At 37.8% G+C, this 144179-nt stretch overlaps 2 protein-coding genes across 5 annotated transcripts; both read left to right on the forward strand.

Annotated features, from left to right (window-relative positions):
• Positions 1-5361: 5361 nt before the first annotated feature.
• PCGF5 (polycomb group ring finger 5) lies at positions 5362-60125 on the forward strand. 3 transcript variants are annotated; one of them, XM_018069153.1, is made up of 10 exons: positions 5362-5463; positions 25296-25604; positions 36375-36471; positions 40781-40836; positions 40959-41018; positions 43683-43831; positions 45181-45279; positions 46305-46394; positions 48299-48358; positions 50583-60125. In XM_018069153.1, the coding sequence occupies exons 2-10, from the start codon at positions 25493-25495 to the stop codon at positions 50628-50630; spliced, it is 771 nt and encodes a 256-aa protein (XP_017924642.1). In that variant the 5' UTR covers positions 5362-5463; positions 25296-25492; the 3' UTR covers positions 50631-60125. The 3 variants fall into 3 exon arrangements, with proteins under 3 accessions (XP_017924642.1, XP_017924644.1, XP_029814333.1); XM_018069155.1 differs by lacking the exon at positions 48299-48358; XM_029958473.1 differs by lacking the exon at positions 5362-5463 and having other exon boundaries at positions 25209-25604.
• Positions 60126-102637: 42512 nt separating this feature from the next.
• Positions 102638-139656, forward strand: HECTD2 (HECT domain E3 ubiquitin protein ligase 2). 2 transcript variants are annotated; one of them, XM_029958510.1, is made up of 21 exons: positions 102638-102856; positions 107401-107530; positions 112820-112958; positions 114761-114863; positions 115753-115842; positions 116446-116510; positions 117559-117604; positions 118664-118773; positions 120079-120227; positions 121741-121864; positions 124054-124150; positions 125037-125144; positions 126951-127083; positions 129970-130058; positions 130861-131019; positions 131463-131537; positions 132432-132519; positions 132767-132873; positions 134043-134158; positions 134781-134924; positions 137112-139656. In XM_029958510.1, the coding sequence occupies exons 1-21, from the start codon at positions 102638-102640 to the stop codon at positions 137230-137232; spliced, it is 2412 nt and encodes an 803-aa protein (XP_029814370.1). In that variant the 3' UTR covers positions 137233-139656. The 2 variants fall into 2 exon arrangements, with proteins under 2 accessions (XP_029814370.1, XP_025750559.2); XM_025894774.2 differs by lacking the exon at positions 107401-107530 and having other exon boundaries at positions 102779-102856.
• The last annotated feature ends 4523 nt before the right edge of the window (positions 139657-144179 follow it).

The following is a 144179-nucleotide window of genomic DNA, read 5'->3' on the forward strand; positions in this document are numbered from 1 at the left end:
AAGAGGTTTAAGGTGAGAGTAAGTTATTGGGAGGATCTTCACTTCCTTGAGATACTGTTGTGTTCCTGACTGCTGCGTCGCAGAGAGCTTCAAGTTGTTGCAATCTGTAATGGTTCAGGAACTGCCTTCCCACTCATCTTCAGTGGCAGTTGAGTTTGCACTCATTGTTTTAAAGAGTGCAGCACAGGAACATGGAGCAATGACTGCTAAAGAACCAGGTATCTGCACTGCAGATGGGGTGCCTTTGATGGCCTTTGTGCACAGCTTCAGTATCGGTTCTTCCACAAGGAGGAAGACCACTTTGTAGTCATACCATTTCCACTCCAAGGAAATTCTTATCGAAAAGAACCCTTCCCACACAAAAAATCACCAGTGGAGATGTACCAAGAAATAGTGGTCAGACCTAAAACCTGTGATTTTTTTCCTGATTCTTCGGTATGATTCTCATTCCATGCATATTATTGGTGGCAGCGTTACAGAATTATTTTCTGACAGCTGAATCAGTAAATACAATCTGATACCAGCAGGGAAGGCCCTAGTTTGTAATTCACATAAAATTGCTTGCATGCAGTTTGTTATTCCCATCTTCCAAACTCCACCCTACACGCTTGTTTCGCTCACCTGTTGTTACAGCTTAGTTTTTGTAATATGAGCTCTTGAGGAAACACTTTGCCATTAATTCTGTATTTGTAAAATTGCAGCACTTCAGTATTCTGGCTGATTTGGCTTCCAGTCTCTATGGAAATAAGTAATAAGTAATAGCTTTCATTTTAGATCTTTTTGCCTGCATCTTTACTGTGTTTCTATTCCAGTGCAAGGAAAAAACCAAAACAGTTCTTCTGAAGTTTTAATAGAATATTTATTCAAAGACCAACACTGAAAGTAACATATTACTCCAAACAGACAACGGTACAAATGAAAGAGAATAGCAAATCTAAATTCACATTTTTGTGACTCATGTGAAGGTCCAAAGATAGAGACTATGAAAAATAAGAGATCAGTTTTGTTTTAATATAGTTCAACTGGAAAAATCTCTCAGGAATTCTCAAATGTGATGAACTTCTGTAAGGGACAGATTGGTTGTAATTTTCATAGTATCTCCTGATTTTTCTTTAAAAAAGATTATTTGTGATTTTCTTGTGTAGCCAAGGCACCCTATAGTAGTTTCGAGTAGAAGTTTATTCAGTCATGGACTTGGAATTACACAATTCTTTTTGTACCTGAGCTATCCTGGTTCTCTTCAGAGAGATGTGGAGTTAGAGACTGCTTACAGTGATTATAGACGAAACAGCTACCATTGACTTCTTCCATGAGGAACCAAATGCTGCGATTATAACTTGATGCAGAGAGGCAATTTATCTTCACTTGTAATTACGGAGGTGATTTCACATTGGCACTGTATCACCGTATAGGAAATACATTGATTTTCCATGTGGCGTTACATAATTTCATGTTAATTTCTCTTTGCAGTGGTCTTTGAAACTATTAATGTTCATGGACTACTTTTTCAGGTCTCGTATACTTGTTCTGTAGCAGTTTCAGACAATACTAATGAATTCCATTTTATCAAACAAAACAAGAAAGTACCTAACTTAGTTTGTAACAGCTGTGAACTACTAGTTGTATGATCATATTATGATTTTATGACTTTTTATGAGACAGTAACTTATATTTCGCAGTGGCTACAGCTGACAAAATAATTTGTGGAAGTAGAATAGCCAAGATTTCTCTTTAGAACTGCAAAATAAAACATGTTAATATGCATTAACATTTACATTTTTTAAAATCATAGAATCATATAATAAAGTATTTTAATACGCATTCATACAGATAGTGTGGCTGTATGAGAACACATTTGGATTGATTCTTATGTTGTCATCTCCTGTAGACATCTCATTTTTGTTTTCAGTAATTTTAAAATGGGGATAATCTGTGTAAATAAGAGCTTTTTTAAAAAAAACCCAAATAATAGAAGACAAGAACGTAGGGTTTAACAGGTGTATTCTGCCCCAGTTGTTTTGTAGCTTTTACTGAGTACCCTGACCCATGAAAAAGTTCCTGTTAGGGAACAGTCTCAATTTTCAGTCTTGGCATTCTCCTAATTCCTACATTTTTCATAGTCTGTGAATTTGTGATGCAGATTGAAATTACTGGAATGGTCATAATTGCAATTTTAGCTTTGTCTGTCCAGGGATAGTGCTGCTGGCCTTGATCAATAGCAGGACTTGATTCATAAAAGCAGCTCTCCAAGACTTAACAATGAGCCTCCCTGGTAGTTGCTGACATAATAATCCAAGGTAAAACTGATGACATGACATATAACAAGATAACTGACTTCCCGAATCTGAAATTACGTAGAAGACAGAAAGTTCCTTTTAATAGCAGAAGATTTTGCATTGTGCTTCCTAGTTCTGGTTCTTTATTTTAACAATGCTGGTAGAATATTATTGGTTTGCTAATTGGAAAGTCTGTTTATTAGATTATTCCAACATGTGGTCCAAGTCCCCAAAAGAGAAATTACCACTTTTCTTTTAGATGCAAAATACACCAGGATTATCTGTTTACTTAACTTCCTTAGATATCATTTTTCAGATTACTTTTTGCGTTATATTATGTCTATTAAAATCTTTGTGTACAAACAAAGCACAGTAAAGTGAGGGAATCCAAAATTTAAATATTCTGAAGATAAATTTCAGTGCTAGTTACTACTGATCAGATCTGACAGACGCAGAAATTCTCTCTGCCACAAAAAAAAGCAGTTGATCTTGAGATAAAAGTCTTGAGTGATTCTTAGAGAAGTGTCACCACTGATTAAAGCAACTGTAATTACATTTATTTCCTTCCTCAAGAAGAATGGAATATGTAAGAAACCAGGCTCTTGATTAATTTCATAATGAAAACACAGTTCTTTTTTCAGATGAAAGATCATTTCTTAAATAGCCAATGTGTGGATTGAATGAAGTTAAAGATGTTTCTTTCTTTCATGGTTTTATAAAATTGTTGTTTACTTTTTTGAAGAATCATCAGTACTAGCTGCAGAGACAAAAGATCCTTTATATGATATAAATGATATTTTGAGTAAGTATTCTTGGTGGATTGTGGCTGTAGAATTTCCCTGCATACAAAGTGATTTTGAAGAGCTGCTTAATCAAACCAATATTTTTCAGCTTTCCATCTTAACTCTTTTGATATATCATAGATAAAGTAAATTTTCATCCCAAATACATATTTACCAAAAGTACAAGTGTTTGGTTTTTTTCTGGTGTAGATGGTGATCACAGAATGCAAATGAATTTATTTGAAATAATGTACTAAGTGACAGTTGGTGCCTCACACAGGCCAGTGTTTAAAATCTACTATGGTTGTGTAACTTTTGTGTATTAATTGCTAAAAACTTAGAACATAAATTTACATGGGATTGGCCTATAATTCAAAATTACCATTATTTGCAGAGGAGCTTTTCCAGTTAATTTATTGTAAAGCTGGATGAAACCAGTGACAGACTTGTAGCAGAGGAGCTTTTCTACAACATCTGGCTTCTCAAGGTATAATAGCTCTTATTGCATCTAATACAGTAGTGAAAACCACACAAACTATTGAGCATACGAGCCCTTCCTCGGGTTTTGAACAATAGCAGCAAACTGTGAACTAGGGGTGCAGTTTCAGAAGACATCTGCAGCCACTGCTATGGAATGAGGGAAGTGCTGCTACTATGTCTTATGCTGTGTGAGCCCTGGCAGTCATTAAACCCCCAAATAAATTAGGTTTAACTAAACCAGCAGGAAACTACTAAAAAATAAGTTTTCTGCTGTTCTGGTGTATTACATGGACTTACAGATGAATCTGCAAGCTCCAGAGCTTCCCTTTTTTTTGGTACAACTGGTCCATTAGATCAGCTCTGCTGTTCAGCTAGTGGTAGATTTAGGACAAATTTGGAATAGTTGCTGTGAGTTTAATTTAATTATGGCAATTAAGTAGCTAATCAGAGGAAAAGTGTGATTATCACCTGTAAAACAAAAGGGATATTAGTATGGCCAGAAATTGTGAGATAGTGCTTCATCATGGGCAGATGGAAAATGGATCATTACCACCAGAACACTGAAGGCTTTAGCTGGAGTGTCACCATGCAGTAGAGACAGTATCTCCAGTTAAGTCTGTTCTTTTTGATATCTAGAAGAACTGTGAATACTCATTTCCATGTTTGACTTGGTGATTGGGAGTGTGAAGTGAGAGATTCATTCTGGCACTAGAAGTCTTGCTAATATGTGTATAATTGTCAGAACAGCATAAATAGAACAGTTTACATTAAGAAAAGAGTTCTTAAATACTTATTTAAGGTAATCTCTGATCTTACTTTCTTGGATACTTACTAGACTGCTACACTAACAGTGAGTTTGGGTCACATGGACAGGGATTGCTGGAGCAAGTTTGATGTTCTCTGGTTCTGGACTGTTTGGTATGAGCTCTGTGTCTGACTTCTTCCTTGGCAGTGGAGAACCCTCCCCGCTCCCCCACTCAAGCTGTCCTATAACTAGATTTCTTAAGCACCTCTGATATATAAACATTTGCTAAGATCTGCTGGACGTTGGACTTTTGGATTTACAATTTCCATCTTTTGGTGTGTGTAGGGAGGGTAATATGTGATAACACTGACAAGCAATGTGCTGACTGAAATTTCCTGTATTTCCTACAAGTGACAACAGCTACTTACCCTATAATTTTTACTGTATGTTTTCAAAGGCAGTGTCTTGGGTCCCATGAATCCAAGGTAGTATTCATAAAAATACATATAATTTAGAACTTCAGCTTTTTCTGATGAAAACTACTGTAACTTAAGCTTCAGTTTATCCATTTGACTTCATGCCAGTGTTGAACATGAAATAGAGGAAAGCCTAACCAAAAGTACTTCTTGTACTTACCATAGTTAAGTTACCATAGACTGTTCTAATATAGCTAAAGATATGTGGCTAAAGATGTTTAGGCTGTATTCCTGCTCTAGAGTAAAGACAGTGGAGCAGATCTTTGCAGCATGCCAGTTTGAAGTACCTTAGTTAGGAGATCCGTGCAGGAGTGAACTGCATTGCAATTACCTGCATCAGACATTACTGGGCTTAATGACTAAGAGTGCTCTGCAAAGTTGTTTTCCTATAAGCAAATAGATGCTAAATATTTTCATTGGGGGGGGCTGGAGTTGCTGTCTATGTCAACATATGTTGCAGTCTTTTGGTTTTTGGGTCTTGTGCTTTTCTCTGCAATACTTCTGAGTTAGCAAGGTTTCATATTCAGGGGTTTATTTTTTCACTATCTCTTTTTTTTTTTTTCCATGTTCTTGCTTATCTCACAAACACAAGGAACTGATCGAAACTCCAGGTAGAAGATAAATTTTGGAATAAGAAGAAACTTGTGTACACTGAAAAGGAATCACAGAAGGATTGTTGAGAAGAGTCTAGAGTACAAGTTCTGGTATGAAATTCTAAATATTTTCCTTGGAATTCAGGTCACTGTCTGCTCTGGAAGACAAGCCTCACTTAGCATAGAGTATAGCATGTAAAATAGTCCCACTGTGTCTGTGCTGACCAGGCAATGATTACTTCTTACTGGAAAAACTAAGTTTAAATGTGTTCAAACTAACATAGCTCCTACTCTGTTGTACGTGGTATGCACTAAAATATATTTCATGCTTTAACCAAATAGGTGTCTTATATGTAAGATAACTTTTTATTGTATGAAAACTAGCCATAAAGTAAGGTCAGCTTTCTAATGCTTGATTTTTTGCCACTGTTAAAAATGTTTTGAGTATGGTTTTTTTTTTCTTTCTTAAGATGCAGGAAGGAAAACCATTTGTAAATACTATTGAGATGCATTCTTCAACCTCCACAATATAAAATCAAAAGGCAGTTCATTTTCTTAACACTGAAGAGGTTGAAATATTACACATGTTTCAATAACATTGTATCAGTATTCACCTAGAGAGTACCTTGGTCTGCTTCTGACTTTGTATTTCCACTGAAAGCACTTGCAAACGTTCCTGCTAATTTAAGGGCCCACAGTTTGAATCCTGTGCAGGTATTCTAAACTTAACCCTGTGAATTTGCACAAAACCAGAGAAAAGGTCTTTCATTGAAAATCAGATGGGTAAAGTAGAAAACATTAAATGCTTTTTTTCACTCCTGTAGCACTAAAATTGTGAGGGTTTGTTTTGTTTTGTTTTGTTTTTTTACTATTAAGTATTTCCAGAATTATGTTATGTAGAAACTTGTCAGGCCAAAACCAGGTATAGTTGCATTACAAGTTGACTGACTGGAATCAGTCACCTAATCCTAGGGAAATGGCTTGATTATTTTTAATCTTATGTGGATGGACTAACTGGTACAATTTTAGAAGCTTTCTCTTTGTAAGGACAAGACAGAAGATGGGAAGGTCTCCATGCATGTTTCCTAGGCCCTTGTCCTATGTGCTGTTATATAAAACCACCTGAAATTCAAGCTATGATCTCACTGCTATGTGCCAACTTCAGTTTGTGTAAAGTGCTGCTGCTAGAAGTTAGTTCTATGTTCAGGGTGACCATAAGAAAGGAGAGAGAGCAGGGAGAGGAGAGGAGAAACTCATTATAAAATTAGTTTAGCAAGATGACACAAAACCTTGAATAAGGACCAGTGCATCAGTAGAAATTAAATGGAGATATAATGGGGCAATTTTCTTAAAGTAATATAATCATGATTTTCCTACAATAGACACTTGATTCAAATGTTAGGCTAGAGTCAGCTTAATTGTGAATCAAAAAAGCATCACAAAGGAGATGGAAGCCAAAGAATGCATATGGGGGGGCTAGGCATTCATATCCCACGAACTCTTCTCTCACTTAAAACTGCAGAAATAAGTCTGCAGTGTTTAATTGTTTCTCAGGGAAACAGCAGAAAAAAAACACAGAACAAATGGGAGCAATTCTAAAATTGATATATTCCATACACATGTAATTAAGCTCCCTGATATTAGATGAATTCAAATAGAAATCTCATACACTTCTATGGGCATATTCTAGATCTAAGATCTGAGATAATAAAATAGAAGAATAGGATAAATAGCAAAAGAGAAATCACTATGTAGAAACTATTTGTAGGTTCTATTTACAGAGTGCCTTATTCTTCCATCACAAAGCACAGACTTCTAAAGGAGTTTTGAAGGGTCATGGTATAATCAGTTGCCAGTGTCAAGAGGAGACAAAAGAATGAAGGTAGTCTTAGATGAATGGGCAAGGGGAATATCAAGCAGTTGTTGAATTACATTTATTCAGTGGTTGTTAATGCTGTGATCACCACTCATACTGAACTTGATTCTGGCAATTGCACTTCAAGAAGGATGCAGAAAACTTGAAAAGGGTATATAGAAGCCCTAAAAGAATGATATAGCGCTTGGGACACATGCTTTATCATGAAAGACTGGGGGCACAGCTTAGTAAAAGTAAAGCTAAGGTGGCACTTCCAGACAGTAGTCAAGCCATCTCTTAATATTTTCTCTGGTAAACTACATGGAAACATTTGAAATAAAGTAAGTGATATTCAAAACCGGATTATTCAGTCTTGCTGATTAAAAGAAAACCAAATTACTGTAGCTTAGCAAATGAGGTAATAAAAAACAGACTAATTCAGATTACTATTAAGGATTTATATTTTTTTTTATAGTTGGAACTACTGATAGTTGTAGATTACTCAGCACTAGAAAATTAAGAAGGATGATTTAGTCAAAATATTCTGTTGAACTTCATGATAAAATTAATATATGTATATATAAATTGTAAATTATTTTTTTATCTTCCCTTGTGGTGGGTAGTATTGAAAAAGTATGTGGAAAATAAAGCAATAGTTATCCCTGTAGCTCTGTAGAAGCCCTTGGATATAAGAGAGAGCTATGTACTGTATTTTCATAGCATGCTGGTCTCAAAGTAGGTTAGACATCTGCTTGGCCATTTAGTTTTCTGTAAAAATACTGTTCCCTATTTGTTCTGTATTAAACCCTTCTCCATTTATATTTTTATGTTATTTAAAAATAAATTTAGAAAAGATGTGTTGTTTTAACAATTAATAAAAACAAACTAGCTAAGGTGCAGAATGGTCTAAGATCAGCATTTCAGAAGAGTTCTTTCAGAAAGAAGAAAGTCAGATTTGAGTGAATGTCTCATATTTATTTTTCAAATAATAATGTTAGAGAAAATAAATACTGTGTGGAACTGTATGCTCAGCTTCCCCAAAGTAACACAAGGGTGTTTGTTGTTTAAATAGGACTAACAGATGCTTAGGAATCTTAAGAAGCCAGGATTCCTATCTTTCAGGCTTTTCTTCATTGTGGCAGATTTTTTTCATACCACTGATAGAAAATAAATATTTTGTTATGATTGATAAACATACTTGTTAATAACTACATGCTTTAAACCATTTTTGTACTGTATTTCAGTGGTATGCAAGACAGAGCTTTGCTTTAGCTGTACAGTAATCTTTAAGTCCCTTTAGGAGGTTCTCAGTTTGCTCTAAGAAGTAGATTATACTAGTTCTGCAGTTCTTCAGTATTCATAGTATTTTTTATATGTGACAGTGAGGCAGTGTTTATTTTAAGAGTCCAAAGCCACAGGTTCAAATCCCCTTAAAGTTAATAGGGAAAATTGCTTACAATGACTTCTGACTTATATAGCCTGAACGTTTTGATTTCTATTTTACCCATAAAATTTATATATGAAAATCTACTGCTAGGTGAGTTTTTTATTTTTTGTGTAATACGGCATTTTAGTATTCAGTGAGAGGACATTAAGAATATTGAGTAATACAAATGGTGCCTTACTATGAATGCAGTAAAAACAACAAGTATCAGTGAAATGACACCCAAAATTACTAGCATTTGTATCTAGTATATTCCCAGTCTAAAAAAATATTCAATAACTTGATATAAATAGCTATTTGTTATGAGATCATGCCGTTAATCTCTGAGGCTCCTTACAATGTATTTATTGCCATATAAATGAAACATCTTCCAGCAGAGCAGTAAACAATGTGCCTAATATCTGTAACTTGCTTTTCATATGCATACTCTCCCCAGGGAAAGAAGCATGTGCAGTACATAGCCATGTTTTGGTAGAATTTTTGGGTTTATTTTGGGGCAAGTGCATTGAAAGCATTTGTGTTGACAACATATAATCAATATATAGTTTTACACAAAATTGTTCTGTTTATGCTGATTGACCCACAGGCAAACTAGAGACTGAGTTGGATATTGCCTGGGTAAATACTTCATCTGACACCCAGCCCACTCCTGCATTCTTTCCATCACTCAGAGATGTTGGTCATGTCATACAATGCGCATCTGCATCTGGCCATGGAGAAATGGGACAGCATGCACCTGATTGTAAAACAAGTACAGGCTTAGGCATGTCACAAGTGTGCATAAACCCTCAATACCTACTCGTACATTTCTGGACAGCACTGATTTTGTTGGTTATGATATTTCTGTGAGTTAAGCCCAATGGGCAGTTAAGCACCATGAGCTGCTCACTCACTCACCCCTAATCCCCTATGGAATGAGGGAAGAGTAAAAGTAAGAAAACTTGGGGGTTGAGATTAAAAAAAAGTTCAAAAGTTTATAAAGCAAAGGATAAATGAAAGATGAGAGAAAGAAAAAGAAACAAAACAAGTGAGGCAAAGGCAATCACTTTCCCCCTCCCAAAGGCAGACTGATGCACAGCCAGTTGCCAAGCAAAAGATAGCTAACTTCCCTAAACCCCCCTTTCTCCCTTATTATGGCTGACTATGGTGTTCTATGGCATGGAGTCTCTCTTTGATTAGTTCAGATTAGTTCTCTTTGGTTGTGTCCTCTCCCAGCCTATTGCACACCCCCCAATCTTCATTGTGGTGGGTAGTAAGAATGAGAGAAGGCCTTGATGCTGTGCAAACACTGCTCAGCAATATCTAGAACATCAGTGTGCTATCAGCATTGTTTGGGCCAGATACCTACAAGACAGCACATTGTGAGCTGCTGTGAAGAAAGCTAACTCTGTCCTAGCCAGGCCCAATACAGTTATTTAGCAGGATGAGCTTGGAAGCATTTGAGACTTAAGCTATAAAAAGCTATAGAGAGAATCTGAATAACAAAGTATTTTTCAGGAAGAAAGAATACAGTATTTATTTTGTAGATAACCTTGGTGCTTTTGAACACATTTCATAGGTCTCATGGTGGGGGAGATGATAACTATTTCTAAGACTGGGAAGGAAATCCGCACACAAATGATATTCAAGGTGCATATTTGTGTGTCCCACTGAAGTTACTCAAGACTTGAAAGAATTGAAAAATAAGAATTTATGTTTTTCTTGGACACAAATTTGTACTTAGGTCTATTTCATTCCTTTTACTGCAGAAAACAGACTACTTATACAGTTGTGTGCGTTACATAATGCTCAACTTTCTCAAACTAGAGTATCAGTTTTCTTCTGCAGGAGCTTTTTGGATGTTTTGCCTAAATGTCTTATGTTTCTGCCTACTCCTGTTTAACATAATGCATTCCTTTTTTAGAGAAATGAGATCTGAAAGATCATACTTGGCATTAGTCTCTAGTGAAACTGAAATTTTTACTGGAATCTGCTGAGAGTTTTGCAGGTTTACTTGCAGTGCTGTTTTGGGAATAGAGAGAAAAGAAGTTGCTGTTATTTTCATTGACATAGAGTCTATCGAGATGTAAGCAGTTCAGCATTCCTGAAGTAGTTTTCTTTCCATAACAATGTTTGAATATTGTGTGAAAACTTAAGTCTTTCCTCATGTCTGCTCGCATGTCATTAGTGAAGTGAGCCACTGTCTCCACTGTGAAGTGTTTGCTTGAGGGCTTATGAAGTATGGAAGTACTTTAGAGAGAGTAGAAGGTACTTATAGTATCTAACCGTCCTGGGCTTGGGATATGTGAAATTTGGAAATGTCATATGAGCACTTTCTGCCTGTGCAGAAACACCCTTGGAATTATCATGCAATCTTTGTGGCTTCAGGACTGAGATGTGTAACAGGCCAGTAGACCAGAGGACTGCTTCAGTTCTTAATATTGTCCACAGGCTTCCAGCACATTTTGTATTTTTGTTTCAGTGACTGTTAATATTAACTGCTACTTTGTAAACGAGCATAACTGGGCATTTTTATTTCCTTTTTAATAAGTAATGTATAGCTGTAAAACACTATATCAGTACTAGATGTGTATTAACCAACAATCTCTTCATCACAGCAGAGGTAAAAGGACATTTAATTACATCATAGACATAAAAATTACTTGTTTCAGAAAGTCATGGCTGTATTGTGTTGGATTAGGCTCTGTAAACAGCAGTATTCAAATTCATGAGATGTTTGTTAATATGAAAAAGAAAGATGAGTTGATGGGTCTGATTCTTTGTTGTCTTAAGCAGTCATTTGCTGTTGCTTAAAAGCAAATGCAAAAATGCAATTAAAACACAATGTTCTGTTTCAGTCGCAAGTGTATAAAATTATATATCTATAAATACACAGACACATACTATATAAGGTATGAAATTCGGAAGAATTCAGCTTTTTATCTTCAAATATTTTAGCTTGCAAAATGTTATACTTACCTCCATATGCTGAAAATTTGAGACTTGACTTTTAATTTGTTACCAGTCCTGTTCTAAAACTAACTGCAGATATCTTGATTATTTTCTGTAGCTAGTATCAATAGCACCATGAGGCAAAATGTAGGCTAAGTGTTCACTATGGCTAATTTTTTTTAAATAAAATCTCTCACCTCAGAGATTAGGTGTCTGGCTTAAATGCATGTCAAATGATCTTTCAAATGAAGAGGAATGTTGTGATTAACACATTGTATTGGAATTTAAGAGTCGGAGGTTTAATTCTTAGGCAGTCATGTCTTCCTGCTTGGCTGACATCAGAAGTTTATTAGGAAACAGCTAGAAATATTTTACTCTTTATGTAAAACAGGCTCAGTAATGCATGCATTTCTTCACACAGACTTTTTAGACCAGATGGACTCTCAAAGGGTATGTTTCCACTGCAGCTGAAGGTGTATTAGTTGAATTGATATATTTGCAGTAAATGTAATCTAACCAGCTTTGTTAAATACCAATAAAAACAGTGTCAGGTGTTTCAGTAAACGGGACCCAGCTTGCCCTGGACCCTTGTGTGACGAGGTTATGCTGATATATGTGTTCACTTCCATTATTAATGGGGTTAGCTAGATTAAAGAGTAGATCTCCTTTTCCCTTTCAAAAAAAAATTGTTTTATTTTGATCAGCTTTTGTCTTCTTTACTAAATCTCGCACTCAGCCTTCAGATTTTCTTCCAATTTGTTGTCCTGTAGAGACAAGCATTTTCCATCCTCTGTTGTCCCTTGGCCCTCCCTGCCCCAAAATACGCAGATCTCTCTTTACACACAGAAGGCCAGAAAGCAGCACGCCTCTGTGGCTGCTCAACAAAGCTCTTTTGCTGGGGAATACTAGTTGACAGTTGCCCCAGAATTCCCAAGTTGTATGATTTCCATGGTGCTTTCAGAAAAGCAAAAATTAGACATAATTAAAGCTTGAGTCAGTACAGTTTTGCCCAGATTTCCCTGGGGCTGGATGGTGGTAATACAAAGCCCAGACCCTAAATCTGGCTACCTCTCATCCTGAATGACCTCTAACAGAGAGCCTGTTTCCTGCATGAGTTACCCACTCCTGAAATGACATTCTCCTCTATGACAATTGGACTATAGTGTTCAAAAGCCAAGCGGTAAACAGAATATGAAACTTATTTGATTGAGTAGAGTGTTATACCTTGGAAGAACATTTTCTGCAGTTTGAGATTGTTGAGATTTCCTCTTCATGAAGGATTTATCTGTTACATAAATAACATGGAATAACACCTCTACCCCAAAACTGTACTATTCTGAAAACAAAATTATTTTTCTTGAAGCTAACAGGTAAATTTGTTCATCAGGTTTTGAGTTAAAATCTGATGCCTCTAAGAAATGTAACACACCAAAGAAGCAGGGGAATGCAGAAAGGAAACAAGAAATAGAAAAACTTGAATGAAGGGAAAGAAGAGGGAAGTTGGAACATGCAAAGCAGCTATTAACCTAGTTTAACAGGACTGTCTATTTTGCTGTTATGCACTATTCCAGGAAGTTATAATGGTAAGTCTGTCCTTAAATTATTTAACAATAGCTTCTTCATAATTTAAATTTTTTAGACATGTCATGAAACAAATGGGAATGGACACAAAGCTGCAGTGTAATATGATATCAATCTGTAATGATTTTTAGGAAAACCCAGTAGCTTTTGTTTAGTTTACATTATGGTGCTCACCACAGTGGATCCCATAGGATAATGTAGACAAGGATGTGACAGAGCTAGTGCATGCTTGGGGGTATCCCTAGTAACCATGCTGCACACTCAGGAGGGGCCAGTGTCGTGGCCGTGAGACAAGACCCCAGAATTCACCATTGCATACACCTGATACGGTTCAGACTCAACAGGAATGACTAACACTTGCTGTTCATAGGTAGCCTAGAACAGCAGGTAGTGACCATATTCCAGACCTATTCAGTAGTTCTGGGTAGTATGTCACAGAATCCCAGCATCATCTGCTTCTGAGCCTGTCAGTCTTCAACATGAACTTGGGCAGAGTGTTGCATCATCTGAAAAATTGCTGAGTGTGCACTCAGTGCCATCACCAGTCATTAATGATGATGTTACGCAGTACTGGCCCCATTCTCCACTCAGGAGGTACTCCAGTAGTGACTTACCTCCAGCTGGACTGTGTGTTGCTGATCATAACCTTTCTGGCACTTGAGTCAGTTTTCAGTCCACCCCATTGCCTGTTTGTCTGTTCCAACCCCTCTGTTCAAAGCAGGGGCAACTAGAGCAGTTGTGAAGGATGGAGACTCTGCAGCCTCACTAAGCAAATAATTCTAGCATTTTTTCACCCTCACAGTAGATTTTTTTTTTCCTTATGTTTAAATGGGATTTCCCATGTTTTAGTTTGTGTGCACCGCTTCTTGTCCTGTTACTGGACAGTATTAAGCAGTCTCTTGCTCTGTCTTATTTGCTTCCACTGTCAGGTATTTATACACATTGCTAAGAACCCCACTGAGCAAGGCCCTAAGAAACCTCAATTCTTTCAGCCTCTTCTTATATGATGGATGCTCTGATCCCTTAATCATCTTAATGACTGTTCAAGCCTTTCGTATGATAAAATCGTAAACAGAGGGGAAAATATGTGGTACAGTAGCAGGTACCTTTCACTTTTTAGGGTCAATATTTGCATCTTGTCTGACTAAAGTTACTGTGTTCTGTGGCTTTGAAGAAGAGACACTTACCAAAGAAGTAGGAATCTTCAGCATTTTTGTCCATGCTAAATAAATTACTTACAGTATTCTTGTAAGTAGTTACAAGTTCATTGTTCTTTGGGCACTAAGTGCCATTTAAATTGGCTCCTGTTTACATCAGTGACAGTAGTTTGGACAATAATATCACTGAAAGGTCATGTACATAGTGAAGATGTTTGCTCTAAAATTAGTAATATTGACTTAGTACTTACTAAGTAAAAACTGCATTTCTAAAGATTAAGACAGGTCTTCCTAGACCCTAGACAAACTATGGAGCTACTTTTTCTTTCATCATTCATTACTGGATGTAATCTATCTACAGCAAAACAGCATACTTTCTGTTTCTCTTCTTTATAACAGCCTTTGTTATGTGGTTTTGTTAGCACCATGTTAATTGTACCAAAAATTTTACTTCTCAGGAATATTATTGAGTCTCTCTACTGAAATTAATTAGTTTGTCCTTATTGACTGAAGTATACTAACATAAAATAGATTATTAGGAAGCTGTTTCAGTACCTCAACTTAAGACTTTTCATCTGTTCTTGAATTTTTTCCACTGTTCACCAATATATAAAGACAAAGGAGGGGAGAGGGTATTGCTTCACTGGTACAAATGTGGAGACCAGCAGATGCAGTGAAGAAAATTGTACAATACATGCTAAATATATCAGATAAAACTGTAAGTTGGCAGTATATGTTTGAAGGTGGGTTTTTTTTGATGTATTTTGTTACAATGGTTTCTCTCATGATTTTGTTAAGTTACTGCTTAATGGAAGACAGCCCCCAAATACATATTTTAGCTCCTGACTGATGGAGGGTTTGGATGGCACCAGTGTTTCTGACAAGTTTAAAAGACATGGGATAAAACACTAGACAGCATTCCAGGCTTCTCAGCAGGAAACATTTAAATCTCCTTAATTTTATTCCTACTGATCTGTGGCAACTGAGGTCTTGTATTTAAATGTGAATTGTTAAATAGACAGCATGGTGATGATAGGAGCAGACTGTGTGTTACATGTATCAACAAGTTCTCATAAGCCAAATACTGTGTCAAAATTTCATATTTCCATCTATGCATTTGTGATAAAGAGAAATAATTTTAAGAGTATTATGCCTTTTATTCTTTAAAGTCTACCAGGGGTATTAGATTAGGGAATTGAGTGAGATTTGCCATGTAAATTGATAGGTGAAACCTTCTAGCTTTAATCCCCTAGAACCTATACTTAATACAGTACCGAAGAAAATAGTCACATCTAAAAAAACTCAGTAAAATGCATACAGATTATTGCAATTTAGAAAGGTCAGAAATGGTGTGCCTTTAGCATAGTTTATAATTTACTTTAGGAAAACATTCTTGAAATGTTTTTAACAGGGAGCTCAGTTCATTACAAAACGTGAAAAATTTTGAAAGTAAAAGGGTTTAGTGTTGGTTTGGGTTTTTTTTTTAAATGTGTTGATACAGTGAAAAGGCAGCTGGCTAACTGAAGCTGAGGTGTTATATCTGATAAATCTCATGGAATCTCTTAGTGTTTGACAGTGACTGTAGGATTTGAAACTCTTGCAATGCAGATTAGAAATAGCAGTGAGGTATGAAACAATAGTAAAGAATGATGCTGATTTTATACTTCTCTGTCCTGTGCCTAAAAACAGGGAGTCCAAATTGCCAATGTGATCTCATTAGCACCGTGCTGAACCCAGACTTCCCAGCATTACAAAAGGAAGCTCAAGATGCAGGGATGGTAAACACAGTCTCACGTTTTTTAGTTGATTTTGTGCTCAGTCTGATTAAATGCACATAAACCGAGAATATGCTGTTTACATGCAGGCAGAGTCTGAAGGCCATGGCTTTGTAATTGCAAAAAAAACAAAAAAAACCCCCTCAAACTTATTTTTCATACTTGAGAATTGTTTTATACATCTTTTCTTCAGAAAACGCAGTGATGATAACAGCAGACACAGGCACCATTTATGCAAAGTTTTCTGATTTACTGAAGTCATGGGACTACGGTTGGGAAAACCAACACTGTCAACTTCCTAAGGTAGTGCCACTGCAGTACTGGCATATAAGCAAAGTTATGGTCTGAGCAGTGATTGCTCACTTGAGAATAGCTTCTGGCTAGAATCCTGAGCTTCTCTCTCCCCAAAAATAGCATATTATTCATGTGAAGAATCAACTAAAAGTATCAGGTTTGCTTATTCTTTTTCCATTAGTATGGTGGATAAAAATGATTAGTATTTCAAGGTAATGCTTTCAGTGAAGTTATTTGGAGTGACTCTCATTTGTTAATGTGAACTGTTACAAATATCAAAACTATATAAAAAATTCTATTTTTCCTTATTCTTATGGAATGTTTTTTATCTCAGTAGGCCAAATTCCACTATGACTACGGTCATATGATTGGATGGATTGGATCACATGGAACATGTTGCTGCACAGACCTTTAGATATACACTAAATTGCTGTCAAAAAAGATGTGAGGAGGATGTGAAGCTCGCTATCTTGGTCTGCACCCTATTTTCTCTTAGTTTATCCAGAAGAAACATTCTCTATTTTACAAGTTAAAAACTGAATTCACAAGTATCTCTGTTAAGTTTTGTCCAGTGAAGCTACTGTTTTAATGGGCTGACAAAGTGATGGTTCCCATGAATGAGTCTTCCCGTGCAGCGTAAATGAAATGGAGTCCATCCAACATTGTGTTATTAAGTTAAAGGTTTTATTCTTGAGAGAGCTGGAAACAGAACTTCTGTTGAAAATCTATTGAAGTAGAGTAGTTAACTCCCTAAGATGTTGTGAATGTCATTAATTTGTCATGTAAAAGATGAGGCAATTTGGTTGCTACTTTTCTATTTCCTTTCAAGCCTCTTTGTTTGCTGGTTCTGCCGTCATAACAGGCATGAGTAGATTTGTTGAGGATTGCTTTTGCAGAGCTTATTGAAGTTTTAAATTTGTTTTGACTTAAGATCTAGTAGCAAGTCTTGTTTTTAATTTGCAGTGCAAGTTGATTGCATAATTGTGAAGCTGTTTGACATGTGTGATACAATTTGATTTGCATTCCTGCCAGTTTTCAACTGTAAGAAACAAAATCTGTTAGTAACAATTTTAGCGGGAATCATTGGAGGGTTCTTGCAGTTTGTTTTCATTGTTTTCATTTGTCTTTCAATTTCAAGGAAATTGAAGGATGACATTCATAAAACTATTTGAACACTTCAGGTTATTGTTTAGCTGTGCTGTATGTTGATGTAAGGGGCTTTGATGATTTCAGGGGGAAAAAGAGTGGAAAAATACATAATATAATAGATTTCTTATATATGTATAAAATGCAATATAGAATGGGAGAGGCTATATATTACTGACAGAAACAAGGATTTTAAAACAAGAGTGATAGAACTGTAGCAAGTAGCCAGTAGGATGTCTTGTGGAAAAGCATAGACTTCATTGAGACTCAATTAGAAAACTCTAAACCTATGTTCATACTAGTATAGAGATACTTTTTCCCTGGAAGGATACCTATATAGAATTGACAAAGTGTTTACACTATGACCTGCAGATCCTAGAAATCTATGGAGGAGACATAGTCTTGCCCATGCAGATAACAGCTATATTCAGGCTGGCCTGGGCATGTTACCCCACTGGAGTTTTTCTGATAATGTGGCTCCACTTGTCACTGACTGGATTATTTTTTCTATTGTGTAGTAGCAGGGAGACTTGAAGTAGCATTAATTCCAGAGCAGATTTTCTCTGTAAAAGCCACAGAATAAGAGGTGATACTGTTGCAGAGAGCAGAGTAAAAGGGAACTGAACTGAACTAGCAGAAACATATAATCAGATAGCCATAGGTAAAGAAGTTAAGAAGTATTAGAGATTATACAGTAATAGAAATGGCAACACTGGTGTGATTTCTGTGAATTCAGAGACAGTCTAACAAACTCTGCAGTAGAAGTGAGAGACCAAAACTTTTTTGGCCAGGGACCAAAAAAGTAATTCTGAAAGTGCAGATGTTTTTGATGGATGGAGAACAGCTGATTAAGAACCAAGGCAATTGTTTCAAGTGATGCCTCTTCTTTAAGATGTTACCAAAATACGTGACCATTACTTGCTCTATTTATACAGAATTGCTAGATTGTGTACTTATACAGAATTGCTAGAAATTTATATAAAACATAGGACTGTAAAAGACTACTTTGGTCATTCCCTGTGGTTCCCCACAATCACAGGCAACTCTGAAATAATGCCTCCTCCATTGCAGCCTACAGAACATACTACGAACCACAAAACACTTTTTTCAATACCCTATAAAAAGCTAAAGGAGATGTAGCACAGCAGACCAAAGTGCATGGAAGTTACAGTGTGCCATGAAGCAAAACCAAGACACATTGAGGATACCACCAGTATTTAATTGCCCAGAGTTCCTAACTCCATCACAGATCACTGTTTTTTAACCAAGCACATGGGCAAATGGAGGCATCCTGATTTCACATCTTGTAAGCCTCCTGCTGTTATCACTCCCTGTGAGCAATCTCTGATGGTTCAAAAGCAAACCCCTCTTTACCTGATCACCAAAAATCATTCCCTATGAAGAAAAGAAAAAAATATAAATTGTTGTGGCACAATGCAAGCCTTTATACCATAGTAGAGATTTTTGCCTTTAAAGACAAAGTGATGGCAGTGAGGTCATTCTCATGACCCATGAACAATCAGCTTGGCTACATGGCAGCCTATACTATATCTGTACTATGCTTTAAAAAAAAACCAAACTAGAAAGCAACAGCTTATCACAGTTCACACGACTGGATACTTGAGTAACTGAATAGACAATTGGTCACTTAATATTTTAGAAGTTTGTCTCACTTTCTCTGGGAAGCTTCTGGAAATGTTTGTGTCTGATGCATGGAATCCTGCCTATTAAGACTATTCTTCAAAAGAAAAATACAGAATAGTGACAAAATAATCAAAGAAACACTAGGAAAATACTTTTTAAAAGTATGGTCATCGCGCTTAAATCTACAGCTGCTTTCAGCTGAGTAGTTTGAATTCTGCTGTAATAGGTTGGTGTTTTTAAATTTGCAATACCGCTGAGGATTGTAACTACAGTTCTTAAATTTGTTATTTGCAGGTAGGTATGTCAAGCTGGTCACAAGACCTTCACTCAGTATGTTTAATGGTCACCTAATAATATGTTCTAAACCAGATATTTTTTCACTTCAACCTCTGCATACAAGTGTCTAAAGTTAAATTGTCTTCTTCATGCTTGTGACAATTTCTAGGCAATTTTATTTCAAAGTTATGGTTTTTTTTTCCTTGCAGTGACAGTCTCCCTCTCCCGCTGCTATGACCTTGTTTCTCAGTTGTTTTTTGTGTTTCCCTAGCTGGGAAGAGACAGCATGTGCCATGGTTGACCAGTATTTTAGTGTGCCAAGGAAATATTTGACAATACAGATCTGCTCATCTTTCCCTTGCTAGAGTAACTTATTTGATTGTTTCTTCTTTACTAGCAGCCAATTATTGTGAAATCTGTAGGAACTTTACGATTTCTCTTTTTAAAATTTGCTTGAAATTAGTTCAACAAAGTTGGAACATTTTGTGGCACAATTTTACCTTACTCTTGAAGTGTATCTCGAAAGAATTTGTCTTGTTTATGTATTTGCCAATGGCGTAATAATACAGATGTTGGCATTTTGCAACCTGCTTTTCTACTTTACTTTAGGCTATAAAAGAAGAGTAAGCATAAAGAAATGCTATATATATCCCAGAAGTGCTATTATGTGCTAATATATGGCATCTTACAGAGAGCTCAGTAGGGATGAAGAAAAACCCTCATGGTAGAAATGCAAAACCTCTGCTAATAATTTTCATGCGTAAGTGATAGGGATAAGAATAGCCTAATTCCTATCGTTTCCTATCAAATAAAAGGCAGTCTTCACACTGAGCATAGTAACATTGTTTATATGATACACAATGTAACTACTCTTTGCCTGAAAAGAGCAAGAACTAAACCTAAAGAAATGGACCTAAAGAAATAAACCCACAATGAGGATTGCCAAGGGTTGAGACAGGTTGCCCAGAGAGGCTATAGAATTGCCATCCTTGGATATATACAGACTTTCTTTAGATGAAGCCCTGAGCAATCTGAATTCACCTTAATGTTAGACCTGATTTGAGCAGAGGCATTGGACAAGATGCCAATTAGTGTATGGTTCTATTCTAGATGATGTTCTACTTGATTGGGAATTTCACTGGAAATAGGAGATCCCAAAGTGGTTATATGTCATCTCTTCTTCACACCTGAGTAACTATGCAGTAAATTCAAGTAAGCTGCCTGCAGTTCACGGGTGGTTGATTTTCCTCTCTGTTCAGCACTGATGAGGTGACGCATGGAGTGCTATGGCCAGTTTGGGGCTTCTCAGAACAAGAAAGATGTGAAGTGAGTCCAGCCCAGGGCCATAAAGATGGTTAAGGGACTGGAGTGTTGTTCATTTGAGGAGAGGCTGAGAGTTTGGGGACTGCTCAGCTGGGAAGAAAAAGGCTCGAGGGGATCTTATCAGCATGTATAAGTACTCAGTGGGAGAGAATGTAGATAAGGAAGTCAAACTGCTCTCAGAGGTGTCCACTGACAGGACAAAAGGTAATGGGCACAAACTGAAATACATGAAATTCCATCTGATAACAAGAAAACTTTTTTTTTTTACTGTGAAAGTGATCAAAATGGGAACAGATTGCCCAGAGAATGGGTACAACCCCATCTGTGAAGATAATCAAAACCCCACTGGATACAGTCCTAGACAACCTGCTTTAGCTGACCCTGCTTGAGCAGACGGGTTGAATTAGATGATCTCAGGAGATGACTTCCAACCTAAACAATTCAGTGAAGTTTTCAAGTTTTTCAAAGTTGTAGAATGGCATTTTCATTAAATGTCTAGAGGCTCAGCTCCCTCTAAATATCATTCAGATTGCTACATAATTTCTATTAAGAGAAGCAGGGATTTGTTTTCTATTAATTTCCTAGTTCAGATGTGTCCCCGTAATTCTTCATCTACAAAATACAAGTAACTCTTAGGATAACTGGAGGGTAGTTGGAGACTTGCCTAGAAACAGACTCCAGTGTAGCTCTGTAGGGATGTAGCATTGTACTAATGTAGATCTACTTGCAGAATTAGAATTATTCACTCATTTCAAATGTTACTGAGAATTTGAATATTGACCAGTGTTTATTTTCTCTCTGGAATTTATTTGGGAACTGATGTCGAATATTGGTATTTTTCAAAAATGTTGGAACTGCTTTAATGAAATGCTTGGAGTTCACGTATTCTTGTGTGTCCTGGCTGTTCCTTTAAAAAGATACATTTAATTCTTATTAAATGTAAATAATTACTCTGTTACACATGTAAATAATTACTCACATTCACATGAGGATGATCCAGTAGTTCTTTAGGGATTTCAAGAAACTACTCCTCAATGTTGATAATGCTTAGAAAGCAGTCTTTATTTTCTATTTGTTAGACAAGTTCATATATGTAAAAAAGGACTTGGTTTAAAAAAAAAAAGTAAGCACTGTGTTCGAGGACACTCTGGGAACTGCTGAGTACAAGTCAGTGGATGAGAAAGTCAAAAGTTTGAGAAACAGAAAAATGAGAGCAGCTGTATTTTCATCACTCATTTGAGGACTATAATCACCCTCTCTGTCATACCATGTTTCCTGTCACCAATACATGATATATATTTACTTTTATGAGCTAAGTTCATTTTCTTGATTCTGTTTCTTTCATAATATGACTGCCTTGTTTGATTCCTCTGTTACCTTTTAACTGCTATTAGTAGATCAAAATTCTCATATCACTTATATGGACCTGTATTTTTAAATAAACCTGTTGTATGAAATGCTAGGAGTTAACTACCTTTGAAATTATAATTAATTCATAAGCATTTATTAAAATAATTTTCTTCCTTATGATATAAAGTGGGAGTAAGTATTTAAGGATCTAGTTTCCTCTGATAATGAAATGAGAGCTCCTTTGCTGCTTCTTGTTTGCTCTTTATGTTGTGGTCTTATAAGGTGCTGAAAGCCTCAACTTTCATCACCTTCAGTCAGCATCTCATAAATACACTTAGTACCAGCAGGACTGAGTGGAGAGATGAGGCAAGAATTTGTTGTCTACACTGTCACCTGGCATGGGACTGGTTGCCCTTAGAAGAACTTCAGTATGGCTTGTGGGAACCTGTACTGGTCGTGTATGTTTGCAAGTACTACAATAATCACAACTGCTGTGTGATTATTACTGTGTGGGCTACACAGTATAATAAATGACATAAGTGAGTTTTTGATGTGCTTGAATCGAACAGTGTGCATCCATTACTGGGTAAACGTGAGCCTAGCTGACTAATTTGTTTAGAAAATGTTGGGTTCTTTTTTTTCAAGTGAGACACTTAAAGTATGATTTGAAATCCCACGTAGAAACCAGTTTATTTTTAAAACAAGTCTTACCAGATGCAGTCATTTTGAAACAACCAGGAAAGCATCAGCAGTTGCTTGTTTTAAATGCATGTATGTAAGTTTAATAATGCTGTATCATACTTAGCCTACATTCGAGCAGAGCCACTCTCACACTCATTCTGAAAAATGTCAACTTCTGCTAAACTGACAGAATGTGACTAATTAAAATATTCCCATGAGATGTATATAGTCTATGTTGTCTATTTCTCTGCTTCATGTTTAGTTTACAGTTCTGTGTTCTTTAGCCTTTGGGTCATCAGTGTGTACTTTATGGTATAATAATGCAAACAACAGTTAACAAGAGAAGGCCAAAACCATCAAAACACAACTCCTTGTTAAGCTTTTACTGTATCCTGGGATGCATTAGGCACAGCATCACCAGCTGGTCAAGGGAGGTGATTGTCCTGCTGTGCTCTGCTCTGCACTGGGGCAGCCTCACCTTGAGTGCCGGGGGCAGTTTTGGGCACCACAATATCAGAAAGATATTGAACTATTAGAGAGTGTCCGAGGGAGGGCAACAAAGATGGTGAAGGGCCTTGAGGGGAAGCCGTATGAGGAGCGGCTGAGGGCACTTGGTCTTGGTCCAGTTTCAGCCTGGAGGAGACTGAGGGGAGACCGCATCACAGTGTACAGCTTCCTCGTGAGGGGATGCAGAGGGGTAGGCACTGATCTGTTCTCTGTGGTGACCAGTGACAGGACTTGAGGAAATGGCATGAAGCTGTCAGGGGAGGTTTAGGTTGGATATTAGGAAAAGGTTCTTCACCCAGAGGGTGGTTGGGCACTGGAACAGGCTCCCCAGGGAAGTGGTCACAGCACCAAGCCTGACAGAGTTCGAGAAGTGTTTGGACAACAATCTCGGGCACATGGTGGGATTCTTGGAATGTCCTGTGCAGGGCCAGGAGTTGGACTTGATGATCCTTGTGGGTCCCTTCCAACTCAGCATAATCTGTGATTCTACACTGCTTCAAAAGATTTTTAGCTTTATAAACTTCTTTTCACATTGTGAAGAAATAAGCTTATACAAGATAAATATTTTAGCAGCAAAAATTATGTATGTCCTGTTGAATTACTCTATGTCTAGTTTATCATGTATTCATCATTGCACTGTAACTTTAATGGTAACAGTTTTTAATGCACCTGACTCAAACTGCCAATTGATTTGATGCACATGGAGATCTCTTGGATGGTAAATATTCCAGAGGTAAGAATGGATGGCAGGAACAGGCCAAAATTATTAAAGCCTTCTCCTGTTGCAGCACTTTCCAAAGGATGAAAGGGAGAGTGCATTGGAGGGCCAATGCAAAGTGAGTATTTATCTAAAAATGTAGAATGGAAAAGCAAATACCTAACACAGTCACAGGTAAAGTGGTGGCATTGCAGATGATATAGAAAATGCCTCCTTAGGTTTTTGTCATTATTGTTAAAAGCAGCGAAGAAGAAATTTTCCAGAAATAGTGCAATTGAAAAATGAAGGCCACTTTAGTTTTCTGGATAATTACTTGGTAATAATATGGCGCATTTCTTAGAACAGGGGAGCAAAAAGCAGATGCCCTGAACCGTGGAGGCAGCTTTCACTCGTGCTTAGCCGTTTTCTGGCTAGTTGGTCCCGGTTCGAGGAAAACACATGTATGTTCACAGGATTTGAGTAACTTAGTCCAGTGTTTATCATTTGCATTTGCGGGCTGGAGAAATGAGTTTAACTTTCCCTCTTCCAGGGCAGAAGCTGAAGTTATTTTGAAGAAGCGGTGGCGGGGCCGCAGCGGGGCCCGGGAGGCGAGCTGGGCTCCGCTCCTGCTCGCACCTCGCCCGGCAGCGCCGCCGCTCCCCGAGCTCCTGCCGGGCAGGGCTCCGGGCCGCGCCCGCCCGAGGGGCGCTGCGGGGCTCGGCCGGGAGCAGCGCTGCGCGGCTCCGTCCGCCCGCCCCCGGGACCGGCCGCGGCAGCCGCGGGGAGGGAGGAGCGCCCGGAGCGGGGGGAGGCGCGCCGCCTTTCTCTTCTCTTTCGGCCGGGCGCTCCGCCGAGGCCGCGGGGCTGCGCCAGGGTACGGCGGGGGCCGGCGGAGAGGCGCCGCAGGTGCGGCAGGGAAGGGACGGGAGCCGGCGAAGCGGGGGCACAGCCGGGCGCCCGCCGCCCTCTCCGGCCGCGCTCCCGCGGGGCGGCGGGGGGTGCTCCCCGCGGGGCCGCCGAGGCCTGCGGGCCCGGAGCTGCGCGGGCGGGGTGCGCAGGGAGGGCGGCGGGGCCGGCCCCGGCCCCTGCACCTGTCACCCGGCCCGCGGCTCGTCGCGGAGCCTGGCGGGGCGGGGGCGCGGCTCGGAGCTCGGCTGCCGGGCTGCTGTTATGTAAATAACGGCCCGGTGCCCCCGCCAAGTTCATGGCGACACTGCTCCTCCAGGGCATCGCCGCTGTCCGGCCAGGTTTACACAGCTCTCTCTTTGCACGTGTGTTACAGGTAGGAAATGACTCGCCTGGCACGGGAGCAGGAGTTATGAGCCATGTCCCAGTGAGACCGGCGGAATTAAGAGCAAATGCCTGGAGAAGTCCAGTTGCACAGAGCAGTGCTACAGCTCTTGTGAACTGCGGGTATCGACGCCTCTCAGACTCGCTTCTCTGGCCCCGAGCACTCTGCCAGTAATTCCTGCCCCACGAATGGCTACTCAGAGGAAGCACTTGGTGAAAGATTTCAATCCTCATATCACCTGCTATATCTGTAAAGGCTATCTCATCAAGCCAACTACAGTAACTGAGTGCCTCCATACCTGTAAGTAGTACTTTGCAAAATATTCCCTCCTTCATAAGTGATGGTTGCTTGAAGCGTGAATGTGTTTAATATGACCGCTGTGCTGGTTTTTGTTCACTGAATTTTTACATGAAATCCTCTGAATGAATTCAGTCTCAGCTGGGGTTTCCTAAACACTGGTCTCCAGTCTGGGTCATCTTGAACTGTGTGCAGTACTGTGCTCCACAGTACAGTACATGGAGCTCCTGGAGCAGGTGCAGTGGAGAGCTACTAAGTTGATCAAGGGTCTGGAGAATCTCCCTTATGAGGAAAGGCTGAGGGATTTGAGCCTGTTCAGCCTTGAGAAGAGGTGACTGAGAGGGGACCTCATTAATATGTATAAATATCTAAAGGGTGGGTGTCAAGAGGATGGAACCACACTCTTCTCAGTGATGCCAAGCAAAAGGACAAGAGGCAATGGGCAGAAACTGATGAACAGGAGGTCCTACCTGAACATGAGGAGGAACTTCTGTACTATGCGAGTGACCATGCACTGGAACAGATCACCCAGAGAGGTTGTGGAGTCTCCCTCACTGGAGATATTCAGGAACCCTCTGGATGCAATCCTGTGCCGTATGCTCTAGGATGACACTGCTTGAGCAGGGAGGTTGGACCAGATGACCCACTGTGACCCCTTCCAACCTGACCAGTTCTGTGAAAGTATGTCAGCTCTGCTGAATGCCTTGTAAAGATACCTCTTTTCTTTCTCCTAAGCTAGTGGTGATTGTGCTGGCTCTAACACCAAACTTGTATCACTGTGGCCTGGCTGATCAGAGGTGAGATCATTAGTCAGGTCAGGTGTGCTATTCTGATAATATAACTGTGCTCTTGAAACTTAAGCTAATGTATCTGTTGACAGTGTGCATGATGGATCCACAGGTTTGGTCAGTACCGGCACACAAGTCTCTGTAATGTGTTCCATGGCAAAATGCAGCGAAGTACTTGAAAGTTGGCAAAATATTTATTTAGGGAGTAGATTTCTTTCAATAAAACTGTCTCAGGGAAAATATTCAGCTTGTCTTAGGCTCCTAATATATCTAAAACATTGGCGTGTATGAATTATATTAAGCGTATGAATGGTCCTGTCAAACTCAGTCATCTTACTTCCACACTTGATTTTTTTTACATGTATTCCTGAATAGACAGTAGTTTGATTGGACTTTCTTGAGAATTTGATGTCTTTCCAAAGAAGATTTGAACTCTTCTAAAAGAAGAGTAAAGGGAACTATATGTGTCTGGTAGATTTCCCATTTTCAAACCTTTAATATCAGTTAAAAGCCTTGTCTTGGCATTTCCTGTCATTTCTGCGCAGTGTTGTTCTTGCAATTGTTATTGTTGTCTTGCAGTTGTTACTGTCTTCACTGTTAATTTTTACACTATGGTGTTATGTCCCCACTATATCACGCACATATAAAATTAAAACAACAGAAGCCATTGTGCAGCAGGAAAATTGTGGCATAGTTACCATCACAGAACCATGATGGGATAACTCACACAACTGGAGGGCTGCAATGGATGGCTATAAACTCTTCAGAAGGGATAGGCAAAGAAGGAGAGCTAGTTGGGTAGCACTCTGAGTTAGGGAGTGTTTTGGGTGTCTAAAACCTAGTGCTGGTGATAATAGAGTTGAGTGTTTAAGAATTGGGGCGAAGGCCAACAAGGCAGTATCATTGTGGGAGTCTGTTATAGATCACCCAACCAGGGTGAAGAGGCAGATGAAACATTCTGTAAGCAGCTGAGGGAAGTCTCACAGTTTCTAGCACTTGTTCTGGTGGATGACTTTGACTTAGCAATGTCTGCTGGAAGTACACTACAGCAGAGAGAAGACAGTCTAGGTGTTCCTGAAGAGTGTGGAGGGTAACTTCCTGACAGAGCTCACAGGAGTGAGGCCCTGATGGACCTGCTGTTAGTGGACATAGAAGGACTGGTGGGTGGAGGCTGTCTTTGAGCACAGGAATCACAAAGGGTAGTCTTCAATTCTTGGAGGAGTAAGAATGTTGTTTAGCACAACTGTTCCTCAGACTTCTGGGGGTCCAACTTTGGAGCCTGGTTGACAGTCCTTTGGGAGGCAGTCCTGAAGGGCAGAGGAGTCCAGGAAAGCTGTACATGCTTTAAGGGGGAAATCCTAGAGACACAGGAGCAGGCTATCCCTGTGTGCCAAAAGATGAGTTGTCAGGGAAGATGACCAGCTTGGCTGTACAGAAAGCCTTGTCTGGAACTCAGTAAAAAAAAAGGAGAGTTTATTAATTTGGAAGAAGGGGCAGTCAACTCAGGAGGACTGCAAGGATGTCATGAAGTTATGCAGAGAGAAAATTAGAAGGGCCAAAGCCCAACAGAACTTAATCTGGTTACTGCCATAAAAGAGAATTAAAAATGTGTCTGTAAGTCTATATATTAGCAACAAAAGGAGATCTAAGGAGAATCTCCATCCTTTATTGGATACAGAAGGAAAATAGTGACAAAGAGTCAGGAGAAGACTGAGGTACTTAATAGAGGTAAATTAATAGAAGCAGGTAAATGTATTATTAAATTCTTTCCCTTTAAAGAAACTGGAAAAATTCTGGTATTAGCTAATTTTTTTTAAGATTGAAGTTTAATGAGCAGTAGTAACTTCTAAAAGGTAGGGGTGAGAGGGAAACAGTTACTTCAGAAATCAGCTCAGATTTGAAAAAATGTTTTTGTTTATATAATTTATTTGTTTATTTATTTTCACTCCCATTACAAAACAGTAATGGCAGGAGTGTTTTCAGTGGCATCTCTTTCTTTTGTTTACCTGTAGATTGAGAGCTCTTTACTGAGACAGCTCTGTTACTGCCTAGTCCCCACATTAGAGGACGTGAATTTTACTGAGCTGCCATAGAGTTGCACAGGTCTCCTCCCCAAAAAGCTGCCACGTGTTTGGGTCATTAAGTAGAACTGGAGGAAAGCAGGTGATGTTTCTTTAAAGCAAAGTTTAGTTGCCAAAGTACAAAGCTTACAGTGATGGAAGGGAAAATTAAATTAAACAAGTGGTGACATGAAAGTCTTATGTCTGCAGAGGAAAAGATGACTCTGTGTGGCAGAATTCAGGGTATCACAAAATACAATGATTTTAACTATCCTTTGATATTTTTTTTGTACTATTAGTTGCCATAAGTCAAAACATTGTTGCACAAATGATCAAAATCTGCAGATATTAATGGTTGAAGAAGCAGCATAAATTCATTAGGTACTGGGAGTACAATGTATTACTCTGGAAAGATGAGAAGCATGTATTGACATAGGTATTCTCCAGTGATCATAGGGGATCTGTTGTGATCAGTAGCAACCAAAGCAGTTAGCAGTTCATTTGCACATTCTGTGTGGTTGAAAAATGTTAGTAGAGTTCTGCTCTGAGAAATGAGTGCCTTTTTAATAAGGCATGTTTCTGATGGGTTTTTTGGAAATGTTGGACAGATAACTCCACCATTTACTGGGAAACATAAGTGCAACTTGGGCATCAGAAATACAAACTTCCCTATGCTGTGACCGAAATGGTTATGTTGCTGCAAAATAATTACTTATTCTGCAAATTCAGTGCTTAATTTCTTTTTTACTACTTCCAACAGAATGGTTTTCTCTTATGGGCTGAGACCTTTTTTTCTAGTCTGTTACACCATTGTCAAGGATGTTTAAGAACTACTGATTGAAGCAGGCTGAGTGTGAGCTAAAGGCCATGTCCCATCATCTGTTGTTTAGTACAGTGTGCGCTTACAAAACTTGGAAAATAAACTTTTCTCAGGAACCTTCTTTAGTGTCCTAAAAAAATATCAGACTGTTTGCACAATCATAGAAATGCTGGTTGAAAGGGACATCTGGAGGCTGCCTAGGCCAACATGCATGAGACGAGTTCATTGCCAGCACTGTACCAGGTCAAGTCATGGCTCTGTATAGTTGACATGTGGCTTTTCAAGCATGAAGTCTCTACAGCCTCTCTCAATAGCCTTTTCCAGTGCTTCAGTCTTTACCTAGTTTTACTGAAGGTCCTACCAAATGTCAGTGTGGGACCATTGCTCCTTGTGATACTTGCCACTCCCAAGAAGACAGGGCTCCGTCACTCCTGTAAGTGCTGTTCAAGTGGTACAGGCTGTTATTAGATCACCTGATAGTGTATAATATAATTCACTTTTGGCAAATTTGTACTGCCTATTCTTGATTACATTTTTGTCCCTCATGTTGTTGGAAATTGATTCCAGGGGCCATGATGTAATCTGCCATCTTTTCAGGGAGCTAGGGGAGACTGCTGAACTGTATTTACCTGGGTCATTCTTCCCCTCTTTAACAAAGGTGGGTTTAACACACTGCCCTTTTCCAGTCATTGGGCACCTTTCATAATCACCATGATGATGGTGATAAGGTTTCATCTTAGTAAATCCTATCTGGCCTGTAGATTTGAATATGTCAAGTTTTCTCAGTGGGCCCAAACCTGCTACTCCTTGTCTATTGATCATCCCTCTCCTTCCCAAATCATGCATGGAGATCAGACTCTGTCTGTGAAGACCAAGGCAAAAAGGTACTGAGGACTTCAAACCTTTCTGTATAACCTATTCCTAAGTTGTTTCCTTCATTCATTAACAGGCAAACATTTTGTCTAAATTTCCTTCAGCTACTAGCATACTTACACAATTCCATTATGTCTCTCACTAGTTTTAGCTATGACTGGGCCTTGGCTTTCCTACTTTTGTCCCTAAGTGCCAGAGTAGTGATTTTATATCTTTTTGTTTCCCATCCTTGTCTCCACTTCTAATACGCTCTACTTTTGCATATTAATTAGGAACTTTGTGCACCAAGCATTTAGTGTGCACTAAGCAGTTCTTTAGACAAAATTCCCTGTACAACAGACTGGTTAGTGTAGCGATTGGGACACGGACACCCTTGCTGGTCAGCAAGAGAGTCGTTTATTATTTATTTCAAGCCTCTATTTATAGAGGAACTAGTTTCATTTCTGGTCTGTGAGCTAAGCATCTTCAACCTATCAACAAGCAATACTTGGCCCTATAAAATTACAGTATGCTTATTTCTACCTATTAACAACTAATGTCCATCTTTACACCTGTCAGCTTTCAGCATGCTTTCTTCTTTTCTTCAATCATCCTCTTGTTCTGGATCACTCAACCTTTGGCTCCATGCACATTGTAGGCACTTCCTCCCACCTTCTGCCACATTCTCTTCCATTCTGGCAATGTCCACTGCTTCATTAACCCTTTGTATGCTTGCTCTGGTCATGATCCTCCACAGATTAGCTCTTGAGGTCTAAATAAATTTTCTTTAAAAAAAGCCAACCAGCTCTCCTAAGTTTCTTTCTAATGATAATCTCCTTGGGAAATCTGACAAGCAGTTGCTTAAGCAACTTGAAGTGCCATCTCCTGGAGTTCAGAATCCTAACTCTGCTGTTTAACTGTGTATCGTTCCTCAAGATCCTGAACTGAATCCTCCTGAGTTGCTTGCCTCACCTCAGGGCAGGCTGCTGTCTGTGTCTGTGTTCCTCACCAGTTTTTCCCTGTTATGAAAAGCAGATCAAGTGGTGAATTACTCCTAGTTGGTCACTCTGGTATTTGCCTTAAGAAATTATCAACCAAGGCAGTCTAGGAACTTTCAGAAATAACCTTCCATGCAGGAAAATTACGAGATGTGTAATTTTCAGTATCAAACGAATAGTCCTGAAACTGGAGTGTTTTTCAGATTTTGCTAGAAACCTGTGCTCTCACTAGGAGATCACAAAAAACTTTACTGCAGCAAAAACTCACCTTCAGACAAGCAAGCTGAGCTGCTTTCAGACTCCTTCTCCTGCAAAAGCTTTAGTCAATGACGTGTAGCAGGTTATTTTAAAATAGAAATTTTCAACACAAAAAGTCTTTCTTGGTCATCATGTACTGAAATTATGGTATTCCCTTTCAACAGAAGGGAGTCCAGTTTGTATGTGTCTGGTAATTGTAATTAAGAGTGGAGTAGTCTCACGTGTAGTTTCTGAAAAGGGTGGTTAAGTGTATTGAAGTTTGTGTCCTGTTTTTATGCAGACACTTTCTCTAAATGTAAGTGCTTGTAAAGAAGGTTTAAGGTAGCTAATTGAATACTTCATTATACATACCAAATGACTTCTGTGCCTACACTGAGATGGGTTTGATGTTCCAGTAGCTGTGTGTATCTTGTGCTGCTCCTTTGCTCAATGGATCAGAGAGTAATTAACTTTGAGAGAGAAGATCCATGGAAGAATTCAAAGGATGGGTTCTGACGAAGAATTTGTCCTACAGTTAACTAATTAAACTTTCTCTTGTAGAATGTTTTATTTCAAAAATGCAATATGAAGTTTTATTTAGGTACCTCGTTAACCAACATTTAAACAGTAACCTGGGAGGAGTCTTCCCATTGAACTATATGTGAATTTGCATAAGATATGTACTTTTTTGTTTCCCTAAGATGACATACAGCACAATCCTGACACTTGTATCTGTATTTTTCATCTAATTACAAAGGTCTGAAAGAATGTGTGAACCAGATATCTCTGTATTGGAAAACATAGCATTGTCTGTTATGGTTGCCAGCCAATTAGCATATGTCACACAAGTACTTTTATCAGCTGTAGAAAATCATCGTATGTGAATTTAACTTTTGTTGTGTCTCATCTGAAATGTTATAGTACAACTGTGAAATTCAGGTTCTCATTTCTCTGGCCTGTGTACCATATATCAAAATTCTGCAAACTGTGTACATTTTGGTTAAGCAATTTCTTTTCTCCTGTTTGCTGCCACACCATGACCTACAGTAAAGCAAATGATACTGTATCATTTTGTTAATCTGTACTGGAAGTGTAAAAGGTTTTTGGTTTGGTGTTTGTTTTTTCCCTGAGGAAGTGAATTAAATATATTTGTAATTTAATTGTGGTTAAAGATTCCCTTTTCCCCTATTCTTAAACTTCATCCAATACTTAGACTTCATCCCATTTTCTGAAAGTGCCAAGTGATAGACTTTGAAAAATGTTCAGTGATCTATATTGACAGTAACAGAGGACACTTATACCTATCATATCTGAAAATACTGGTTCATTATCCCTATAGGACTATCATTTATCAGTTCATTACACTTGCGTGCTAGAATTTATATGTATTTTTTACCTTTACATTGCTATTGGTGAATCACATTTAGTTTTGATGGGCAAGTCCTCATAGCACCATAGGTCTCCATGAGAAAAAGTGAAAGTTGTTTTAGATTACTGCAGTATTGATTTACAATTTCAAGATTTTTTTCATGGCATTGAGCTGGCTGTACAAACACTCGATCCAGATCTGTGTGTTTGTTGGCATAGGGAATACATCCATATAGGACTGGAATAAGATTCTTGGTTCCTTATGATGTTTTTTCTGTACATATTTTACTCAGAGATCTTTCTTACACTGGAGTTTAAGCTCTTCATTAATCATTAACTCCTTTCCTGGACAGTGCATGGCTTCCAAGGGTGTCACCTTCTCTCAAGAAAAGGTACAAAGACAGCACATAAATATATTCAAACTGAGTAATTCAGTTCCTTTCTATAGATAGGTTTATATTATAAATATTTCTTTAAGTTACATTATTGTGGATATTAGCATGCTCTGTGTTTAGCAGTGGTTAGTGGTTGGGAGGTTTTATGATTTTAAATGTGTGTTAGTTATCTATCCCATGGCATAAAATTGTTGTGAATAGTAATCATTTCAGATTTCTTCTAGGTGTAAATGAAAGCCATAACTCAGATAGGCCCTCTTTCCCTTTAGTTTGAAAACAAACAAAAAAAACCTACCAAGATAAAGATATTTAAAATATCTTTACAAGACAAATGAATTAGTCCTTTTCAAATCAGTTAGAACAGTGTCATCCGAGACTTCAAGAACTTCTCTGATGTGAATGGAACAGAGATCCTAAGAACAAGTGAAAGAATTAAATTCTTTTAAAAGAATTTCAGACATACTTTCTTAAAATGCAGGGAAATGCTTTCTGAAGGAGACTAATTCTGATTGTTTATGGAAAAAATCACTCTGGTATTGACCCTTTGTAAGTCTTTTGAAGAATTTTTGTGCTAATTCTCTAAGAGTCTCAGTCGCAAAAAAAAAATCTAATACAATTGTAGAATGGTTTGGGTTGGAAGGGACCCTTAGTTAGTTCCAACCCCCCTGCCATGGGCAGGGACACCCTCCACTAATTCAAGTTGCTCAGAGCCTCATCCAGCCTGACCATTTTCCAGATAAGAGAAGCTTATGAGTCCCGAAATTAATATTGACCAGTACTAGTTACATTTGTACCTTTTTTGCCACTTCGTTTATTCTTTATCAATCATTTTAAGTTGGTGTCAGGTTAGAAAGACTCCATAGAGGTGCTGCTGTTTATACCAGACAAGAGGCTTACAAAAAAAGAAAAATAAATTAAAGACTAACTCCTTCCTTTATTATAGCAGTTAGCAGAAGAGGAACTTCATTTCCATTGAAAAAGAGCTAAGAGAATGGGGATTGATATTCTTGGAGAAGTGATTTTTGTATATATTTTGCTGTCTGTGCCTCTTCCCTATTGTATCATTGTGTGTATGTATCTGGGGTTTGATTAGTGAAGGAACAGAGTGATGCCTTCAGTTGCTCCCTGTACTTTGTATTTCAGGTAGGTGACAGAAGGAATGATAGTTCAGCTGGTTGTGGGAGCTGGGATGGCTGAGGAGCTACTGATCAGCTAAAGAATTCCACCTTGTGATGTTTGCCCTTGGGTTGTACAAGTGCAAACACTACATCTTAAGAAAAGCTTTGAGCTGAGAATCTTCATATCTTTTCAATTTCAAGGATAGTTTCTGTTATTTTAAGTCCTAGAGGAGATTCTCAGTCGTATTAATGAGGAGATGTTATAGAAATCTAAACTATATGCATTTCAAAAGTTAAGATTTGTGCTCTGATTTCAGCATGTTCTTAAATGCTCTCTTGGGCTTGCATGGGGGCTTCTATATGGGTGATGAAATTCTCTCTATTATGTAAGTGTAGTGGCAAAATGTTTACTTTTAGGAGTATTAGTTAGAAAAAGTATGTAGAAAAATGAAGAAATGTTGTAGGTACAATCACACTTGCTGCTCTGTACTAGACTTCTTACCCTCTGGAAGTGTTAGGGAATGAATGTGCAAAAATCGATTAAGTCTAATAATTCAACAAATTATAAAAGATCTGTGATATAAGAAGAGTTCTGTGTTTGCAGGTTCTTGCATCTGTATGCCAGCGCTAAATACCTCACAACTTCAGGTTAAGCAAAAAGTAACTCATGTCCTGAGTTCTGAGTGCTGCTCTCATGGCATCAGTGTTCTCAGCTCTTTTGGAGACACCGTGTGCAGAGGACAGTGCTGTGCCCAGCTTAAAGGGCTTGTCTGGCAGGGCTCGTGGGCTTCCTGAGCTCGTTTTACCAGGTCACCAGAAATCTGCCCTGCACCCAGCCAGCCCTGCATCCAGCCAGCCTTGCTAGAACCATTTAGCATAGGAAGAGTGCTGAGAGCCTGCCAGAGAGCTCTGAAGTCTATTGTCCCATGTAAAGTGGAAAGTTCATTGTAATTTCAACCAGAGCTGTGAAGTTAATGTCCTGATGTTAGTGTTCTAAAGCAGTTGGAAAAAAAACCTATGTAAAGGTCTAATGTGTGTGCATTACCAGCATTATCTGATTTGACATAACTCTTTTGAGCATACTAAGGCAAAGACAAAAGCAGGCTTTGCTTGTTAGGTGACATTTGTTAAAGGAGTTTTGAGATTCCTTAAAGTTGTCTTATAATTCAGATTTACCAGCTTGTTTAGAGATGCTTATGCTTCTTTAGGTAATTGCTGAAAGAAATTACAGTGTTTCAGCAGAAAGCATATTGCAATCACAGCAGTCCATTTATTTTTTCAGTCCATTTACTGATGAATTTGCAGTTGTCATTTCAGTGTAGGTGAAGTAATAATAAACAGAGGATAGAGTTTATCTCCATGCAGAATGTTGCAATGCAGTAATAGTAGCAGGCATATTTGTTCTCATCAGCTTGGCTTCCATTTTCTTATTAATAGCATTAAAATCTACAGTTTGCAATTAATCATTTGGAAGCAACAGTAGTGTAGCACCTTGCTTAATTGAATTTCAGTTTATTGGGGTTTAAGTTCACATTGTTCTTGGTTTGGGTTTGTTTATACTTGTCATGATCATGAGTTTTCATTATAAGATTCAAGTATTAAATGTTTACTGTAAGTTCTGTCATTGTTTTTGAAAACGCTGTGTCAAAACGGAAACACTTTGAACCTTTGTACAACTTCTGTGAACTTTTCTTTTGCAAGAAGTATTTACACCAGTATTTTCAGTTGCAAGCAAAACATTGGAACAAAAATGATGTGCATAAGTCATTTTGAGATCAGCTGAAGTGATGGTTGGCTCTGCTGTGCTCAAGCTCCCCTGCACACATTTTGTCAGAACCTGCTCTTTAAGGGCTACATGGTATGGACTTTGCATTTTATGATGTTGGGAGAATTATAAGTAGTAAAAATATCACATACTTCAAAGCAGTGCTTGTCTAACCTGTGCTGCTGAACTTGGTGTCTCAGTGGAACAGAACTGTGGCTTTGAGGAACAAGAAGTGGAGAAAATGTATTGTAATTATTTACTTTGAGATAATACTCTTTTATTTCCGATACATGTAGTAGCTATTATTTAGATCTTGTCTAAGTTTATTTTTTCTTTCTTTCTGTCTTCCTTTTTTTTTTCTCTGTCTCTCAGTTTGTAAGACTTGTATTGTTCAACACTTTGAAGACAGTAATGACTGTCCCAGGTGTGGCAACCAAGTGCATGAGACCAATCCACTAGAAATGTTAAGGTAAGATGCTATTTCACAACATTTGCTAAAATGGAAAAACAAAAAATTGAAAAAAAATCCTAGCATCTTTATCCTAAAAGGGAATTCATTGTTTTGCTTATTTGTATAAAGCATATATTAACTGTTCTGAGCCATATAGGTTGTCATTTTTCTCAGCTCCCACTAAATTGTGAATTGATTTTTTTCAGATATAATAAAAGGAGGAAAGGTAAGGGAAAGGCACTGAAAGACTGGGTATATTTTAAAAGTTAAAATAAACATTTTAATACCTTTATTAAACAAATAAAGGAAGCAGATACCAATTATTCTTTATGTGGAATGAAGTTAAATTCTAGAGTTTCTTTTTTCAAGTTATTTAGGGCATTCCAAACTGCATGGCAAATTTTTTCTTCTTAGAGCTATATAGTAAATGAATCATACGAATAACAATGTTTTTCAGGGCATAGATCTGCCAATCTGAATTGAAATATGCTGTGAGATTAATGAAAAGACACTAATGAAAAAAAGTTTTGACACTAAAAATACCCTTTTTTGAGAGTTTGTATTTTTATATCACAGTAACACACCTTTTTAAAAGCAGTTATTTTTCTTGAAATTTTGGATTCTCTTTTAGTGATGTTATGTTGAAACAAAGGTGATAGACATCCCATAAGTATAAGATGGAGAAATCAAGAAATATCATCATAAGTGGAAGAACTTCATGTTTAACTCCAGTGATGAAGCCACTCCCTGCCCTCTCTCCCAACAATCTCCCCACCCCATCCCACCCCACCCCACAGTATTCTTATTTTGTAATACTATTGTGAATTTAGGAAAAACTATTCTTACCTCAATGTTAAAATATACATTTACATCTGGCATTTCCTAGGGTTGGTATCACTTCCTGATGTCATTGTGTTGCTACAATTTATCGTATATTGCTTTGATTTATGACTCACATGATGCACAACCATTCCTGTGCTTCAGTTATATACCAAGAGGAGAGGTGACTGAGATTAAATTCAGCAACTCTGAAGGGTGTTAGTGGCCTTAGTCTTTATCATCTGAATGTTTTTGGAAGAGTTGGGCTAAGAGGGTTTGTGTAGTAGAAAATACTTTTCTGATCTCCTGTGAGTGTCTGAGGTGCTGTGTGAGCCATAATGGAAGATGTTGTGGGCTACTAAAGAGCTGAAAACAAAAGCATTTTAGAAATATTTTTATTCTGATGGGACCACTTCATAGGAGATGAAAAATGTATTTTCTGAAACATTTTAGTAAACGAATACTGTCCTTTGAGAGGGAAATTATAGATGGGTGAGAAAAGTTAAAGTGCAAGCCAGAAATGTGGAAAGAGCTATTTTCTGTGCAATTATTTCCTGAAATTCCTTTTAGAGTCATTTGGTCTGTTTGCCAACAAACTGCATGTAGTTAGTAGTTTCCTGGTTATATTTTATGAAACAGCTTTAAACATTTGCTAAACAAATAATCAGAAGAGCACGTGAACAGTGTAATAGAATGATCTTTTTTTGGAAGTTGCCGGCATAACTTAATGCATGTCTTATGCTCTGACCATAGAGACCGGCCCCATCATTGCTGAAGAATGCAGTCATTTTCTGAGAAATAGAATTGAACACTAGATAGTAGTTTTAACTTGAGATCTTTCAGATAAACTTTGCAAACTACTTATAAACTCAATTCTGAGTAACTTCATAACTATGTGAGTTTTTTCATGTATCTCTTAGCTGGCAACAATTAGGGTCTTTTGAAACTATGATTAAGCCTGAAATTTAACACTGAGTTGTAAAATGAAAATGTAGGAAGTGTTAAATTCTAGAATTGCCTTTACTGATTTAGCAGAATTCTGCATCATCGGTACTCAGTAGGACTGTGTTGACTATACCATGCAGACAGGCTTCTTTTTCTCTTGGTAGCATGCTTCTGTGCATGCAAGTTTTCCTGAATTATAGTCTTAGAAATATTTTGGTTCATGTTCACCGATAATTATCAAGAGAGTATTGATCTTATAACTCATTCAATATTATAGAAGAGGTGAAAAAAGAAACTCTACAAAGCTGACACAAGTGCTTGGTTCTTCTGTCTGTATGTTGTTGTTTGCAGGTTGGAAGATGTGGGAGTGGAAAGAGTTGTGTCTAAAATATCAGTGTCCTTGTTACAGCATTAGCAGAGAGTATATTAAATAACTGAGACCAACTTTGTCAAGTAGTTTCGTTTCAGAATGGGTTTGATGCAAGTCACAGAAATACAAATCTTTATGTTAGAGTGCTCATAGGTGTGGATAATAGCAACACTGTAAGATGCATCTGAAATTGAGAATCTTTTATGATTTATTTTTTTCCCTATAGTTTTTAGTTTTCATGCACTTAAAGATCAGATAGGAATTTTTTTTCTGCCCTTTTTAAAAATATTGATTAGTACTTACTCTCTGTAAGGAGAAAACAACTTTTTTGTTTCATTTTTTGGAAGAAAATGAAGTCATTTACTGGAGTGGGAAGCTGGTTCTTGCTGCTAGCATTGTAAATCTGCAAAGTATGCTGGGTTTTTTTGCTATTTTAGCATTACCAGTGACTTCTGTTTTGGGCTGTTGAAGACAAATTAGAAAGTGCTAAGTGGGAACTTTCAAAAATAAATGTAGAAAACCCAGCATGTATTATATCATACTGAGGAACAGTCAGATTTTTAATTAAGGTAGCAATGTTCTCTTTTGAAGTTGTCCTTTAGTTTCTCTTAATCAGTACGTTATGAAGATTGGAGCTTTCTTAGTATGTGAAATGAATTCCATTTCTAAGACAGGTTCCCAAGTTCCCAGTGCTCTTCTGTGGGAGCTTCATAGAAAGCAGTGCCATCTAGTTATATTAGATACTGACAGAGGAGGCTACAAAATACACGATTTGGAAAGGTAGATCTGTTTTGTCCTCTGTCAGAAGTTAAGCACTCAAGACATCCCATGATTTTTGTTTCCTTCTTATCCATGAGAAAGTGGTGTGCTCAAAGTAGCTCTCTGTGCTACTTTGTTTTAGTGGAGGTATGTTTCACCTGATGATTTTTCCTTTTTGTTGTCCTTGTAAGAAGAAGCAATTAAAAAATGGATTATGGTTGTAGCTTAAACATGAATATCCTTATGGTATGATTATATCCATTGCCAGATACCACAGGGAACTAGTCTCAGAACGTGACGTTTGGGCAATAGGTCTAATTGTAAACTTCGAATTACAAATTCTGTAAATTACTTTGAAGTACAAATTCTGTAAAGAAGAAAACCTTCAATACTCATATATGTATTATAAGAAGATAATTGTTATCCATTAAAATGGATTGTAGGCATTGCTAAATTTCAAGGTACTTAATTTCTCTGGCCATATTACTTTGTGTTTTGTTTTGTCCTGGGTTTTTATTTAGACTGTGGGCAGTGGGAGTTTCTGTTCACAAGAAATGAGAGAGAGAGCAAAGAAGAGAAAGAAAAAGGAAACAGAACGAAATACAGAGGAAGCTGAAGAATAAGAAAGACAGGGAGAGGAAGCGGAACGAGAAAGCAGATGATCAATTAAAGGGATAGGAGAGTAGGTTAAATTCAGAGAAAAGGAAAGAAAAGTATTTTAGCTTCAGCAGCAAAGGTAACTTCACTGTGTCCAGTGGTTGGGACTGTAATAACTAGTTTTGGCACTGATATCTGGGTATCAAAGGACATGCCTGTGCTGTGTTCTGTCTTCTGATATACAAACTCATGGCAGATTTCAATAGTTCCAATTAATTACGGGTACTGAGAACTGTCAAGTCAGAGCAGCAAGGATGCTCTGTGGTCTTCTTTATCCTGCCGAGATCGGTTTGTCTGTGGTGTAGTGAGCAGGGAATAGCTTGTTCAGATTTTCATAACAGGCTTATTACCAAAGCACTTGAACACTTAATATGATAATGTAGTTTATAATTTTCATGCTTACTTTTCATGAGCTGGACCTTAAAGTTGGATACTACTTTTCCAGTCTGTCCCTTTTAGTAACATGAATGTTTGCACGTAATACAAATTCAAACAATAAAAATTTTAGAGTAAAGTATTTTTTCCTCATTTGTTTCATTGTTGTTCTTATACATTGAAAAATAAATTCCTTAAAATAAATCCCTTTAAGAGGTGATTAAGATAAGCTTTGATGCATGTTGCCTCTCAAGCTAAAGTCAGTTGGCTTTGACAGGATTTATTATTTACCAGAAAAATGCAACTCATTTTATTATTCAAAAGTTTTTGTTACTTAAACACTAAAAATACTTAAAATGCTAGTTTCCATTTAATGTGAAATGTATTTTTTCCCTCTGAAAGGCTGGATAACACCTTAGAGGAAATTATATTTAAGTTGGTGCCTGGACTTCGAGAACGTAAGTTTCTCACTTGGTTTTGGGTACCTGCTTGGGTTGATGGAGGGAATATGGCTATTTCTAATTACATACCTGTATTATTGATTAAAAAATTCACATTACTGTTCTTTGGTATTAACTAGAGGAACTGCAGCGAGAGATCGAATTTTGGAAGAAAAACAAACCTCAAGAAAATGGACAAGGTGATGATTTTTTCTCTTTCTCATCTCTGTGTTAAGTAACATTGTTCATTAAGACCTGTTTGTTCACTTACACAAGTACATTGTTTTTACTGAATTCATGGTACTACAGAAGCTTGTAGCAAATCTGTGTAAGTGTAGTGTGGGCCCTCATGGGCTGCTTATCTATTAACCAGTTGTTTTACAAACACTGACTGTTTTACCATTATTTTTGTTTGCATTTCCCTATGCTCTCACTTCAAACACTCATAATTTCCCAGTTAAATTCTTAATTTTCTTAATACAGCAAGATACAGATTTTTTTTTTACAGAGTTTTTACAGATTACTTTCTGTTACTGAATGTGACCATCTGTTAAGTAGGAGGTTGTCAAGAATTAGTTACGACAAGTAGTAAAACAGCTTTCCACACATGCTAAACAATTGTTTTATATAGATTCCACAATATTGTTGTTGGGGTTTTTTTTTTGTAATTGACCCATGAAGTTTGAAAACTCAGTATTGAGGTACTAAGTGAGGACTACATCCAACTGTTTTAATGCCCCTTTAACTTGACAAGTTTTTGATACCACAGCCTATTTGATATGATTTTGAAGAACTTTTGAAAGGCTCTGCTAAGTTAAAGAAATAGCTCTTTTCAGTAAAGGATAACTGTCAAGTAAACATCTTGTAATACTCTTCTGCACTCACTTGTTTATATCTTCCTTTCGACCTCATAACATATAATTTTCTTTCTCACTAGTTTTGATGATTTGCATTTGGCATCCATTGTAAGGGACAAGGTTATTTTCTCTGTTATATAATTAAATAAAGAACTGAAGAACAGTTTAGCTGAAATTAGATTTGTTTACTACATCATACTATGTAGTGTATATCTGTTCAGTTTTTAAAATACTTAGAAAATATTTATATGAAGTATAGACATTTCTGACTGTTCAGGAAATTATTTTATGCTATTTACATAAAGAGAAAGAATTAGCACATCATTTACAAATTTGTAGAATGTAACTTACTTTTAACCTACTTATTCTTCTGGTTCTTACCTTACTCCCATAATTTAATGGTAAACCTAATGGAGATGAGTTACTCAGTGTAGTGAGAGCTTGGATTGTTTTGTGAAGGAGACTTAGGCTCTAACTCAAAATATACTTTTGAGTAGCTACATATGTATCCAGCTCCATTAGTGACTGTATTCTTGGACTATAGAAATTTGTCTCTACAAACTATTTAAAAGTCATGACAACTCATTAAGACAAATTATGAGCATTTAAGCTGTTTTCTGCCATAAACAAGCATTTAGAATCTTGCCCAAGAATGAATTATTTGCTGAGAATAGTTTCAGTAAGAAGAGACTGTTTCAGTTGTCAGTGCTGTGCCCTGCAATCACGTTGTCAATCTAGTTTAAGAGTCTGTCAGTTATGTCCTGTACCACAGGTCACAGCACAGTTCCCAACCTTAACACCTAAGATGTGTAAAAAAATACCGGGACTTAGTTTTCACACATCAGAAGGGGGGAAAAATCAAATAACAAAGCATATCTCAGGCATTGGTGGTGTCAATAGAAGAGTGGTTACCAGAAAAAATTGAAAGATGATGAAACGTACAGTGGTACAGAGAAAAAAATATTCATTAGTCCTCTCCAGGCTGAACTGGGGAAGGAAGAGGGCAAACAGCTTTACAGTAACTCACTCTCTAGCGATTAGTTTTATGGTCAATATCTGAGAAAAGCACAGAAAGAAGACAATATCTAAGGTTTGAAAGAAAGATGAGAAGAAAAGAGACACCAGTTTACTTCTTAGGGAAAGAGGGGAGGAGGTGAACGAGGTTTTGGTTTGGTTTTCCTTTCCTACTCTTGGCTTGATGCTTTTTGACTTGGAGAACAATGAGTCCATTCTAGTGAGATTAAATTTATTTATTTTTTTAACTTCTATCATATTGAATAACATGCCAGTAATGGACCATCACATTGATTTCTGGAGGTTGCCTGTACAAACATCATTAATTCTAATATCTACAAGGATTTTTCAGAAAATATTCTGGTGCCATTTACATGGGAGAACATTTGAATTTCCTATCAGGATACCTTGGAAGATGTGACCTTTTTGCATGGGCACCTATCTCTGGAATTATTTTATGATGGGAAATTTGCTGTTTTCCCTATTTCTGTAGTTGGTTTGTTTTTCAAGGCTTTTCAAACTGCATAACTAAACTTTCCTCCATTATTCAGCATTGGTAACTGTTGAAAGTTTTGGATGTACTTGCTGAAGGATCTGTGAATCATAGGCAGACTCCTCAGATAAGTGATTGTGATGGGTAGACTGCACCTGCTGGATTAAGAATTTGCTTCCTGGACTTTGACAAACAAAAAGTCTGTAGGTTGATACTGAAAATTCTGTTCATAGGAAGATGATAATAACAAAATGTATATATGATACACAATCAACTGAATGTGTCAATAGCTAATAGGGGACTTAGGGACAAATATAATTAAAAAATACTTAAAAATTGTAAGAAAGAAAAGTAATGAATGTAGCTTAAAACTCACCTTGAATATTTAAACTGAGCAAAGGGAACTAATTACTGTGTCAAGAAACTTAGTCATGGCTTGGTATTTATTAAAGTTTATGTTCTATTTTACACTTAAATAATTTGATCTTCATATTTTACAGATGAAAGTCCAAAAGCTGATAAACCCAAAGTAGATGAGGAGTGTGATGAAAATGAAGAAGATAAAGACTATCACAGGAGTGACCCACAGATTGCTATCTGCCTCGACTGTTTGCGCAACAATGGGCAGTCAGGAGATAATGTAGTCAAAGTGAGTAGTAAACAATCTGTGCTGTTGTTATTGATGGCAGAATAGCATCTTATAGGAACCAAATAATTTTATAGCCATTAACAATAAACCTTGGTGTGGTGACTTCCACACTTATTTAGTCATTCTGTATGAGGCATTTTGATGCATCTTGGAATTTTTTAAAAAACAGAGTTCCATACAGAAATTCATCTGTGACTGTGGAGTTTTTTGTGTGTATGGATTATAGTTTTGTAGTCTACAGCCTTGATGGTATATAACTGCATTACACAACAGATTACAGCATACCACAGAGGTATTTGTAAAGCTAGCTGTAGGTGAGCTGCCTCATACTTTCAGGATTACTGTCTTAACATGCCAGCATGAACTTGCTTTTCAGATATGTTGTGCACTGAATGACTGGGATCCAGATCTTCCGAGCTGTAAACCTGATTCTGACACAGATGTGTTGTCTGTGGCCTTGGGCAGGTCACCTCCATCTGCAAACTGTGTAGAGTAATACCTGCCAACTGCTGTTGTAAGAATTAGGGATATTTAGTTGCTGTTCTTGAAGAGTTTTACTTAATGATATTGAGTCTGGAAAAAAGTCTTTAGAAATCCCCTTAGATTTTAATAATATTTTATTAAAATACAAATACAAGAATTTTTAAAAAATATAAAGAATTTTTCTAATAAAATTACTTATATTTTCTGTGTGATATGTTACATGTATAATTTTGGAAGTTTGTAACACAGTAAGAAAATTTTGATTCATCAGGAAAACATACCTATATGTTATCACTTTGTTTATGCTATATACAGTGAGAAATCTGTGTCTCCATCACCATGTGAGAGTCTCAGGTTTCCAGTCTTCCTGTTGAATCAAAGCTATTAGGCTCTGGATCACAGAATCTATGGTAATAGATCACGTCTGATTTGTAGCTTCTCTGTATTTTACCTAGATTATTTCAGAATGTCTTTACTTCCTTTTTCTCTCAAGGACTGAAAAAATTCAAAGAAATGCAACATTTGTTTAAACCTGAGTGTTACTAATGCAAACACGTAGATTATTTAAGTTCTTCTGGGGCTTTTTGTGGTTTTATGGTAGCTGGGCTTTGGTTTTTATCTTTCCTCCCTTTGGTATCTTTTTGACATTTTTTTAGAACCAGAGATGGGTCAAATGAACTTGTTTGTCATCTTTTAAATTTTGCCAAAAAATTGAACCTATGGTGCCATTATGGATTAGAAGAGGGTGCACTAAAATTGATTACTGGTTGAAAAAATTATCAGTTACAGCTGTTCTTGCACTAATGATTGCTCTTGTTTTCCAGAATTTCTAACATGGTTTTCCTGATTTTTTGCTGTTGCTTTAGGGTTTAATGAAGAAATTTATCCGCTGTTCTACTCGAGTGACTGTGGGAACTATCAAAAAGTTTCTCAGCTTAAAATTAAAACTTCCAAGTTCTTATGAGGTACATTTGAAAGAAAAATGCTTTTATTTTTATTTCCCTGCAACATAATACATTCCTTCAAAATGTAATCATATTTGAACCTGCTTCCCCTCTTTCCAAGGATACAGGAATTTAGACTGAAGGACAGACTGTTTCTTCAACCAGTTCTCTTACTGGAGCCAATGACTCCATGAACTGCAGCCTCCCAGCTTTGGTCAGGGATGAGGCTGAGTTAGGTTAGGTGCACATGTGTATTGCTATGCCCAGGAGTTTGTCACAGTGTCAGGACATGCTGACCAGCCTTTTTGGTGTCATTTGGCTTTGTTATTTTATCTGTCTGGCACCCTAATGGCTTGTGTTACAAAGAATCTGTTTACCTCAAAATGCTTTTCTTCATCTAAAAAACAGAAAAACATTATAGCTCTAGTAATCAAAATATTGTCAAACATTTTCAGTGGTGCGTAGCCGTAAGGTGCTATAATACAGTTTGAACTAAAAATTTTTCATAATAAGATGATTATTTTTCTCTGTCTTTTGCTTTCAGTTAGTGAATGTTTGTATACTTGGAAGTGCTTTTTATTTGTAATTTATAGGTAATTTTTAAACTAATTTTTTTAACTATAATTTATTTTTTATATGACAATTACAGTACTTCTCGTTTGTATCTTTGAATTTGAAAGAGCATTGGCGTAGTAAGGTGGTCTTCAAAATACAGCAAAAGTCTCTTTCTTCAAACAGATACTGTGTAGTATTGCTAAATATAGGGAATGTTTGTCTACTGGTGATTTCCTACCTCGTTGGCAGACTTCCTTCTGTTCACACTTCAAATGAAAACACAAAAGTGAAAAAAATAAAGTCGAATGGTAGTGTACAAAATGGCATATTGTCAGCATGTTGTATTCATCCAGGTTTGATAGACATGTCTGATGGAATTGTTGTATAACAATAGAAGTTGAGGGATTAACTCTGAGATGAACTTAGGAGTTCATTTAGATATTAAAATTTTGCATCCCTTTATCTCACTGTTTGTTCTCTTACATTTTAAGCTGGATGTACTATGCAACGGAGAAATTATGGGGAAGGATCATACTATGGAATTCATCTATATGACAAGATGGAGACTAAGAGGCGAAAACGTAAATACTGTTACATTATAAATAAATGATGTTTTGGTATATTTATTATAGATGGTATACGTGCTTTCAGCACTTGGTCCAAGAATATATTCTATGACCCTTCAAAAAACCCTTACTTAAAAATACCTTTCACATGTTTTCTGGATTTCTTATGTAAAACTCTGTGAGGGAAACCCTGCAGCACATGTATTGTGTAGATTCTGAAACTTCAAAGTAGCAGATATACAATGTTCATATGCAGGTTCTGCTCTGAGTTTTAAGTCAAGTGTCTGAAAACCCAAGTGCTTGCTTTTTTCCTGCAAATGTGCTTTTGGTGACTTTTTGAGTTACAATAGTTGGCGAATCTGCATCCAGCAGATCCAGTAAGAACCTGCTTTATTCAGTCAGTAGACTGAAAGTGACTCTGGAAAATTATTGGTGAGATCTAATTGTTTTATTACTGTTTCTGTTAATACTACACACATTTTTTTTAGATGTGCTGTTTAACACTGACATCCAGATAACAGCCAAATGGGTTTTCCTTGCCGCGTGTGTATATTTTTGAATTGCAATATTTAACCTTTTTACAGACTTTTTTTCAGGTCTGATCCTCAGTTTGATTTAGTAGCCCTTATATTGCCTTGTATATTTAATTTTTTTGGTTAGAAGTCATATCCCCTTTGTTTCCCTTTCTTTTATACATTCATTTGTGTGCGACTGTGGATTGTTCTTCAGTCTTCATTGCTTTGTAGTATATACAGGGTTGTTGTCTGTCATTATTAGTGGAGGCTAAATTGGAGTGCAGCTAAGATTAAGCATTTAACATATCTTAATGTAATGATCTGTAGAAGATTCCAAACTTGCTGTATTCTTTTTCTTTTTTGTTTTAAGCACCCTAGTGCTCAGAATAAAAAGCACTGGGGCACGGACAGAGAAGACAGAGAATTAAACACACTGTGGAGTTAACAATTCACAAGTTTCTCAAAGTTTTACCTTAATCTGAAGCGGTGGGGGGGAGGATAGATTTTGATGGGAATTAGAGAAGTTAGTGTATATAAGCAAGAATTCATGAAATTTGAAAGTAATATTGCACTGAAATTTGATCATTACTGAAACCACAATATTGCACGAATAAGGGAGCTTTAAGTAGTATTTTTTCCAATACTGTCTTGAAACCAGTGGGTGTTTTTTTGGCTTGCCATTCTGTATTTTTGTTAGCATTGGCAGTACTATTAGGAAGTGTTGAGGCAAAAACTAATGATAATGGAATTTTTTCTTGACATTTCGTCCTGCAGCACCTGCCTACAAATGGACTTTTGGCAGATGTATTATATTGGAAGCAACAAGAGCTATCATTTTGACAAAAAAGACATTTGTACTGATGAAATTTTTTCAAAAATCTCAGAACTATAGCTTTTAACATTAAGTGAATGTAAGAGTTGACAACTCTTGATTAAGTTTGTAAGTTGCATTTTCATACACACAGTATGTGTTCATCTTTTATGTAGTTTTAAATCGCTCCCCTGAAGTCAGAGATGACTAAAACCTGTAAAAATTAAACTGTGCTGGTAATAAATCCAGTAATATATAGGCTTCTATGATTTTTTTTTCCTTAATGAAGTTGCAATGGTAGTCAATTAACAACATCTTCTTCTGAATGAAGATCAAATAAGTCTGTTATATACATCTTTGGTACTATTGACCATGAGCTTTTACTGGCATACCTATGGACCTTACATGAGGTAGACAAGTAAAGGGAAAATGTCCATTTATTCATTAGAGAAGTCTTTCCTGTTTTTAAATAAGTAAGTTAATTGTGATCTTTAAATTTGAAAATTAAAAAAAAAATGAATTCACTAAATGGTAAATGTGTATGTCCAGCTGTGAATGCCTCTTATCTGATCAGAAAATCATCTCCTTCGCAGTTTCGGTGTCAGAACTGCTCATCTTCGCAAGTCTGCTCACAGGATGGCACTTTTTATCAGGTAAGAGGCACTCACGACTGTACATATTACAGTCATTAAGGTCCTGTCAGCACTTCAATTGGAATTCAATTTGTGGAGTTTTTATAATTCCTCACTAAGAAGTGCTAAAACTCTGTGAGCGAGGCCTGAGCATTTTCGTTCCCTCAGCGCAAGCTTTATTGAATGAATAAACACAGTCCATTCAAAAGGTTTAGGAGTTTCTTTTACTTTACATTAGGCTGTTTTGGGTTTTTTTAATGGAGAGATACCCTTGTGTAGGGTGATATTCATATCAGTCTCAAAGGATTATCTACCTCTTCCTATCTCATCCTTCTAACTAAACAGCGTTGGGCAGTCACTGACAAGGAATCAGAACTGAAGAATGTGAATCAAAGGAGACAACATTGGTTTCATCTCTTTATGGGAATTCATATGTCCTTTTTAATGGAGTAAAGAAATGTTAGATTTTTGTAAACTATATTTCTTTCACATATTTTAAAATTAGAAATGGAATAATGCCTTAATCTCTAGACTATATAACAAAATAAAACCTACAGAACCTGCAAACTGAAGCTGATTTCTAAGTTTCATTGACCAATCTGGTTCATACCTATTTGAAATGATATTTCAGTTTCCTCATTGAAAATTTTTATTTGAACTTCATTCTAATTACTTTGCAAGTTTGAAATAATATTTTTGCATGAGTAAAAAATTAAAGCAAGTGATAGAGGGTCACTGCCCACTACCAATGGGAGCAACCTACTATACTCATGTTTACTTCAGTAATTAGAATTGTTCCAGCATAGTGCATTTTATTTGTACAGTTTTGGAATTTTGTTTGCAAAGTCACTGAGCCTCACTGGTTTACTTGGCAATTCAATGAGGTGACTGCTCTGTCTCTGCCTGTGTGCATTTCCAATATGATTTGCGTACTTCTACAGACAATTTATATAATCAAGGTGAAAACCATGTAAAATAGCATTTAAATAATATGGTAGTCATATCCTGTGCAAATAAAAAAATGATAAAAGACAAGTAGTTTATGGTACTACAGATAAAAGTTTGTTAATTGCACATGCAGACCTACACATGGTGCTCCCTGTCTTCTCTCCTAAATACTCCTAGTACTGTTAATACCTCTTGGTTTAGGTTGTGATTTCTCTACACTCCAGTTTGTAAATCCTCTGCAAATGTGATCACATTTATTTCTCGTGATCATTTCACTCCCATGGCATGGAAAGTTTATTAACCCATATAGGTCTCTGAAGCTATATCTCTGTTTCTTCATCTCTATTGCATTTGAATGCAGCAAAATATTTCTGGTTTCATTGATAGCTTCTGTAATAATTCTGTGTACTTCCAAATTTACAATTAAAAAACTTTAAATTAGCTTTATTCCTCTGTTCTGTGGCAGAGAAGTATTTAAACCCATACAGCTGCTGAGCCAATGAGATTTTCCAGGGTTATATGCTATAGAAAACATCCAGTACCCTCTTGAAGTTAAGAGGAAAACTTTAGACTTAAATGAAATGCTGACAGGCTGAAAACATAAGACATTTAGTATGACGACACTTTGAGCAACAAGTGCCCAGGTGTTCTACAGCCCTTTTGGGAAACCCACCCAGTGTTGCCTTTCGTTTCGCAACAGTTTTGTCCAATTCAGGGATCCAAGAAGTAGTTTATTTGCCTTTTTTTTTTTTTCAGTAGAAACTAATAAAAATATATCACTAGATGTGAGATTAAGGAGTTTGGATTTGGGGGAAAAGTTAGCCATCTTCTCTCAGAAAATCAGCTGACACCAATTTGATGTCTTTTTTTTTTTTTTATAGTATAGCTATGGAACCTCTGTAAATATAAAAATTCAAACAAAGTACATCACCTGTAAATATACTTCAGTTTAGAAAGTAAAAAATTTCAAGATTGATTTTTATCAAGCACAGCAACACAGAAGTAAGAGTTGTTTGAGCACTCCAAGTATATATGTAATAAAATATAAATATTGAAATATATGAAAGCAGATAGAGAAATTTTGTATCAGTGACAAATAGCTAATAGATTTGAGGTACGGGTATGTATTTAACTGTTGTATGGAATCGTTTCATATAAATAAAACTATCATATATTTGTGTCTTAGGGATAAGCTTTGGCTATTCTTAAGGCAGTTTTTAATTGCATTTTCTTTATGAATTATGTCTTCATGCTTTCTCTGTTTTTGTTGTTGTTTTCCCCTTGCTTTTTTTTTCAGTCTTACCCCATGGTACTTCAGTATCGACCTAGAATTGACTTCGGTTAGACCAAAGGGCCAGATCCCACTGAGATGAATCCTGCACTATTTGTTTACCCATCGACAGATTGCACAATGAATGGATGTGCCTGGATTGGGGGGACACAGCCAGATTTTCAGCATGCAAATAAGGACATTGTCTTTCTTAAAAGTGTCAGCTGCATCTCTGTTGTTTCTATTAGAGCAAGCCAAGTGCCATTCTGCTACTGAAATGTGCATAAGATATTCGTGTATCTTAAGGGTGTGCTGCAAATCATAGCCAAAATCATGAAGTGTACAGTCAAGATTCAAAAACTATGGAATATTTTTGCTTGCGTGTTAGAAAATTTTTCTGGTCCTAATATTGATTACATTAGCAAAATGGCAGAGTGCTCATTCCATGTGGTGTTGCAGTTTCACACACTTACTATTTTACTGAATATTGTTGTTTAAATCATAGAGTACTGTAAAAATAACTAAGGATTATACCTTGACAATATTTTGTATAGAAAATATATTTAGAAATGTGGTGGTTGGGCCACTACCTTTTTCTTGATAAGGTTCTCATGGGTCCAGGTATAGCTCACTCATGAGCGTGCAACAGTCCTTTTGCAGTGAATGAAGATTAATTACACTTAACAAGAGGTGTAGAACATGATAATTCAAAATAGTGATTTTAAATCTTCTAAATAGGTTCTACTAATATTGCTTAAAAGCATTGCAGCCTTTGTGATTGCACTTTTCTATTGTTTCCCTGAAGATTGGAATTTGGGATACTACCTATTTTTGGAAAATGGCTTCTGGTCAGATTACATTTCTTCTAATTAAGCTTCCACAAAAATGAAGCTAAAATAATATAAATGTCTATGGAACAAATAAATTTCACTACAAAATTACAAGCAAGGCAAAATTTTACATAATTATTACCTCTCATAATAAGCATTTCCTTTTAAGATTGGATGGAGGTCTATAGTATGCGAAAACAAAAATAATATATGGCTTTAATTACATATTGTACCTCTTGCAACTATCTGGAGTTTAGAATTCATTACAGAAATTTTCATTAGTTAAAGTCACATCATAAAACTATTTCCATAAAATTAGAGGTAATGCAATACTGAAGATAAGCAGTCTGACCAATATAATTGTTCAGGTCATCTTTTTTCCTAAGACCTGGTAGTGCTGGATAAAAAGTGATTGTTGCCTTAGATATTGTAAGCATAATGGTTCTAGTATGGAAATTTTATTGGGTTTTTTGGTAATGTTGCAGGGAGCATAGCAATGTGTATGTTTTCTGTAGTCTTCCATTGTCTTTACTCTGCTTAATAGTTAGTTGAGTTTTTCTCTTCAGGTTCTCTGGAGATACTTATAGTTCAGTAACTTTATGTAATTTCTACTTAATAGTGTTGTAGATAGCTATTTACTTTCTTTATGCCTTTTGCATACAGCAAAAAGGAACCAAATTAATTTTTCAGAAGCTACTGTAGAGTGAACTGGTCGTTCTTAGACAAAGTGAAAATTCTTTCTTGGGATCAAGTATAAAAGATGGATGCAAGGCTGTAAATCTTTTGTTAGTGTATGTCCCTGTACATTAGTAAGTTCTGTAGGAGAAATAAGCATGTTGTGGATTAAATCCAGCCCCTTTAATGTTGTTAGGGGTTCTAACATTGATGACTTTAGGAACATCATACATAGGTGGGTTGAATTCTACCACTGCACGCCAAAGCCCGTATGACAACGCAGAAGTAAAGATGCTGTCGGTAGCAGTCTGTTTAGGAAACCTGCTATTGCAGGTCAAGTTTGCACATATTGTGCAGGTGCCAGTGGGACTGGGGAAGCGAAATGTTAAGGAAGCTTCTGCCCCTTTCTGCAGGCAGTGTGCTGGCTGATACAGGCACATGTTCATGGGAAGGGGTGCATGTACTGGCTGCAGGGAGCAGTCATCTTTTTGCCCACCTAGTCTGTGATGTGCTACTTGACAGAAAGAAGATTTTCCGTGAAGGCAGGGCCCTTCTCTGCAGAGCCTGTGGGGAAAAATAGATTCTTTCTGTATATAGAGGTCCTCCTCATGGAGCAGCTTGGAAGAGCAAAGCATGCATTCTGATTGAAAATCATTTTTCTCTTTAGTATACATAGTTGTTTTGTACAGTTGAAATAGGATATTATTTGTAAATATTTACATGCACATAGAAATGACACCTTACAGTTTTTATATATTTCCCCTGTTTTTATACCAGAATTTTCACTGTAGATTCACTTGACATAAAACACCTGTTTCAGTTTATCACAAAGCTAATGGTAGGATGCTTAAGCATAATTTCTGCTTGGTTCAGGGCACAGTTTTTTTCTCAGCAATTAAGCTTGCTGTTTTGACAAATTTGAACAGACTTGTTTTAAAAAGACGAGAATGCATTGTTTTTAATCCATCCACCTAACAGGACCCCTGTTATAGCACTGTTTTGTGTTGGCTTTGGAAAGGCACCTAATAGAAGCTTTCTTTGACTGTTTGATAACTTTCTGTATTCATAATTCAGAGAACCATGAATTCTCTCGATCAGAATTGGACATTGGTTTAACTCATGGTATTTTCTTGATGCAAGTTAAAACTAGATTACAGAAGACAAATCTTCATTTTAAGCATGGAAAATACTGACAGATCTGAACCAACGTTCCCAGCTAAGAATGGTGGCATTAAATGCATATGAGCTAACCACCTACACTTTATGCATTTCTGATTTGATGGCACAGTGCCCGAGTGCTGCTGCAGTTTAATAGTTTTTATAACAGTGAAGTGCCAGTGAAATACATATCTTAACTGGGCAGCTTGTATAGCACAGGCATTGCCTTCCTTACAGGAAATTTCTCTCCCATATAGTACATATGTGCCATGTGTCTACGGATATGCATATTTAATTAATTTGTGCCAATTAAGACTATCTGAGCACCATAGGAATATGAGAATGCATGTGCAGATTCCTGTGTGCCAAAGATGGGGTGAAGTGAAATGAGTACCTAAGCATTCCCTTCAGACTGCACCATATGCCATCCTAGAGCAGATGCCTGGATAGAGTCTGAGCATTCCATGACAAAGTGTCACCACTGCATGCTTGTAAAGCATAGGAATATAAAGTAAGTGTTGCTGCCACTGTGTTTCTATGGCTTTCCCATATCAGAAATATCTAGCTGCAGAGGGATAAGACCTAAAAAATTCCACACTGCTACCTAACCTTGCTGTCTCTTATTTAGCACATTTGGTGCTGCTTTGTTTTTCCCTTAAGCTGAAAAACTCATTAATGAAAGTCATAAGCAACTTTTTGTTCAGCATAGCTGATTGCTGCATTTATCTAGTAACAAGCTGTAAGCTAGAATTTACAGACAAGGTCCTCTAACATCTCAAACAGTATGGAATTAGATGATTAATCAAGAAATGTATCTTCCATCGTGCGTTACTACACTGCTGGTAGCTAAAGGCCTAGTCCTATAAACTTTTTTTTTCCTTTTAAATACCAAATAAGATTACTACAATAACTTAAGTGACTCATCACTATAGTAGGTACTGCTCACTTGCAACCTGGGATTTGGGTCCGAGGAGTATGCAATGCTGTAAGTATATTGTGCATACTCAGCTAGCTTGCTGTTATTATGCAAAAAAAATTATAAAAGTATTATTTTTACTGTACTAAAAATGTTATACAAAACAAAGTGCCTGATTATTAATACAGAATACCTTTTCAGCCCATTATTTGCATTTGACAGGGTAATATTTGCTTCTGTATTTTATCTATGGTCTTAATGTTTTCAGCAAGAATATTTCATAAACATGCTGTATTGAGAAGCTTTCGGGGGGAAAAAAGCATAAAAAGAAATGTGTCATTTTAGATAAATTAAACCCTATCTCAGTAGAAATTAATTATATGAAAAATACTTTTATATTGAAAATATTCAATTTTCTGCATAAGGGACACTTGAATCTGGATCTTGGTCTGTTTTCCTCTATAGGTTCCAGCAATATGACTTGACTTTTCTGTTATTGAAAACAGTTCTATTGCAGCTGCAGGAGAAAAGAGATTGATCCCATTCCATTTAGATAGAAGCTAAGCTCTTATTCTCTGCTGCAGACAAAGTAATGGTCCAGAGTTTCATCTCATCTCTCCCATGTATAACTGTTACACATGACCTTGGGAGAGACATAAACTGTTTTTCCTTTTCTGCTGCTTTCTAGAATAACAAAGTAGGCCAGGGTTTAGTCCTTTAATTGAACCAATTACTGAACTTTATTATTTGTGGAGTTTTTTTATGTTTTCATGTAACTGAAGACAAGAAGAGGCATTCACACCCCAGAAAAAAACATTTTTGAGAGGAGTTGCACCGAAAGGAATAGCATCCAGCTCAGCCAGATACTGTGTCTGATAGAAATACTAGAGAACAGATAGCTGTTCAAAGCCAATCCTAAATCTCAAAATAAACAGATTGAGCCTTGTGTGTAGAGGGGCTACATAAAATACTGGTCAATTACATGCACTGATCAAACTTATTTTTATCCTGGAAAAGTGCCAAGGCGTTAAGACTTACATGCCTATCCAGGAGTTTAGTCCAGTTTCTTCACTTAATCTGGCAGGTTGAAGGCATCTCTTTACTTCCTACGAAAATGCATATATCATGCAGCATATTCCCCTCTCATTTTACTTCCTGCTTTGTTATCTTATTATTTCTCTCAGTTAAAATGTCTAAGCAGGCACCTTCTGTCCTCTGATTCTAGGTCATTACGCATCTTTTGCCCTTTCCCATACCCCACCCCATTTCATACCCCACAAGTAAAAACACTGAGGAATTATAAAGGCGAAATGGCACATGAGGTGTCAGCTCACAGGTTTCATTCATCAGGCAGCTCTCACGGATTTCAGCAGTTTTCACAGTTCTGCATTTTGAATCCTGTATAGCCAGTTTGAACAAGGTCATACTTCCACAAGGGGTTGAGCTAAAGACACTTGTTTGAGTAAGGATTGCAGTCTGCTGGAGTGTGCTCCAGGATGAATTCCGAGACATGAGGGGATTGATTCACCCTAAAGGAAATGTGAAAAGCTTGCAACTGCACATTTACTGCTAATTTTGTGCCGTAGGGATTGTCTGACCTTCAGACCTCAGCTGAAACATCCATTGTAGGAATGTCCTCCAACAGATGATCTTGTAATGTTAATATACTTTTCTTCAAAAGCAGACTTACCTGTTGATTGTCTAACTACTGTCTACACTGTTTGTAGAGCAAATTAAAGCATTAGATTCCAGAATAGGAATTTGATTAATTAATGAATTCCTGACAGATTCTTCCATCCAAGGTATGTGCCATAAATCTTTTGAATTCAGATAGCTTGCTACTACAGTTGAACAAGGCCATGGTTTCATTCTCTAGTGAGCAACTTAGGTCTGTATGGTTCTGGAGTGTGGCAGTGAAACGGAGGAGCTCTGTAGATGGGTAGAAATGTCTAGGCCATCTTTTGCACTTGCAGAAGGAGACCACGTTCTATAAGCTCAGAATAGAGGAGAATTGTGGAATGAAAGATGTCTACAAGTGGAAGGTTTTGCCATTACATTAATTTTAACCAAAGAGAGGCATTGGTTTGACTTTGCTTGTTTTTCTGAACCATTATGCATACTTTTCTTTGAAGTTCATACTAGAACTTCTATGTGTATTTTTAGGAAATACTTCTAACATGGTTGACAGTTGACAGGATGAGGTGAACAGAAGTAGCTGTTGTGCATTTTCCTTTTTTCTTGTGATAGTGAGTGGAAAGCAATGTAAGAGTTGAGGGAAGCTTGCTATACAATACACAAAATCACTGCAACAGTATAACATTTTGCTGCTAGTTAACATACTGAGGTTTTTATTGCAAGTGAAGTTGTAGTGAAGATATTTATTATCAAAGTGCAAGGCCTGTATTTTATGATAGTATTCTACTCCTAAAATTCAGTTTTGTATTAATATGGAGTATGGTAGGTATTGTTCCTGTTGTCTCCTGAATATTGATGCAGTAAAATGAAACATGTTTCCTTTTTACTGAAAAATACCACATACTAATCAATTTAAAGTTAGTCTTTGTTGTCAGATATTTAGTTTGTTCAGAAAAAACAAGTTTTTTTTTTTAATAAACTACTTTTATGAATAATCTGGTTGCCTAATAGTTTTAGGGGACCCATTTAATACCAAAGGTAAAGCCACTCAGAAGCTGACTTGGAACATGGCATCAACACTTTCCTGGAGTGCAGTGGTCAAGAGGTACACCTGGAATCAATCAAGCAGAACTGAACCAGTGGTAGTTGTCTGTGTCACCAAGCTGAAGGGTTAGGCACACCTAGCAGTTTCCAGTGCAAAATAGAAAAAGAGAAACACAACAGGAATAGCATAAAGGTTAACATAGAGTAGCTCTTTGAGTCCTAGCTCATGTTCCCAGAGAAAAGCACAAAGGCTTGCATTACTGATGTGTCTGCTATACCTGGCCTGTGAACTAACAAAAACTTCAGTGTGCTGTCAATCCTGTAAACCTTCCAAAGCACAAAATAGTCACCAAGCTACTTTTGGGGTTTCTAGTTGTATTTCAGTGATATTTTGGAGGGTCGAAAGGACAGACTTGGAGGATAATGAGAAGATATTAAGTATGTTTTACAGATTTTTATAGCTATTTTTTTAGCAAATGGTATTGCTGTCCTTGATGTGAGACCATTGATTAGCAAGACGTGCTAATACTTGTGCAGTATAAAGCAGAGAGAATAAAGAAATCCAAATATCTTGATTTCCAGGATAGTGATTAGCTAAACTGGAAAGTAATCGGTCAATTTAATTGTTTAGCTGGCTGAAAGATTTCATTCTAAATACTTACTGATCGTAGTTTTTTTCTCAAATACAAGCTTCTTAGCATAAACATGAAGCAATGCATCATTTTTTCCCTTATGGCAGTCTTAACTATTGACAGAAAAATATTTTGCATTTTTTTAAATTAATGCAAAGCCTGAATTGTTGGATGTTCCAGGCTACTGAATAGATGATATAGAGTTATCCTCAATGGATTTTTTGGGGGTGGGGGCTTAAGTGTCCTTATATAAGCTGTGATCCAAGTTATGATAAGAAAGGAGCCTATGGTGAGCAGTAATAATGTTCTAATGCTTCCTTGCATTTGATCAGTAGTTACCAGTTTTTAATAAGCAGCCCTCACAGTACTTAGGAGCTCATAGAACATATTGTGATCTTATGTTGCTAATTTGTTTTAAAATATAAAATGTTTTAAGCTTTTTGTCAAAAGTGATAACATCATATTACAAATAAACCTTTTTGTGGTTGTAAAATTTAGCTTATAAATCATTCAAATTGAAGTGAAAAAAAACACAGGTCATTGTTAATGACAGTCTATCCTACTATTAAGAATATATGTATTTTTGTAAAGGAAAAGCACTTGTAGATATTTAATCAGTCCAATATCTATCTATGTTAATGTTTTGAAAAAAAAAAAGAAAACAAAATGCTGCTTAGAGAATCACTTACATATTTTTATTTTTTGTGCTCAAATGCATTTTCTGTTGATTTATGGAATCTTGTTTATTCTGTGTGAAGCTGTATAGTTAGTACAGCTGGGCTAAATGCATTTCTCACCTTAATCAACTGTATCTGGCTATGATAATATATTTTGTGTCTGAGCAGAAAGCTAATTGCAAAACTTAGGCTGGTGGTGCTGTTTTTCATCTTCGATATTAGCTTCATCCTGCCTTATAACTTTTCTACTTCATAATAGGTATAAAAAATGCTACTCGTTTTTTGTGATGTATATGTTTTAATGGACATTTCAGGGTATATTTGGTTATTTAGTTGAATATACTGTGCTTACAAACATTTTTATAAAAAGATGACAGAATTTTACTTACAGCACTTAAAAAACACTCTCCTGTATGAAAAAGAGTGCAAGATTAGTCGAGTTTAACACTTTCCTACAGAGGAAACTACTGCTGGGTACATTCATGAAACATAATTGCATCACAAAAGTTTCTGAGAATTTAACGTTTTTAAAATTTAGAATAATTCATTTCTTGTAATATTTTGCAGCTCTTTGAAACCTCACTTTTAACTATATTTTGATTCATCATAATGCATTAACACAGCTTCAGGGGAAAAAAAACAGTAAAGCAAAGAATTTTATTAAAGTACAGTAAGGAGTGGCAACCATATTTGTTTGTAGTTATTAGTGTACAATCCAAAATCTATTTACTTATTTCAGTGGAATTCTACAGGGATATATTCTGTGGGCTAACTCTGTGTTGCTCAGTTCAGCTTGACCTCAGTGGAGCGGTTTTCTTCAATTGTCCTTGTAGCTAAGACTTGAAACGACCCAGACTTCCCACTTTCTCACTTGATTTCCTTTCATGGGTGGCTAGTATTGTTTAAATTTATTCTTATATTAACCACCCAGGTAAAAAAGTTTTGCAACACTGAGTGCATACACTAGCAGTAGAACTCATTGGTAGGAACTCAGCTGACTAAATACTTGTGTCCTTTTCAAACTGGGGGAGAAATTCACTTGGAGTATGAACATTTGAAATGGCATTCTCTTATTTGTATGCATGCTACACAAAGATTTGCAGTTGATCAGCATTTGATGTGTTTGTTTTCTAATATGAACACTGTCTGTTTTTATAATTTTTGTTAAGAGCTAATTTCTGTATTAATTCATTAGGGTTGACATCTCAGGGTCCACGAAGTAGCAGTTGAAACACTTAAATCCATTTGATCTGAGTGCAATAGCAATATTGCAGGCTTGTATCTTTTGAAGAACCAAATATGTTGTGTTTTGAAGTATTTTAAAAAGCACTGTAAATTTCACCCAGTTCTACCAAAGGAATGTGGGGGGGTGTTTAGTCTTAGAAGCTGAGTGTGGCCCTGGAAAAAATTATAAGACACCTGTCATTGTCGGCACTAGTGAGCAGTTTTACAATTAGGTAAGGGAAGTGCTGGTACTTGGGGGTTTTTGGCAAAACCTCGTGGTCGTGCCTCTTGATGTAGAGCAAAGCGTGCCTGTGCAAAGCTGCATCGACATTTGGAAGCAAGATTTATTTTCAAAAAACAGCTCATGCAAACCCTGTAAATGGGCCTTTAGAACTCTGTGTGTCAATTTATCTGGTATGTAATGATATTTCTAATAATGAACTACCTGTATGGCTCAGTACTGGTGATGTTGCATCGAGTGCTTCGTGCTAATGTCAAGAAGGTTTACAGCACCTTTTTAATGGCTGATAGCAAATGACAATTTGGCCTGACCCGTATGCTGCAAGATGCCTCTAGCCCAGTTGGATTAATTTTGTGAAAAATCTAGATGAGCAAGAAGTATAACTAATCTGCTTACTAGCACTGAATTGCTCCTTTCTCAAAGCAATAAATATATTCATGTTGTAACATCTGTTGTGCAGCCTACAATACGAGTTGTTTTGTTGCATTGTTTCTATATAATTTATTTTGTGCAATAAAAAATCTCTGGTTTTATCTGACTTGTCTCTAGTTTGTAGTAATATTTGAATTTAAACATTTATTAGCTTTGTATCTTAATCATGCAAACATACTATCAACTCAGAAATGCAGAGTATAAAGCAGAATGCAGTAATATTATGCATTATAGAAAAGTCAGAGGGGACTCATATGGCCTGATTTTGTTCTAGTTAATGTCATAGAGTGTTACCATTAATTTTCACAGGTGCAGAGACTGCCTCACACTAAAGCTAACTGGATTTTGCACCCCATTTGTAAAATATAACCAGGTGGGTTACAGAATGTGACTCTGTGTTTGAGGCTCTGTTTAAAAAAAATAATCGCATAGAGCTTCTGCCACTTTTTTTAACCTAATTTCACTGCTTTTTATTTTTTTTCCTTTTCGTTCCCTGCCTTTTTGATGTTTTTCTGGGTTGACATGGTTTCAGTAGTGTTTATTGTTCTATGCATTTACCTTCTGATTACCCTTTATTATGTTGTTGGGCTGTTTTTAACTCTAAGGTAGTGTAAAATGAATGTGCATGCAAATTGGAAGCTAGAGGATATCTTACAAATGAGCTGTTATTCAAGGGGGCTTGTACCTTTTGTCTGAGATGCTACTGTGAAACCTGCAGTACCACCAGATGAGCTTGGAGATGTGGTTCAGATTTAGAAATAATAGAAAGGACTGCTGATTAAACTGAAATGATCTGAGGCATCCTCTTGTAAAATCCTACGTGTTAGCAGCAGAAGATAATTGCTTGTGAGCACAAAAGGTGAAGGTGTATATAGTATATGGCACTATGTACATATGATTAAATAAGAATTGTTCGTTAAGTTGCAGTTATCTGTTAACAGGCAAAGAGCTGCTGTGGCACCACTGGCTGCTGTATAACCTGTGCAGATGAAGCAGTGCAGCCTCATTGTCTTTCTTTAAACCTTTTTCATGTGGGATATTTGACCTCAGATTTGTCAAAGGTTATAGACTAATACTTTCCCATCTAAAAGTGTTCTTTAAACTTAAGGTCACTCAGTGAAAAAAACCCCAAACTTTACATAATGCTTCTACATAATACTGTTACATTCTTTTTGAAACAGAAATTGAATCATATCTAAGTGCAAAATTCTGCTCCTAAGTAGGAAGGAATGTTTCCTCAAGCAAGGTTTCTATTAAAAATGCTGGTGGTTAAATTATTTTAAATAATTACTTTGTTTCAAGTAGCTAAAAAGAGAATCATTGTGGGGGGAAAAAAACCATGCATAAAAATAGTAACAAATGCCTGATCAGTCATAAACCTGGATTATGTTTTATTGAAGGAGGAAGGTAGGGGGTGTACAAACAGCTATTTGCATCAGGGCATAGCATATGAATTTCCCTGTTAGAACTGTGATTCAGATTGCTTTCTACCCTGATTATTTTTTTCTGTTTTATTCTAGAGGAGAATATGCTATGTCATTATAGACAAGAGTAATGTTTTTCAAAAGAAAAGTGCTTTTGTAATTTAGGTTTCATTAAAGAAACAGAAATTTGCTGGCAGTATGTAATAGGAGCACCTCATTCCAGTGGCACACTTCCAACATCTTCATTTAGAAAGAAGACTGCTGCATTCATAATTCATAAAAGCGTTGGCGTCTATCCCATTAAACTCACACAGGAAAAGAAAACATTCTTATATGCAAAAACACTCTGTCTTTTCTAGACTATTTATAGGTGAAGTTCTGTCCTCTCCTGCAGTACACAAATAACTACAGTAAGTACATTTGTAGATATAGATGTACCAAAATACACATACACAACATGTATGTGTCAGTGCCCCTGAAGACTTCCAGTCCTGCTGCCAGTAGCCTCTACAGATTTTAATGTCCTAGTACATCTCTGAAACTGGCAGAACTTGTTACTAGCCAGTATTTCTCCTTCAATAATTCTGTCCATGTCTTCTTCAAAGTAGTAGGATTTTATCTTGACTAGTTTCTAAAATGTGTTTCATTCCCATGCTCCTCCCTATAACCTGCTTAAAGTGATGCTGACATAGAGCGCTCTGTGTGCTCATGATGTCCTTATGCTGCACCCAACATCCAGAGTTCTGAAGATTGTAAAAAGTGAGCTCAGGAAATTTGCTGCTGCTCCTGTGCTTTGCTAGTTTATTATGTTGAGTTTGTAAAGCACCTTATTAATAATGAAGAATTCGTGGAGTGTATTTGAAGACATTAAAAAGGAAAGAGAAAGAGATGCACTCCAAATGAGTATCCCCTTGGAAGCAAACAGCATCCAGAATAGCACCTCTGTATCTACTTTCTACAGTGTTGATTGCATTATAATGTTAAACAGGAATTCCACTGCCAACTTCTAGACCCTTTCCCTTTTTCCAAGTTTTCAACTCAGATTGTTATTCTCTGGTAATGAAAATTCCTGGAACAAGAGAAAAAAAAAGACAGGATACTGCTGAATGGTACTGTAATTTGCAGCAGTCAGCCTACCCTTCTTTCCATGTTCTGCTGGTTGCAAAATCTTTCTTCTTAGAGTGAAAATGTGCTTCCAGAGTGCCTTATAAATAAGTAAAGAACGTTACTACTCTGCTTGAGGTAAGCAATATGCAACTTGTTTTTCATCTTTGGAAAAATTGCTGTTGAAAAGCTCTGGCTAATACTTTGAGAGGATGAATGTGCATGTTCAGAGCATTGTCCATGTGATTTGACTTTTTTTAATTTATTCACAAACAAATAAATGTTTGCTAGTGAAAATTTTTGTTAATATATTAATAAATATGTAAATTATGCTATAGCTTATTTAGAGAAGTGATACTATGAAAGATAAAATCTGTGTTTTCAACCAAGGAGTGCTATAATTCAATTTTCTATACTTGCTATAAAAACCACAAGGTATTATGTCACAGTATAATAACAGCATGAAACCAAACACATGGTATGTAGATGCCTGAGCAGATAAAGGCATGTGCTTAAAGAATACTCACATGTGTAACATGCAACATGTGTAGATAGGCTTTTAGTGCTCCTGTTGTGGAAATATGAAATGGCCTACTGATAGCATGCTCTCCATTTGTTTTAAAGATTGTATTTAAAACAAGAAAATCACTTGGAAAATAGATGCTTACCATCTATTCAAAGGAATCAAAGTGCTTTGTATGTTATGCATTTAAAACATACACATGCAGGAGTGACTTTGCCATGGCAACATGGCCGTAGGTGAAAGTAGAGTAAAGCAACTTAGCACAAGAAAATAATTCAACTGCAAGATAAGTTTTCAAGGTAACAGTAATGTGAAATCAGAATTCACAGCTAAATCTGTTCAGGTTTGCCCCCTGACTTTGGAGAAAAGTATCAGTAAAATGCTTTAAGTGATTGCACAGTGAGCTGCCTACCATCTGCATTCAGCCTCAAAACACTGATTTCTGCCTGCAGCTCCTGGCCAAGGCTGTTCTATGGCAAACAAATTCACAGGGTTAAAAAATTTCAGAGTAAAATGTTTTATCCCCATGAGCCTTAATATAGTCTCATTTCCCAACATGGGGAAACTAAAGTAATCACTGCTTAAAAAAGCTGAAGAGAAGCTAAATTCTTCTAAGTTCCTTCTGATATCTTCTGGATTTTGAGAAGGAGGTGGATTGGGTAGGAGAGCTTTGTTGTCTTTCCAAGAGAGGGCTGTATACTAGTTTTCTTTATTCTGATATCATCTATTGCTACTCACAGGAGGAGACTGGCTAAAACCAAAGTTGAATAGCCCATAAGAAAGTCAGTCTTCACCTCTGGTCATTCTCATCTGTCTCAATTGCACAACAGCAGGTGGGGACAAGAATTTCCAGAGATGCAGCATCACAGCACCATGTGGAGGAAATTGCTCAGCACACCAACACAAGGGAGTACCAGGCAGCACCCCACAGAGCAGTAATGAGCCAAGCAGCTGAGTACAAGGTTCCATTGGTGCACTTCTCAAGCTATTCATAGCTCTGTGCTATGAATGTGGAAACTGGCAGCAGATAGGCAGTGGCTGGCTGTTTTGAATCCCTGTACAAGCTCAGATCACTGTTAGCCAGACTACATGTACACCACACTTCATTGTATACAAGATGTTTGCCCATGGGATATATATAAAATACTGGATTTCAATGTTACCTTTCACCAATAAGCATTTTTAGTATCACTCACCTTAACTGCTGCCAAGCGTGACTGGGGTTAAAGTAGGAAGCCAGCAGATACAACTGTATCTTCTAAATGTCCTCACATTTTGCTACTAGGAACCATAGACTTAGTTCCAGCTGCTGTTTGCAGTCTAATGTTAAGAGTTACCAAAGAGCTTGACCTTGGAAAATGGTAAAAGAGCATCCTAGTGCCTTACTACAGAATTGCAGGCAGAAGCTCTGGCAGAAGACGGGAGACTCGGTGTGGCCATCAGCTTGAGACTCTGGCTATGAAACCCAGTGCAAGACTGAGCCTGGTGTTGCTAAACTCTGTGGGAGCATAGGTCATGGGGAAGGAAAAACACCTGTTGTATAGCAGCTCTCTCATCTGCTCTGCTTTTATTTGTCCACAAGGAATAAGAATATTTGAGAGTTGATAGAAAGTACTGTGGTAAAGACTGCACAGTTGTGATTATAGATTAAAGATTTCTGTGAGAAAGTAAGCTCTAGACAGTGCTCCATAGTATTAATAGCTTCCAAGGAAAGATACCATGTCCCAAGACCAAAAGCATCATGAGTTGTGGCCTGCTGTTCAGAGAACTTATTCAAATGTAGTCCTCACAGAGACTGCTGATTATTTCCATGGACTCTGTAAGTCAAATGTGGTTTTTTCCACTTCAGTACAGGATCAATTAAAATCATCTCTAAAAGACTTCATGTACAAGCACCTCTAGTACAACAGACCACAAGGCACATACACATTTTTAATTTGAAGAGCCAAAGCTGGACTGAATTTCTTTCTCTTCATGCATCAGCAATATTTAGAAAAGGAGAAAAAAATCCATGTTTGGTGAGTTATGATCCACGAATGCTGCATTAAGAATGCTTGAAGTGTCACAGATTCCTTCCAAGCAGTGCCTTGGAGGCTCCAGTTGTGCTTCTACAAAATTCACATAGGCAGGTGGCAAGATTTTCTTTGACTTCATAAATATGCGGCAAGAGAGCAACACCCAGATGCTGAAGTGATTTTGAGTAAGAATGGGGAGCAGCAACACAGCACACAGCTGATTGCTGTCAGCAGAGCAGTGTGGATGTATGCAAGACCCAGGTTCCACAGTGGGACCCAAAGCAAACACAGGCATCCATTCTTAGGAATGGGATGAAAAGTTCCTCCATGATTCTCTAGAATCAGATAGACTGAGGCTTGTTTAGCTTTCACCCACACCCAGGTCTTTTGTTAAGGGTGTAATGCATATGGAGAGTTTGTACTTTGTATTCAAAGAAAAATTATTTTTTGACAATTTTCCAAAAGCATGGCTTTTTTTTTTCCCCCCTAAATTTAATGGTAAAACCCAATCCTGGAAGGTCATAAGGCAAAGCTCCTCCCTTAGCAACTTCAATGGCATGGAGTGGCTGCAAATAGACAGCAGCAAGTGAAATTCTGTGAATGGAAAATGTCTTATTAAATAGAAAAAACTACAGAAGATTTAATAACTGAAATGTACATCAAAGTAAAAGCCAAGGAAATAAAAAAAAGAGCAGCAAAAAAAAGGGCTTGTTAATGGTTTTATAGATGTTATCCACGTTCATTAATATCTGACCTCTTTCCTGTACAAAGACAATAGTTGAGCCCTAAGCTATGAGCATAGAATTTACTGCTGTTAATGATCAGTCCAGAGCAACCTCTACCTGGGCCCATATGTATCCAAGTCAGGATTTTGAACTGTAAATGATACCTTTACTGTGGTTAGGCAAAAAGTGAGCTTGAATGCAGGAGACAGCTGCTGTAGATCAGCTGTGATAGCTGGGAGGAGGTGTAGAGAGTTATCTTAAGGTCTGGAAGCTCCATCTGTGTGCAGTCTGTCGTCAACCCTGATCTTTAGGAGCTTGGTGTTAGTTAAAACAGAGTGACTCCATAACCAAGGCAGGATGACACACCAAATTCCACTCTGCAGCTGTAGCTTTCTTATGTGGTAAACATATCTAGCAAAATCCTTAATATTCGGGATCTGTTCTGCAGGTGACACAGCTGGGCTCTTCTGATAGCATTTCTACTAGGTAGTTTAGTAGAAAAACAAAGGTAAATTGACCTGGTACTCTGCTGCCCAGCAATAAGCAGCAGAAAGAGTTATTCATATTCAGGAGCTGTTGGGAGGAATGTGCTGGACCTCCATGTTTTAAGCTCATATATGTGGGTAACAGATATTTGTTTAAATCACAGAAGGATTTTGCCCACCATCTTTCATTATCGATTCAGTTCAAGCAGCCAGTGGGCTTGTGAAGCCATCAGCTCTTGCCATTGATTTTGCCAGCAGCAGTGACTATTCTGCTTGCTCTTCACACCAGAAGTCCCATCCAGGAAGATGCATTGTGTTAACTTGTTTCCATCTTTGCAGGTTGGATCTCCTATCAAATCAGGTACTGACTTACCAGATCTTCTTACGGAAGATTTTCCTCTGTTCATTCATCATCTTTGTCCTTTTAACAGCAACAGCTCTGCTTGAAATTACAGTAGTTCATTTCTTTGCAACCAGCTCTCCCAGTGCCAGGCATGTCAGCAGGATGGAAATTGCTGCTACAACAGCAGCCACAGGTACGTGCAGTTGCTAAGATCTGAATGCAAAGCTGTACTCAATGACTCCTCCTTTATTAGCACAACATCAAAGCATGGGGCATCCTCCCCAGGTAGCTCCTACTCTGGAAAATTCCCATCTCACCTGCATGAGATGGTACAAACTCAAAGGCAGGTTCCTGGGGCATCTGCAGGGTCCCCAGCCTTGCTCTGCCCTGTACTCTGGCTCATGGGGCAACGTGATTTGCCCCCACCCCTTTCAGCTCAGAAGACCCCCCAGGAGATAAACTCTGGGAGATGAGCTGATTTTATCCCTTAACTGATGACACCTGTAACCTGCCGTGCCCATGGTAGTGAGACTCTTGATGCTGTGGAGACAGGAGGATTGCTTTAGGTATGTGAGTAGATCTGATCTATAAGTGCTTTAGTTGGCTGTACTCAGTTAAGAATGCATTATATTAATCTAATATCCTTCTAAGTAGTAGGCAGATAGATCAGTTTCTCCTTTTCTATTCTCTTTTCTGTCATTATTTATGGTGTTTTTCCCTTGACTTTAGTTTTATATCATAGGCTTGCAATGGATAGTTCCAGTTCCTTCACATCTCTCTTACATTATGCTCTACAGACTTCAAGGAGGAATCCTCTACATTAATACTGCATTTCTGAGTAATTTCACAATGCATGTTTCACCCACAAAATCCTCTTCTCCATAACAATGCTCTTTTTTTTCCCCTGAGCCTCCAGCCTCTGTGGACACCTGCTTCAGCTATTAACAAGCTGTCCAGGTATTATGGCTGAGAACACTTGTATTTTTTTTGGTTTTTTTCTTAAACATTAAATTTAAATCTTCATTTTTCTATTTTCTTCCAAACTTTATCTAAGACCAGCTAACTCACTCATTAAATCCTGTGCCCTTTCTACCCAAGTGTGACTCCCGTGAGAATTTAAACTGGGGCCAACTTCTGCACTGCCTTTGCCAACATGTTAGGATCAGAGAGATTGCATGTGGCAAGAATTTGGATAAGGTAAGACTCTTCTGGAGGGGAACCTAATTCTGAGCTTCCTCAGTTTAAGCCTGGACTTTCTGTATGAACCTCAGGTTCATGCAAAGCAGAGATTAGATCCCAAGGTCCCCTTTTTAGCATATGCAATATTGAACCTCATCTTTCTTGTTATAAACAGGAGTGCTGCTGTGTATTTTCTTCCTTTGATCAGTGCTATTGTCAGGTTTGCAAAAACATACCCTGCTCAAGTAGTTTTGAGGGTCTCCCCACTGGCATCCATGCAGGGTTTCCTCATGCTCTCCAGGTGAGTCTCTTCTTTCTTTCCAGTGTGGACCTCCTCCTGGGACAAAACAAGGCAGTGGGACTAGTTCCTCTGTCCCACTGGGCCAGTTTTAGAACAGTGGTAATTTGTGCTGTGCACAGGGGACATGTAGTTAGGGTTAATGTCACCTTTGAATTCGTTTCAACACAAACCCAGTATTTATAGTAGGAGTGGGTTGACTCTAAACGTAGCGAGAATGGATCAGAGTTCATCACTGCTCTTTATGAACCTTTCAATCAGCTAATTAAAGAATCAGAACACAGTTTTGCTCTTTGCATTGCGTCCTCGTATAGATAAAGTATTAATTTCAACCTTAGCTGCAAGAGGACATTGGCAAGAGATGTTTGGATCCAAGTAGGTTTCTGGCTTTGTTTTAGTCTGTTTCTGAACATCTGCTGAGGTGGGTGGCTGCTTCAGGGGGGAGGGAAAATTAACTTTATTGATTGAGTAATTTCCTTTATGAAGGATCAGAAGGGGATGGCTGCCTGCAGAAATAATATTTGTTAAATGCCCATATTTGGAAAATGAGTCATTGAGAAAATAGCATGCAAATCCCTCAGCTTATCTCCAGCAGGGAAAGAACAGAGACATGCTAAGAAAGGAATAAAGATGCTGACTTGGAGATGACAAACTAAAATGACCCTAACAGGAACTTTTTTTAAATTTTGAACTAAAAAATCCATTAGGAAAATGTTGGAGCTGGCCATTTCAAATGCTAAAACCTCTTCCTAATGAGAAAAATTTGCACAGAAATAATTGCCACCTGCAAAACATGTTTAAGTTCACAGGTGCCCATTAGTGCTGGGTATGTAGGTTTTGCAGCTCTATACTTTACCTAACTTCGCCTACCTTTTCTAGAAAAAAAAATACCTAAAGGAGAATGCAATGGTGTATTTAAGGTATGAATAACAAAAGGGAAAAGAAACACCTTTGTGTTGTATGAACTACTAATATGCAAGCGTGGCGAGGCCCCAAAAAGTTAAAATATCTCACAGACAAATCCTTGGGTTTCAGGCAGCCAGGCAGCAGCCCATCTAATTAGCTACAGTTACTGTCTCTTTAGCAGCTTTGTCACTGCTGACCTTTCTCTTTTACTGTGAGTCTTTGTAAGAGGACATTTTCCATAGTCTTTTGTCCTGGCAGCTGACTCTAAACCCAGGAGCAGACTGAAGTAGTTTCTACTTTCTACCGGTTCCTTTGTGGGTGTCTTGGGTCTCATTTTCTCTTGTGCTCCTGAAAAAATGCTGTGGCCTTGCTTGGCTTTATGTCGATGTGGGCTTGGAGTGCCTGCTGGGGAAGTGGTAAACTTGTTATCTGGAAATCTTGGGGAAAGAGCAGCAGCAAATTGATGCAAAGTTAAATTATTGCTTTTGTCCTTAGCCTTGAGACTGGAGTGGGCAGTGGTAGATGAAACATGAAATCTGATATTTACTAAGTAAGCGTTTAAAACTCATTCATTAGCCTGGGAGGCTGCACATGGAACAGAATAGCTCTGCACTGATGCAACTAAAACGTTCCCTGCCAGAGCTAAAACCAAAACAGCTCAGCACTGGAGAGGAGCTACTCTGGGAGTGTTGTGGGAGCCACTGTGCTCAGGACTGCCTCATCCTGGGGAGCTCTGAGGGTATTAGCAGCTGGGACATGCTTTGAGGCCTTGGCCTGAAAGGTATAGAAGGTTTACAACAGTGTTATTTGTTTTCACTAAATCCCTCCCCACCTTGCTGTGTGGTGTAGATGTTTCTAACATGGGTAATACTCCTCTTTTGAAAAAACATGCAACAAGCAAAGCAAGCCCTCTGAGTATCTGGGGCTTTGCAAAGCAGATGCACAGTACTGGGAGTGACCAGAGGGTCTGGCTGTGCCCTGATGGCAGTACATGCCTTCCACTTCCCTCTTGATGGGCACTGCTTCACCTCACCTGTGCTCCTCTCCATGAAACTGTTGTACAATTGGGAGACAGTAGAATACAGCCTTTTAAAAATACTTTGACTTATCATTGTCTGATACCAACATTATTTTCATTCCCTGGTGATGCCAGAGAGAATATATACTGCAAATGATGATGATTTTTCAAAGATGTAAGTCCCTGTACCCAGCACTGGTGCTGTGTTCAGTTTTGGGCCCTTCGCTACAAGAAAGACTTTGAGGTGCTGGAGTGTGTTCAGAGAAGGACAACAAAGCTGGTGAAGGCTCTAGAGCACAAGTCTTATAAAGAGCAGCTGAGAGAGCTGGGATTGTTTAGCCTGAAGAAATGGAGGCTCAGGGGAGAACCTTATTGCTCTCTGCAGTTTTCTGAAAGGAGGTTATGGCAAGGTGGGGATCGGCCTCTTCTCCCAATAAACTAGTAATAGGACTCAAGTTGTACCTGGGGAGGTTTAGATTGGCTATTAGGAAACATTTCTCCATGGAAAGGATTGTCAAGCATTGGAACAGGCTGCCCAGGGAAGTGTTTGAGTCACTATCCCTGGAGGTATTTAAAAGAGGTGTAGATGTGGCACTCGAGACATGGTTTAGTGATGGACTTGGCGGAGTTAGGATAATGGCTGAACTTGATTGTAAAGGTCTTTTCCAACTCAAACAATTCTATAATTCTATGATTCCAAAGGTTATGACAGGGAACCAGTTGATCAGAGTGGTACTGAAATATTGTGCTACAAATATGACCAACAAAGGTTGGATTGCAAGATGTGAAACAAGCACAAAACAAGCTGTGAAACTATAATGAGGTGGGTGTGGGATGGCCTTTCGTAAGGTTATCAAGAAGACAAAACACTTTCAAAAAATACAACTTCCTACAACTCAGAAGGCACTAGCTCTGGCCAGGGAACATTTTGGCAGCTCTTTAAAAGATGATCCTTCTAAGAATAATATTTAAACCCTCTGTTTACAGTAAGGGTTGTTTTCTGGCCCTAGACTGCGGAGCATTGTTATCATTGTTCTGCTTGCTTAAATAAAGATGAAATATCACCCTCATGTCCCAGAGAAATATGAATTAAGTTATTTCCTTCTAACTGAAACTTTCTATATGTCTTAATTGGATGTACTCTAATTTGCCTTGTGAGGCTGGGGAAGAGGAACATTCTGTGCAGAAAATCCTGCCCAGTCCAGGTCATATAGGAGGTCTAATGAGCGGACTGCTGAGGTTGTTCCATCAGCTCCTTTGATCTGCCCCAGAGCCTCCATCAGCTTGCAGAAGAGAAAATAATTAAGCATTGCAATAAAAGTTTTCACAGTAGTTACAGGTGGATGAAGATCTGCAGTACTGAATGTAATGGGATTCAATTGTTTAAATGGCTAATATGTTTATAAATTCCTAGTCTTCCACTGACTTTTTTTCCAGAGGCAGCATATTCAGAATTCAAAGCAGTGTTGGTAGTGCCCTTTCATGCCAGCCACAGTACCCTGAGCTGCACCCTTTCTGTTAGACTCTGTCTGTATGTGAGGTAGTTCCTAAGACACTGGGTGTGTCTTAGGACAGTCAGACAAGTTCTGATCTCCGTATCAGTTTGCTTTGTGTTGGATTTGATGTAAAGGATCAAGTTGGTTGTAAATGTATGAAGAACAACATCAAACAACACTGGATTTGCTGCATTTTTTATAGTAGATTTACTACAGCTCTGTATGGACTTCAATAGGAGCACAAATGACTACTTGTAGAGTTCAACTGGTTCCACGGAGAAGAAAAACCCAAGGCTTTAATGTCTTTCATCCTGCACTGGCATAATTGGGCTTACTCACAGTAGGAAGACCAACAATATGTAGTTTTTCTTGATCAAGTGCAGTGACTGACAGATTAATATATTCAGTGGTGAACCATTGAAATGGGGGGCTGAGGAGAAGGCCGAGCATATGACAGAGAAGAAGAGAACTAAAGGAGGATGGGTTTATTTGTCCTGGAGCAGAAAGGGCTGGGAGGACCCAGTTACATTCTCTGATATTAAAGGGTTGTTTGAGAGTTAAAAGATAATTTCAGTAAGAAGAAACTTCATTAAATTGTAAAATTCTTTGTAGGCAGAAGAACAGGGAGTGCCACTGAGGTTACACAGCACTGAGACTTAGCATATGCCTCTGTACTGGTAATGCTTGTTCACTGCTAGAAGCAAGCCTCACATATTCCCTTTTCAGACTATTTGGGGTTTTAAGTGTTCTTGCAATTTCCGAACATGTACTGTGTCCTTGGAGTTGCTGTCCTGACAGTGGCAGGGGGAAATAAAAAGTTTCAAGTTAGAAGCCCAAGTTTCATGGGAATTATAAATGTCTCAATGAATTTCAGAGGATCTTTAAGCAAGCAAAATGAGAGACTGCTCCAATGTCTCTGTGTAATCAATTGCAACGTTTATGACTCAGACTATGAAACATGCAGTGCTGAATTAGTCACTCTGGTCCAAGAAGAAAAATAAGACACCATCTCTTACTACATGTGAAATATTATTACAGGACAGTGGTGGTATGCTGAACTCCTAAAAATCCTCTTAGTATAAATTAACTGAAAGTAGCAAAACATAACAGGCATATCCAGTTTAATTTCATCAAGCTTTTCTGGTTTTGTTTTTGAAATTGCTCTTTTCTTAAAGCACGGGAAAAGCTGAAGTGAAAATATGTGTATTTGTGTATTGGAATCGCATGGTGTAACATGATAACTGTTATTTCAGTTGCTTTTGATCTTTCCACATGAGACAGTAGGGCTTAAAGGTTGGGCAGGGTCACAGTCTCTTTGGCCCCTGGGCCTTTGCTATGGATGCCTGAAGTAGTCTTCATTTGACACCTTCACAGTAGTCTAAAGCATTTAGCAAGTGATCTAAGTCCAGCTTATGAATATCTGTTAGCATTTTTTCAGGAAGATCATGCCCTGAGACAACCTTTTTGCAGTTTGACTAGCTCTGAGTAACCCTGACCTAACGCTAACTTAGTTTGAAAAGAAGCTGTAGGGGAAAATCACTTTTCGGCCAAAAGGTCTGTTTTACCTGAACACTTTAGATTAGCATTCAGAAAGCCTGAAGAAATGGACATGGAAAGTCTGTATGCTCAGCAGGAAGTTGCCTGGATAATTACCTGTGTAAAATGTCCTACTACAAGTTTCAAGCTTCAGGGAAAAGCCTTCCTGCAGGAGCCCAGTCCTGGCTCTATCCTGAGGACACTTCCAAGGTCCATTCCTTCAAGGAGCATGGTATGGCTTGCTGTATGTCTCAGATATGCACCTCTCCCATTGCAGTGGGTGGTTACTGTACTTTCAGAGAAAGCAGGGGCTTTACATTTGATTCCCTTCTCAACTGAGAGATTTCAAATACATGTGTCCTATTTCCAAGGCAACCACTTATCCTGGAAGAACACCCTTCTCTCCTTTTGAATGTGTTCTGCCAAACCAAAATTAATTAAAAAGAGAGAAAGCATGAATACAAAGACACAAAAAAGCTGCAGAACTATGGGATACTTCTTTGGGCACTCATGAGGAAGAGGGGAATTGTGAGCCATGGTTCCTGCCCCCAGGATGAGTTGTGTTTGGCACTTGGACAGTAATGTATGCAAGCATTTCTGGCAGCAGTCAGAGCAACCAGAACTCCCTGCTTGCGCTGGAGTGCCCTGAGCATGGTGAGTGCTTCCCTGACCAGTGTCATGGCTTCAGCTGGTGGGGTGGGGAGTGTTGTCTCAAGGAGGACGAAGCTGTCACCTAGTGACAAAGGCATCCTCCTCAGAAGCACAGCTTTCTTGCCCACAGGCAGAAGCAGCTAAAGATCAGATTAATTAATTGAGAGGCCCCCACCTCTGTTCTACAAGAAGACAGAAGCTCCTGTGGCATCTGTCTGCTCTCTGAGACTTGGAAACCAACTGTCCATGGCTGAGTGTTTCCTGCCACCAGACTGAGCTAAAGCCCTGTTCTGAATATAGAGCAGGCTAAAGCAGAGCGGGATGCTGAGCTACTCTGCTCTCCCCGAGCTGAGACAGTTCTGGATGTATAAAGTGGTGCAGCTCAGGGCACTTGGGTATTGGGGAGTGGAAAAAGTAGGCATCTGTAAAATTGAGTTTTCTCCAGTGCTAGGAGCCAACCAACCAAAGAGAGTCTGGGATCAGACACTTGAGTCCTGAGTCCTGCATAAGTCCTTTCAGATGTTGCCTTGTATCCTTTTTAGTCTCTCTTTTTTTTCTTTTTTCTCTTTTTTTTTTATTTTTGTTACCCCAGGTCTGTTTGTCTGAACTGCTTCATTGCAAGGACTCTAACAGGTCTCTGAAAGGAAGAGCATTTAAAGGGGTTACGTATTTTCAGTGCAAGTAAACATAAGAAATGCCCTCCAGTATATGGAAAAGCTGGTTTTAAACCTGCTTCCAGTTTCTCCATTTAATCTAAAAGTTGTCTGTTCAAGAAGCTTGTGAGAACACTGCTGTTCATATTAGTGCTTAGTGATACTAAGTGATACTGCTTTAGGGCATGTGCAAGTTTGGCTGTATGGATGTTTTAGCCTAGATGTGCTCAGCCAGGACATGTTACTGGAAGAGGGACCAGCACTGGCTCACTCCTGCTGCATTGGCAGGCATTCCCTGTCACTGATGTTTATTTTCTTTGCTGTTGGAGCCAGAGAGAGGAGGCTGAAATGAAAGTTAAGATAGGCAAGGAAAGAGTGAGGTGTAAAAATGTGAATCTCAGCATTCTAATCACAACCATGATTATAATTAGTGATAGGCAAAGATAAAATACACAGTATGCCTGAGGGACCTATCCACTGCTCCTGCATTGCTGTCTGACAAGTTTAATTAACCACAACAATGTTGAAATACACACTCAGAATGGTTGCTTGGGACTTGACTCACCATTCCTTCATTAGTGACATGGAGAGAACAGAGAGAAACTTAAAGGAGTAAAAAAAGCAGTGAATGAAGGAACTGTTTCTCAATGAGAATGAAGTTCAGACTAGTAAACCTGCATTACAACTGATGCTGAAGATGAGCGAGAACCCTCCCAAACGCAGTCTGGACTTGGATCATGCTTAGAGAACTCGAGCTGCATGGAGGAAGAGGAAAGAATTTTTCCTCTATGGCCAGCCCACTTAAAAATATATTCAAAAAAAAAGAAAAAGCCTTTCCTGGTTCTAAGGAGACTTCTTTTCTTGTACTTCACTTTCTAGTGTCTTTCATTTTCTTTTGCCCAAGACTGGACACTTCTGAGTCACCAGGCTTTCTATGGATACCAGGACAAGAGCGTAAGCAGTGGAGTGATGATGGAGCATTTCTTCAGGGTAAGCAGAATGAGGTTCCAAATTTGGATTACTAAATGAATAGCTTTCTCAGCTGTAGGTGCTTGGGTACATAGTGCTGAGTAACTACACTTAAATGCGTCATTATTGTTTGGTGTGTGCTGACAGATTCTGGTGCAGAGGAAAGAAATCCTTTATATAAAGGAGAAAAATGCAGAGATGGCCATAAATGACAATTTCTGTTTCATGTGAAATGCTGATGTGTCAGCATTTGTTCTTGTCCTATCTCACAGAGAGGCAAGACAATAAAGTTTTTTGGTTTTTTTTTTTTTCACCTGTAGAAGATGTCAGTCATGTGGAAACTATTTTCTGGAAAGTTTCAGATGGGTTTCTATACTGACGACACTTAAAGTGAGTTGGCAGAGCACCCTGACAATGTTTCTCACATTTTTTGGTCTCTTTGTTGAGTTTACTGCAATCCCCCTCTCTGTTGCTCCAACAGAGATGGAGTGCTCCAAGGTCTATGAGTTCCACTTACTGGGTCTGTCCACTTACTCCAATGTGGAAATTTGAGGTGGGAGCCATAACTCATGCAGGGAAGTTGCCCATTGTGGAAACCATATGACTAGCAACTTGAAACTATTAACTAATTTTTAGTGAAATAGGAACCTTGTAAGTGAATTGTAGATCTCTAGTCAGACCGAGCTTCACTCCCGTCACAGGTAGAGTCTGACACGTGTGGTTTGTTGGCATAGAAAAGTCATATCTGTAGGAGATGGCATGTCAAAGCGGTCTATCACAATTTTCCTTGGCACTATGTATATGTATTAGTTAGAAGGGCTTTTAGAAGTACCTTTCAAAATTTCAGCTTCTTTTCTCCTTTATTAGCGTACAGGTGTATTTGTGCTTGGTCTTCAATTGCACTGTTTATTCACCCAAGAGCACCACAGCACATTCTCCTTCCCTCACCACTCTTCCTTGCTCTCTTTCAAGCCACTGATAGCCCATTCAAGTAAAAAATCTGGAAGGAGGGTATGGAGGGGGCTTAGGAGACCAGTAGAGCCATACTTGATAATTGCAGGTGGTAAGAAAAGGTCACCACTTGCTTTAACTTCGCTGCTTTGCAAAAGTATGAAATGCCACCATGCCACCATGTTTTGGGTAAATGTTTAAAATTACTGAAAAAAAAAAGAGTAATATGTAGTAGATTTAGCTTACTGTTCATTTTCATTTTAGTATATTGGGTATTTCTGATTGAATGAGAAAGGTCCACAATGCCAATAGACCAAAAAGAAATCTTGGCTCAAAAGGCACATCTTGCAGCACTTATCAAGCAAATCTCCTAATAATTCAGATGGAAATCTTGCTGCGGCAAGGATCATTTTTTGGCAACAAAATGTAAGAACTACAGCAAAACATGAGTAACTTTTACATGATGTACTTACTTTCTTCTTTGTAAATGACTTCTTTCTTATTTGTGCTTGTAATGCAAAATCTCCTCTTTCCTGCACAGCCACAGAGCCTGCTTTAAAACCCAAAAATTGTTATTGGCCTGTTTTAAGCTGCTTGTCTTGACATCAGTAGGAAGATCTGGCTCTCCCTGAAACCCAGTAAAGTAGTGGATATGACTGTTATAAATATATCAAGAAATAAAGATATTTTTTCAAAACAAGTGAGCAGCAGCTCCTACCTCAGCAGACACCCTGTTGCCTCCACTTGGGCAATAGGCAGGAGCATGGCTGTTTGGTTAGATGCCCTTCTACTGAGCTGTTGCCTTCCATTCCAAAGCATATCTATTATTTCCAAATAGTCAGATCAAGTTAAATCTAAACAAAGGAAGGTTCTGACAGTCAAACAAAGAAGCAACATAATTTTACTACAGAACCAAAAAAAAAAAAAAAAAACAAATTGCTATAATTTTATATTCCCTGTGCAGAAAAAATGCTTGCTATTCAGTCATGATGACTTTTATTTTCACTGGGGTTTCATACTGAAGGAGATGCAGAGGGTAACCTGGGACACCGGTAAGTGGCTTTTCTTGTAACACAAGATTTTCATGCAGCACACATACAAGCAAAGCATTTGTGTGCAACTCAGCACAAACAATCCTTCAGAGATGATCACACTTTGTTATTGATGGAAAGATGACGCAGCTCCTCAGCCGTGCAGACACAGCTCTCCCGATGGTTTGCATTAGTTCATATAGAAGGCATTCAGACTATGTCACCAGCAGACAGCTCTGCCTTATTAGGATGAGGCAGTTTTCTTCAGAGCCTGTGCTTTCCTGGGTTGCTCTGAGCCTGATGAATGGGTGGATACCAATCTGACTCTCACCTTTTTTGTGCCAAACTGACTATCCTGTTTTAACATATACTAGAGCCCTTTCTTTAAGCTGTATGTTGACGTTTCTTTGAGTCTAAATATGCAGCTTTCTATCTTGGGAAGGCACAGACTGTGTTCATCGCCATCTGTGGGTGAAAGCTATATTCTTCATATATTTAGGTCCACATCAAATCTTAAAAGATGTGTATGCCAGAGGGAGAATTTCTACCTGAACCTCTTCCCTTCTAATCTGTCAGCAGTGATTTTTTCATGTGGGAACTTCCTGAGGAGCTACTGTAATATTATCAAGCAATTACTTTTAAGACTACTGGGACCAATCAGCACTGGGGCTTGAGTGGTGCTGCGAAACAAATGCAGATACAAAGCATTGGGCCCTGCAACTTTGGCATTAGGAACATGTCTGGTTTTTTACACCAATAAATTCTATAGTTTAAAAAGTTGCTGCAGCAGAAGAAACAGCTTCAACAAAACTAATTCTGGTCACCCATTTCCCTAAAGAAACATAGCATACTACACATACTTTTTTTCAACATTGAACAGAGCCTGGTGCTTTAGGCAAGTGAAGGTCTTGGTCTCCATTTGCAGACACTGAAGCTACATTTAAAATGTGTATCTGCAGGGCAGCTGGGCACTCACACCCCTCTGCAGGTCTGTGGGTGTAAGCGCTGCAGTCTGAACACGGGGCAGCTCAGCACAAAGTCAGATGGTTGGTTACTTAACAAAAATAGCATTGTTAAACTTTACTCTGACTTCCACCATTTGATGTAGTTTGACCCAAAATGTTCAGGCAAGAAAATATCCTGATATTTGCCTCCAGCTTCAAATAGATGGTTTGCAGAAGCTGACAATTTGCTTTTGTTTGTTCTCTGCTCTAATTTTGCAAACAAAGCAGGACCTTTCAAATACTCAGAAAACAACTGACAGTATTGCTCCAGAATAGACTTAACAAGGTAACTTCTGCTTTTAGAAAAAGAAGTCAGACACATGACTACTTTGAACATTTTTTGAGATCACATTTTTCAGTAATGGCTCTTTCCAGTAATAAATTGTAGATTTTCACAGCACCCTCTCAGGAGCAGCTTTGGGGCCAGTGGTGAGGAGGCCAAGATTTGGAGCCCCACTGCACTGAGTCCCATTCATTTTCTATAAATCACAAAATCCTGACAAATTTCCCAAGTGGTTTAGAAATTATTTCTGTTTTCTAAATTCCTTAAATTTTATTACAGCCATAACTAAAAAAAATATTAGAATAAAAACAGAAAATTCCTCTCATTTCTTCTCTCGAGTGAGAAGTCCCAGTAACTGTTTTGGGGGAATCCATCATTGCTACAGCATTTCATTTATTTTTCTGCAATAAACTGTTAATTCCAGGAGGAAGATATTACCCTTCTAGACTCTCAGTCCGATAGGAGATAAATTTCTCCTAAGGGTTTATATCAGTTCTCTTATCTAGATTTCCCACTTACTTTATAGCTATTGTTTCTGTAAGTTTCCCAAGGGACATCCCACAACACTTCCTGCTCTAGGCTTTCACCAAAGCCAAAGTGGGCAGCAGTTACACCCATAACTTCTTAGACAGATTCCTGAGAGAATGCATCATCTCCCCTTTTTTGGCTTGCTGTAACATGCTTAACTTTTATTGGCATTAGACCTTTTAACACTTTCTAAATTTATGCTACCAGAGAGTTGAGCAGTATAGAAGAGCCAGAAGTTGCATCTATTACATTGCTCTCTGTTAAATATATCTGAGAATGCAGTGCCTCTTGCCTCACAGAGATTCTACTTTGTATCAAAGACGTGTACTTTTAATTAATAAAAGCTGAAAGAAGGCCTCAAGCAGAGATGTTTTGTAAATCATTAAATTCTTAGGTCTCAGTCTTCAGAAAAAAGGAATGTTTAGACTATTGCACTTGTGCAGAGCATGACTACCTCTTCTCTCGAGGTTTATAGCTTTTGGCAAGGAAGGGGTGTGCAGGGGGGTGTGAAAAAAAAAGAAAATCAGAGGTGAAACATAATGCTGACCTGGATAATGCATCATTTCTTTAAATATGTATGTTTTTATTAGCTACAAAAAGCTTATTTCTCCATTGTAAAACATTTGCAGTAGCAGCTTCATTACCATCACAGAATTCTACTTCTAGTTACATTTGTAACACTAACAAAGCTCTTTACAGCTGTTTTTACAATGATTTCTACTTAAGGTAAGCTTGAAGACTGTATAAAGACCATTCCTAAAGATCATTCCTTGGCTGTTCATTATACTTGCTTCCCCATTCCTCTTTTCTAGGAATTTCTGCATAAAAGCAGTGTATTGGTTTTCAGTTCCTCATTGTGACCTTTCCCTTAACCCTGTAAGGGAGAAATGATTTTTTTTAATCCTTTGAAATGTTGATTAGAAAAATGTTTTGATTTGAGATAGTTCATGTTTGCTCTGAAAAGAACAGACTATAGTCAGAGAACCAGAAGACATCTCAAATAGCTGCTGAAGTTTTAATGACTTAGAGTAGATCCACTATAAAGTGTCTTCTATCTGATACTTGCCTTCTTTGGCCTTGCCATGGAGCTGTGCATGAACTGCATCAGAGAAATTGCTTTATAAATTACATATTTTGGGTGTTGTTTTGGTTGGTTGGTTGTATGGCTTTGCTGTAAATAGATTTGCATCTAATCTTGTTTCCACTGGTTTTATTGAAAGTAATGGCTGCTAAAGTTGACTCCATTACAGTAATATAATCCCTGCCATAATGGAAGTCAAGCATTAGAAAATATAAAACTTAGAATCTAGGGGTCCCTGAATAATACAGAGATATCTAGCATAAGGTAGATTTGTTATCCTATCTGTTCATTTTTGTACTAAGCATCCAAGGTAACCTTATTGTCAGCTGGCAAATTAGCATTTTCCCTAAACAAAGGCTTTCAGATTTGGAAAGACCTCCAGAATCACCACTTAAAAAAAATTTGATGGTGTTCATCTCTGACATGATTTCTGCATTATCAGACACCTGGCTTCATACCTTTGCAAATTTAATGTCTGAGAGAAAGGGACAGATGTTCTGATAATAATAACTTTCTTACTGTATGAACACCAGAACTAACACCTTCCAGGTAAAAGGACAGATGTTTCTCTCCTTGCATTTTGGGTGTTGTTTTGGTTGGTTGGTTGTATGGCTTTGCTGTAAATAGATTTGCATCTAATCTTGTTTCCATTGGTTTTATTGAAAGTAATGGCTGGTAAAGTTGACTCCATTACAGTAATATAATTCCTGCCATAATGGAAGTCAAGCATTAGAAAATATAAAACTTAGAATCTAGGGGTCCCTGAATAATACAGAGATATCTAGCATAAGGTAGATTTGTTATCCTATCTGTTCATTTTTGTACTAAGCATCCAAGGTAACCTTATTGTCAGCTGGCAAATTAGCATTTTCCCTAAACAAAGGCTTTCAGATTTGGAAAGACCTCCAGAATCACCACTTAAAAAAAATTTGATGGTGTTCATCTCTGACATGATTTCTGCATTATCAGACACCTGGCTTCATACCTTTGCAAATTTAATGTCTGAGAGAAAGGGACAGATGTTCTGATAATAATAACTTTCTTACTGTATGAACACCAGAACTAACACCTTCCAGGTAAAAAGACAGATGTTTCTCTCCTTGCATTGCTGCAGTTCTTGGCATGGGGGTTGCTGTGATGGAGTGCCGGGGCTCTGCTCACCTTTGGCTGCCTCCAGGATTATGAACTAGGCTGATGACGGAAGAAAATTTACAAGGCAATAGCTTTTAATTGCTGTCACCAATTAACAGTCACAAATACAGAGGTAGAGCAAAAATGCTTCTGTCATTCTTCAAAGAAACAAATGCCTCATCCATTTCTTGGCCTTACAGTAAAAAAAGAACCTGTTACAAGGATTTATCTGAAATTTTCTGCTTGTCTGAGCAGGTAGCTGATATAAAAAGATCAACACTTTCTAACAACACAGGGCGGGGCTGGCTTTCATTTTATAATGACAAGAAAACAATCTTTGGCTTTGTAAAATGAAATGAAACACAGAGAGAGGTGGGAATACTGGCTTTGCTAAGTCCTTCACTCATTTTTTCCTCCATGCTTTCTGATCCCTCCTTAACTGATTATTTTGCTATTTAGCATGGTCATTTTGGTGGGTAGGACTAGAGGACTAATTGGATGGTATTTCACTCCCCCTACTGCATTTTTAAGACCCTCTGGAGAGTTTTCAGAACATACTTCGATCTCATGTAATTTAAACTGAATTTTCTCTAGTAAGATTTATGAAGTTCTCAATTTTAACTCTTCCTTTTTTCATACTGTTTAATAGTGACATTAGAATCGGCACCAAACCCAAAAATAATCTGGTGTTTTCTGTAACATCAGACAGTTACTGGCCTGTGCAAGGCAGCTGAAGACTTGTATGGCATCTGATGTAATTTTATCCCAGGCTCTGCTTGGAAAGTGAGGTCTTGCTATACCTCTGATGAATCTTGAAGTTCAGTACATGAAGTTAACCCCTCACCTGGCCATCTTTGTCTCTGCTGTGCTGGAAGGACAGGACTGATATAGCTCCTTCAGTGGGGCAATCCTTCATACTGTAAAGGTGGTAAATTTTGGCTGAAGTAAATAATGCTTGAACTGTGTCACTTCTGTACTTGGGGAGCTGCTGCCTGAGAATCTTAGCTGAGGCCAGAGTTCCTCTATCTTCTAAACTTGAGATTTTAAGTTCACATCTTTCTAACTCATTTAACTGTGAGCTACCAGTACTGGTGTCAGTTAGATAAGAAGGTTAATTTGTGCTATTGTTCCTATCTATTGTGATACTTCATTGGTTTTCTAGGCTGCATGACAGGAAGGGAGAGGTTAGGTCTGTCTTTTTCATGCCTGTGTGTTAGCTATGCCAGGATAGCACTAACAGCACCAAAAATATTACTCCAATAATGTCTGCAAAACACTTTGTCCTCATTGCTTGGTTATGTTGGACTTGAAGTGGGCTTGAAGCAGAGCTTTGGGGGCTGGGTTTCATCTTCTTTTTGCTATAGCTGCTACACAAAGTTCTTGTATTGTGAGAGTGAAGAATTCCCTCTAATGATCTCTTCAGACATGTTCCTACTTGCTGCATATTTCCTTCTAATGTCATAGCCCAGTACTGAATTAGTGTCACAGTTAACATGGATTTCCTTAACATGGGGAAGTGGGACAGGACATGAATATTATCTTTGAATTGCCCCTGGCTGGTTTTGCCAGCCATCTGTCCAAACTGTGGAACAACAATCATTTGTTTAGGCTGAATATGGTACTCTGGTTTGGATCTGTATTGCTGTTCCTTGCCATGGGATCTAACTTGCCCCTCTCCGCTCTAACCAGTGTATCCCAGCACAGAGCTCTCTCAAGACATATGGAGAGCTTAAATCACCTTTTATGGTGTGTCAGAAAGAGAAGGCTCTAGCTCTGAGAGAGACTTGCTCCAGAATGGCCAGCAGCCTTGTGCTTAAGGCTTATGTACCAGCAAGGCAGCAGACCCAGGGTGAATCAAGGGCTCTGCCTGAGAGGGAACAAGAACTTGGCCTGGACATCCCACGAGTGCCTTGAATGCCAGGCTGCTGTTCTTCAGAAGGTTTCTGTCTTTATTTATACCAAGCAGAGAAGCTTTTTCTTTCAAAGCTACACTGAAAAAACCCAACAAAAATACAGTATAGCTTTCTTTGGCAACTAGTATTTAAGAGCCTGGCAGTTTAAGTTCTCCTAATAACAGCTATGGGAAGTAGGGAAATTCTGTTTTGCCACATCAGGACATGAGAACAACCATACTGCAAGATAAAATAGCCCTGATAAAACAGAGCATTGACACAGCTCTTCTCCTAGTTAAACTAGGCAATGCTTCTCTTGGTTTCATACCCTGGGTGACACAGGCTATAGACAAACATGATAACCACTGAAATGTTTATACCTAGTCCCCTTCTGTGGTATGGCCCAGCTGGCTGTCAGACCTTCCTAACTTCTACCCCAGCTTCTGTAACTGATGGAATCTGGATCTGCCCTCTCATCCCCAAATATGAATTCAGAAGTCAGGCTAGTATATACATTTTTAAAAGATACATCTCAAAATCTTCTAGTACAGCAAGCTAAAAAGGCTACAGTTTCTACAGGAAAAAATACATGATGTATGTTTTTCAAAGGCCTAACTATAGTGAAGTGTAATAATTGCCAACATGTGTATCTTATTTTCAAACTGTAATCCAGCCAGTTTCAGTTAATAAACTGGATCGTGTATTTGTTTACAGTACTCTGTTTAAAAGAGAAATCCCATTTAAAATAATCTCATACACATGGAAGTCATTTTATTCATGCTTTATCAGTTGCTCATGAATTTTAGAATATTCTTTATTCCAGTTTCACTAGAGCAAGAATTATTTTAGTTCTGAATATGATTAAAGAAACATTACTGAAATATATTTGTTTGCTAAAGCACTGCAGATGAAATGAGAATTATTTCTGCCCAGTACCAGATCTATCCTGGGGTTTCTGTTGGTGTACAACACTGATATACTTTTAGCCGGCCCAAATACTCTGCCACATGCCAGGTAAGACTTTGTAGCTGAGTGACCAATATCACCTTTTTTCCTCATTTATTCCAGTCGTTCTCACAGTGAACGCACATTTCAGGCATTCCAGACCTAAGTGCTGCTATCACACAGCACAGCCTTGCAAACAATATCTTTCAAATGGTGGTCTCCACATTGTCCAGGTTGCATCATTCCCATGCAAACTAAGCCAAATTAATGACTTTTTAAAGGCCCTGTTAGAAAAGAGTAGAAAGCACATACATAGGAGTTTCAAGGAGCAAGGACTTGTTTACAAAATCTGTGGTGAACTTAAAAATTGCATTCAATTGTTTTTAACAGCTACAAAGCAGAATGTTCTCATTTCCAGCTCATTTAAGTTTTATGATGGATTTAGCCTAAAATATGATTGTATTAACAGAAAAAGGTAAATGGTGATGGATTTTCTGATGGAATATATACTTTTTTATCATCATGCTTCAGCTTTTATGTGAGGAATCATTTTTGTTAATCTCAGTTTTGAATTGATACATTTATATGCCCTATTTTCCTGTATTTTTGCAATCCCAAAATAAGTATTTAACCATACAAAAAGACTTTTTAATATTTCTGCCTGGTTTTGTTCCCCTTACTTCCCCATTCCTAGCAAGCAGGTCAACTGTGAGATACCCATATTCCCTTTGAGCGGCATCTTGCTTCACAAATAACTTCCCTGACATCAGTGGATGTACTTATTATGTCTGGCAGCAGCTATTGAACTGTGATTTACCAGCCCAGTGAGATTCTGGCAGTTCCAACAGGGTGACTAGCCTGACAGAAGTACATTTGTTCATATAGTTTATATGGTTACAAGCCCAACAGAAGTGGGATAAAATGGGGAAAAATTTGGGAAGGGAATCCAGGGTAAAAGCTAAATAGGTGTGAACACAGTATCACAATCTGGCTTTTGATCATAAACCATTTTATCAAATGCTGTAGGACTGCTGCAAATATTTTGTGATGCAAAATAGAGAAGCAGTCCTTGGTGTTTGAAGATCACCTGTGCATACCAGGATGCTTCATTCAAAGAAACATTAAGTTTGCACCCCAGTGCCATCTGCAGATGTCATTTCAGCTCCATTGGAGAAATCGTGCCAATAGCTTGTATGAACAAATGGAAATTATTATCCCTTGTTTTTTTTCAGCTACAATGTAATAAGGGATTTTTCTTTGTAAGACTTCATCCTACTTACACTATGTGTCCCCAAATCATCATACTTGTTTTGCTGTTTCAAAAGAACAACTTTACAAGCTTATCCTTATGTTTGCTAAATGATACAATAAAAATTCAGTTCAAATGCAGAGCTAATTCTGCAACATTTCATTTAATCTAGTTTATTGTTTCATCATGTTTATTAAATGTTTAAGAGGCCAAAGACTTGTAATACTCGAAGAATGGAAGTTATTTAAGAGCCACATTTAAAACTAATAAACCTGTCAAACCCATGGGGTCTGAAAATAAACAGCAGGTTTGTTTGTGATGATAACTCTATCCTTACAGAAATCTACACCTCATAAAATTGGAATTGAATTGTTAGTTTCATATGTCTGATTACTATGAATAAGGATGCTGTGTACCTGGATGACTGGCTGTGGGAATGGCTAAGGGCATGCAAAGCCTTCTAGTTCTCCATCAGAAAACTTAGTGTGGAAAAGTCCATATGTAGGTATTAAGGGAAAAGCCACCCTGAGTATTTAGAGCAGTGAAGTGCTGCGCTTGTGAATACCAATTTTAGAAAGTCAAAATTGATCTAGGTCATCCAGCTCAGAGGTTGGAGGACAAACAGCAGAAGTCTGAAACTCTAGTTCTTCTGTTCTTTGTGGTATTCCCCTGCATTTGGGCTGCTCAGTGACACAAGGAGTAGGCTGGAGAAATTATTGCCCCACGCTCAGAGCGATCACTGCTCTTTGGATGCAATGGTCTTGGGTTATGCAGCTCAGGCAGCACAGAGCAGCCACCCACCCTTACTGCTCTCACCTGGAGGATTATACAAGCAAGGGACAGGCAGAATACCACCATGAGCCCCTGTGCTAATGTCTTGTAGCCCAATTGCTTTTGTTATTCCAGTTCTCAATGTAAGGGTCCACTTGGATGCTCAGCCAGACTTCCAGAGTTAGGCAGAAGCCAGGACAGAGGAAGGTTCTGTGAATTGCAGCTAATGAGAGATGGGCTGCTGAAGGTTGGCTATGAGTATAGGAAAAAGAGGGAACTTCAAAGGCTGAGATGAAGAGCCTGGACTTTGCCTTACATGTGTTTTCCTCAGTGTACACAGTGCATGAAAGGACTGTGGCAAGAGCCTCTGAAAGTGTATCTGAAATGCTGACACCCCAGGCCACAGGCTGTACACAGGGTTGTCTTGACCTTGGCCAAGGTACATGGAAAAGATTTCCAGCTTCATACTGCAAGTCTTTCCATTTGATCAAATGACATAACTGTTGGGCTTGGAGGGTTATTTTATCACCTTTGGGCCCATCAGATTGTGATAGGAATATAGATGGAGGGTTGATTGGTTTGGGTTTTTTTTTTCACTGCAACAAGAGAAGTGAGGTCTAGTGGAAACTACTTACTCCAAAGTGGAAACTTTCTTAACCCCAAGCATGGAGGTGTCTAAGCAGACCTTGCTTCCTTGCTCAGGAACACATACTATTTCACACTGACCTGGAGGGTTAAAGGGTACTTTGTTTATGAATGCTGGTTTGGGAATTTCCACTATAGAAATCAAAGGTAGTTTGGGCTTGAAGAAAAAGAAAACTAAGGATTAAATATTTGAAGTCTTGCTTCTTTTTTTACTAATGAGGCCATAACTGGTTAACTGAGGGGGTTCCAAACCCCACACCTTTTCAAACTGTGTCACTTCTTTATATGGGAGACACTAAAAAGTAAAAATGAGGAAATACCAGAAACAAGAACTTTAACTGTCAGATGAAATTAGTTTTATAGTGTTAATGCAGACGATATAGAAAAATGACAGGATTTGCCTTTAGTATAGGTCTTGTTGAAATAATTAACACTAAAGAGATGAAGCTTTGAAGATCAGAGTCCTGATATGCCATGAAATATTCATTTCTAGTAAGTCATTTAAATTAGAAGCATTGAAAAGAGAAATTATTCTAAGATTTCTCACAAAGTCTGTTGAACAGTTACATGGGAATAAGGAGGGGGAGTGGGGAAGGAAAAGTTGTTTTGGTTTTTTCTTTTTTGACTCAAAACCTGAAATGTGGCTTACTGCTATTACTGATGAATTCCTTGCTATTTCTCTCATGTAGTCATATGATGCTGACCAAAACTAGGAAGGAAATGTTTGAAGCCCCTTTTCCTGTTTCAGCAATTTGTACTGTGGGATATAAAGTAATATCAATCAGCAAAACTGCCCGAGGTGTTGGTTAACACAGTTGTGGAAGATTTATTACCACCCAAAACATGAGAAATTCTTCTCAGTTGACTGACTTTATAGTAGTAAGATCTCAACAGAAAAAAAAAAAAGCATTTACTTTGGTAATGTTTGGAAAAATTCCCTTTGGACTACTGTACAGGCTGCCAGCCAATGTCATCCGCATCTGCTTGGTAGTATAAAGATTTTCATCATTTCTTCTTACTAAAATGAAACATTATAGATATATATTTCAAAAGCATCCCGGCATTTTAAATTAGATCACATACATTTAGTTCTACTTTGAAAAGGAAAACAGGGTTCACACCACTTATAGTTTGGCTTCACTTCCTGTCATTCAGTTCTCTCTTTTTTCAGTCATCTTTCAGCACTGTGCCAACCAGTCTTAAGCAGAATGCCTTAGATTAAATGGGCCCAAGTTTATACAGCAGAGAATAAAGGGCACAGTGCTACAACTCTGAAGGAAGCACCATGAGTGGAGTTTCACCCACATACTGGGAGTCTGGAGCCTGACTTACCATGTGAGCTGAGCTCACATGAACCCTGAGTTCATCACAGTTAGTGCTTTGCCCACAAAACTAGAAACAAGCCAAGAGAACAGATAGTCATTGGAGACATTTGCAACATGAGCAAATGGAAAACTACTGAGGCAAGGACATCTTGTGTCCTTGACCTGTGTTTTCAGCTGTCCAGCTGTCTGTTACCATTAATAATTTTTACTTATTTGGATTGGGACTGTGTTATTCTTGGTACAAGACAAAGACCTAAGTGATTTTTTATTCTGCTTGAAATGCATTTTGCACGATCCATGGAGACTGGCAGCAGCCGGGGCTCTGCTTTATTCTCTTGATAAATCTATACCAGAGCCAGAGGTGCTGGATTTCTGGCTGCAGAGCACCATTGCAATGGTGAACTCTGGTAGGGCCAGATTCAGCCATAGGACAAACCCCTAAGGTTTAGGGGTCCCTCTTTAATCCAGAGATCACAACCTTGTAGACAACCAAGAGGGTTCCACAGTAATTCATCAAACATGCATAAAACATAAGAAGAAATACTTTAAACTCACTAAATACCCATCAGTGTTAAGATGAATCTCCAGCTGGACTGTAAAAAGACTCTGAGCAAAGTCCTTCTATTTTTGCTAGAAAACAAGATGTTTTCACCCTCTCACACCTTCCCTGCGTATCAATTCTTCAGAAGGCTGAAGAGTAATAGTGTTATTTCCTTATTTCCATCCATTAGCACTCACTTATCATCTGTTGTATCACACACAGCTCTCTTTAGACCTGCCTTTCTATTCCAGTTCTGTACAACATTCTGCACAACAGCTTTAGGGGCTCCAGAAACAGGGATGAATAATGTCTGTACAGAACTCTGCTAGCTTCTAAAGTGTAGCTCTTGGAAATGTGGATAAAAATCCAAATTCATATAATTTTACCTCACTTTTCCCCTTTCTTAGGGGCATTAAAGTGAATTCTCTCCTTCCAGAGCTGTTGCAGCACTGAGCCAGTTGCCCTCTCAGTAATGCTCCTGAAAAGAATGAGCACAAAGGGTGTCTTCTGGGGTGTCACTTCTCATGGTCATAATAAAAAACTGCCAGCCACTTCCTAAATGTAACGTTTCTTAGGAAAGAGATGTTACCCACAGCTCCATGCAAAACTTATTTTTGCAGAGTATGTCTTGTACACATGCATATTAAAGATCATGATTCTCCTGAATAGCCTTAAGTGCTCCATGAATAGTATAAAAGAAAAGAACAAGCAACTCCTTTAAAGCAACTCAGTGCTCTAAGTCACCCCTTTGTCCTCGTATCATAGAGTCAAATAAAAATGTGACAAACCAAAAAATATTAAAAAAAACCTTCATGGATGTAACACACTATTTTACTAAAATTGGTATTTACAGCATAAACAAATGGAGAACAACTCTTCTAAATTAATTATTAAAGTTACCTTTGTACAGGTTTTGGATTGTTAATTTTGGGAATGCACCTTTTAGATGCAATTATGAGGCACATCTGTTTTTATAGTAAATAAATGCCTACTGTGTGCAAATCTAACCCCGCTGGTGTTTGCATGGTATCATGTTCCACAAGACACGCAGTTCTGTGCACTCAGCATCCCTCTTGCACATATCAGATGTTGTCAACATTTTGGCATGGAATTCACTCAGTGCCACCTTCTGGACTCACACTCATGGCCCCGAGGTGCCACATTGCTCCTGTGGGCAGAGTGAGCAGACGGTTGCATCATCCTGCTCTTGCACCTGTTTTGGATGTATTTACTTTTCCTCTGCCTTTTCTGTGGATCCTGTATTGACATATATTGCTCAGACAGAAGAGGGAGATAGAGTGGTTTAGCAGTAACGTGAAGAGTATTTTACAACATGGGAGTATAAAAGCGCAAGTTTTAACGAGTATGACTGGAATTATTAAAATGCATAGCAGCAGAGAAGCAAAAGAACAAGTTATTTGTTTTTATTATAACTGGCAATTTACTAAGAAGCAGATTGCTGTTAATGAAACTACTCATAGGGGTAAAATGGGCAGGAGTTGGCTTTATAGTTCTCTAAGGCTGAATTTAATCACTTTGTTATTTATCCAGAACATTTTGTTTATTACATTGTTGTCCTTCCCAAGTAACTCAGTGTATAAATTTCTCTGCTCCCCCTCTTCTGATTCTATGATTGTTAGAACCAGAATGTATCCATTTAAATAATTCAGCAGATGCTGCTGTCTCTAACCAGAATTTCAGATCTTGGGTACTTTTTCTAAAAAGTTTGTCAGAACAAGTCTTCTCTCATGGATGCTCCCTTAAACCACAGTCATGGTGTGCCACCCAGAGTTGGGATAGCAGAGCCCGGGCACAGACTGGGTTTGGACAGAGGATGAGGTCCTTTCATGTCAAGCATCCCCTCCATGTTTCCCTAGAGATGAGTGACTTTAAATACAGCTTAAAAATAAATGCATCTTCCCATGACAAAACACAGGGAGGAAAACAATGTCTGCAGTAGCTACAGAGATATGATGTGTAGCAGAAAATTGATGCCTAATATGGTGCAAATGATTACCTATGCATGTTTTATTTAGCTATGACTCACTTCTAAACAGATCATTTGTCATCCTGCAAGGGACAGAGGGGAGAGAGAGATAATGTCAAGCCAGCCCCAGTTTATCTTGCTGGCAATGCAAAAAGGCTTACTTTAAAATGTCCAATGCAATGTTTTCCCTTTTCTGTGGTGACTTCAGCTGGGACTGACATTCCATTTCCCCCTCTGTATGCGATAATACTCTGCATTTCCACATGCCCAACAGTATTTTTAGCACATATTGCAATTCCCTATATGGAAAGCAGCACCACGATGTTGTATCTCAGTCCAATGGTATCACTTCAGGCCATGAGCTGGTACTTAAGTCATACATCCTTAATTATATCAGATACATACTGGGACTGCATTCTTTGCCCTGGAAGGCTGCTGTGGCATGTCATGTGTCAAATCACACCACAAGCAAAAAATATTCACTGTACCTTTTTGGGGCAGTTCTTGCAAAATATAGCCTGCATGCACATTCCCTTTCTGTGCACATGAAGGCAGCCAGGCACCAGAAGTGAACTTGGGCTCTGAATCCCAGGGATGCCCAGTTTGCATCTCCCTCAGAGGTTGATTTAGTTGCCCTTTCCTGCACAGAAGCTGCATCAGTGTGGTGAGTTCCAGCCTTGGAGCTGGTGCTTGACTTTCAGGTACTGCCCTGAGCCACTTCTGAGCCTAGGTCCTGCTGCTGCTCCTCACCATCCTTTCAAGAATGACATAGCAACTTTTCTGAGTTTTTCCCTGGATTAGGCACAACCAGCTCTACACATGACCACACAACATGCTCCTGCAAACACAGGGGAGTGATAGGATTACAGCAGGTATCTGGAGGGTGAGAGAGGGTGGACAGCTTCTTTCACACCAGAACTTGTTTATGCTACCTGAAAGCATTCATGAAACTACAGCCACTGCTGACTATCAACAGCATGAGTAACCTACCTGAAAGGTTCACCTTCTATTTGTCTCACTTGAAGACAGGTACAGATGAAATTCTTGAGAGATAGAAATCTCTGGCATAAACCATGTTTCCTGAGACCTGGTGTTCATGGAGGCTGAAGAGACACAAAAAGCACCTGGCCTAGGTGTGCTCCTCTGGCCCGTTCCCTCCGACAGTTTGGCCTCAGGAAAGGTATGGAGCTGCTGCAGCTGCATACCACCTGGAGCACACACGGCAAGCACAGAGGTCACACTTGGAGCTCTGAACCAAATATCCTGGAGAACCACGTAGGCTGAACCAAGTATCCCAGAGAAGCTCTGAAAGTGAGTGCTGGCCCCATGGCCATTCTGTACTCCACCTGCAGCTGTGCCCAGGCATCCTGAAACCTCTTTCAAAGTAGGGTACAGTGTTAAAGAAACACCAGTTTATGCCCACACCAACAGCATGATGTATAAAGTCAAGAGCCTCCCCTTTGTGCAGCTCCAAGAGGTGGTCTGGACAGACACCAGCACAAGAGTGGATTCTTCTGCTTGTATCTTTCTAGGCTGTCTCATTTTTATGCCTAATAGGAAAAAAACAGAATCTCTAAATTCTTATATGTATTTTCAAAAGCAAAGGATTGGTAAAGAAGAATCCCCTGTGGGCTTGGGTTTTTAAATTTTTTTATTTGTAAAATTAGTTTAACATTTTGAAATTACTAAAAAACCCCAGATTTGTACCACACTGAGGCTTAGGGTTTTTTTAACAAACATGATTTGGTTCAACCTCCATGTTTTCAGAATTAAGAAAGTGGACTCTGAGTTTCTTCTAAATAAGCTTTTAGAAAAATAATTCACAGAACACACAACAACCAGAAAACATTTGCTATTTCACAGGGACAGCTGTAGCAGCAGGGAAAGAGACTTCTGAGCTGGTTCCCATCAAATGATAATGTGAGATATGTGACCTTCCTAATAGAATACTGGAGCACCTGTTTGAAGAGTAAGGTCCTGCTGGCATATTTTCAAATCCTGACCATTTATTAGTTCTCATCCACAGCTGTCTAAAGCCCAAATAAATTAGCTCAGGTTTTTCACATTGCTTCATTCTGACAGGAAAGACTAAAATGTTTGTATGTCAGGAGTACTGTAGGTGTGCAAATACTGGCTACTAAATAGAGTGTGATATGGTCTCATCTATTATTTTGAGGAATTTTAGAGGAGAAATTACCACTGAAGACCTCTAAAAAGAGGTTTAGCTAATGAGTGTTGAAATTCTACCATTCCTCAGAGAAAATAAAATGAGTAAGTATTGAATATGTATAATGTATGAGCAAATGCTTCAAACTTACAATCTCATGATTGGTCTTTATTCATATTTGTGTCTAGTTTGATTCAGTGGAATGAAAGGGTCTAAACTTAAAAATATTTTTCTGCAACCGTTGTGATTTTTTAAACAGATGGAGCATGCCTCCCCAGGAGGGGTAGAATAAGGGAGTCATGCACATTAACTTGTATTGGCACAAGTGCTTCTGCAGAGAGTAAATTGCTCACTGGAAAAAAATACAGCTATGAATTTGAAGATAATGTTAAATGAGTAAGTTCAGTTGAAACCTGATCACAATCTTTGCAATCTGTAAGTTTTCTTAAAACTTTTAAAATTAACAAAAACCTACATATGAGACTTTTTAAATATATCAACATGCTTGCAAATAATTATATATTTCCTCCACTTGTTACAAATGTTACTTGTGCTGGAGACAGACCTCTGACTAGGCAGGACCTCCCTAGCTTTATCTTCCCCATCCTGTCTTTCAGGGTGCTTACAAAAGAAAGAGGACAGGGTCTATGTCATGATTACATTGACCTGCCCTCTCCTGCAGCTGTTGGCAAGACATGCTGCAAGAAAACCATGTTTTATAGTCTCCCAGTTTTGTTTTCTAGTCTACCAGAACTTAGGTTATGGCAGAGGGTATTTCTTTGGCTGTGGAAAATGGAACAAATGGGTTCACTTCTGGATAAATATATTTGGATTGATTTATGAGGGGCAGTTTGTTACTACTCAAATGGTGTTGTAGACCACTGAACAAAAGCGAATCTATACTATTACAACCTTTCTGAATTGTGTTGCCTTAGACTTTAATACACATACTCAATAAATATCGTGGTGGATGGAGGCCTGTACTCTGCAATGATTACTGGAGGAGGAGATTTTGGTGATCCCTGGAAGAAGGTCCTTCCTTGTCTCAATGGGAATATTAGGGAACCTCCACAGTGCTGGGGATTTCATCTTCCCTTTCACTGTACTGTCAAGAAATATGTTATCATTTTGGGTAGTGTGTTCATTTCAGGTGTCTTCTTAATTATTTTCCTTATAGTGACTCTGTAAGGATAGTTCTGTTTCACCAAAAATGACTATTACACCTGCTTCCAGGGCACCAGCATCCTTGGATTATCACTCCAGTGTGATTACTGGGCTTCTTATTCCACAGTGTTCAGGACTGTAATGCTGGAGAATGGAGTAATGCTGGAGGAAGGTGACAGAGTAAGCTTTTGTATAATTGAAAAAGCCAAGAAACTAAAGCATCTGCAACCACTGCATAAATAAGCCACTTGACACCTTTCAAAGTTTCAACATACTCTATTTTTGGCTAAAACTAGCATCTGTGCTGACAGCTTACATGCCAAGTTTCAGCTTGATGCTGAAAATTTGAAAAATCCTGAATAAAAACTGCTAAATCTCAGGAGCATATAAACACTACCTGATCCTAACTGACATTCAAAATAGACAGTAGCTAAGCTGCACTATTTATATAGTACACTGCTTCATACTCTGAAAGATAGAAACTAATCTCCTTTAGATGTGCTTTACCAAGTATCTGATTGGGTCACCTGAAAGATTATTATAAATAGAACTACTTGGCTAAATACAAATGATGTTATAATTTGGCACCACTGTCTTGGGAAGGAGCCTGTACTCCTGCAATGCTCTCCAGCAAATCAGGCACCTCTTACTCAATAACAGGAAATTCTGCAATACCAGCTAAAAATGTGGGACACTGTGCTACAAGCAGAGGCTGGTTCCCTTGTTCTCCTGCTGCCTATTACCTAGAACAATGCCTTGCTTTTATAAAGTTTCTGCCCCTAGAATCAAGCACTGTGGTGGATTTTTTTTTTAATACAGGGATACAGGGCAAGGATAGAAAATGTGATTATTAACCACTTGTTGGACATTTTCTCTGAAGATGACAGAAACAAAACAGCATTATTTGTTCATTTATTAAGTAAATTTAGTCACCATTACATTAGTTGTGTTTACATCACTCCTTCTGTCCCACACAAACTGAAAGGAAATTTTTGTGCTTTTGGGTGGATGAGAAGGTTTGACTAGAATAGACACTGTTTAGGAAGAAACAAATTTTGAGTGAGTATGAGTATTTATATAAAAGAAGCTAGACAGTGTCCACAAACACATCCTGATCTTACTTACTCATATTTGTGCATTTTTTTTAAAAGGCCATCAGTGAGTACACTCCTGCGACACACAGAGTGCTGTCTGCAGCCACGGGCCAGCAGTTCAGGGTGATTGAAGGGCATCCACAATGCACAGCACAGGGATGCCCTTGGCACCCATCCCATAAGCACTTCTGGTGCTTCTGGAAAATTGAGTTGTGTCCCTTGCTGCCTCTTGCTGGTACACAGGGAGCTTCTGGTTTCAGAGCCCACACTGACTGAAGATTTGTCCTAAAGCTGCTTCTCACCCCAAATCTGCTGTGAAACCTCATGTGCTTCTCAGAGGTATGGTGAACATTTCAGTCTAAATATGCGTGACAGGCTTATAGGGACACTACAGAACACTTTGGGGTCTTGTTGGGAGTTTGCTTCTCCCTTCTGTGATTCTGGTCTGTGGCTGCCATAGCACCACCCCAGTGTTCTTTATCTCTACTCTCACAGCTACTTTAGGTTGAAAAGCAGCCTGTGGGTCTATAGCAGTGTCTAAGGGGAACTTTGCAACTGATAGCAGTGTGGGAAAGTTAAGAAAATCTTGTGAAAGTGAAGGAGTTGGTTTTGAAACTGATGGTGTTTACAGGAGACAAGGGAGAAAGCCCTGGTACTCATTTTGAAACAACCAACTCTCTCAAATAAGTTGCCCTGAGCAGGGAAGAAGGGAAAGTAAAGGAGACATGGAAGAGGGAAGGCTGAGCCTAGGAAAGCCAGGCACCTGCCCATTTAACATAGCACTCAACAGGTTCTGCTTGTTTCTGGGGCACATCAGTGTCTGTGCTACAGTTCCACAGGCAGATCCAAACCCAACTCCAGCTGCACATGAGGAACCGGATTTTGGGAGAACTGTCCTCAGGGCTTGCTCTGCTGCAGGAACAGCCTCATTAGTACTGTGGTAGAGGCTCCCCCTCCACTTTGGGTTTCCATAGGCTTGTAGCAACAGATGAAAAGCAGAGCTGGTTTATCTTACAGACAGACCAGCCTGAAAAGTGTGGCAGGAAAGGTGCATATTCATTGGCAAGGACCAACCATTCAGTGGGGGGTCAGTAACAGCCATAGCCCTCTGATTCCAGCTGCCATCATATGTCTGCCAGAGGCCTTTCTTCCTTGGGAGAGTCAAGACCTCCACAGTTGTTCAGACATCTCTCCTATTTATAAAAGTTAGCCACAAATAGGAAAGACAATTAGAGTTAGCTAACCAAGATATTGAAAGAAGCAGGCACTGTACCCATCCCATTTAGACATTGCAAAAGGAATACAAGATGCTGCATTAAAAATTCTCAATGCTCTTCAAGCATCCAGCTCTTAATCCTGCCCAAACCAACACATGAGATTAATTCTGTCTGTGCCGTTTGCCCTAACAGTTTCCAGGAGACACATGCAAATCACGGTATACATAATACGACCTATATTTATTATCTTTAAAGCTCAAAAGCAAGGAAATTCTACCACGTGAAACATGTCTGTGAGCTAGTACGGAATTTCCAAAAGCCAGGAACCCCGAGTGCGATGATGTTTTCTGAGCAGAGGCCGGCTCCCTTCCCTGGAAACGCCGCCGTGCCGGCGCTGGAGGGAGCTGCAGCCCCGGCTACTGCCGCCTCCTCCGGCACCCTCCGTTCCTCCCGTTCCCCCTAAGCAAAGAGGATGAGCATACTGAAATTATTTAAATGTTATATCTCTCTATCGCAACCGTTCAAGAATGCTATCTTTTTAAAGAAATCCGAGTCTTTTGTTAACCACTAAGTGCAGGTTTGCAAAGCCATGCTAAACAAATCTTAATTCTAACAGCATTTTACTATTTTATAGGTCATATGATGACAAAGGCACAGCAGCTACTTTCTGAATTAAGCATTATTACTGCCTCCTCATTTGAAACTTCTTTATCATGGCACATTTGTTTCTTATTTCCAGTTTGAATAGAAATTGGAAAAAATTCTGTGCTTAATATCTGCTTTTCTCTCATTTAAAAATAAACTCTGGATCAAGCATGACAAAGGTAGTGGGTTATGTCCCAGCCTTAACTTCTGTCCCTTGCTAAACATTGGGGAAGATCATGTTCCTGTTATGTTCTGTAAAAAATTAAGTTAAATTAACTGCAGTTTAAAGATTGAATAACCAACATCAACTTTCTGGAGAGAAGAAATGGAAACCTTAGTAAAATTATGTGGTCACTAAGTGAGTGCTCTTCACTTGGTAAATTATTCTCTTGCCATATCTTTCTTCCATTGTTTGCATGTTTACACTGTGTTATCACAGATAACCTCACTCTGGACATCATTAAAATAGCCATAGCATTTCTAAAGGAGAGGCTAATGATTTCTTTCAACCCAAAGGTCCTGTTCCATGGCAAGGGGTAATATAATATTCGTCTTATTCAGGCAGACAAAAATGAGTTAATCACTAACCTAGAAAATCATCTGTTGCCTAGGCACCAGTGTCCATAAGCCTTTTTCAGTTAGCTGGTACAGCTGTTGTATTGCACCAGTCAGTGATGACAAGGAACCCAAAGTGAAAATGTAATGATATCAATAAGACAGAACTGCTGATTACCTCTTCCTTCTCTGTTCTAGGAATGCCCAAGTTGGATGCATCACGTCTGATGATGTACCTTCAATCAAAAGTTACAACTTGCCAAAGAGAAAGATATAACTGAGTATCTGCCACGACAAAACAACTTACATGTAAGTGCTTCAGATGAATTATCTGAGGAGTTCTTTGCCCCACTTTTTATAAATGTCTACAAACTTTTTTAAAAAATGAGGCTTTCCAAGTACTGGAGGATGTCCAAAGGGTAAGTGAGAGCTATAGATTAGTTCATCTAATGTTGGTCGTAAGGGAAATAATGTGGACTTAGCTCAGGAGAATTCAAGTGCACCTTGTACATGTGCTCCTGGAATAGAAGGAGCTTTTCTCTCTTGCAAATGAAGGCATATGAGATAGGGGCTAAAAGATAGAGTAAGATAAGCTCAAGGTTGACATATTTCCAAATTTGCACCAAGAATAATAAACATAAATGGACTAGCTTGTTAGCAATGGCAGATGGATTCATAATCATTTGGATTCTTTTTGACAAAATTCTCCAAATTTATACCTTAGTCCAACTTTCAAGGGAAACAGATGGCTGCAGATAGGGAGGCTAGATAAGACTGGGGTCATCCCTTACAGGGTCTAAGGTTGTGCAGTCTCAGAACAGTTATGATTTGTGAGCAGACATGAACTTCCATCTTCCCTAAATGATGATGTGGGCAGGTGGCACAGGAGGGTACTGCAACTCAGGAGTTAGTAAGAGTCCAGAAGTTATGCTGTCTCTGATTTTGGTGATTCACATGGCAAATGTGGTGAGCTCTCCAACTGAGTCGGCAGAGTAGCAGGTGGATTTCAGTGGCATCTTGCCTGAGTTCTGCTAAAAGGTCACTGAAAAAGATGCTTCTTTGTAAAACATTTCCATTTCAATGAATCAAGTCTTTCTGTTGAAAGCGAAATGTTTTGCTGAAAACCTGTTGTGTTGGAAAACTCCCAGCCATTTCTTTCTCGCCTACTCCCATAGAGAGGAAATGGGTTGTCTCCAGCCTTTGCTTCCTCTTCTGCTTCCCCTTGTGCCCACTCAAGGTCTATCTTACAAAGCACACATCTGTTTAATCATCCAAATATTTTTTACTGGGAAGTGTACAAGATCTTCAAAAGGTGTGAAGAGAAAGAAACAGGACTACTCAGTAAAAGAGAGAGACACAGTACAGATGTGTGATGCGAGTATATCGCCAACTGAATGGCAAAATTCAGCCTACCTTTTCTAAAGGACACAGGTCACTTCAGTTCCTAAAATACCAGTTTGCACCAGAGATGTTTGACATCATTTGATTGCAAACACTAATAAACCATTGGAAGATCAGGGAAAGTCCAATTATGGGCCAAACTTACCCCTAATGTTACTGAATTAAACCAGAGGTAATTTTGGCTATGACTGAATTTGACTTCTGACTGCAGAGAAACATGTGAGATACTCTCATTTGTCATGAAGATACTAGCCAGGGAATTTAGCCCTTTTTATTTTTTACCTTTGTGTATCACTCCCAAATGCCACTCTCTGTGAGTGCGTCTATTACTTGTAAGCATTTACTAATCATTTGTGAACAAATGTTAGCATTTAGTTTGGTTCCATCTGTCATTCCTGTGGCGGTCTGTGCCTGGCCACGTCATTGCACAGAGATGTGTCGGTGACTTTTTCCCCTTCCTGAAAACTCAAACTCTTTGGATAGAAGAAACATATTTTTGAACTGTTTTAAAATAAGTTGTCAAGGAGGTCTTATTCTGGTTGAAAGGATCAACACCCTGCTAAGGCAGGACTGTTCTTTCCATATGTAGAAGAAAATCTGTTCAGGGTCACATCCTGCCTGTGTCTCCCACCTAATCATTCAGGGCTGTTACTGCAGTGTACATATGTTTATCCGAGCCAGCAGCATGGCATGCCAGTATGGGGTCTAGTGGGACCGCGAACTCAGCCAGGAACCAGGGGGATATGTAGGCCCAAGCAGCATGTGCTTGGCATGAGCAACAGTTTTCAGCTGAACTTCACCTTTCCTCCTATCACCAAAAAATACTGTGAGGTAGCTGGCACCATGTGATTTAAGATTTCTAAGCAGCTTAGAAGAGATTTAAAAAATTAAGGAAAGGGTCCTTCAAAATACAGGCACTGAGTGTGCATGGCCCTCTGTCAAGACTCCCAGGCCATCTGGCCAACAAATTCATAAAGTTTGTGGAATGGCAGTTGCATACTTCCTTTTAGTTTTGAAAATTGTGTATGCTGTATATCCTACGAATCTTGTGTTTTAGAAGACAGACTGTCTTTATCCTGTTTTCTGACTGCTCCATTGCCCACTACCCCAGTTCATCACTTTGGCAACAAATGACTGCAGGGTCTACATTCATTGCCTCATTACATGCAGCACTGCTGCTCCCAGCTAGCATCCATCCATGCTATCAAACTGAAAGCCAGTTTAGACATGTCCTTCACTTCTGTGGTTACATCTTTGACTGTTTTGTAGATGTATGAGTTATCATAGAATCATAGAATCAGCCAGGTTGGAAAGGACCTCCGAGATCATCACTTTTAGTTTCAAACCCTGAGCACCAGATGTATGCTACATTCGTTAGAGGTAGGAAAATGTGTTTGCTTCTCCTTCAGTATGTGGTCCCTTTACTCTATAACAAAAATAGGAAGAAATTTTTAACAGTACTTTTGTGCCTATTTTCATAATTGTCATGAGTCAAAATATTCACTTTAATTAGTTTAGTTCAATAGAGTGCTTCAGCTTCAAATAGCACAGGAGAGCGTGGACAGTAAAATTTACGTCTTTGATGTTGCATTAGCTTTTTGAGAGATAATTTTGGTAGAAGGCTATTTCAGTGTTTTTGAAGCTGTCAAAAATCAGGCCTTTATAGCTCATTGGAACTGAAAAAAATTATGAGTTTTTTCCTATACTTGCCTTCCTACGTTTCATTTTCTCTTTGTTTCATCTCTCTCTGCAGGTTCGAGGGAGCAGATCTTTCCATGTTTCAAGCCGGCACAGCTCCACAAAACAGCTGTGCCAATTATTTCTAGTTAGGGACTGCCACTGGGTGTAAAGCTGCTTGTACTGAAGTTGCTGCAATTACTATCATTATGTTATTTCTTGGCATGGAAAGGAAAAAGATAAGTGAGTGTTTGGGGAGCTTTGTTTAAGTGCAGCAGGTCGCTTATTCACGCAAACTGCTGAGAGCCACTGGGAAGTAAGCACAGTGAGGACAGTGAACTTCTTGGAAAACCAGATCTCATATTTAATTTGGTAAGGAGACAAAGCCATTTCTTAAGGAAACCCAAAAACCTCCAGGTCTGCCAGTTCATTCAGAAAGGAAAAGCATTTTTCAGTGCGTTAGATTAACACTGCAGTCCCTATTGTGCCTTTGCTTTTATGCCGCTTACAGAGATCTTTCCCACAGCTCCTGCAGGAGCTACTTGTGTAAAGCCAATGCTCAGAAAAACCATCACGTTTACCTCCATCTGAAAAACTATTTTGAAGATTTGTTTCAAGTGGTCTGTAGTGCTATTCACACTCTGTTCCTGAAGCTGAGAAGGAAACTCTTCTTCAGACACAAGATTAGAGTGATCTGAAAGAAACTTGTTCCATCTGGCAGCTAATGGTTTGAAGGACTTAAATTCGATGTAGTTTAGGGTACACGACATGGTCCCCTCACACGCAGCAGAGCTCCTGTACCTGCACATACCAAGCCAAGGGGCAGTTCAGTACCCTACAGCCAAATGCTGTTTACATTTGGTCTATATTGCAACCAGTTCAACATAGCACCTCTTCTCAAGACAATTTTTCTTCATATAATTATAGCAAAGCTTCAGCATGCCCAGGGAGCCGCACAGAGGCTCCAGCAGCGGGTATTGCCTCAGGCTGCCCAGACCTGCCCAAACAAAGGGCCAAGACCTGCCAATTGCACACCCCTGGCACTGCTCTGGCTTTGCCACTGAACAGAGACAGGACAAAGACTTCAGTTCAACACTTCATCTCATACATTCATTACACATCCACCCTTCACAATATGGTTTAGTCCTTCACAATAAGGTTTCAGCCTCATGATATGGTGTAGTGGGCACAGTGGTATTTGGTCGAAGTTGGACTTGATGATCTTGAAGGGCTTTTTCAACCTTAACGATTCTATGATTTCTGTATTTTCCTCATGTGAGCATGACATGAAGCCGCGAGGAAGGTGCCAAGAGGTGACAGGACGGTGTGAGAGGTGCCACTGGCAGCACAGCCCGGGGTGAAGGAGGAGCGGGCGTGCCTTCACGGTACCCGCGCCGAGGGCCTTTCACGCCAGATTTATATTTATATTTATACTTATATTTATGTTTATATTTCTATTTCTATTTATGTTTATATTTATTATTTGTGTGTTTACTCGTGGCCCCACACCCCGGCAGCGCTCTCCAGAGCGACTGCGCAGGGACAGCCCCGGCCCCAGCCCGGCTGCCCGGCCGGCACCGCGCCGGTTCCTGCGCCGCGAGTTTTCCGTCGCCGTGTCCTCCGCTGCCCCCGCGCCGCGCCCCGGTCACCAAGGCGCGTTTCCATGAGCCGCCTATAAACAACATGGCGGCGGCGGCGGCCCCTCTTCCCGCCCGCGGGCTGTAGGTGGCGCGGCCGCCGAGGGGAACGCCCGGCGGGTGGGTCCGGCGCCGCCGCCTCAGCTGCGCCGCGTTCCGCGCTCCCCCTCCTCGGCGGGGCCGCGGCGGGGGGCGGCCGGCCTGCGCTCCGCTCCGCCCCGCCGTGCGGGGGTGTCTGGGCGCTCGGGAGCAGCTCGGCTGCTGCAGTGCCGCGGCGGCGCTGAGGGTGCCCGCGGGGGCTCCTCGGAGGAGCAGAGGAGGGCGCGGAGTTTCGGTGCCGGCGGCAGCTGAGGGGCGGCCGGGATCGGGACCATGTCGCTGCAGAGCCCGCCAGCGGCCACGGCCGCCGCAGAGCTGCCCCCCGGCCCCGGCAAGGGGCTCCCGCCGGGCGCGGAGCTGAGCCAGGGCAGCACCGCGCCCCCGTCAGCCGAGGAGGGCGGCGAGGAGGAGGAAGGAGAGGAAGAAGGGGAGAAGGAAAAGGAGCGAGAGAAATTGCCGCCCATCCCGTCGGCGTCCACCGCGGCTGCCGGGGTAGGTCCCGTCAGCGCCCGGGCAGCCGCCCCCGGGACCGGACCGGGGACCAGGACCGGCTGTGCCGCTCCGTGTTCGTTTGCTGTGTTTGCTGCTTTATTTGGGAAGGGAGAGGGAAGGGAGGGAGCATCATGTTCGTTTTCTTTCATGTTCTTTTCCGTTGAGAGGCTTTCATTCAAGTTTCTTAAAAATAACAAGTGCATCTGTAAGCAGTGACATAATGAAGCTATAAATTCTCCATCCGCTTATAGTTCTTTAACATTTTACAACGGTCTGCTCCGGGGGGTTAGTCATGACTGAGGGTTTGCAGCACTGGTGAGTGTTCATTAAGGGTTCTCGGGGGTGGAGGGTTTGAGCACAATACACTTAATGGCAAGAGAGTTAGATGATAAATAGTTCTGTATTTTTAACTTTTTCTTAAGAAGTCTTCCGGTTTTTACTTTGTGTTGAAGCAACGATGACAGAACCGAACGCTTTGATGAAATCATGAATGAGTTAGCGCGGGTAAAAAACTGGGAGAAGGGTATTTGCCAGAAAAATTTCATTTCAGAAGCCTCCTTTGAGATTTTTAATTGAAATGAAGTTGTCGTTTTCTTTATGTTTTGTAACGTTGTATGGTCAGCAGAAAATTTTCCTGGCATGAGTTGAATATCTTACGTAGCTTGGTGTTAAAACTTGGGACAAGTTACTTCAGTCCAACAGCAGAGCAAAAACATTACTAATCCTGTAGTTAAGTAATACACTTATGAGATTTTAGTTCAACAGTTTTGATAAGTATCTGACTTACTAGAAATTAGCATTTTACATAATTGAATGTTAAAAGATTGAGCATATAATATTTAGGAATGTCAGGAAATAGTTGTAATGTTGAACTAAGTAATCATATGCAAACTACAAACTCCTTGGAGCAATTCTGCCAATTTTTTGTTTTGTCTAAATGTTCCAATCTTCTGAAAGACTTTCAGCTTTGCAAATTTGTCAGAATGTGTTTGTTCTTGTGATTCAAATACCAGTGTGGTGGGACAAGTCTGTAATGGACAAGTGCCCAGGAGTTATTTTTACCTTTGAAAACCTCCAGACTTTGTATGGCAAATACCAGTCCTTTAGAATAAAGATACAAGTGATGGCGTAAAATGTGTCAGGCTCAGCTCAGCTAATGAAAAATGTGTGCACCTGGACAGCCGTGGAGAATCCCAACTGCCTTAAAGAATCAGAAGAACTTCTTGTAGTGAACGTCCTTCATGTACCTCTGAACCGCTGCCCACAGGCACAAGTTCTCTACGTTGACCTGCTGCAGAGGAGCTCAGATCTGGCTGGATGTCACTGCTTGTCAAATGCAGGGCAGGGCTTGAATTTACAAAGAGCTGTATATGGGGTTCAATAGTATGTTACAAAGAGGGAGAGAGTTTTGTGGAGAGCTGTCAGAGACAATTCCATAGCCCTGGGTTTCTCTGTAGCAGAATGCCAGTTTTGATTGAAATACACCAAACAGGGAATGTTGGTATGCTTTTGCAAGATCTTTGAGTTGCTGTAAAGAGGGTATTGGACCCTTGATCTGCTAAGCCCCAGTTGTGACCAGCTGACGCATCTAATTCCAGGGGTTAGTGAAGTATGTTGTGACATTCATCTTACATAGCATGATTTTAATACAAATTCTTGAATTAAAAATTCTAATGGAATAGCTGAAAATGAATTGCTTAATGCTTGTTTGATTTCTTTCTTTTATTTCTAAGGAACATTGTGGAGATTAAATTAGTCCATGAATAAATTAACTTAATCCTGCAAGGAGTTCAGGCTTTTCTTATGGTCCAAATGGTGATTAGAAATAATGCACAAGGGGTGATGGTTTGGATGTCAGTATTCAGATTCTGAAAAGAAACTCGTGGGAAGGTAAATAACTTGCTCCCTAGTAAGCAGGAACAAACAGAGATTTCTTGGAGCAAAACCAGTCCAGAGTTACACCTTTCAAGCTATGAATGGAAGGGGAAATCCTGCTTCTTGTGTAGGCTGTTGCATTGTCAGTTGCCTTTTGGTAATGAGTGTCCTCCGTGTCTTCTTGCACAGGGAAGAAAATCTTTTAGTTTTCACTAGTCTTTGCTTGCCACATACATATGGCTTTTAAATAAGCAATGTTAGGGCTAACATAGGATTTTCAAGAAACTCCTCTAGATGATCTTTTGCCTCTTCCCAGAGGGCGGTCTGTATGTGCTCTTCACAAACAGTTTGACTTGTTTTCACCATTTAATTTCACTTCAATAATGAAAATCATAGATTTGTAAAATATAATGCTAGTACCTCTTCAGTCTTACGAAGGGAAAACTTCCACTAAGAAGCCAACAGAGTTGTGGATTATTAATATGCTCTTAAAACAGGACTAAAGATAACTTTGATCCACTTACTCCCTCTAATCATACTCAATCCTTATGGTGGGGAGGGGGGAGGGGATTGCATGTTCAGTTTTCTGATGGCAGTATGTGTGTAGGCTCAGAAGCTCAGTGACCTCCTACAAAATTTTGTAAGTATGACATGGTGCTGTGCTCTTGTCCTAGATTACACCCCAGGAGTTGTCAGAGTTCCTCATTAATGAGCATGAAGTTTCCCAGTATTCCTCCAGAACCTTCCAATGAAGCTTTTGTCCATTTGTTTGTCCATATGTTTGTCTTTGTTAGAACTGCACTTGAAGCAGGATGATGGAGTTACAGCATGTGCAATTTTTGTTCTTTATAATCACTTCTGAGGGAGGTGGCATTAAGAAGAAAGTTTTAAAATAACTATTCACCTGTAGTATTTTAGTGGCATTGCTGGAGTAAAACCTAGAAAGCTAAGTCGGTCAAAAAGGGTGTCACAATAATTTATTTCATAAATCTCATTTTCTCAATTATCTGTGCTATCTATTCCCTATTCATCATAATTTGGCTAGTCTGAGCTTCAGAGGTTTTCTGCCTGGAACATACATTTTGTGACAGAGCAGATTGACCTCAGATCTGGATTTGTTTAAAAGTTCTTTTTCAGTCAATGATCTTTGTTCAGGGTCTGTTTTTCTCCAGTCACGTGCCAGGTGATTTTTTAAGAAGCGTCTTTTTGATATTTCAAAGATTGTAGAACAAAAGAAAAAGTTAATGCGAAAATTACTGTGGTAGTTACATTTTATTTTTGAATGTTTGTTTCGTACAAGGAATTTGGAACTAGAAATTGAGACTTGGAATTTTTGAAGCTAGATGTCCTGCTGATTGTTCAAGTTGGTTATGTACTGAGTTATAAGCCATGGAAAAATAGCTGTTTGTGCCACAGTTATTTAAAATTCCTGGCAGTGTTCCGGGTTGTGCACACTGTGGTGTGGTAGGTTTATGGGCTGTTATTACCCTCCTGGTGGTATTTCAGGATGTTGTGGTGGAAGTGAAGTTCTTTCCTCAGAACTCTGGCTACATGTTGTAGTTCAAATTTATTTCTCTTAAGCGGAAAGGGAAATGTACTGGCTTAAAAATTTTGATAGGATGCTAATTATTTCTAGGGTTTTTATTCTCATTATGGGAATTAAAGTTTTGATTTTTATGGAAACATTTTTTCCAGCTGAGAGCAGAGATGCCAGATATCAAACAAATGAGTCTTTAGGTTCGGTGAGGCTGAAAATCATGATGTGCAGGAAGAGTGTGTATCTTTTTTTAAGTTGACCTACCTTTTCCTGATATCAACTGATGACTTGGAGCTGATATGAAAATTAAAATCTTCATCATGCGACTTCTATCATCTTAGGCAAACCCCTTAACACATCCATACTTTGCAAATTCAAGAGTAAATAACTATATCTAATAGCACCGAGTGTAAAACAGACTAACTGGCGCAGTCTTTCTGAAGTCTGTTGTGTGATTTCACTTCTGTTCATTGTTAAAACACATTAGTACACAACACTTCTTAGCAGAGACTTGTGGTACTCAAGTAGAGTTCCTTTTAGCGCTCCTTTTAGCATTTGTGGTAACAAATGTTTGTTGGTTAGCCTTTTTTACCTAGCAGCAGATGCTGGCAATTGGAATCATTTGGGAGTTTTACCCAGGTAGTCAGTATTTAAGTTTTATTAGCAAGTTAGAATTTTTGGCTCTGCATTTCAAGTCTTGGGAAATTTTTCAAGAATACTTCAGTATATTAGGGTTATTTGGAAAAAGGAGTATGTGACACTTTCATCTGTTTAAACTGAGTTGGATGTAGGGAGGAATATAAGAGGAGTTAGACATTTGGATACAGACAGTCTGAATATTGTCAGCATTCTAATTGTATTGTGTTTTCCTCACAGTAGTCCAAGGATATCTTCACATCCTGCAAATTAATACTTGAGGGTTTTTAATGTAATGAAAAGGAATTTTATGGTGTATCTCCTGATTTAATTTGAAACAAAATTGCAGAATCATTGCTTATGTCTCATTTAGTTTTTACCTCTCTGATTTCAAGATAAAAGGTATTTAAGAGAATTATGTGTAATACCTCACTAGTAAGATTACTCTTGCAGTAATGTATTAGCCCTTTATAGCATATTGTCATCTTAATTACAGGGGTTGGAGGGAGGAGCCAAAAATCAGTTTTCCACTTTCAGCAATTTCATCACAACTATCAACCAAAAGAAAGAAGGCATCGGAAACAGAAATTCACCTACACAACTTGTTATACCCAACATCAAAACCGGTAAGAGAATAAAAGCCCTGTGTTACTTGGTTACCAAGGTAAGAAGGTGCTCAGTTTTCTGCCAATATTTGTATTGGCAGAAACTAGAAATCTAGTTTTCATTAAATTATGCTGTGTTGTACATTGTACAGGCAGGCAGTGATATATATGATAGTCCATCCTCAGTAGAGGTTGTGTCATAGAGACAAGTTGGAGAAGAGAAAAACAAATAGACCTGGAGGATGAAATAATCATCTGAAGTTAAAGAAAGTTACCAATTCAGTAGTCTATCTGCAGAGACTCTTTGTCTAACTACAATCAGGCAGTGTCTCTAGAAATTGTGTCAGAATTTTGGAGAACGTTTTTCAGTTGCCATCTGAAGGATGTCAGGGATGAGGCAATCATAAGGCTTTTAAGGGAGACAGTTGCTGAGAGATGGTGTTTTTCAGTGAAGATGAAGGCCAGTGCTGACACAAAATAAAATGCACAGGCAAAGACTGATAAGTTCTAAAGAGCTTTAAAGGCAAGAAGGAAGGTTGTTTTGGTATGATGAGGTAAAACAATAACTGATGAAAGGATAAAGTGGAGCTCTATATTCAGTTTGGTAGGCTAGAATCATAAAGCCTAGATGAGATGATGTTGTGGTTAGACCTGGAATTTTTATTAGGTTTTTGGGCTAGGATATGGAATTTCTGTATTTTGGGACTTTTATGAAGAGTCTGTACAAATATTTGTCAGGTTTGTATTGATTTTGTCTCTGAGCAAGTCCTTTTCAGCTTTATTGTGTTGTGGTTGGCTAAGTCATTGTAGCACTCAATGAATTTGAGGCTAGAAAAAAAGAAACTGCTTTAAGAGATGGCTCATAACTTGCAGCACTGGACCCTTACTAAAGGAATCTTTGTTCTAGCTATACTGAAAAATGAGAAGTCAGTGCAAGTTTTTTTTTCTTTTTTTTTAAAATCAATTTTTGTTATGGGATAAAGACGTGCTTTCTACTTCCAAAACAAGGGCAATCACTGAAACACAAAAGGCAGTATTGTTTGAATGATGTATCAGACAGGATTCTGTGCTTTGCTCAAGTCACTTTGTACTACACAGAGGAAACCACAGTGGCTGGAGATGGCCAGTAAAGAATTCTCCCACTGCTGCATAACATACCAGAGTTAAGGTCAAAGTGGTGTTCTTGAGGGCAATATGTGGGCTAAGGCAAAAAGAAGATGCTGCAAAGCAGGTCAGAGCTCTGCTGATTCTTACAAAGTGGTGTAACAAAGCTGGAAGATGACCTTCAGGTGGCCATTGCTCTCACCTCTGTATTTTAAAGAACTCTTCATATGTGAATTGCATAGAAGCAATTGCACTATTGTTGCAATCTAAAAGTCCTCAGAGAAATAAAATATTTTGCCTTTCTTGGATAACATTATTTTCCTCAGAAACTAAAAGTGACCTCCTATCAATATTAACTACTCAGCTGCTAGCCTCTATACCAGAAACATGCATGCAGTTCATTCAGGCTCCAAGCCTTAATTGTTTCCCGTCCAGCTTCTGTCTGAATAGTTACTTAGTACAATCTTAGGTTACAGTATGAAAGCCTGATGCTTAATAAAATTTAGGACAAAGTAAAATTAATATTGGGTCAAGCAATGTGAAAAATGCAGTACCCTCTTGCAGAATTCATTTCACTAAACAGAAGAAATATGCTCCTCTCCTGCCCTCCTGCCTTTTTTTTTTTTTTTTGTACCTGGCAAAAATGGTGAACTGTAAACACCTTTCTGTTGAAGTGCCCTCAGTTTTGCTGCACATAATACTGTCCCAGTTGTAATTATTGCCTCATAAGTACTTAGTTGTTAATTTTCACCCCACTAATACATGGCAGTATTTATTATAGTCAAGGATATATTCTTGAAATAGAGCTCAGTGTGTAAAATTGAGCAGATATTTTGGTAGTTTCAGGATCAGAGTAACTTGCCTGTATAAAACCAGATTATTTTTAGCAACAGTGCAAGGTGACTATTTTGAGTCAGTATTGTATAGAATAAGTAACAATTGAAACAGATGTCTCAGTTAAAAATACTGCTTTTTCTCTGGCAATCAGGAATAATGCTTAGTTGGTGTTTTGGCATGTGTTTGTTTATAAATATATATATCTCTATATTTATATCTATACATGTGCTCTCTCTCTGAGCACGTGTAGATATATATATATATATACAGTTAAAGGATGTTAATTTCACTGAAAACAAAAGTATGGAAGAGGTAACACTGGTAAATACAACATGAAGGCCAGGGAGATGTTTGTTTGCTACATAGCTGCCCCATGTAACAGGTCTTCTAATATAACAATGGTCTGGTATAAAATTTATATATTAAATATATTGATATAGTTCTTTTCTAATGTTACAAATACAAGTAAGTTTTGTTTGCTTTAACTATCTTGAAAATTTTTATCTGCCAGCAGCTGTGTTGATCACCATGAAATTAACTGCTGTTCTAAATTCATTTACTCTGAGCTTCCCTGTGCTACTCAATTCTGCTTTGTATCAATGAGATTTTCTTCCCCAGAGTTTTTGATCATTCCTTAACCAGCCATGCATTGCTGAATCTTTTTACTTGACATAACTGGGCAAGAAGCCAGAATGATTGTTTTTTCTCATAATATTGTGTTATTACTGCTTATCAACTAAATAAGTAAAGTTTCAAGTTTCTCCTGGATGACACTCATGACAGATCTTAATTAGTACTCTTGACTGGCAAATGAGCAAATAAATCTATTTACAAATCAACTCGAATGATGACAAAACATATTGAAGTTAACCCTATTTGTTAAACATATTATTAAAAATCAATTTTAGCATATCAAAATTAAACTGCATGTATTTCAAAGAAAACTGCATGGATGGCAGGGTGCAGCTTAGCACCTGCAGCCTCAGTTTGCTGAAATGAGAAACAGTTTCTGTCAGCAGATGTGAAAAGAATATTTTCCTCATTTCAGTGTATTCAGCTGGTTATAAATCAGTAGGTTATAACTCAATTTTAAAATCCATTTAAAATTGAGAAGATAGAATGAGACAACTGAAAATGGCTTGTTATTCTCAGAATATAAAAATAAGACAAAGTCTTAGTTTCTTTGAAGTCAGTCCATCCTGCCTTCAGGAAATGATGCACAATAGCAGAGCACTTGCGTGGTGGGATTGTTTGGCAGCTTGGCTTGAATTACTTTAGTATGTTTGTCCACGTGGTTTTTTTTTAATTACTACTTTTCTCTTCAAATAGCTTTAAATTCCAGCTGTGAATATCCATATCTGTAGTTGATGCCATAGTCAGGGGATTGAGGGCAGTTCTGATCTGTTATCCCATGAATGGTGACTGAGCTAAGTCACAATGACAGTTTCTCTGTCATTAGCATGAGTGAAAAGAATCTGCTTTTGGGATATGGGGATTTTGTTAGCATCTGTTTCCCTGCTGTGATAAATGAGTAGGGAGCAGAGTAGTGATACTACTTTGATGTGTAGTTAATTTTTAAAAAAAACACCTCTTGGAAAAGGCTTAGGGAGCTCTTAGACATAAAGATCCTTCATAGAGGATTTTTGTTAAATATGTTTGACTTTTGAGGACAGTTTTATTTTATGTAGTGTCTTTTATCCCAAACATATGTCACAATTCATATAAATGCTTTTTAAAATGTACAGTATAAATCAGATTAAAAAAGCACTTTGAGGATATTTGTCATAAAATGAGTGTTGGAAATGCCCTGGAAATTTTTTTTCATGTTTTGGATGGGTTTACCTTAACTGGCTACCAGACGCACTCTGAGCTGCTGCTCCCCCTCCTCAACAGGACATGGGGAGAAAATAAGATAAAAAAGCTCATGGGTTGAGATAAAGACAGGGAATCCACTCTCCAATTACTGTCATAAGCAGAGCAGATTTGAGGATATTAATTTACTGTCAGTTAAACAAAACAAACCCAAAACACCTTCCCCTGCCCTGACCACCCATGCCTCCTTGTTCCCAGTCTCAACTTCCCTCCTTTTTTCCCCACTCTACTGCCTTCTTTCCTCCAAGTGGCACAGAGGAGTGAGGAATGGGAATTGCAGTCAGCTCATAACTTGAACTCTGCTACCCTTTCCTCCTCACTCTGCTCCCCTGCTCCAGCATGGGGACTCTCCCATGGGATACAGTCTTTCACAGACTTCTCCAACATGAGTCCTTTCCATGAGTTGCAGTTCTTGAAGAACTACTCAAATGTGGGCCCTTTCCACAGGGTACAGTCCGTTAGGAATGGCGTGTTCCAGTGTGGGTCCCCAATGGGCCAGAATTCCTGCCAGCAGCTGCTCAGGCATGGGCTCTCCATAGGCTGCAGGGGGATCTCTGCTCCCCAGTGGTGCTGCAGAGGGATAACCTGCTTCGCTGTGGTCTTCACTGGCTGCAGGGGAATCTCTGCTCCAGACCCTGGAGCATCTCCTCCTCCTCCTTTTCCGCTCATCTGTGTGTCTGAAGGGGAGTTGGTTGTTTGTTTTTAATCCCTCCTCTCTCAGCTGCTGTGCAGTGTTTTTTACCCTTTCTTAAATATATTATCATAGGGATGCTACCAGTGTCAATGATGGGCTCAGTCAGCTTTGGCCCATGGTAGGTGTGTTTTGGAACTGATTGTGTCTGACGTACAAGCAGCCCGATTTCTCCTCTAACAGCAGCTGCACTGTTACCTAATCTTGCCTCACTAACTCGATACTATGTTCTCAGATCAAATAGAAAGTAAGGAGTAAAATAGAAAGACCTTGGTAAAGCACTGCTAGTGCTAGAATGGCAGCCAAATTTTTTGAGGAAATTTTTAAAGATGCTATTGTTTCACAAATTCTCTGTAAGACAAAAAAGTTTGCCTTTCCCATTTAATTTATTGGAGGAGTTCTTTAAGGAGGCAGTAGATGATCTGCAGTCAGCTCTAGATAAAATTATATGTCACGGTGTAGAAAAATGGACTGAAGTCTTGTCCTTGTATGACAGCTGGACTTTGGTGTGGTTGTGCTTGAGATTTTTCATAGCTGTAGGAAACACCATTGTTGCAGTTTGTATATTACAGTATTTAAAATCTATATTGTAAATACAATAGGGGGCAACACTGCTATTTCTTTCAATTAGTCAAAGTTTCCATCATGTCTGGGAGGTGCAAATGGTAAGAAAAATCCTTGTTTAAAGATGTAAGATCAAACACTGTGTTTTCTTTTTTTTCCTAGTTCCTATACATCTGCATTTTACTAACTAAATATTTATGGATATGATTGCGTTGTGTTTATTCTTCTTTACCTTTTTTTAGTGAGAGACCTACCACCTATTTGCCTCGACGTACGGCAAAAGCAGCGCATGTCCATAGATACGTTACCCCAAGAACCGAAAGCACCATTTCCTCCTGAACCTTCCCTTCCCATTCGAACCAAAACTGTGAAAGATTTTCAGTAAGTTATACTGGTGTTCTTAAAAGTGTGCTTTCTTTCTTTCTTTGGACTTTTTTTTCATTTTGACCTAGTTCATACATTTGATTTTGTCAGTGTCAAATGAGGAAGCAGTTGAGTAAGACTGACAAGAGTTTGGTTGTGATGGTGGAATCAATAACTCTGTAGCTGTGAAAATTATCAAAATTTTTTTTTTACCTTGAAGTGTTGTTCCATGCAGAAAATGGCAAAACATATTGGTAAGGTTTGGAGACTTGGCAGGGAACCAACTTCAAACCACCACACATATACTTCAGAGTTAGAAGTTCAATGGGTGTTTAGTTTTGGAAAAAAATATGTGTCGCTTATTGTAGGCTGTAAAATCCCTTGCAGTCTTAGGTATTTTGTTTATACTACCAATTATTTCTCTTTTCCACGTTTGAAATTTTGTGCATTCAGTGAAGAAAAGGAATGCTTTTTGATTGTCCGGTGTGTATTTTGGTGGGAAAGGCAAGCGGTGTAAAGGAGAATTTGAAAAGTCGAGGAACTTGTCACTGACAACTGAGCCACTTTTCTCTGGTCTCCACTTGAACATTGAGTCATTGACCACAGGTCTTTGACTGCAACCATCCAGCCAATTCCTTATCCACCAAGTGGTCCACCCATCAAATCCATGTCTGTCCAGTTTAGAGACAAGGATATCATGCAGGACAGTGTTAAATCATAGAATCAAAATCACAGAATAAACTAGGTTGGAAAAGACCTGGGATCATTGAGTCCAACATAATATAGGTTTGTATTGGAGGAGACCTTTAAAGTTCACCTAGTCCAACCTCCTTGCAATAAGCAGGGACATCTTCAACTAAATCAGGTTGCTCAGAGCCCTCTCCCAGCTGATTTTGAATGTTTCCAGGGGTGGGACATCCAACACCTCTCTGGGTAACTTGTGGAAGTGTTTCACCGCCCTCATTGTAAAAAACTACTTCTTATACCTAACCTAAATTGACCCTCCTGCATTTTAAAACTGTTACCCCTTGTCCTGTCCCTTTTAATCCTCTGCTGTGAGCCCCTACTACCCTTCCATTGCCCCTCTCCCATGACTGCCATCCACCAGGAATGGCTAGGTTCTTCTTTGTTGGATCTGACAGCTGCTCCCTACACTGAGCTGGGTTTTGGTTTCCCCATGCTGAGACTTTCTTGGACAGTCTACTGCAAAGCAAGAGGAAGGGGCTTCCAGGGGAAGGCCTTGAACAAGTCCAGGTAGATGATATCAGTCATACTTCCATCATCCACCACCACTGTAACCCCATTGTAGAAGGCCACCACATTTGTCAGGCACAATTTGCCTGTAGTGAAGCCATGTGGGCTGTCCCCAGTGACCACTTTGTCATGTGCCTAAGATAGTTTTATTTGAAATATTTGAAGAGGAATAAAATTTTGCAGAAATGGTAATGAATGTAATTGGTTTAGGAGCCTTTATACTTAAATAAATTAGTCTGAGAAATTTTATCTCGTGTTAGTGTAGCTTCAGCATAATTTTGTTCTGCTAATTATTTGTCTTAACATACTGAACTGTGACATTGTGAATTAACATTTTGAATAAAAGACATTGCTCAGGTGTATCAAACACAAACTATGCTTTTGTTCTCTTATAATACCATGATCTTTAAATGACAAGGAAGATGTTAGAAAGATACTGATATTATACTTGTCTGTCTTCTAAGTGTGCTTGGTGAGAAAAGCTTAGTTTCAGTGCATTCTAGAGTCTTAAGTGGCTGAAAAGATCAGACCCTTATATTACCAGTATTTTAATGTATTCTTTCTAGGGATGATATAGAAAAGTCCAAGGCGTCGGGAGATTGGAAAGCTGTACATTATTTTTATTCTACAACATTTGATTCTTTTCTGGAGATAAATGCTGCATTTAAGGTAGAAAATAAATCATAATACTATTTAGTAACTACAGTGCTTTGCATTTTCAAAATGTTTACAAAAATATCAGTTAAAGGCTTACAAGCCTTTAACTCAAAGGCCACTATGATCATTTTGTCACAATCTCGCTTGCCTTTGATAGACAATCTGTTATTGTATTTCTTCATTGTTTCCAGTTTAAGCAACTATATTTCAAGTTTATGTGGAGCTTTAAAATTCCAGTATGACTGTGTGGATACTTTCTGCACAAATTACAGTTTTAAAACATCCAAACTAATGCAGCTAATGTGGAGACCCAGGCAAATCTGGAAACAGAAATTCTCTGTCCCTAAAAAAGGGTGTGATATGGGCTCTAGTAGAGCTGTTCATGTGTTATGATGGCATGCTTGGTTTTCCTTGAGAAATAGCTATATTTGTGTTTCTTAATTCATGCTAAATTATTATTATTTCCTACCTGTTATAGAGCAAACTATGCTTATGGTATTTCATATGGACAATAGGGCCTGAACCTAGACAAATAACCTGTGACTTTTAATTACTTTAAAATATATTGAATTCTTAAAAGGTCATTACTTTTGTCTGATGATGGATCCACAACAAAGATAAAAGATGAAAGTTCGATGTAATTCATTATTTGAAGCCCTCTTACATTTTTAAAATAGAATGGCAAGGTAATGGAATTACCTGAATATTGCCAATGTGTCAGAGTACTGTTGTTTTGCTTCATTTTTCACGTATTAATTACAGAAACCTGTATTCTTTTGTTTTGATAAGGAAAAAAGTTATATATGTTTTCTTAAACTGTTAGAATTATCTTTTTCAAGGATAGATAAAATATTTGAAGTATTTCAAACCCAAAATGCTTCATGTATTATCTAACTTACAGAAAGATACCAGTTCTCCATTTAATACCATTGAGGACTCTGGAATCGATGCAAAATTTGTGGATGTTGTCTATGATGCCTTATTAAATACTGTAAGTAGAAGAAAATAATTCATGTTTTAAAACGTAACAATTATTTCAGTGAAGAAATATGCTAAGAAGCAATTTATACTAAAAGTTTTCCTCAGATATGCATGATTTCTGAAGAATCTCTCAAAACACACTTAAAACGATCCCATGAGAATTTGCCATAGAATCATGAAAGCTGCTCTAATAAAAGACAAGTAGGAAAAATTTCCTCCTAAAGCACAGTTTATATTGTGGTAGATCTTAAAGGCCACTTTCAAGTTATAACATGACTTGTGGTGGGACACTGCATGGTGGGAAATAAAGAAAATGTGAGGATGGGGATAGCAAAAAGTAAATACTGTGCCTAGTAAACAAAAGGCAGAAGTAATTTAGACATTATATTTACAGTTTTTAAGTTAGTTTAAGTGTTGAAAGCCACAACTGGTACAACCTCAGGCCTCAGCTAGTAATCTGTGAAGAAGATACTTAGGACCTCAGCATCATAACACAAAAGATTTCTTCACTGTCTTGAATCACAAGCAAAACAAACTAATTTTTTGTTACAATATCTTGTCTTGAACATGTATAGTTACTTCAGATTTGATTTTTCCTCTCCTTTTTCCATAGCCTCAAGATGTTCAGAAGTCAGTCTTAAAAGGAATAATTAATGGTCTGCTACAGGAATGGACAGGGTAATTATAACAAATGTTTGCATTAGTGCTGTGTCAACACTTAAAACTGATGTTTTGTCTTCATCGTTTTAGACAAAGAAAGAAAATGTTGTCATGCAACTTATTTGATGCATAAGAACTTAATTCTTTTTGCATGGCAAATCTGCTGACATACATCTTGAATTCTGTCAGCTGACATTTAACCTTTGGGAGGCAGATCTAGACGCAGCCACACGTTCCTTCACCAAATCTCAGCTGCTTGTTCCCAGGGCATTCCTTTGGACATCTGATTTGGGAGATGAGTTAAGGAATTTATTTAGGGTAAAACTTATTGTCCACCCCCCAACAGCAACTAGGGTAACTCCCTGATTTGAAGTTTACTTCACAATACCATTTTTGTGTGGCAGCAGCATAGGAAGAGCAGTGCAGGATGGAGAAGGGGATAGCCCAAAAGTAGTTTTTCTGGGAGATGACAACATGATGATGAGTTCTTAGCATGAAGTAATAGAAGTGAGAATGCAAAGTTAATTCATAAAAAGATATAGCAAGAGACAGTGCCTTGTTGTGACTCACTTGTGATGCAGGTCTTGGCTATTCCTTTCTCCATTTTATGCTACTTTTTCTGTGCTGTTGCTGCATGGGTGCTTTTGGTTATGTGAAAGCCTTGATAAATGGCAAGACATACAGAGGCTGCAGTGGTAGAAGTGTATGGAGAATTCTTGCAGGAGACATCAAAGATGGGGCAAATAAACTCATCTGTGGTGTGACTCAAGGTAGACAATAGCATGGAATTGCCTCTGATCAGAATTGAAGAATAATAGGTTCTCCACTTTTTGGCCTTCTCTCGTGTTATGCTACAAAAAACAGATGATAAAACAGCCTACTGCCTTTAGGGAGTTGTCAGAATCTGTAAATGTCCTTTTCAATTACTGAGAGCAGTGAAGATTCTTAAATATGGTATTCTGTACTTATTGACCGAGCAAAATAAAATTGTGCGTGATTTTATGACTCTTAATGTGTGTAAATGGTGCATACATATGGTTCTGTTTGTTATTTTATTCATTCATAGGCCACGAACAAAAGATGATCTTAGAGCATACTGTATACTTTTACAGGTAAGAAAAATAGTCTTTTTGTTTAAAAATGTGTCTGCTTAATTTATAATCTATAAACCAGTATACTATGCAAACAAGATAATTTGTATAGCTGAGATACTTCACATCTATGGAAGAAGTGTAGGGAATGCATGATGGGAGTGGGACCTTGATGGAAAATAGTTGATGGGGAAAGGTTGCATAGACTAAAACTATGAACTAACAGTTAGACAGGTAATTGTTTCCTGTTATTTTGTGGGTTGCAAGAACAAATGTTTTACCATGTTATTTGTTCTTATTTCATCCTTATTCCCAGATTTGTTTTATTGGTATGCTGTAACTGAAAGTTTCAGTATATACACTTTCTGATATTGCTGTAACTTTCTCCAGTGTTGCATTTTAAGCAGACTTCCTTCAGTTTATCTAACTGGCTGCATTGTCTGATTTTTGTCTGAGTTCACCTATTACCTTTGTTACTGTAGGTGATTTGCGTTTGCAGCAGATTTCCCCTTTAAATTTTGCCAATGTAGGTAACACCTCTCCACACAAGGAGTGGTTTCTACTGTTATTTGACAATATCAGATAGTAATTTAATTTTTTGAGACAATGGTTTTCTGCTTCGGGGTGGTATACTAGCTGTGAATTACAAGGGCTGTCTCCTGCTGAAATGTGGGAATGTGTGAACTCAGACAAGAGGGACTGACATGCAGAGAGACAGAAGCTACAAGAATCATTTTACTGAGATGAAAAACCCATCACTCAGAGAAGTGTAATTTATGTACTACAATGTAAAGGATAATCCAGAAAAATACACTGGTTACTGCCTTTGGGCTACCTATGGGCTTTCTTTTGAAAAAAAAAAATCATACTTTTACAATATAGCAATTATATATTTCTTATTGGGCTAGAAGTTGCAAGTCAATTTTTCCCATAGTTTTACCTCTGTCACAGCTATTTTTGTGAATTCCTTTCCTGTGTAATTGAATTGTATTGGCAACAACAAACATAAGAAAAAATCCTAATGACTTTTCTTCTTTTATGCAGTTTATTAACCTAACACATTTTTTTAATCTTTTTCAGAATCCTCAATTTAATAACACTTCTACTTATGTCATCTATGCTCACTTGCTAAGACAGATAGCAGCCTTAACAGAAGCTGACCATCATTTCCTAGTGCACTGGTCTAAAAAGTAAAAAAAAAAAAAAAAGAATTTTTAAAAAAATTAAAAATTCCATTTTTAGGATTACAATTGTTATTGTATTTCCATTGATGTTGACTGTTTTATAAATTATATGAAAGTTAATTTAATTGACTAAAGAGATTGTTTTTGTTGTTTTCAAAGTACATATGGACATAGTCCACTAAGTGATACTGATTTATAGATGTAATACGTATGTAATGTATAAAAATTAATATCTTTCTGCAAAAAAGCCATAATTGGAAAAAAACTTGCCTAAGTTATTCTTCCATAAGACATGCAAAATAACTTGTGTGTAAATTTTTAGTTACATGTTTATATGGTATTATTAAAACAAACATATTTATGATCTTTGTTTAAATAAAGTTTTATCTTGCATAATTTGCAAAAGATATTGTAATGTTACTGTATTGTGTGAAAACTACAAATGAATTAGAGTCCTTGCTTCATAGTGTAATAGAGGTGGTGAGAGAGTGTGGTTAGGGCATTAGATTTGTAATTAATTGAAATAACTCTAATAGCACCTCACTAATAAAGTCATATGGGAGTTACTGCCCAAAGAGCAGCTTCCAAGTTGGTATGCAGATTGCTCTCCTTGTACTGACTGTGCAAAAAGTTCAGTTTGAGGTAAAAAAAAAAGTTCAGCCATATTTGCAATTCCCTTATCTCCTAGGGAACCTGTTAGTAAAAGGTTTTATTTTCTGCAAGGATGGAAATTTGGTAAAATATGATTTCATTTGAACTGGTGTTTACAAATAAGGTTTGCACTCTTGGTTAAGGATGCAATAGGCATATCAAAACATCTATTAGAAATGGAAACCATTAAAATAGGAGAGATCTTGTTTAGAAAAGCATATTTTAACATACCTACACGTGTATTGTTATTATGGAAGTGGTGCAACATGTAATTTAAAATGTGCACTTGTCACAAGCACTTGAAGTACTTTTCCTCTTTATTCAATAGGACCAAGTATCTCAAAATAAAAAAATCAGAATTCCTCAGTATTCAGAGTATGGAGTGAAATAGATAAGGCATTTTGTTTACTGAAAGTCAAGAAGAGATAATGATTCTATTGCTCTTTTTTGTTTGGTTTTTTTTTACAGAGCAATAGTTAGGGGCACACTGAAGAGAATTACCGTGTGTCAATATTTAAAAGCACGCTTCTTCAAACTTTGTATTTCAAATTGTGTTTTTATGTATAGGACAAAAGCATGTTTTTGAAAAAATAACACTGAAATCTGATAGCATAAAGTCTAGTGTAGGCAGTGATCACATGTGCAGCATGTCTATTTTAGGATTTCACAGAGGAGGTTCAAGCAGGTGGTGGACAGGTTACTGCAATTCATTTCTTTACGTCTGTTTCCTGCAAAACCTGAAGAGTTTCCACCTATGGTGAAATGTAACTGGTGGATTCCATCAGCAACAAAAGTCCTGGCTTTATTTAGTAGGTATTTTTCTTGAACTCTGTATGCATATGTATGTTTATATATGTATGTTTGTGTGTATACATAATGTTTGAATATATATATATATAGATGTCGAAATATATTTAGAGAGAGAGAGAGAGAGAGAGAGGATAGTTTATGCTGCTCCTCATCTGGGGGAGACTGACAATGATGGTGGCACAGTACAAACTACAATAAAGGTAGTAAGCAACAAAGTCTTCTGTTGCTTTCCAGTAGATGATAATTGCTATGCATAATTTTCCTGTGACAAAAACTGAAGATCATTCAAACAGAAATCCACAGAAGTAACCAGTGGTTAAGGTTTCCCTTAGATTTGTAAAAGAAATGTCTTAAATTTGTAATTGCCAGAATTTCATCTGTAACTGGCCTACCCCCACAGAACTATTTAGCATCTAAAGGAATTTAGGCAATGCATGTGCTTCTTAAATCCAAAACAACAGCATAAAAAAAGTAAATTTGTGCTCAGTTCAACATAGAGCACAGCAAATTTGACCACTGCAAATTCAAACCTTCTCCTCAACTCATGCCAAATAGTTTGGTGATTAGAGCATATACTTTCTCCTTTCTAGGAGAAAATAAAGACACCAAATTAAAATTAAGATTGGAATTAAGATGCTTTCACTCTCAACACTTTTACTTAAAAGCATTCTGCACAATCCTACCTGTCCAGAATTAGGCACATAAGCACACCAAGATGTGTGTTTTCTAGTCATCTATGAAAGAATTGCCAGTTCCTTAGTTCTGGAAAAAGAACTACTTAGTAAATCAGAAGACACTACTTTGTCTGACTGACCAAAATTAAACTATGTTGAAGTGCAAATAGAGAAAACTTACTAGCTTTTTGACGTTATATGAATGTTACACAGTGAGATAGCTTAAATGTGAATTAGTTCTCTTCATTTAGTCGAGTACTTAATTTATGTACAGGTGAATCCAGATGGTATAGTAGTTCCCTGAGGAAATATGTATTATATCTCTGCATACTATGTTTTATGCCCCTCCCTTTCCATGCCTTTTGCAAAAGGCATCCAGCACAAACAGGTAATTTTTAACTGGAAAGCCTGTAGATGTTCTAGCCATAGCTACATTTGAAATTAGGTGGATTTCTTAAACATTTTCTTTTAACAAACTGTGTTTTCATCGATTTCAGCAGAACATAATGTCCTTTACCTGTGAAACCTCAATTTAGTGTATGTCGGTAAGGGAGCTTGAGTCAAACTGAGGTTCCCTTGTCATAAGTGGGCTGACCTAAGGATTTACTATTTTCTACAGCAATTAATATGCTGTCATAATGTGTTATGTTATAGTGTAATTCTGTAGCTAAGACTGAGCTAAGTTCTGTTGCTAAATTATTTGTTTGTTAGTGTTAGTTTATTACTATTATTTTAGACTTAGCCTAAAGTTTCTGGCTTCACTGGTGCCCATGATGCCGAGAAATGGGTGTGCTGAATCCAGACACTGTTTTAAAGGACTGTTATGTTTTCTTTGTAGATGCTGCAAATAGTCTGGTCAGTCCTCCTATTATTTCATATACGGATTTCTATAATTCTACTCTTGATCATATTGATCTTATGGAAGAATATCATAACTGGCAATGCTATGGGAATTCTCACAGGTAAGAGGAATAGCTGGTTGTTTCTTTTTAAGTAGTATTTCAAAGCACTGTATCTATGCTATGTATATCTATATTAAATATAGGGGATATATATATATATATAGTGTGTGTGTGTATATGGTATACATACCATTTATGTGTATATATATCCACATTAAATACTGTATTTTATTGGACAAACATAGCATAGCTACTACTTGTTATACTTCCTACTGCATGGATGTTAGATTGACTGGAATAAATCTCATTCTGCCTTTGCAAACTGGAGAAAAGATCTAAAATATAAATGATAAAAAAATAACTTTATTAATTATGGGCATAGACTTCTAATTGTGTCTTACTACAAACGTATTTTAGCCTCCAGTACATTCATAGACAGTGATAATGTGTGCATACTTACCACTTAATGATGAAAATGTATGTAATTATATGCATATATGTAGCTCCAATCATGTTTGTTCCAGTGAAATCAATTGTACTATTTTTGTTGCCTGAAAATAAACACAAGTTAAATCTTTGGACTCAAAGCTTGCGAAGGTATTTCTCCCCTCGTGAGAGGCAGCCCAGAAGTATGATTTAGAATCATCCAGAGAAATAGACATTTCATCTTTTTGCTGAAGTTCAAAATCTTATTAACGTTTTCTTAATAAAAATGGTTTTTTCCCTAGCTGTATTTTTCAACATATCACTGTGTATCACTCAGTCTTTACAGCTTGAATCACAAGATCAATTAAAATTTCCCCATATCTTGAGACTTTTCAGTAAGCTAATTTAAGACATCAGCCCTCTAAATGTAGCTTTTTGTTTATTGTGTGTACACTTTTCCTTGCCTTTAGCAGCAGTTGGGGAAAACTTGGAGACCATAATTTGTTCCACTAAAGCAGCTATTTCAGGTTAGGCTTCTGTCTGATACCTGATACTCTGCTTGGGAAGATAAAAAACCAAACAAATGAAACGAACCACACAAAACCCAAATAAATAAATGAAACAATTGCTCCAAATCCTATGATACATGATAGCAAAACGTGCAGTATGCTTTGCATAGTCTCAGTCAAAGCACTGGTATATGAATACTGCTGAGCTTCAAATGATTTTTTGATATTTTTTTTTTTCCATTGGAACCATCTGGCTGTTTTGGCACCCACAACCAATCTTATAAAAGGGCTGTGAGATTTCCACCTGCTCCAGTTCTTTTCAGTTAGCTGGGTCACTGGGAATTATGTCAAAACAAAGTTTGCTTGACACATAATTGTTGGAGTAGCTGAAGTGAAGACTAGCTGCATTATTCTTAAAGTATAAATAATTCTGTTAATTTGTTACAAGGACTTTTTTTTTTCAATTTTACATCTTTTGACTCCTTGTTGTTCCACTTAAAACCAAACGAAAAAAAAAAAACAACCTGACAACAGAGACCGAGTAGGAGCAAGTCCTCATCTACCTTCCATGTGGAATATTTTGAAATACATACTTTTTTTAACTAAGTCAACACACTTTGGTAAAATATTTTGGATTAAGATTTACAAGAGACCAGGTGGACTCTGGTTATTTCTATGTGAACTTCTGCTAGGTGATGTATGAGCTAAATAAACAAAAAATCTTACCAAAATAACCAGTAATTAAAAAATCTTTTACATGATGAATTCTGAAGTTTTTCAAAATCATTTTTATTATCTGATTGCAGTGGAATGTGGCTGTGATCTGGTATTTCAGAAGTCCTAAACACGTGTAACCCCAGGATAATTCTGAAGGGCCTGTGGAAAACCAGTTCCTTTGAAAATGAGTTCTGAACCTAAGAATGCTGCACTGAGATAGATGTTTTTCTTTTATTTAATAAGAAGATATTGTTGTTCGCTTTAATTCAATGTAGTAATTAAAATTTTGGTATTTAAAGCAGATGATGACTGTTTTTAGTAGGTCTTTTGATGTTAATAATAAACAATTAAAAATGATCTTTATTTAGGATAAGCATTATTGCAGTTTCTAGCAGTAAATGCAAGTTACAGTTTGTTCTGCTGAATTGAGTATCTATATATACAACACAAAAACCCCCAGCAGCTATTTGCAAATTACTGTCAGTGGAGGGAAGGTAGTTACTGAATGGTAATGTAATAATTCACTCCTGTATTCTTAAAAACAATATACTATATGCTAAAAAGGAAATATTTTATATTCTTTTCTCTTGTTGTTAGGTTTTCTTTCTGTCAATACCCATTTATTATTTCTATAGCAGCAAAAAAAGTTATTATTCAAAGGGACTCTGAACAACAGATGATAAGTATTGCACGGGTAAGTCAGTGATAAATGTTTGTGTTTTGTGCCTTGGTATTTTAGTAAGTTTTTTTAGATTGGTATTACACACAACCTGTCATTACAACTTCTAGTATTTCAGACTACCCCAAAAAAGAACTTAAGCTATTTTACTATGACTAGTCTACAAATGTCCATGCTGGATTTTTTAGTTATTTTATTTTTTTATTTTTATGTACTTAGTTTCAGGATGCTTATATATACTAGTGTTGTGGAGAAAGTTATAGTAATTTACTTATTCTTTTCCTCTTTTGAGAAACCAGCATGTGCTAGCATGCTAGATTAACAAGATAAGTAAGGAAGATTAATTCTATGAGAATTTTAGACTGTTTCCTGTTTTATCCTGTGAAGATATGTTGTCATGGAAGACCAAGATTCAGCTGTATACTTTCAAGTCATGGAAGAGGTACTGCTTCTGGGCAGCCTCCTCTGTTTTGAAAGAGGCATTGTCTGCCTCCTTCAGTGTTAATTTTCTACAGGTGCTAGGGGAGAGACTTTTCCTCAGTGTTCTATGTAGTAGAACTATCCATTCTTGTCTGGCTGGATACACTTTGTGAATAGCTGATTAAAGCACAAACCATTTCCAGAATCTATATTTTCAACAGTTTGGAAGGCTGAAAAAGTTACTGCACAATTGCCACTTTCTTGTTAAACCTCCTGATAAGTTAGTTCAAATATAGGGAAAATGCATCTGCAGTAGGAAAGAAATTGCTCTCCATCTCTTAGATGATACTGAAGCAGATATGATGTTAGGGAAATGTCTTTAATGCAAGATACTGAGAACTTCTTACATTTAATAAGTGTGGCACTTGGGTTTTTTAAATGAAGATACTGCATGTATGATGTTTCTTTTTCATTCAAATAGCAAAGCCTTGTGGATAAAGTCTCTCGCCGACAGAAACCTGACATGAATATGTTATTCCTAAATGTGAAAGTGAGGAGGACACACCTTGTTAGTGATTCACTTGATGAGGTAACAAAAAAATGTAAATGATGTGTTGCTGCAGAATAGCTGTTGAACTTAAATTTCAGTTTGATAATTTGTATTTAAATCTTTCTGCACTAAGAGATTGGGACTATAACTGCATAATACTAAATGAAAAGAACTTAATTACTGTCACAATTGCAGTGCTGCAGAATAGATTGTGTTAGACATTCTGAAATTAATTTTCTGTGCTCATACTGCTCTGTGGATAAGCCCATAATGAATATACATGCTTGCATGTGGTATTTTTTTGTGTTTGCAATTTTTGTTTTAAAAATACAGTGCATAATTAGCAGGGTATGTAGGACTTGAGTCCATGAAAGGAGCATGAATAGTAAGTGACTAATCCCTAATGAGTTTGTTCTGTTCTAATTCTCAGAATATTTTTGTTCTTTTCCTTTGCTAACTTCTCTGTCCTATAAGAATTATTTTGGGCTTTTTTTTCTTAAACTCTTTTAACAAATTCTTCACATTCTTGAATGTAATTTTTCCTTTTTAGAAATGAAACAGATGTGTCCATTAAAGTAGGCAATTCTTCAGTATCCTCTGAACCTTGATAATTAACATTATTTAATGAAATCTAGTTCCCTACTTGGCATTGAGAATGGCCTGATCATATTGAAAAATAAGTCCAAGTAGTGAAAGCAAGATCAAATAAATTCTGATTACTCATGTCAGAAAATGTCTATTTTGGCCTTGTCTCGTAAGACATAAGAAATACAAGTGATAATACTGCTTTCTCTCAGGCATCACAGATTTTTTTTTTACCACCCTAATATAACCAAGAACAGCTTCAAAAGTTCTGACAGTCAAAATATTCTGCTATTTATTTTTATTGTTTTCTTCTGCCCATTTCAGAGATGAATAAGAATGTATTATATTATTCATATTCTGAAAAGTATGGGCAGTGGCAGGTGGAGGGGGAAGATGTCTTATTTGTATTTCAGATTTTTAAAAATAATTTGGAAAGGAAGATCACTTCTAATAAATAACTTGTTTCAAATAACATACCTGTAGTTGTAAAATGTGTGCAACAGAAATTTACTTGAGCAGTTAATAACATGGAAATTATTTTGGCACATGCATCTTCCTGACTGATTTAAAAACTTTCTCTGGAGCTGGCCAGTAGTTAATGATTTAAAGAAAAATTGTATAGGGACTTGATCTGAAAGATCACTGTTAATTACGAAAGGCCGTAATCTAATTCTTTGCAGGTTTTTTGCACCCCTGGATGAAATGCTGTCTCCTAGGACAAAGCAATGAAAAGAGCTTTTACCATTGTCTAAAAAAGAGTTGTAAAAAGCAGCTGATACTTGCTGGCAGGTATCTTATGCTGAACTGAGTGGTGTTCAAATATTGAAAGTTTTAGCTTACCTCCTTATTTCTAAATATTTCCAAATTATATCTAATTATTTTCTTAATTTCTCATTTCTTCCTGGTAGAATGTCTTCTGTAAAAGGTAAAAAATTTTATAGGTCTAAAATATTCCAGACAGACTCAATTCATTGTATGTAGTATTTCATTAAGTCTGTTTGTACACCACCCAACTTCTTTTCAAGCCTGGAGAGTGACACTATGTGCAAAGTAGTTGATGATGTCAAGTAGTCATAATTGTCTTGCTTCTGTAATTCAATCATTGTTTTAATATAGTTTTGACCTGTTAGTAGAACATTCTGCAAATTAATAGCTTAAGCAATGCAAGGGCAATAGCGACAGAGATGTGTTCTCTCTGGTTAGAGGTAGTGATAATATGTTAAATCTCATTTTTCTTCTTCCCTACCTGTTTTGCAATAGCTAGCAAGGAAGAGGGCAGATCTGAAAAAGAAGTTAAAAGTCACATTTGTAGGAGAAGCTGGTCTTGATATGGGTGGCCTGACAAAAGAATGGTTTCTTCTGTTGATTCGCCAGATTTTTCACCCAGATTATGGTGAGTCGTAGTAAATGTTCTTAAGTACAGCGTGAAACTTGGTTTGGACTCTATGTAAACACTGCTCCAGCCATAATGAAAAAGTTTTTTTGTTATAAACACTGGTTTCAGCACCAATCCAAAACATAGCCTTGTACTAGCTGCTATGAAGGAAATGATCTCAGCCTAAGACAGTGCAATGCTGTAGCGAATATTCAAGTGGAGATAAGGCCAAATGTATTAGTTTATCATCGACCATCCCTGACTCTTTCCTCTCATGCTGCATTTTCTCTTTTTACGCTGCCCTCAGTTTTCTTTATGTTACTGGTTTGGGGAGTTTTCCTGGGTTTTGTAAGTAGCTGCATTGGATGCTGTTACTGTGCTCAGTTCTAGCAAACTGCTGACCTCAGTCTCCCATGTATTGATGGTTTCTGTTGGTGCTGATGGTAGCACTGAGAATATCTGCACGTTCTAGCACTATTTCTGTGACTAGGATGGGCAGAGGTTATGTCTTACTTGAATCTTTGCCATCATATATTCTGTTTGTGGTATTTGTGTGGCCAGTATTCTTTTGTGATCTGGGATAATCTCAGGAAAGAAAGGTCCAGTCAGTGCAGAGACAGTGTAGGCAGGTGTGAACCTGAATGAAATAGCCTGCCTCTGCTGCTACCAGGACCTGTGAGCCCATAATTAAATTTGCATGCCCAAAAGAAAACAAAAAGAAGATTTTTTTGAGCAAATAGGAGATTGTAAGACACGAATGAGCGGTCATAAACAGGCAGTCCAATCTACTTGGTTTTTATTGTCTACAGAGAGGGGTCTGGGTGGGTTTTATTCCCCACTCTAATATTTGTTAAATGAATCCGCTTTCCTAAGCTGGGCATGGATACATTACTGCTGATTTAATGGGTTAAATTGTTTCCAAACTGGCTTTTAAATTAGAAACATTGATTTCCAGGGAATTGAGTATAACACCTGATAGTCTTTGGTAGAATGCGAGAGCTTGTCTGCCTTTGCCTGGGAGTGTTCATATCCCTTAAATCCATGGTCCTTTGTTATTTATAGAACTCCTTCTAAAGGTACAGAATTTTAAGTCATAAATATGTCCTCAAATCTGCTGAGATCATTATTTGCCTGTAGCCCTTTTTGTGGTAAAAAGGAGTCTGTGTGGAGACATTACATTCATGATAACAGCCTTAATAGGAAACAATTTATCCTGGAGAAAGTGTTCTGTAACTTTGACAATTCTGTTAGTAAAAATGTTGTCAGCAGAGCTTGGTAACTGATGCGTTTGGAAACATTCAGAGTAGTTTATTTTTTCACCATCTCTGGCAGGCTTCCTTGCTTTAAAGTGTAAATTCTTTCATTGTTATGACTGTCAGCCAAATCTGGGAGGAGTTCAGAAATATTGATGTCCCTTCAAAAGGGATGGTATCCTCTGCTGTCTTTAATGTTTAAGTTGCAATTAATGTATGTCAGAAGCTTAGAAGGGAAAACATCACTGTTCTTACCCTTTGCAGGTTAACTAATCCTGCAGATTTAACTCATGGAATTTAGAAACTCATAATTAACTCAGCTGTCTGCCCTCCTATGCATTTTGCAATGCTTTGTTCATCTTGCTGTGGACGATTAATAAGTGGGATTTGAAACCTATTTTGTTCCTGCATCCCTGCTGTCTTTTAGTATGTGAACCTTACTCTGCCTTACATGCAACTGTTCTGTTGCTTCTGGTGAAAGAACTGTCTGAACCTTTTGTGATGAGCACCTTTTTGAGCTAAAATTCAAAAGATAAATTGTTCAGAAGAGTAGGGAGGAAAAACATGAATGCAGATTTTGCCTATAATTTATCATAAGAACTAGATGTCCCTGAAACAAGTTGGATTTTTGTTCTTTTTTTTAATCAAAATGACTTTGATTTTTTTTTATTTAAATATTACTTTTCACCAACTATATCTTCAAACACAGATTGCAGTGAGCTGTTGCATGCAAGATGTCCTTAGAACTACTCAGTGCTTTGGTTTGTACAGGCTGTGGAAACAATCATGAACTGTTGGCCCATTTAATCCCAACAAATTAAAATCAGTTATCATGTTTCATCCAGTTTAATTCAGTATTGCTGAAGTTAATTTCACTGTTAGTGCACACTTATCTAGAGTATGTCTTGCTTCTCTGAGCAATACTTCCTAGGCATCTTGAAGCTGTTATCTGCTTTCATTATGTAGGTTTTTATGTTCTGTCACTCTTTAAAACAGAATGTTCCATATCTGATGCAAATAGCAGTCAAACTTGTCTATACTCATGATTTCAGTAGGATCTAGCTTGTCATTTAGACCCATGAGTAACTTTTTCAACTTCTCTGATAAAATTTTTTGGCAGCAAATGTGAAACTAACCCCTTTGCTGCTAATGTGTGTGTATAACATAAACGTTTTATGGATTTCTATTCTAAGAAGGTAAAGCTTATGGTATTTGTATTATGGGATTCATGCCAGCATTTCTAAAGACTGTATCTGTTATTGACCTAGGAAGAAAGGAAGAAATAAATGATTTTACATTGCAGTAAGAAAATTTTTGGTTAGACTGTTTAATGTTTCTGGCTGTACAGTACAGTGAAGAAACAGATTGTACAGAGACAGTGCAGAATATCTACAACTAGAGGCCCTGAGGAACATGTTGCCCTGGCACCCAACAGGGCTGGTGGGCTTGAGCCTGCTTCAGGCTTGGCACTGCCCTTGGTGGTCCTTCCCAAGCACCTGCCTGCAGGCTCCTGGCACGGGTGGGATGAGGGGGCTGAGAACAAGCACGGAGATTTGGGCACACCAAGGAGCACTTCTAAGGGTGCGCGTGTGACAAAGAGGAGGCTTTGTTGAAGTCCAGGCTTTGTAACGGTCATGGTGCTGTTCTGCAGGCATGTTCCCCTACCACAAGGACTCACACTGCCATTGGTTCAGCAGCTTTAAATGTGATAACTACTCTGAATTCCGACTGGTTGGAGCTGTATCCTTTCATGTCTGCTACACAGTGCCGAGCCACGAGCCATCCCATGAGCTGGCACGGGGGCGAAATAAGGCACTGGCTAAAGCTCTTTCAGAGGTTGTATGTGCAACTGTGCTCCATTTTTAATGAATTTTTTTGAATGTCATTCTAGCAAGTGAACTAAAAATAGGAAGAAAATGATGGTGTGTGGGTACATCATACATTTCACAGTTAGAAAATACTAGAATCAAGATTAAACATGCAACCTTTTTGTATATAGGTTGTAATTTTTAATGTACTTAAACCTCCGAGTTTCGTTCAGTAAACATCAATGCACCTGTATGCATTAATGCTTCATTGAGGATCAGTTGCTCCCTGTTGATCAGTATGTGGCTTTTTGCACTTTGCCAGTGGAGGTTTGGTTTAATATGTTTAGATTTATTTAAAAGAAACGTTGATATATTGAGCTCTCAGTAGAACTTATTGTGGATTGCAAATATATATGTATACAGTTCTTTTTTTTTTTTAATAGCAATACTTTGGAACAATTTATTGTAGAAATACTTGTATAAGATATTATGAAGATTGTCAAGTGTTCTGACAATTTGCATCATATGACCATTTTAACTGTTACTTAATTGTAATGCAAAACTGCATTTAAAACTGTCAGTCCAGAAAAAATGAAATAATTTCCATTCCTTCTGTTTGTGGAGCATGCATTAGAGTATGCTGAATAAAATCTTAAAATATTTTTTCTAAGTTACTAAAATGCTGACTATAATAAGGCTATGTTAATTTTGCCCTTAACATTTGACATATATAGCTTATGGGACTTGCTGTATATAATAGCATAGCCTTGGATATTCGTTTCCCACCTTGCTGTTACAAGAAATTATTGAGTCCTCCCATTGTTCCCTGTGATCATAACACGCTTGTAGGCATCTGTGATGTCACATTAGATGACCTGTTTCAGATTATGCCTGTAAGTATTATGGGTTTTTAAGAAGCTAAATTACTGATTTAAAACCTAATTTGTTTATATTTAATGCTTGAGTTATAAACTGTTTGAGAACAGCTTCTTTTTTCAGTACAAGCTGACATAGTCTCCTTTTCTTCTGCTGAAAACAGAAAATCTCCATGTTTTCTAGCATAGCAGTATTTTTCTATTACTTGAAGTTAGAATACCAAAATATGATATGATTTTTCTGATACACATTTTCTGTAGTAAAAATAAAATTGTGACAGTTTATACTGAAATAAAAATACACATATTAATTAAGCAGTGAGTTTTTCTCTGTGCATGCATTTTAAATATACAGCTTTTTCCAACATACTTTCTGTGTAAAGTAATGCTTCTGGCACGTCCTTGCAGAGTGCATCACTCAGTTTTGTAGATTCACTAAAGAGTTCTTACTCATATTGTAGGAATTGGCCCACGGACTAAATGAACTTCTATCCTATGAAGGCAACGTCGAAGAGGATTTTTACTCAACCTTTCAGGTCATTAAATACACAACTGTAAATGGTTCTCAGACTTGTTCAGTAATTTTTACCAATGTTAAAATGGCAATGGAGTGACCTTCTGTGGTGTAATTGCTGATTGTTTGTAATATAACTGCACAGGTTTCAAGACCAGTACTGTTCTGGGGCCTCTGGGCATACAGAGGCTGACTCTGTGATGAGGCTTGAAGCTGTTGTTCCCTGACAGTGTAGGTGCCTCCAAGTGCTGACTGCCAGGGTCACATAGCCAGCTGCTGGGGCATTTCCAGCTCTTTCTCTGACACCATCACCTTGCAATCAGTGCCCTGGCTTGCAGAATTCATCTGGCTGCAAGACAACCCTTTTCTGTCTAACCCAGAAGCTAGTCAGAGCTTCCTTGCTTCCTTAAGACACTCTGTCCAGGAAATCTCACTTCAGCAATAGCTTGTTCAAGTTTGTGAGAGTTTTGCCTGACCTTTATGTCTTAACTGCTACTTCACTCAACAAAGTCTTTTTCATTTATTCATTGCTTCAGAACACATACCAGTTAATAAAATTTCAAGTTGGTACTTTTTAGTTCCTAGGTAAGCTACAGCAGAACAAATACCTTCTTAATTGTATTTGCTATTCCTAGATTGTTCTTTTGTATGAAAAGCTCTGTGCCTCCAAAGCCTCCAGAGCAGGTCAGTTTGACATGTGTAAGAGGCTCAATTTTTTTACTTCAAATACTGATTTCTTGAGCAATTTGTTGAAAATTGTAATTTTTAACTTCTAAAAACCCAGTAACCCTCAGAATTACAGCATAGGGTGAAGAGAGAGACAGGGGAAATACATGGCATAATAAATATCAGATCTATAATTTATGAGAATAAGAATGTTTTCCAGTACTGACCTTGACTCCTTTTTTTTCTCTAGGTTTTTCAGGAAGAATTTGGTGTTATAAAATCTTACAACTTAAAGCCAAATGGAGATAAAATTCCGGTCACAAATCAGAATAGGAAAGGTACCTCAATATATATTAATTACACATATTTGGCAGATTAAAGTTTTTTCATTCCTATAAGCCTAGGTTTTCGTTAACAGTGTGAAAATGAAATTACTGTAGTCCTTTCTAGTATGCCTACCAATTTAATGGTATCTAAAATGAAATGCATTCATTTTTCATAATTCACTACAGTTCAGGAGAGCAGAACAAATAATTGATTAAAATTATTATAATGTAACAAAATAAAATGTTTTTTCTTTTTTAGAATATGTGCAGCTCTATGTTGATTTTCTTCTCAACAAATCGATCTACAAACAATTTGCAGCTTTTTATTATGGATTTCATAGTGTCTGTGCTTCATATGCATTACTGGTAAGAATAAAGTGAAACAACTCTTCACTTCTGTTTTAAGTATTTGACAATGACTTATCTAAATTAAACAAATTGTGCTGGTTGATTTTAAGATTTGTAAAGAACGTTGACTAATCCATAGGCTTGATTAAGCCAACATAAGTAGAAAAAATTAAGCAGGTAATCAACTGTTCTCTGTAGTGTTCCATTGCAAACAGATAAACCTAACCTGAAGAGCTTTATTTATCAGTATGCATTCACAGACGCTTCACGGGCTGTCTTGTGAATGTTTATGAGGTTTCTCTGTATTCCCTACAGTTATGAACTGCAGAGCAACTATGTCTGTGTGCTCCTGAGTGACTCCTCTGAAAACATCTATTACTTTTTCCAGGAAGAGCACTCAGTGAGGTTGAGATTAAACATTCTCTCTTCAGTCCTGTTTGGCTGTTGGAATGACTTTGTCATTTACATCATCCCTTCTGCACTGAGAAAGAAGAGGCAGTTGCAATTTGCATGAGATTTTTTCAGTGCCTGTGAAATTAGTGAACTATGACACACTTGCAGCAAGGCAAGATGCGACTGACTGCGGGGAAGGTTCTGGAAGGAGAATGAGAATCCACTGAAATGCCATGACATACTGCCATGCAATATTGCAATGTTGTAGTAAATGAATAAGTAGATTCTGCAGGTGCAAGTTTAGTGGTTTATTGTCATAAGTACTTGCTTTGCACAGCAGTGGGTACAATTAAGTGCCAAATTCTATCAGCTACCTACACTGGGACTGGTCAGTGTAAATTAAATTGAAATTGTAACCAAAATTGACATCAAGACCCTTCCTCAGAATTTCATCCATACAAACTTAATTTTCTTCCTGACCCATTTGTAATCCAATCAGATGGCAGGCAAGTCAATGTAATAAATGTAAGAATGAAAAAGAGATGAGGTACAAAAGAAATATGCTAGAATATCGTCTTATCCGGTAATTTGCTTTTTACTACCTACAATAGTAAGAGATTGTTTAAAGTGCTGAGGGATTAATTTTTCTATAATCAGTATATATCCAAGGTAGAGACTTATACTGAATGATATTCTGTTAATTTTTCTAGAGTGACAAAATAAAAATTTAATCTTAATATAGTAGCATAATTTCTCATCTAAAAAAAATATATTTTATCCTTGATTTCTGGCAGCTGCTTCGTCCAGAAGAGGTTGAAATTCTTGTTTGTGGCAGCCCTGAACTGGACATGTCTGCTTTACAGCGAAGTACCCAGTACGAGGGCTACCAAAAAACTGATCTTACTATACGGTAGGCTCGTGGTTTTTATTCTAAATACTGAGTTTGAAAACATCATAAAATTTTAACCTTTCACCAATATTTCACCAAAATCTCTTCAAGGATAATCTGAGAATGATTGAATAAAAACCTATTTCCAAATAAGACAAAGATGCTTATTAAATTATCCTAGGTAGGAAGAGTTGGGTCCTTAATGGTGTGTGTTGCTGAATATCCTTAAAAGGTTCTGACTAGATGGAAGTTGAGATAGTTTAAAAAGAATAGCTTCAAATCCTTCATAAGAAATCTGAGTCTTTATTTTTATTATCCTGTCTTCTAAAAAGCCTTTTTTTTCCAATTCTCTTTGATACAAAGGACATTTATATTAGTGAGTAGAAAGCATTTATCTTTGGAAGGTGGGTTGGGGTGTCATTTGACAAGATATAATTCCAAAATTAATAAAACATTGTACTTATCAATTCCCTAGGAATTTAACCTTGTATACTGGGATACTACTGATGTCCTATATATTACATTAATTAAATTCTCAGTGACATTCATCATGTAGTACTTGTGGTTGTATTATTATCTTTATACTGTTTTGTCATGATATTTCACCTTGCAACATTTTCTTCTCTCTCTGCCCTGAGCATAGATACTTCTGGGATGTAGTCCTTGGATTTTCTCTTGACCTTCAAAAGAAGCTGCTACATTTTGCTACAGGAAGTGATAGAGTACCTGTGGGAGGAATGGCTGATTTGAATTTCAAGATTTCAAAGAGTGAAACATCCACAAATTGGTAAGTACTATTTTTGGATTTTTAAATTTTTTTCATTACAGTGTTTCCCAAGAGACCTTATTGCTCTTGAATGTCTTTTTAAAGAAGAGCAAACAAATATACGAGAAGAAACTTCATGGAATCCTTTAGTTTGTCTTCAAAATACCCATTTATTGATTGCATAAATTTTGCAGGTGACTATCTAGCATAAAATTGTTTCTCAGTCAATGTTTATATTTGAGGCCAGTAATTCTTTATTTATAGAGATCCCAGTCATGTTTTCAATTCAAATAAATTATTCATTTAATCATTCTTATATGACAGCTAAACTAATGAAAATATACTTGAATCACCATGATTTTTACTGAATTCTTTGAATTTTATGGCATTATTTATAGCAGCCCCTGCACCTGCAGAAAATACTTCTCTTGATGGTCTAAATAAGAATTTTAACATGTATGGCTGCAAAGATGTAGCATGCCTTTAGGACCTCTGGGGTGTGGCTGATACAGAAATTGCTCAGAAGATATCAGAACAAAGCAGTCTTGCGATTTCATTGTGAGGATTAAATTGTTCATGCCAAGTTCTTATGTTTCTGGTAGTGTTTTGTTTTGTATTGAATTGACTTGAGACATTCTACACACTTTCTAGCTAGTATTTTCCTTCTCAAGACTGGAAAAGTCAGTTTAAGTAGTTTGGAAAGCTGTATAGAAAAACTTGCTGCTCTGAAAGTCACTGATAAGCAGTAATTACTGACTTTATCTAGATTTCTCAGACATTTAGGGTAATCAAAATACTTAAATAGAATTATAGTTTCAAAGTAAAATTTTTGTGGGTTTTCCATGGAGAGCCGAACTAAATGCATAAACAAAATGAACTTTGGTTTTGTTTTTAAATTCAATTTATCTTGTTACCGAGATATTTCTAATGCTGGTTCCAATGATGTTAAAGGAGCATGAGCATCTGAGGAAAAATGAAAAAAAATCAGTCAACATTGAATCTCTGTTTATGTTCCTTCTGTAAATTGTTCTTTTTCTTAGAAATGAGAAAATGGATTTTGAAATAGTGTGCATTTTAAACTGATGTAGGTCTGTTTTGCAAGAGAATTGTCACTGTCAGGCTACCTGCACAGGGATGAATGGAGATATGTTGCTCATACAATAGGATCAAAGAATATAATAGCAATAAGAATTGGCAAATTAGTGAAAGTTTCTCAACCTTCCAAATTCTGAAGCATGTAACTCCAGTCTGATTGACAGATCTTTGCTAATCTTTTAAAGGGCAGGGAGGGGAAAGTAGCTTGAGTTTCCACATCTAGGGGGTTCAACCCCCTTTCCAGGAGGTTTACCAATGATCATATGCCCTTCAAAACACTGAGGGATTAAATGAAAAGAGAACTAGAGAGCTTTTGAGCCATGTAATAAAATTTAAATTGTAAGTGTCCAAGTTTTAGAAATTTTTCAGTGTGTTTTCCAAGTATCAGGTGGAGCTTCAGCTCATTGTCTTCCTCCTCTCTCCCCTCAAGTAATCAGTTGTAGGACCAGGCCATACCCTCAGTGCTGTCCTGCTTGTCACTTGAAAATTTAAAGAGCAAGAAGATCCCTGGCTTCTTTTTAGCTGTGGCTCATCAAACTAATCTGTTCTAGTGAGAAGCAGAGTTTCCAGTGTTTCAGTCAGGCATTCCTTAGTATCTGCAATACATGTATTCAAACTCTCTGCTCAGAAGAAACTTGCAGCTGAAAGTGTCCAGCATTTCAGCTGGCTGAGGGATGTCTGTAAGGATGTATTGTGCCTGGCTGACCTTGGGTTCTGTATCCTCACCTAACTGTGGTTCATCCGAGTTTATCTGTACCTACTGCAGGACCCACCGTCCTTCACGTTGTGCATCCTGACTATGCCCACATTTCATGTTTAGAGACATTATGTGGTACCTGGAGTTTCCAAAATCTGGAAGGAGATGTTTCCAACTTAACAAAAAAATAAAGACAGGGAGTTGCAGGCAAACAGATTCACATGAGGTGCTTATGACCAATAGTGGTGTTATTTGCATTCAGCAGAACTTGAACCAGCATTAGGATAAATGTTTCTTTTACTGGGTTTCTTACTTAAGTAATGTTTAACTGAAAATGTGTAGGCAGTTGGCAGTGTTCTGCTTCTATTGCATTATTATTAAGTGTGTTTTGTTGGGTATTTTTAAAATTATTTTAGGTTACCTGTGGCACATACCTGCTTCAACCAGCTTTGCCTCCCTCCTTACAAGAACAAGAAGGAACTGAAGCAAAAGCTGATCATTGGAATTTCAAATGCAGAGGGGTTTGGTCTAGAATAACATTTAATAATCAAATAACAGCATTTTTATGTAGCATTCACTTTCTTCTGATTGTGCCTTTAAGCTTTTCATTGTTATGTCTCTTGATACCAGTTTTATCTCACTTAGATTATTTTTTTTTAATTAAATATGAAGTGTATGTTTTCCCCTGAATGGCAATACATTTACTGCTTACTTTGTCACAGAAGGTAGCTTTCTTTGTACAAAAAGCTTGTCTCTTTGATAAACAAAACCTAGCTTAGGCAATTTCTAAGTTTTAGTTTTTTCTTGATAACACTTTATCATTAATCATAATTCCTTTACATCAAGGTTTCCCACTGGGAGATAATATACAGAACATTTCTTTATTAGTTAATCCCAGTGGTAGAATGTTTTCAATTAACATTAATAATAGAGAAATATACAACATCAGCATGTAGCCATTTTTTCACAAAGGCAAATAGGAATTTTAGTCTTTATAAAATGTGTGTAGTTTTATTATTCTGGTTTTCCTTCTTAGTGAAACCAGTTGTCTAAGAAGTATGTAAATAACTACCTGTGAAGAAATAGGGTTTTGATAGTGCCATTTACTGCTAAAAATTATTTTTTATGAATAAGAGGTTTTAAAGGTTCTATATTCAGTTTTTACACTTGATTGTACAAGAGTGTTAAAAGGTATTTTTTCAGCTTGGGGGGATTCAAGTTCAAGCTACAGGTATTAAGGAACTTGTATGTTCATTCTTTACAGCAAAATAACCAGATCTACTGTAGCATTATAGTAAACAAAAATAGATATTTAAAATAAATTCCACATATGGTGAATTGCCTTCAGGAAGAAGATTAAATCCACAGTTCATGGTAAACTGATATAATGTATCATGCTAACATTTTTTTAGCAACTCTGTTGAAAGTCTTAAGTAAGCTGTGACAAAAGTGAATACAATAACATTTCAGAAGAATGTTGAAGCTTCCATTAACTTGAAGACCAGCATTTAAAGAAAATGTTTTGTGTTTTTCACTGCACAAACTACATGAAACGAATAATTGGTATGTCTGCTCTGAGTTGTCAGATTAGGAGCTGGGAAATAAATGGTTCTAAAATACTGATGTAATTGTAAGTCTGGGTTTTATTCATTAAATGGAAAGAATTTATTAGCATGCAGTATAGTATTTTTAAATAAGAATAGCTACTGTGTGTTCTATAGATTTTTCTTTCAGCTGAATGAGGCCCAGATCGTTCAAGACACTTTGGCATCTAATTTGTCAGCTTTCCCCATTGACTTCTGCTGGGGCATGGATGATTAAATATCTTGTAGTGTCTGTGCTCAGATATTATATTAGTCTTCTTTTCTCTCTTTGTATTATTTACATATAATCAACAGATTAACAAATTATGAACAAATTAATCTGTCTAATTCATAGTTTCAAAGCTGTTGGGGATATTCTTCAATAGCGAAGTGTAAATTTGATTTTATTCTATATCTTTATGAGTTACTGGTGATTTTACTGTTTTATTAAAGCAGAGATAAATATTGGATATTTTAGAATATTTGGCAATGTATTCTTTGTGCTGTCCTTGAAACCAGTAGTAAAATTTTTGTTGACTTTAGCAGAGAACTAAACTGGGTTAGCACAGAGAGTATTAAAAGCAACACTGAAAAATTCTGCATTTTACATTGTTTCTCCCAAATGGAGATCTTAAAATAAATTTCAACGTACAGGATTTCAGATGCTAAGAAATAAATGAAACTTTCACCATTGCACTGAATGAACTAGACAGCTTCAAGCAATGTTAAATTTCTAATAACTGAATATGGTTGTAAAGAAATCTGGAAATAAACACTGCCCCCCTTCCCCTCTCTGTAGAATTGGATTCATGGAAGGTTGGCTTATGAATAAATAGCTATACAGTTTATCTGAAAACATGGCAAATTAGCCAAAATATTTTTTTATGGATCAAGCCCACTTTTAGTAACTATTTATCTATTATTGTTAAAATAAAAGCTTTATCTTCTCATTTTCACTGAATTGCACTTTGCCTTCAGTTTAGTTTTATTTATTGGAACTTTTTTTTATTTAATGTGTAATATTACCTCAGAATTCTAAAAACGCTATAGTATTTGCATCAGTTTTTAAATAAGATTGTCATTCAAAGACATTTTATATATTTCCTGATGTTGATGGATTAAATAGTAAATTTTGTATTTGTTAAATGAAAGCATTGCACTGTATATATGAAATAAGACTCAGATAATTTTAAAACTTTTCTTCAACAATGTTTTATTGTTCTTTTGTCTTGCCCTGTAGTCCAGCAAATCTTTTTTTATTTCCATTATTGTTTTGTACCATACAAAAGAAGTCTGGTTTGTATAAACTTGTTCATTACTAAGTATCTATTTTTATGTATTAAAACTGTGCAGTCATTAAATCAAATATTTCCTTGGCCTCACTTGTTTAATTTCAGATTTCCAAAACTGATCATAATGGGTTTAAGATTATTATCAACTTTTCTGCTTTTGGTTTATTTTTCTTTTAAAAAATTTTCTTAACAGTAGCAGTTTGGCTAAAACATTGCATGACTCACTGAAAAGAGACTAAGTTTCAACTACCAGACACGCACCAAGAATTATATTTCGTAATTATACTCAAAATTACAGGTGTTCTGGTGCATACCAGAGTGTAATAATGCTGTAAAATAGCGTGGATCCTCAACACGGAGCCAACAACTGAGGCAGTTTCGCGTGGAGAACAGGAGGCTTCGGGGACACCTCATCACAGCCTGCCGGTACCTGAAAGGGGCTTATGGAAAGGAGGGAGAGGGAATTTTTATACAGGCACAAGTGATGGCACAAGGGGAAATGGCCTCAAACTGAAAGAGAGCGGGTTTGGATGTTAGGAAGAAATTCTTTACTCAGAGGGTGATGAAGCCCTGGAAGAGGTTGTCTGGAGAAGCTGTGGATGCCCCATCCCTGGAATTGTTGAACACCAAGCTGGATGGGGCCCTGAGGAACCTGATCTAGTGAATGGCATTGCTGCCCACGGCAGGGGAGTTGGAACTAGATGATCTTTAATGTCTCTTCCCAAACAAACCATTCTATGGTTCAGTGATTCTAACTTAATTTCCCTTATTTTTTTTTACTACCTCAATTGCAAGACTATTTTGAGGTGCACAGAGAGACAAAGCCACAAGCTGTTGTATGTTTTATCTTGTGTATTTTTCTGCCTAATTTTAACATTAAAGTCAGGAGGGACAGGTAACAAGAACATCATGCTTTCTCACCGACATAGGTCCTGATCACAGGACTGTTATCTGACTGGATTCAAGCATTCTTCTTGTCTTCTTTGTACCATTCAAGCTACCTACAGATGGCAGCAAAGATGAAGATTGAAGTAATTTAATTAGAGGTCTGACTCTCCTCTTAACTAGCATTAGTAAGGTGTTGGTACTGGTCGACGTGCTCCAAAGGCAAATGGTATATCCATTGTTATTCTTCATAGCTGTGGCATTTAATATTCTTTTAGAACCCCTCTTCGGAAAAATATCTTAAAGGTTCTTAAAAACCTCTGTTTTAATGTCCTAACTGTCAGATGATCGTGTGTTTTTTCTTCTAGAGCACATAGTTCTCTTCCAATAAATTTGTTTGAGTCAAGTAAGTTTTCGGTGTATTTGTAATTTTTTTTTCTTCAGGGTCTGTGCTAGTATGGTGAAGTTCCTTGCACTTTGAAATATTCATAGTATATAAGAAAATAATAATGGAACAGCCTGGACTGCCACAGCTGTTTCACTTGTTTTAGAAATGTTCTAATTAATAGTTGGATAGGTTTTGCTGTTAAATTAATGAGCAAAAATGGGCCGCCAGCGATCTGCACCTTTCAAATTGTTAATTAAATTCTTACTGAATTTTTTAAACCCCAGTGGCTTTATGTAAAATACAACAGGTATGGCAAGGGTTCTTATGGTCTGATGTAGATATTCTTAACTGTAGAATGGATATTTGATACAAAAATAATTCCTTATATAAACTACATCTAGGAAAGAACTCTGAGGTCAAGGAAGATGGAGATATTTTATCTGATAACCTGGTGACATAGTTGCTCATCAGACCCCGGAAGGGTGGAAGAAGTTCACTAAGCTGGGCAGCACTTTAGTTTTGGACTCTTCTGCAGTACTAGAATTAAGTAATACCTATATGTGTAAGAATAGGATATATCAATGAATAAGTTTTATGTTTTAGGAGTTTTGTGTTCTACTACAGCAAGGCTTCATTTACCCTTTTTGGCATCAGTTTAATGATTTGTTACTTGTACTGAGTGATGAATAGACTTTTGATGCAATATTTTCTTCCCCTGAGAGTTGTCCTAGATTCTGTAGATCTATGATGTTCAGGTTTAATTTATGGGTTTTTTTGTTTATTTGGTGCTTTATAACATGATTTTGTATTAACCAGGAGAGATGCATTATTCTCAGAGAGTCCTTAGCTATCTTTGCACCAGGATCTCTGACAGCTACCATACTATGGATAATAACAATCCAGCCTCCACTAGTCTCTGTAGGCATTACCAGAACAGAACTATTTGTAACTGTGTGTGTGTTATTCAAACCATCTTGTCAATGGGGGTTTACTCAATGTGCTTTAATTTCTGTTCTAGCAGAGAGCTTGAACATTAATTTCTTTTGGTATTTATTTTGTGTCAGTAGCCATACTGTGGAAAGCAAGAACTGTGTTTTGTGCCCTGGAAAATCAGTCCAGCTGGATATGAGGTAGCCAAAGCACAGTCATTTTGAAAACAGGGTGGTTTAAACTCAAACACGTGGGTCTTGGTTTTGGTTGTCTTCTGGTGAATTAGTGTAACCTCACACACCTTGTTTCCAAGAACTGTGGTGGCAGCATATATAGTGCTTGGGGGTTTTAATAGTTGCCCTTAATTAGTAGGAAGAAATGGGTAGATGAGCCAGTAACATATACCACACTGAGCAAAGAAGGCACTTAATTTTTCATCTCACTTATCTACTTTATGGAGAGATCTTTTCCCAAATCTTTCTGGATTCCAAGATGGAAAAGTATCCTGCCCAGATTTTAAAACTCCCTGACAAGACATGTTCTGTGATACTAAATACATCATATTAGTTCTTAAATGTTCATTAATAGAAAAGTTAATTAATCATGGCAGATAAATGTGGCCTGTGTAAAACAGAGATGAGCACAGCAGCAGAAGAGAAAAAATTTACTTTCTTGTAGAGAAGTTCAATAGAATGGCTTTTTAGTTGCAGAAATCTAATTTTATTCCCTTAGCTAATGAGGTTTAATTTTTCTAGTGTTTAATTTCTTAAAGAGTTTAAGAACTGAAATTATCTTTCTTTAATTCAATCACCATGTTAGATAAAGGTACATTTGAGTAAAGTGTAATATTTTCCTACATACACCACTGCGTAGTGCCTACTGCATTGTCTAATTGTACTGAAATCAGTAAAATGTTCTACATCAGTATTCCTTTGGAATTCTAACTTTTCTGGCACTTTTTACTGTGAAAGAAGAGCTTTTCCAATCATTAAAAGCACTTCATTCAAACTGAAGCTTTTAAAGTAAAAACATAGATTTGTTTCTATTGCATATAAACAACCTCATTGCATTTAGGTTTGGGTGGGTTTGTTTTAGGACTCAGAATCTATTCAATATCATATTTCTGCATATTGATTGAAATGCATTAAGCTGTCCTGTGAAATGGCACATTCTGGAAGGTAAAAACTCACTTCCCAGTAGCTTGTGCTACTGGAAGTTACTGTAAATATATGAAAAGGATTCCAAGGTTAGTAATTTCTTACTTTGCTTTGTTAGTTGCCATACAGGGGTTGAAATCTCCTAATGCATTACAACCAAGCTGTGTTTGGAATACCTGGGGGATGTTTGCTTCATCCTATTGATCATCTCCTAGCCCATGCTGGCCCAGTTGCTACCACTGATGGGTTTCACATACTTACAGGTGTTTTTAATTGTATTGCATCATTGACATATTTAATATGCATTAATTATTCCTTTCAAAAAGTGAACTCAGTTTCTTCAACAGTCTGTAACGCTGGGCAAGAACTCAAAGGTGCAGAACTAAAATCTCAGTGAAATTAGTCTGGAACACTGTTTCATTTTCTTATACTTGATTTTAAGAGTTAAATATCATCCTATAATCAAAGCTGTTGAGGCAACATCAGCTCAGCTATGCTGAGAGCTGTGTCTTCTGTTCCTCATTCCCTGTTATTTTGTGTAAACTACTGTAGGCATGTAACCAAAACACGGGAGATAGGATAGAAGTTTTTATGTGAAAGTGATAGTGTTGGAATTTTTTTTCTCTCTTGGCTTGATTTCTCATTCCCATGTGCTACTTGTAGTTGTGTGTGTTTTTCATTTGTAACTATTTGCAATGTGAGCACTGCAGCTGGGAATCTGAAGGTGTATTGCATCATTTTTCATATCATTGCTTGCATCATTTTTCATATCATTGTTCAAAAGAAAAAAATTACCTGGATTTTTCTTCCCTGTCTTCAGGGCACCAATTGATGCATCAAGGCTTTTCTATTTTATGGTGCAAAGATATTCTCAGTTGATCTTTTGCCCTTTAATTTCTTCTCAGTTTATTTGTTGCTGGCTTTATTAGTTGGTCTTATTAATTATATATGACATAAGCATGGCTGCTATGCTTAATCATACATTCAGTATAACATTTTCATACTTGCAGGTGCACTGTGAAGAGGAAATTACTACTTTCATGCAGCAACCCTTGGTTAATTTCTGCTGTCATTACTTACAGCAACAATCTGCATTCTTTGTATAGTTAAGCTGCCTTTCACCGTGTTCAAGATCTACCATCATTCATAATAGATAGGTAATTGTGGAATGATAAATGGAAGCTTTCACTTTGAATTTCCTTAGATTAGAAAATCATCCCTTTGGCTATTTGTGGCATTTTTTTTTCTA

Source organism: Manacus vitellinus, unplaced genomic scaffold (genome assembly GCF_001715985.3).
Source record: "Manacus vitellinus isolate BGI_N305 unplaced genomic scaffold, ASM171598v3 scaffold_15_pilon, whole genome shotgun sequence".
NCBI lineage: Eukaryota > Metazoa > Chordata > Aves > Passeriformes > Pipridae > Manacus > Manacus vitellinus.

Coding starts and splice junctions, on each gene's coding strand:
- PCGF5 (XM_018069153.1), top strand. CDS start 25,493: ATGGCTACTCAGAGGAAGCACTTGGTGAAAGATTTCAATCCTCATATC. Junction 43,832..45,180: donor CAGGAGATAATGTAGTCAAA/GTGAGTAGTAAA, acceptor CTGTTGCTTTAG/GGTTTAATGAAGAAATTTAT. Junction 45,280..46,304: donor AACTTCCAAGTTCTTATGAG/GTACATTTGAAA, acceptor TTACATTTTAAG/CTGGATGTACTATGCAACGG.
- HECTD2 (XM_029958510.1), top strand. CDS start 102,638: ATGTCGCTGCAGAGCCCGCCAGCGGCCACGGCCGCCGCAGAGCTGCCC. Junction 112,959..114,760: donor AAAACTGTGAAAGATTTTCA/GTAAGTTATACT, acceptor TATTCTTTCTAG/GGATGATATAGAAAAGTCCA. Junction 115,843..116,445: donor ATGATGCCTTATTAAATACT/GTAAGTAGAAGA, acceptor CTTTTTCCATAG/CCTCAAGATGTTCAGAAGTC.